This window comes from Sarcophilus harrisii, chromosome 3 (assembly GCF_902635505.1).
Source record: "Sarcophilus harrisii chromosome 3, mSarHar1.11, whole genome shotgun sequence".
Classification (NCBI taxonomy): domain Eukaryota; kingdom Metazoa; phylum Chordata; class Mammalia; order Dasyuromorphia; family Dasyuridae; genus Sarcophilus; species Sarcophilus harrisii.
The window spans coordinates 233,727,330-233,844,355 of NC_045428.1; the positions used below are offsets into that span (position 1 = coordinate 233,727,330).

Consider the following 117,026-nt stretch of genomic DNA (forward strand, 5'->3'; position numbering starts at 1 on the left):
TGGGAAATGATGTCTCAAGCTTTACGTTTTTGTGTGCAGTTGTTTTCTGAATTCTGGAAGCTTGAACTCAGGTACTCCTCTTGCCCCTGGGCCACGACTAGGCCCCCCTGCATATGCTTTCACTACAAATGCCCTTGCTCCTTGCCATCCCTTCTGTAGCTTCCCGTTTCCAGCTACCCTGAAACCCAAACCAGGGATTCTGCTGTTTTTCAAGTGCCTTGAGTCAGCATGGTCCCTGTCCCTCTGCTACCAAATCACTGATGTGGGATTGCTTCTCCTTACCCACAACCATAACCTGGTACAGGTCTGATCAGCACACTTAAGCCCACCATCCAGAACCAGCAGAGGACCCTACACACTTCCCCTGATCTAGTGTTTGATCCCCACAGTGTACATGAAGGGAAAATTCCTGAAGCTGAGATTACCATCCTTCACAACTCCCACCAGGCTTCTTTGGTGATTTTGCAGTATCTGTCTGCAGGTACATCCACTTCAATCAGGACAAACTATCACCCTCAGAGGTCAGGTCTTTCCTAATGTCCTCTCAAGTTATCTTAAGCAGAGAATTATTTCTGCTTCTCAAAGTTTACTTTAAGGTATTGTTTTATATCCTTTGCAGAGGAATTTAGGAGAGCTAAGTAATTTTGTTTTATTCCACCATCTTTCCATAATCCTCTTTACAATGTTTTTCTTTAAAAGCTTCTTTTCCTTGTTCTATTGAAGAGGAAGACAAAGTATTGTGTTGTTTCTCAACCCAATGAAAATTCAAGTGCATTCACCTTTATTTATTTCCTATATTTAGAATTATGACACAGACACATTACCAGAAGATTTTCCCAATCACTAAAGTCTAATATTAATACTGGCCATTGAGAACTCTCTATCTCCAAAGTTGGAAAATTAGAATTCTCTCACACTTGTTTTTTCCTCTAAAGCAAAGTCTCAACATATAGGCTAAAGAAGGATTTTATTCAACGCATCAGCTTTTTGTTTTTGTTCTGGACCTACAATTTCATCAGTGTAGTCTTTGATATGTTAGATAGTCTGTATTTTATAGTCTATACTGCCATAATGGCACAGGTCACATCCAGATAGAGGACAAATTAGATGAATTTGAGAAATTTGAGAAAAAGGCTTATGATAAGCCTTGAATAAAAATTCATTATTATAGTATTGGAAATTTTCAACTATACAAAAGATATTCTCTCTCTCTCTCTCTCTCTCTCTCTCTCTCTCTCTCTCTCTCTCTCTCTCTCTTTCCCTCTCTCTCTTTCTATGTGTGTCTCTTTGTTTCTCTCTTTCTCTTTTTCTCTTTTTTTGTCTCTTTTTCTGTGTGTGTCTCTGTTTCTTTTTGTGTGCCTCTCTGTCTCTTTCTTCCTTTCTCTGTGTCTCTGTGTCTCTATCTGTCTCTATGTCTGTCTGTCTGTCTGTCTCTGTCTCTGTCTGTCTCGGTGTCTTGGTGTCTGTGTCTATTTCCCTGCCTCTGTCTCTGACTCTCTGTCTCTCTCTCTCTCTGTCTCCCCCCCCCCCAAATTAGGACATTAGAAAAGTCATAAAGCCATAATTTATTTAAGTGATAATTCGATCCTTTGAAAGGTTGAGAAAATATATGGATATGGAAATTGCTCTTTTTAAAATCTGCTTTTGACTCAACAAGGAAAAACTGGTTGCTGAAACTGATACAATATCACAGAACTGAATTAATTAGAGAGAAATAGAAGAAAATTGGTGAAAATTTAACATGCACTCTAGATTTTTGTCATTCTTATTCAGTCATCTCCAAATAATATGTTCTATTAAATACTTTTCAAGCTCTACAATCTGTACCCCCTTTTTGATTGGTAGTACTATAAAAAAGAAACTTATTTTCATGCAGAAGGATAGAGTTAAGAACATAATAATATACATATGAAATATAAAATGTAAATATATAATGCATTACATTTAATGCCTATAAAAGGTAAACTTCTGTTATTTTAAGATGACTATGAAACATTCCAGATCCTCTGCATTTGACCTTTTTTGGGGAATACGGAAATTATGGTTACTGTTATTTGGAAGAGTTAAATGCTGTTTGAAGGTTATAAGCCTTGGAACAATTTCCATTTGATACACCTTTTGTTTTACTGACTATACAGTATGGACTGAGGACTGTGTCTGAGTCCCTTGTTCCTCTTGAATCAATTTGCCACAGTCTAATTCCATAGTGAAGGTGGTTCCAGATGTGGAGTTGGATGGTTGAGTTTGTTTACATTGTTGTCCATAAAAAAACCCAAAAGCCTTGAAAGCAAAAGAATAGGGGAATATAATAAAAATAAGTAATCTAAAAACAAAAATGAAATCAAAACACAAACAAAATGAAACTGAAAAGATGGACCAAAATTGTAAATATATACATAATTTTATATTTTTAAATAAATTGAATAAATTAAATCACTTCAAGAAAAAATAAAAGGTGATAATACAGTAAACACTTGCTTTTTATTTAAAATTTACATAACAATGTTCTCATTTAAATAATATTCATTGTTGCCCTGTTATTTCTGCCAAAGATTTCATTTTAAAGAGATGCCAGATTATCACAAACTATCTAAAATATTCAAAGTTCAGGAAAGACCTCCACTTAAAATTAGCCTGGATTATTAAGTTTTTATATTGTAGAAATTCAGCCTTTTAATCAATTGTCTCAGTAGTAACTTGTAAAATGTTAACTGAGGGTTTTTTTTTTAAATAAAACAAAAATCAATATTCTGCTTTGCTTTAGAATTAAATACCTTAAAGTAAGACAGCAGTATATTAGTACTTTACTTCTTATGTATTTGATTCAGGATTAAAAACTAATAACTTTTCAAAAGCATAAGATCCTAAAATTTTTTAATAAAATGTTTTAATATTAAATAACCATTTATATCCTATTTCACATTTCTACAAAAATTTTTATTTTCCCTTTATGAGTTATATTTCTTAAAAATATGAATACCAAATCATAAAAATGTCTTTATTTAGTGTAAACTTTATTTTAGATTTCACCATTCCTATTCAATCTTCCTTCAACTTCTTTCATCTTTTTCTAGTTTTTCCAGATTATTTCTTTTTAGGTCTATGTTTTAAGACAAAATAATTATTTGAGAAATAAATGTACTTGGAATTTCTTTACAGTTGAGCAAACACTAGTCACATTTAGAAAACAAGGTTTTTCTTTTTTCTTTTTTATATTAATGAACAATATGGTTGGAGCTCTAGATCAATCTATACAATTAAAAAAAGAATATTCTACGTTAATATTCCCTCCCAAGGACTTTTTATGGATATTACCTTTCAATGAAAAATAATATATTTTTTTAGAAAAAAAATTCATACTCAACTGTCAACCACCCTGCCCAAGCCACAAATGACTCACCTGTTCAACATCACTGTTCTTCCTTGATTTATATATAAACTCTCCAATAGCTACAAACACAGAAAGGACAAGTCCAGCAGCCAATACAATAAAGATGCCACCAATGTTTTCTACTCCCAAAGCACTGGCCTCTTTGCTTTCTTCCTCAGGGCAGCCATTTCCCCGCCACCATTTTTCTTTCATCATATGCAATTTTCCTTCCTCTTGTAGTTGAAGGATAGCTATAGTAATTTTATCTCGGTAAGGAGAGCCTGGAAAGTAAGATCATTTGAGTGATGTAGGTTTTACATATATGAATATATATACACATATATGTATATAGAGAATATATATACACAATATACATGTATAACATGTAAACATACATATACATGCACACACACATGTGTGTACACATATATGAATAAAACATAGTATTTACTGAAGGTAAATCAGTATAAGGAAACCAAAATACACTGGCAAAGGAAGTAAAAGTTAAAGGGAGAGCTTCCAGTCTAGAAAGAACTATAAAAGGTCAGGTGATAATTTGGTATGCATTGGGTATGTTTATATGGAATAAGAAATATCTATCCAAGAATACTGTATCATACTCCTGCATTTAGTTTTTAAATGAATCTTTTCCCATGCTAAATAGTTCTAGAGTATTTGATTCTACTTCCTTTGAGCTCTTGATTATATCTTAAGTTGGTACAAGAATTTAAGGATAATTTTCCAAATTCAGAGATATCATCCTCTTTCCTTTCCCCAATTTCATTTGACTCATTAAATTATGTGCTTTTTCTAATCTCTCTCTTTCAGTTATCACAATGACAATATCAAAGGTGCTTCTAAATTGCTGGGATAAGAAAGCAGAAGATTATAAATCTGTAGTTCAGAATGATCAAATTCCCATTACATTCCAAAATATACCTGATACTCCAGCCTCTGTTTCCTAGAGCAAGGTCATGTCAGCTACATCTCTCATTCAGCGGAATGGTGGTGTACCTGAGTGATTGGCTGGTCTCTAATAACAGTTCAATCCCTCCTCACCTCTATCCCATTCTGCTGTGATTCCACAAATTGTATGTTGGCTCAGGTTTCCCTCCAAGCTAGTAACAAAATGTTTACCCCATAGAGGAAGCCCTCTAATCTGTTGACATTAAGTCTTCTGGTTGTCAACTTGCCTTGAGACCACTGCTTTGTTGAATGTCACAGATCATCTTTGTCACTCTCTACCATGTCCATCTGTTACTTCTTACAATAAGCACCAAGTTCCACTAAGTTTTATTGTGTTTAGGTAAACAGAAGTCAGTGTTGGTGTTGAGAGTCATGAGATACACAAATCTTCAGTAATAACTGACCATTGCTGTTGTATTTCCTCCCTTCCATGTCTCATAGCATTACTCTGGCATTAAAGTCACTCAGAATTACAATCTTGTCCTTTTTTGGTACATGTATGAGAATTGCCAAGTCATTATAATTTTTTTTTACCTTTATCAAATTTCATCATGGTGAGAGCATATGCACTGATGATGGTGACATAGCATTTTCTTACAAGTGTCAATCACATCCTTATGAATGAATCACATTCACTTCTTTTGGGAGGTGAAATCTAGCTTGTTGATTAGATTAGATTGCACAGTGTTATGGGGACGGGCTTTATACCCCTGTTTTTGTTCTGATTGCTCAGGGACAAGATCCTACTGATTTTACTCCCAAAGTATCAGACCTTGAGATGGTTTCTGGTTTTCCTGGAACATCCCTCTTCAGAGTTTCCATAGACTTTGGTCTTGTTTATTAGCTTCTGGTTCCCAAATGTCCTGACTCCAAGTATTGCTTGGCTTCAGGCTTGTATTTGGCTAACTTCTAGTGTAATATTGGACTGCTATTTACTTTTTGTCTTTATCATTTTATCTTATTTTAGATCATTGGTGAAATTCATTTCAATCAAAAGTCTCTTTTCCATTTATAAGTGTAACATATCTCTGCAATGCATCTTCATGAAACGATTACTGTTTCTTTACAAATTAGTTAAGAGTTTAGATGAAGATGAAATGTTGGGAGTTGGGAGTAACATTTTAGAAATAGATTGTTGTGCAGCATCTCTTTCTGTGAAACCAGAGGAGACTTATGTGTTTCTTCGGTCATTTGTTAGTATTTATGAAGAATATTATGTGACTGAAAGAGGCTTGGGAATTATATTCTTTTATGAGAATTGTCAACATATTTTATGAGGAAATTATATAAGAAAAGCTTTTTGAAAAAGCTGTGAGGAGCTAGCAGAATAACGTATTTGGGGGAAAGACATCTCTCAACTCCATGTATAATAAAGAGAATAAAAGACAATTAATTTAATCCTGAAGAGAAATATAAATAAGACACTTAATAGATTTTGATCATTTATCTAGAGTGAGTTAAATGATTTGAAACTGAATTTCTAGAAAAATGAAGAATCTCTTGGAGGTTTTGCTGGTGGTTTTGTGGGGACTCCCGCAGATATGGTGAATGTCAGGTCCATCTTTAGACACAGCAGAAGATAGAGATGAAGATGACCGGCATGGCGTTAAAGGTGGTACGGACGGATGGCTTTCTGGCCCTGTACAATGGCATCAGCGCTTCTATATGCCGGCAGATGACCTATTCCCTTACCCGATTTGCCATCTATGAGTCATTCCGAGATAAGCTCACTGCCGGGAGCCATGGGCCCATTCCTTTCTATAAGAAGGTGTTGTTGGGATCTCTTTTGTTTTTACTCAGCATTTGAGGTAACTTTGGTGGTAATATTGGTTATACCACAGTATATATAAACATATGCATTTAAATTTACATATGATTGTTGTTATCATTCAGTTATTTCAGTCATGTCTGATTTTCTGTGACCCCATTAGAGGTTTTCTTGGTAAAAATACTGGAGTGGTTCACCATTTTCTTCTCCAGTGTGCCCTCATTTTACAATGAGGAACTGAGACAAATAGATATTAAGTGACTTGTCCAGGACACACAGTTAGTAAATGTCTGAGGCCAGATTTGAATTCTCAGTACCATGCCAAAGTACCACTTAGCTGCCCAGGTGTCTATATTATTTCCGGCTAAAATATAGGGTAAAGTAGAGAGACAGAGAGTGTTCCTTATTCTAGGGGCAGTACAAGTTAGATTTTTAAAAAAGCTGATCTATTAGGACAGAGAGGGAGAACAATATCAGACTATATAAGACTTGAATATGACTTCATAAATCACCTGTTCCTAGAAACTAATCACAAGTAGGAGAAAAAAAGTATTAAGGAGTGAAGCATGGATACCTTCATTGTCCAAACACCAGTTTCTGGATGGACATTATTTTTCATTAATAACTTAAAGGTGTGTTTCAAATCGGTCTTTTCTAACTTGCAATTGTAGTTTAAAAAGCTAATAGAAATCAATTTACTTCGAGTTCTGGAGGAAGGGTTCTCAGACAGTCACGATTTATAAAATTCCTATGACCTCTACCCTACTGCAGTTATGCACAGATGTTGTCATACCTTCAATTTTGCCATCAATTAGAAGTATTTCACATTTGTTTTATGAATTCCTAAATGCCTTTATGTGATTATAATCTGTTGTCATTCTACTTCTCCCTCTGCCTGGCATCCCAAGTCTATCTTTGCCTTCACCATGACCTACGATACTTTATTCTCTTAAACTCCATGAGAATTAAATGTTCTCTTGACCAGTTCAACTCTGCCTTGCCTTCTGCTCTTAATCTCTTGCTTTTTTTTTTTCCTACCAAACTTATTGTTTTCCAAATTCGAGTCTTGAATTACTCCCATCATCTTCTGCCTTCACTTCTATTCACATGCATGTGAATGAAACTACAGGAAAATTACAAAACTATGCTCCTGGGTCCATAAAAGTTTATGCTACATAATCTTTAGTAGGTCCTGAAAAACTTGAGTAATCCTTTTATACTTCCCTAATCAACTCACTATCCCACTTATCATAGTACTCTTCTATACCTTAATAATCCCATTTTACATCTACCATGACACCCCCACACTAACTGTAGCATTTCACTAAAAATACCAAAGCCATTCAGATAGCCCCTTATCTCCTATCACTGAGATGCCTTCTGCTACTCTTTCTTCCTTAATCTGTTTTACATAAAGAGATTGTGTTTTCTTTTGAGCTATCATAATTTTGCTTTGCCAAGCAAAGATGTAAAGCAGAATTGCACTAGTTCAAAGGAAACATCAGATGCACACATTTAGAGACATCTCCCTCCTAAATGGTGATAGGGATTATTTGTTTTTTTTCTGAGTTCCTATCAGTATGAACAGCCACAGCTAGACACACTGTATTTTGACCTGGACATCATTATGTCATTTTATTCCTCTTCAAGCATGAAGGAAAATAACAATAACAATATGAAAAGGTGGCTTTTCTTTTTGCCAAAAGAAGCCTTCTACCTGAAGAAATGATCACATTCCATCTTGGTTTTTTTCCTAGATGATTGCCCTACTATTATCTCCTCTCTCATTTATTTTCAGTTTTTTTCTTGTCTACGGGCTGCTTTCCTTCTGCATACAACTATATCCATGTGTCTCCTATTCTCAAAAACCCTTACTTGGTCTAGATATTACTTCTAGCTATCATTTCATGTCTCCTCTCTTTTATGGCTAAATTTTTTGACATGGCCATCTATAATAAATAGATTTCTTCATTTCCTCCCTTCTCATTCTGAAAGATTGACTTTCAACTTCATCAAATAAAACTGTTCTCTCAAAAATAACTAATGACTTCTTAATTGCCCACATCTATATGACCTTTTCTCAATCCTCACTTTTCTCAACCTCTGTGCAGCCTTTGATATTATTAATCATCCTTTTATCCTTAATAATCTCCTCTTTAGGCTTTTTGAATATTCCCTCCTGGCTTTTTTCCTAGTTATCTTATCACTTCTCAGTTTCTTTAATTAGATCTTCATTCATGGGTCCCCCATGGATCTTTCCTAAGCATTATTCTGTTGTATACCATTTCACTTAGCATATTGGCTCCTGTGTTTCAATTATCATCTCTATGCAGATGACTTTTAGCTCTACTTATGCAACCCTAATCTTTCTCCTAATCCCACATCTCCAACTATCATTGGATAAATCAAACTGAATGTTTTGCTAACCCCAACATGTCCAAAACTGAATTCATTATCCTTTCCCAATCTCCATCTTTCCCCTTTTCCATATTTCCCTATTACTGTTACCATTGTCATCTTCTTACACAAGTCCACAACATAGTTGTTCATTCTCTTTAACTCTACATATCCAATCAATTGTCAAGTTTTACCATTCCTATCTTTGTAACATTTTCTTATGTTTTTTTTCCCTATTACACTGTAACCACATTGGTTCAGGGTCTCATCACTTCACATTTAGAATATTGCAATAGTCTGCTAATTGGTCTTCCTGCTTCAAGTTTCTCCCTGGTCCAATACAGATAAACAAAATGATCTTCTTAAAATATATATCTGATCATATTACCATATTTAATAAACTCCAGTAGCTACCTGTTACCTTGAAGATCAAATATAAAATCCTGTGTTTGATTTTTAAAACCTTTCATAACCTAGTATCTTCCTACTTTTTCATAGACTTTCTAGGTAAGAAGTCTACTACTTCCTTCTACCATCACATTGACAGCGTCCTCAGATTTAATTTCCAGCTCCAGATAAGCCCTTTTCCTGCTTAATCTCCAGCCTTTGGAAAAAAGAGATTTTATGAAATAGTGCTTCCCAGCTGGCCATCTCACCTACTTTGCCCTCATCTCATTTTGCTTTTACTTATAACCCAATTTCCATTCTCTGTTGAGAACAAGGAATGACACCCTCCACTCAATGATGAACATTTTCATACTTCGTCGTACCTTTCATATACCAATGACTCTTGGCTCCTCTTAAGAGTCATTTCAACCCCATTTTTTATTTCCCACCATCCAATTCTTCATTCCTATCCCTCTCAATTCTCACACCCCAAATCTTCAATCAAATTCCATAGATCCACAGATCCCTTCCATGCCCTGTGGATACCTGTTCCATGGGTAACAAATTTTCATTCATCTAAAATCTTTTCCTCCTCTTTTTGTCTACTCCTTCCATCTATTAGCTATAACTGAACCTGGTCTCTCTGATGACACTATTTGGTCATTCTTTCCAGTATTAGATATACCTATATTATTTTCATTGACATTGTTAAGATTGGGGAGTTGGAATACTCCTTGCTACCCATCACCACTTCTGGATTGTCCTCCACCATTCAGTAATCTCTTTTCCTTTGAGATTCACACTATTTATATCCACAACTCAATCAAAATCCTGATAGCTGTTGTCTACAGACCTCTATATCACTCCCCTTAATTCCTCAATGATATTAGCTCCTGGCTCACATTTTTCCTGTCCTTTACAAATTCTGCCCATATACTGGGAGACTTCAACATATATATTAATACTCTTTCAAATACTCCAACCATTCAGCTCCTTCAACCTAATTCACTTCTCATGAACTATTTATCCACCTCACTTCAGTCCCATGCAAAATTGATTATTTTATCTTGTCATCATCCACAAATGTACTATATGTTTATGAGCCATAATTTATTGCCTCTTCACTACTCCTCTTCTTTTCCTTACAAAAGTTTGTCTTACACTGTGACTGCCAAATCTCTCCCTGTCCCTGCACTAAACATTCTCTTCTTTTTGCCGCATCTTGATCCTTTGAGGAATCAATTCAACCCTACATTGTTTTCTTCTTTTGAATCCTTTTCTCTCTTATTATATCACTGATTATGCTAAGCCAAGCTTTAGCTTTGGACTATTTTCAACCTAATCACTTCTATTCTTACACATGTGCTACTGACAATGGATAAATCACAAAACTACTGTTCCAACTGAGTCCACTATAAATTTATATTATACAATATCAACTGATCCTTCATTGTTACTGTGCAGCACTACTATGTGTCACTCTCCATAGTGACTCTTCCAAATATTTTCATCCTTCCTCAAGTTTTCCATGGCTCTTACCACTATCACTCTATCAGCTGAGAACTTTATCTTAAATTTTACAGAAAAAAATTTAGTCTATTCATCATGTACTTCTTTTTCTCCTCTCTCCCTCACTTTCTATATCCCAGAGGCCTTCTGTCCCTTTCTTCTTCTTCTTCTTCATCCCTATTTCATATGATGGAATGGATTTACTCTTAATCAAAGGTAATTCCTCAATTTCCAAAAGATTTCCCTCTCTGTCATACCTATTCTTTCACTTATTTTCCATCTTTCCCTCTTTGTTGGCTCATTTTTTATTGCTTAAAAACATGCCCATGTCTTCCTAAAAATATCCTAAAAAATAAAATTTTTACTTGCTACTCCCACCTCTATTATCATTCAGTTTTTCTTCTGTCCCTTGTCTCTATATTCCTCAAAAATTTGTCTTCAATAGATGCCTTCACATTGTCTTCTACCATTCTCTTAATCCTTTACCATCTGGCTTCTGACTTTATTATTCCATTGAAATTCCTCCCTTCAAAGTTATTAATGATCTCTTAGAGAAGGTTTCTTAAAGAACTCATTCTCCTTGAGTTCTCTATAAACCTTTGACACTGTTAATCATTGTCTCCTCCTTGATAATCTTTTTTTTCTCTAGGTTTTCAGAACATCACTCTCATCTGATGCACCTTATCTGAGCACCCCTTCTCTGTCTTTGTTGAATTTTCTTCCAGATGACACCCTCTAATCATGGATGTCACACAGAGTTCTGCCATTAGCCTTCTTCTCTTCTTTCTCTATATGATTTTATTTAGTGTTTTCATCAGCTCTCATGGATTCAATTAGGATTTAATTTAATTAGCATGGATTTAATTTGCATAATTTAGCTGGTTCAGTTCATTACTGCTCCATTGGAAATGATTTGGTTGATCTCGTTGCTGAGGATGGCCTGGTCCATCAGAACTGGTCATCATATAGTATTGTTGTTGAAGTATATAATGATCTCCTGGTCCTGCTCATTTCTTTTTTTTTTTTTTTTTTTTACATTGCATTATTTTATTTATTTATTTATTTTTTTATTTAATAACCTTTTATTTACAGGATATATACATGGGTAACTTTACAGCATTAACAATTGCCAAACCTCTTGTTCCAATTTTCACCTCTTACCCCACCCCTCCCTAAATGGCAGGATGACCAGTAGATGTTAAATATATTAAAATATAACTTAGATACACAATAAGTATACATGACCAAAACATTATTTTGCTGTACAAAAGAATCAGACTCTGAATTATTGTACAATTAGCTTGTGAAGGAAATCAAAAATGCAGGTGTGCATAAATATAGGGATTGGGAATTCAATGTAATGGTTTTTAGTCATCTCCCAGAGTTCTTTTTCTGGGTATAGCTAGTTCAGTTCATTACTGCTCCATTAGAAATGATTTGGTTGATCTTGTTGCTGATGATGGCCTGATCCATCAGAACTGGTCATCATCTAGTATTGTTGTTGAAGTATATAATGATCTCCTGGTCCTGCTCATTTCACTCAGCATCAGTTCGTGTAAGTCTCTCCAGGCCTTTCTGAAATCATCCTGTTGGTCATTTCTTACAGAACAGTAATATTCCATAATTTTCATATACCACAATTCATTCAGCCATTCTCCAACTGATGGACATCCATTCAGTTTCCAGTTTCTAGCCACTACAAAAAGGGCTGCCACAAACATTCGTGCACATACAGGTCCCTTTCCCTTCTTTATAATCTCTTTGGGATATAATCCCAGTAGTAACACTGCTGGATCAAAGGGTATGCACAGTTTGATAACTTTTTGAGCATAGTTCCAAAACTACTAAAAACCATTACATTGAATTCCCAATCCCTATATTTATCCACACCTGCATTTTTGATTTCCTTCACAAGCTAATTGTACAATATTTCAGAATCTGATTCTTTTTGTACAACAAAATAACGTTTTGGTCATGTATACTTATTGTGTATCTAATTTATATTTTAATGTATTTAACATCTACTGGTCATCCTGCCATCTAGGGGAGGAGTGGGGGGGGTAAGAGGTGAAAAATTGGAACAAGAGGTTTGGCAATTGTTAATGCTGTAAAGTTACCCATGCATATATCCTGTAAATAAAAGGCTATTAAATAAAAAAAATAAATAAATTTTTTAAAAAATAATTTGCATAATTTAATTTAAATATGCTGATGATTCTCAAATCTACTTATTCTGCCCCAGACTTTCTATTGACCTCTAATCTCACATTTATCTCCAACTGCCTTTTAGAAATTTTAAACAGGATGTCCAGTAGAAATATTAAAGTCAACATATCCAAATCCAACTCAATATCTTTCCTTCTAAACTCTCCTACTTCCTACTTCCCATTTACTGTAGAGGGCAATGCATTGATCCCAGTCCCTCAAGTTCACAACTTAGGATAAACTCCTTATTGTTTTTTTTACCCCATTCCCTTATTCAGTCTTGCATTCCACAATTAAGGGGGAAAAATAAATGATGTATTTTGTCAAAAGTTTTGCTTTCCCAATTGATGTAATCACATGGTTTTAGTTGCTGTTCTTAGTATATCTATCTGTTTATTGATGAATTTGCCTTGGTTTCCTGGTACAAATCCTATGTAACTTTAAAATATATTCTCTTGGATATGTTACTGTGACCTCTTTGCTAATATTTTGCCAATTTTCTTTCTATACAATTAGAGTGCTAGCTCTAGAGTAAAGAAGACCCTAGTTCAGATCTGGCCTCAGCTACTTCCTAGTTGTGTGACCATGGATAATTATTTAATTTCTGTCTGCCTCAGCTCCCTCTATTGTAAAAGGTGATAATAATAGGAACAACCTCACAGAGTTGTATCAAATGAGATTATATTTATCAAGTGCACAACTGATTGTCACACAACAAATGCTTAATAAATGCCTGGTTCTTTACATTTTACCTTTGATTTCCTCTCTTCCTGTTTTAGGTATGAAGAATGTCATGAAAGAATTTAGTAGAATTCTTTTTCTCCCTATTTTTGAAAAGAGTTAATTTTTTAAATATTGAATTTAATTGTTTCTTGGATGTTTGATAGAAATTCATTAGTGAATTCATTTATCTATTAGAAGGTCCAAAATAAGAAAGATGAGTTCAAATCCAGTCTCAGATAGTTACTAGCGCTATAACTTTCGGCAAGTCCCTAAATTTCTGTTTGCCTGTTTCCTCATCTATATAATGAAGATAAGCACCTACGTTTCAGAATAATTGTGAGAATCAAATGAGATAATTATTGCAAAGTACTTGTGGCTAGTACATAGTAAGTGCTATATAAATGTTAATTGTTATTATTAATATCATTATCATTATTCCCTATATTTCCCATTTTGGAATTGATTCCATTTGGGATTTTCTTAATAGAGATAACTGGAGTGGTTTCATTCTCCAGCTCATTTTACAGAGGAGAAATTGAGGAGCTGATTCCTTACCCAGTGACTATTGAAGGCTGGATTTTAACTCGGATCTTCTTGTCTCCAAGCACAAGTATCCCAATTCCATGTTGTATCCTCCAGGAGATTAGAACTTCTCTCTCACTTATTTTCAATTGTTCTATTCTACCTTCAATGTCCTCATCAGCAAAAATCTTGCTTGATCTGCCATTGTCTCATTTTCCTCTGGTCTTTTGTAAATAAACTCCTTGAGAAGGACATATATAAAAAGTGCTTCCACTTCAGTTACTCTCACTCTCTTAACTCTCTCAAGTCTTATTTCATGCTTCATCATTTAATCAAAACTGTTATCTTCAGATATTAGTAATCATTTGATTTTCAATTATGATGTCCTTTCCTTATTCTTCATTCTTCTTGACATCTCTGCAACCTTTGACATTTTCTATCACTCTCTTGGTTCCTATTCTGGATCTTACCTATTTCATCACTCCTCAGTCTCCTCGTCCAAGTCATACCTGCTAATTGGGAGTCTTCCACTAACCTCTATATTGTCTTCTCTCTAGATAAAATATTATTTCACTTGCTAATCTCACAAGTTCCTATGTATTCAATTATCATCTCTGTGCTGATGGTGCTCATGTCCTTATCAAGTTTTAATCTCTTTTCTGACCTCTAGTTTTGCATCTCCATCTGTGCAATATAGATTTAGAATTGGATGATTTCTAGGCATTTTAAAAACAACATATATTAAATGGAACTATTATCTTTTTCCCTAAATCTTCCCCTATTCTTTTTTTTTTTTTCCTCTGAGGCAATCGGGGTTAAATGACTTGCCCAGCGTCACACAATCAGGAAGTGTTAAGTGTCTGAGACAAGACTTGAATTCAGGTCCTCCTGACTTCGGGGCTGATGCTCTATCTACCACACCACCCAGCTGCCCCAATCTTCTCTTAGTCCTAACGTTATTATTATTGCTGAGTGTACCATCCTTCTCCTACTTAACCAGGTTAGCAACCTAGATTTCATCAATTTCTCACTCTCTTTCACTCCTTACTTGTTAGACCAATATGTTACCAAGGCACTTTAATTTTACTTATACTGAATCTTTCATATATAACTCACTCTCTCCTCTGAAACTGCCTAGGATAAGCCTTCATTATTTCATATTTAAACTATTGCTTTGCCTCTAGATAGTTTTCTTATCTTGAGTATCTCCCCATTCCATTCTTTCTCTACCATATGTTAAAGTGATATCACTAGAATGCAAATTCCCATGTATAAAATTTAACCCCACTCTCTCCTCTCAGCCAATAAAAATCACTGACTCTCTATTACCACCACGATCAAATAGAAATTATATTTTTTTACATTCAAATCCCTTTTTACATTCAAATCCTCTTTTTACATTTACATCCCTGCAAAACTTGCCTTTCATCCCTCACCTTTTAAAATCTTTTTTCATCCTATCTTCCCTTCTCACACACACTCCATGGCCAATAACACTGTCCTCCTTGCTATTCCTTGAACAAGACGCTCCATTTCCAAACTTAGAATGTTTTCACTGGCTATTCCCCACACCTGGATTGCTCTTCTTCCTCAATTCTGACTCCTGGTTTACATAGTCTCAAATTTTAGTTAAATCTCAGCTTTTATATGAGCTATTTTCTGATTTCCCCTTAATTCTAGAGCTTTCACACTTTTAATTTTTTTCTTTTTGATCCTGTATAAAACTTGTTCTACAAAGTTGTTTATATGCTATTTCCATATTAAATTGTGAGTTTCTTGAGAACCGGGATTTTATCTTTTGCCTTTATTAATGTACAGCACTTGGCATATAGTAGATACTTAATACATTTTTGTTAACTAGATATTTTAATCTGTATAAATACCCTGACTTCCATTTGCTTTATTTGCTATTTACTATTTGTGATTGTCTTTTGTGTAATTAGCATTTAGTGGCAAGGGAATAGGACCTTTGGATATAGGCTTTACAACTACTCTTTAACTGATATAGTTAAATGAAAGTAGACAAATTTAATTTTAGTTCAGGATCACTTTTCTGAGGAGAACAAACTAAACAATTTAGCGACACATTCTCCTGTTCCTCCTCCAGGTAGCTCTTGTCTTCTTTGAAGAAAAGTAGGTGAAATTCCTGAGTTATCTATCAAAACCTGACCAGGAATCATATCTAGAGATTCACAAGACCTTTAAGAGTAACAGGCACACTTTTTACCAGGAAGACTGGTTGAAACTTAGATTAAATATTAAATATTAAAGTACTTAAATAAAACAAAATAACATGTGATAATTCAATTATATTGATTAATGAAATCAAAGGGGGCAAAAGAACTTACTCCTAGTTTATTTCTATCTTCCTAACCAGAATGAAGGCATCCACTGCTAAAATCATGTACCTTTACCATCTTACCAATAGGGGTTCCCACTCCATAACCTTTGGAATCAATGAGTCCTCCAATCTGAGTAAGGTTGCAGTTTCTCTGGGTCACATACTCAATACTAGTAGACTCCATCAGTAGAGCATAGTCGGTAGTGAGTACACGTTGGATACCTTCATCATTCTTTTTTACCAAGGCTGTCTGTTGCCTGCTGTTCATGAAAGCCCACATTTTCTCATAAGTGGATATCTTTGATTTCTGTAAGGAGAGAGTGTAGCAATAGAAAGATAACAGAGAAAATATTCTGTACTATTCCAAACTTCTTTGTTCAAATAACACATCCTTTACAGGGCAGGGGTGGGGGGGGGGGGGGGGGGGGGGAACCTAAGTACAAGGTAATGATTTTCTAATAGAGAAGTTGAAATAAATATTAAGAAGAGGATATGAGGTTTATTTTTGTTGAATTATTTGCATAATTACCCAAATCTTCCTCTTCTGTTTTGGTTAGGGAGAGAAAAAGATTCTAGAATTAAAACATCACATGTCTAATTGAAAGTGAAGTGCAATGATCTTCTGAAACAGCTTACTCATTGGCTGGCCAAGGTTTTAAGATATTTAATAAGCACTAGTAAAGATATATTTGGCTTAGCATCTAACCAAAAGGATTTTTAAATGTATACATCTTGGAGAGTATTTACAATAATGGAAGAATAGCAATGGCAAGCAATCCCAGTTATTATAGTATCATTTTTAGTAAATTGTGAATAACTGAAAACTAATAAATAAAAATTGTTTTAATTTGCATTTCTGTAATCAATCGTTATTTAGAGCATTATTTCATATGACTAAAATGGTTTTAACTTAATTAATGGTCTGTTCATATGCTTTGACCATTTATCAATTGGAAAATGGCTTGTATTCTTATAAATTGGAGCCAATTCTCTATATATTTTAGAAATGAGGCCTTTATTAGAAAAAATGGCTAAAAAATTCCTCCTCCCTTCCCCCAGCTTTCTGCTCCCTTTCTAATCTTGGCTGCATTTCATAATGTTCTCTATTTTTCTTTGGCCATAAATTTCTTTCTCCAAAGATTTTATAGTAAATCATCTCTTACTCTCCTAATTTGCTTATAATATCATCTTTTATGCCTAAATCAGTTACCCATTTTGATGTTATTTGGGTATAGTGTGTGAGAAGTAGGTCTATGCTGAGTTTCTGACACATTATTTTCCAGTGTTCCCAGAAATTTTTTGCCAAATAGTGAATTCTTATCCCAAAAGCTGGAGTCTCTGGGTTTATCAAACACTAGACTACTATAGTCCTTGATTATTGTGTCATATATATCTAACCTATTCCACTGATCAACCATTCTATTTCTTAACCAGTACCGGATGGTTTCGAAATTGTTTTTGTTTTGTTTTGTTTTGTTTTTTCCTCTTGTGCTGTTTAGGAAAACACCCTGAGAAGTAAGGAATGAGTAAATGAGAAAGTTCAGTATGCTTTTGGGAACTTAAGTGTTCACATGGCAAAAGCATTTTCATTTTTATTTATCATGGAAAGAGAGAGTCAATCAGAGAGACAGAGACAGTCCCAAGGACTGGCAGAAACATGAGATGGTATAGGCATCTGTCAGGAAGGGAGGGTACAACTGAAAGAGACTAATAATGCTTTTGGTATTTTTCTCTGAGAGGACCAATAAAGTAAATACTCTGCATTCCTTTTCCAATCATCCAGTCTTATTGTTGCCCAATATTGTTTACTCTAAAATTTTCCTATTATTCAGAGTGTGTTTGGGGTTTTTAATAGATAAAGGTATCAATCACAACTTGATTTGAGCATTTTTATTTGTGAACAAAAAGTTTGTTATGTTGTTCCTTCTTTATTTTTTAAAGACAGTTATCAAGCCCTAATCTCTCCTAGCCAATTGCCTATTAGAAATCTTGAATTGATATCTTATAGATATCTTATACTCAACATAGACAAAAATGATCTCAATTTCTCCCCCCTCTTTTTCCCTAAATTTTCTATTAAAAATATAAGCCCTCTCCCAGAGTTTGGTATGGGACTCTAGTGGAAGTAAATGCCCTGCCCTTTGAGAAGTAGGGTAGAGTTAGTGAGAAGATAGAGAACTCTAGCAATTATCAGTTCCTTTTGGAAATTTCCAAGTTGGATCCTCTTTGAACCCCTTTTCGGACCCTTCAAAACCAAGTCTCTTTGGGACTAATAAAGCTTCAGATTTTTGAGCACTAAGTTGAACTTCAGTTTGGAGAGACCTTCCTCACCTGAGATAAAAAGAACAAAAAGCCTCCACATGCCTCTACCTTTAGGTTGTTTCTTTAAATACCCAGGGGGCATTTTTCTCTTTGGTGAGATAAATGATACTCTCATATATGATGCTTTCTCTCCTTTGACATTATCACCAGTCTGGTTCAGGCTCTCATTATTTCATCTCATTATCTCGTATAATAGCCTTTTAGTCTGTCTCCTTTCCTCACGTCTTTCTCTACTCCAATTCATCTTCCATTTATATATCAAGTTGATCCTTTTATTGTACAAGTCTAAACATGTCACCTCCTTATTTAATTAACTACACTGGTTCTCTCTAATATGAAAAACAAAACCATCTTGCATTCAAGGCTCCCCATAATTTGTCTCCTTCCTTTCTAATCTTATAACTTGCTCCTCATCATGTACTCTGTGATCCAGTGACACTAGCCTCCTAACCATAATAAGACATTATACCTCACAACTCTGGGCATTTTCATATTTTTTCCATTCTTGGAATTCCTTTTTTTCTTATGTCCACCTCCTGTCCTCCTTGACTTCTTTCAAGTTCTGGGTAAAAATCTCATTTTATAAGAATCCTTTTTTGATTCCCCTGTTTAATTTCTCCAATTAGCCTTGCATATAACTTTTTGTACAAACTTGTTTCTATGTCATTTCCTCCAGTAGACTGTAAGATCATGGAAGGCAGGGGCAGGGGTTTTTGGTCATCCTTTGCATCCTCAGCACTTACTATCTGGCATATAGTAGCCTGTCAATAAATGCTTGATGACTGTTCTCAAGTTTATAAATGAGTTACTTCTTTGCCATTCAATATTTTTTCTCCCTTTCCTGTCTAGATCTCATTTCAGTTAATCGACAGATGTTGAGAACTTATTGTAAGAGATAGAAGGTTCCCTTGGCATAAGGGTTCCTGTTGGAAGGAATACAAATCTAGTACAAGTATTTCCATGCTCATTAATGAAGATCCAGAAGAAAATAAGCCAAAGTCCATTACTGAACTTGAATTTATGGATTCAAATCCAATCTAATCTCTTTGAAGAAGCAGCCATTTCTTTAGTAAAGAAGCCACAGGAGTCCTCATGACTCAAGTTAATGCATTGGTTAAAGGTTGTCTCTATCCCTTCTTGATTTAGATGATTTGGGGTAATGCTGAAGAGACTGACATACTTTTCTTAATCTCAAATAAGATTTTTTTTTGGGGGGGGGGAAATTGCCATACTTTTTTGTATTTACATTCATGTTAAAACCACTAAAGTATCAAAGAATTTCTGGAATTTGGGGAATTTTATAAAGTTCTTTTTAGAAGTTTTCTTCTCTTCTCTCTAATGGCTATCAGCACATAGCATTCCATTAACGTAGAAGCGGTACTATTTTTGTTTGTTTATATTCATTATGTTCATTTATGCTAATACAAGGCAAAATAATTAATTATTAAGTGAAATTTTGTTTCCTGTTACCTTTAGCCTCACAATGACGAGAACTTTCCATCACCTTGACTGCATTTCTTTTTAAAAAGATGTCCCCCTTTTTCAGTTATGCAAAGTATTTCAGCATTTATGAGGTCCAGTCACTCCAGTAGTAGAAAATCCAACTGTTTATTAGACAAACATCTCATACTTAGATTATTAATAGATTAATAATTTTAATTGTCTAAAGTATTTTTTGGTACTCACTATTCTTTTATATACCATTCCAACATGTTACTGAAGGACTGGAAGAAGTCCAACACAAAACTCAAAACAATGTTGTATATTTCTTTGTTTCATTGCTTGCCTTGTTCAGCGAATTCTTCATTTAGTGACCATGCTTAGCTGATTGGTTTTCAGCCATCAGAATCAATTGACAGCATTAGATTAGAAAATCTGCTGAACAAAACTATCACTTTTCACAGATGATATGCTGATAGACTTATAGCAGGGCTTCCTAAACTTTTCCCACTCATGACTCCTTTTTGCCCCAATTTTATTCTATGATCCTGACTATATAGATATATAAAATAGGTGTGCAAATCAAACATTTACTGATAATAAGTTATAATTTCATGACCCTCACATTCAGTTACAAGACTGCATACAGAGTCACAACCCATAGTTTAAGAAGCTGGGTCAAAGAGAAATCCAGACAATAAATTAAAAAACTAGTTGAAATAATTGAATAAATTTAGCAAAGAAAGTGAGATGATATAAAATAAATTCACAAAATTTGTCATCATTTCTATGCATTGCCAACAAAGATCTGCAGTAAGAAATAGAAAAAGAAATTCCCTTTAAAATAACTCTGGGCAATATAAAATATTTGGGATTCTACTCTCCAAAACAAATCCAGGAACTATATGACCATAGTTACAAAACTTTTTACACAAATAAAATCATATGATCAATTGGAATACTATCAATTGCTCATGGGTAGAGTGAGCCAAATAATAAAGATGACAATTCTACCTAAATTAATTTACTTATTCAGTACCATCCCAATCAAACTACCAAAAATTATTTTGCAGAGCTAGGAAAAATCATGTGCATCATTCATCCGGAAGAACAAAAGTTTAGAACACTAAGGAAATTAATTTTAAAAAATACAGAGCAGCATGGCCAAGTCATACTAGATCTCAAACTATTAAAAAGTGGTAATTGCTAAAAAAAAAAAAAAAAAAAAAAAAATTGGTACTGGCTAAGAAACAGAGTGGTAGATCAGTGGAATAGATTAGGTGGTAAATGACCATTATAATCTAGCATTTGATAAACCCAAGGACTCCAGTTTCGGGGATAAGAACTCACTACTTGATAAAAAACTGCTGGGAAAACTATAAAACAGTATGACAAAAATTAAGCATAGACCTACATCTCATATAGTACACCAAGGTAAGTTTAAAATGGGCACATGCTTTACACATAAAGGTTGATGTCATAAGCAAAATAGAGAAAGCATGGAATAATTTACCCTCCAGATCTATGGAAAGGGACCAAGCAAGAGATAAAGAACATTACAAAATATAAAATGGATAACTTTGAGTATATAAAATTGAAAAGGTTTTTGGATAAACAAAACCAATGCAGCCAAAATTATAAGAAAAGCAGAAAACTGGAGGGGGGAGATGAATTGTATAGCAACTACCTCTGATAAAAGCTTCATTCTCCCCGCCCCCCCAATATATGGAGAACAAAGTCAAATTTATAAAAATATGTCATTTACCAATGATAAATGGTCAAAGGATATGTACAGGTAGCTTTCAGATGAAGAAATCAAAGCTGACTATAGTCATAAAAAATGCACTAAATCACCCTTGATTAAAGAAATGCAAAGTAAAACAAATCTGAGGTACCACTTTCTGTCTATCAGAATGGCTAATATGACCAAAAAAAAAAAAAAAAAAGAAATTGACCAATGTTAGAGGGCATGTAAAATAATTGGAATACTAATGCATTGTTGGTGGAGTTGTGAACTGATCCAAACATTCTGGAGACATTTGGAACTATGCCCAATGAGCTATCAAACTGTGCATACCCTTTGATCTACCAATATGCTTACTAGGTCTGTAGCCCAAAGAAAGAAAGGAGAGAGGAGGTGAGACATACATATACAGAGAGAGAGAAAGAGAGAGAGAGAGAGAGAGAGAGAGAGAGCGCAACCTATTAGTATGAATAACAACATTATTGAATAATGAAGTGTAAATGACTTACCAATGCTCAGCAATATAATTATCCAAGACAATTACAAAAGAGTCATAAGGAAAAAGGCAATCTGCCTCCAGAGAAAGAATTGATAGTCTATATTTATCTGTATTTCTATATCTACATTTATGTCTATATCTTTTATCTAAATCTGTCTATATAGCCAGATATGCCTAATGCAGAAATTGTTTGTTTCTTTGAATTATACATGTAATAGGTTTTTGGGTTTGGGGAAGGGGAAGGGAAGGTGGGAGAGATTTTAAATCTGAAAATAAAATTGATTTTAAAAATAAGGCCTTCCTTTCTAGAACTTTATTATTAGTGATTAGTCTTTTCTTCCAAGGTTAATTAAAATATTTATTGCTATTTTTGTTTTTGCATCATTTAAAAATTCCTTTCTATTCCCATTCAATATTTTCTAAGGATTTATCATATTTAACATTTCTAAAACTATGTTCATCTTCTTAACTTCTTTATTTTATGATTAGATTTATCTAGGTCTGAAAGGGGTAATTTGAGATCCCTCACTATTGTAGTTTTCTTGTGTTTCTCCTGTAACTCATTTAATTTTTCCTTTAGAATTTAGATGCTATGCTGTTTATTGCAACATGTTCACTTATTAATTTGTTATCTATTGTACCTTTGAACAAAATGTGGTTTCCCTGATTATCTTCATTAATTAGGTCTACTTTTACTTTTGCTTTATCTGAAGTCATGATTGCTATCAGTGCCCTTTTTACTTAAACTGAAGCATAATAGATCATTCCGTCCTCTTATTTTAATTCCAAGCTTGAAATATATTTCTTATAGCAACATATTGCTGGATTCTTGTTTCTATTACATTCTGTAATTCTCATCTGTTTAAACGATCTCATCTATTTTTTTCCTATCAAATTCATAGCTATGATGACTGTGTATTTCCCTCGACCCTAATCTATAATTGTCTTATTTTTTTATCCTGTATCTTCCTATTATTTCCCTAAATCTACCCTCCTTTTTTTTTATCCTTCCCCTGTCTCTTACTCCTTTCACTTCTATTTCTCCATTGAGTAAGATGAATTTCTGCACTCAACTGCATGTATATGTATATTTGTCTTTCCTTCAACCAGTTCAGATGAGAATGAGTTTTATATGTTGTCTGCACCTCTCTTTATTTTCCCCTTCATTATATAAATTCTTCCTTGCCCCCCATATATATATGAGATAATTTTCCCTATTTCTGTTTCCCCCTCCCTTTCCCCTTCTCTTTCCTCCAACTTTTCTCACCCTTCCATTTTTTTAGCATCCCCACATAATAGAATCATATCCATGTTCTAAGTAGAATCCTTTTAATAGCCTTCATAATGAAAAACTTCTGAGGGGTTAAATGTATCATTTTCCCCATATAGGACTGTAACTAGTTATCTCATTTAGTCCCTCTCAGTCATGCTTACCCTTTAAAGGTTCTGAATGCCCTGTATTGATCAACAATATGTTTCTTGCAATACTTGGAAGTGAAAGCATAATGTTGAGAAAATCAAATATATGTTTTGTGTTTGAAATCAGTTTTTTTTTTTAATTCAGCTCTGTGCTTTTCATCAGGAATATTTGAAAGTCATCTACTTTATTAAATACCCATTTCCCCATAAGATTATACTCAGTGTTGCTGGATATGTTATTCTTGGTTTTGATCCTAGTTCTCTGCTTTCTGCAATATCACATTCCAAGCTCCCTGTTCCTTTAAGTAGTCGTTGTTATTTAGTAGCTTCAATCATGTTTGTTTGTTTGTGACCCCATTTGGGTGTCTTCTTTGCAATAATACTGGAGTGATTTGTATTTTCTTTCTCTAGCTCATTTTACAGATCAGGAACTAGTAGCTAATATGTGTTTGAATCTGGATTTGAACTCAAAAATGAATCTTCCTCACTCCAGAACCAGTACTCTACCTAGCCACCTAGCTGCCCTTCTTTAAAGTGTAACTGAAAAATTTTTGTGTGGTTCTGAATGTGGCCCCTTTCTTTCTGACTGATTATAGTACTTTTCTTTTTAACCTGAGAGTTCTGATTTTTGCCTTTGATTTTCCTGGGAAAATCACTAAGAGGAGCCTAGTGAAACTTTTCACTTTCTACTTTGCCCTCTAGTTCTAAGCTAGCAGCATAGTTGCCCATTATAATTTCTTGAAATATGGTGTCTCTTCTCTGTTTTGGCTCAAGACTCTTAAATAGTCCAAAGATTGTTAAATTATCTCTCCTTAATCTACATTCCTATTCAACTCTTTTGTTTTTTCTATGAAATATCTGTCTCTTGGCTTTGTCTTATTTTTATCTATAAAAATTTTTATTCTACCTTTTATCTCATCTTTAGGAGTGCTGTGTATGTGTGTGTGTGTGTGTGTGTGTGTGTGTGTGTGTGTGTGTTTGTCTCCGTGTGTGTGTGTAATTCCTGCAAGAAATATGCATTCCTAAATTTACCATGCACAAAAATTTGTCTTATTCTATAATTCTATTCTTCTTAAGTTCACTGCCTCTGCTTACCTCTATTTTGCTTCATTTTTCTTTATCGTTGTTTTAAGTGGGATCTTTTTCAGATATCTGTTACCATGTTCCTCCACATTATCTCTTATTATCTTTTTCCAGATATGTGAAATGAATTATATTGCCAACTGTATGAGATAAAGGCCAAAAAGGTGCAGTATTTTGGGAGATATGCAGAAAATGAAAAAGAGTATGCTGGGCTTTTGTTGGTTTGTTTCCATTCCCTGAGGAATGGGTTGAAGTTAGGGAGTGGAAGATCACTAACAGGTTTCTATGAAAATTTTAAGTTGTTTTAAGCCTACAACCCTATGGGTTCCTATCTATTTCTTTGACTTGTAGAAGCAGTCGCATCTGACTGACAAAGATGACCTATGCTAACAATAGTATTGTTAGAGACCAATTTGCCAATATTTATCTTTTCTTGTCATGCCTTCTAAGCTACTCTAAATATGTCTTGCATGCTATCTGACTTTGTCTTTCTTTGCCATTGCTTATCTCCTCACTTTACTTCTTGTGATTCCTTTTCCATGCTCCCTTACTCCTTCCTTACCTCCCTTACTCCCTTACCTTATAGATTATATTTTTAGTAGATTATTATTTTTCTTATTCTCATTCCCTAAAGGATAGAGGCTAATTGTTATTTTCATGATTATTAATCTTCAATATACCTATAAATTCCTGATTCTATGAATAGTAAATCTGACAAGGACCTACTATATGAAAGAAATTAGTAATGAAATTGATCCCACAAATTATACTCAATATAAAAATTATCTTTTGATAAATATTTCAAAATCTTAGATTACTTCCAAGTTATCATTTTTGAATATTAATTATGATTATAGTATAAATTTTATTTAGGAAATTCTGTTCAAATTTAACAGATCCTGTTATGTCTCAAATCATCTTATTCTTCATTTCTGAAATCCACTAGGCATACCATTAGTCTCTTATACAAGTAGAGAAAATCATGAAATCATAGGATAATACATTTATTATATCAGTAAGATATGTTAGAGGTCATCAAGTCAAACCTCCCTGTTTTATAAAGAAGGAAGTTAAATCTAAGGGTGGTTAAATTATTTGCTCAGAATCATATAATTTGTAAAATTCTTTGAATATTTTAATTTTTTTCCATTACATGTAAAGAAAAATTTTAATATTAATTTTTAAGCCTGGAAAGATTTACATGAACTGATGCTGAGTGAACTGAACAGAACGAGGAGAACATTGTACCCAGCAACAGCAAGATTATGTGATGATCAACTATGATTGACTTAGCTCTTATCAGCAATGTAGTAATCTAAAATAATTCCAATAGACTTGGAATGGAAAATGCCAGTATAGAGACTGAAAGGATATAGAAACATTCTATTTTTGCTTTTTTGTTTATTTGTTTGCTTTTATTTTTTCCCTTTTTATTCTGATTTTTCTTTCACTATATGACAAATATGGAAATATGCTTAAAATGATTGTATGTATATATATATATACATATATATATATATAACATATTAGTTTGCTTGCTGTCTTGGGGACGTACAGGAAGACATACATAGACGTACAGGAAGTAGAGAGAAAAAATTTGGAACTCAAAATCTTACAAAAATGAACATTGAAAACTATGTTTACATGTAACTGGAAAAATTTTCCTATTGAGGAAAAAAACATTCATTTAAAAAAAATTGAGTTCCAAATTTTTCCTTTACTTCCCTAAAAAAGAAACAATTTGATATAGGTTATGTGTGTGCAGTAATGTAAAACCTATTTCCAAATTAGACATGTTAAGAAAGAAGAAACAGACTAAAAGAAAAGCTCACCAAAATTTTTTTTAAAATTTTAAAATGGTATTTTTGGTCAGCATTTAGATTCCATCAGTTCTTTCTCTGAAGGTGGATAGCATTTTTCATCATGAGTTCTTTGTAATTGTCTTGGATCATTGTATTGCTGAGAAGAGCTAAGTCATTTATAGTTGATTATCCTACAATGTTCTTCTGGATCTCCTCACTTCACTTTGTAGCAGTTCATGTAAGTCTTTCCATTTACCACCTTGTCATTTCTTATAGCACAATAGTATTACATTAGATTCATATGAAACAATTTATTCAGCAATTTCCCAATTTATAGGCATCATCTCAATGTCCAATTCTTTGTTATGCACCCCCAAGAGCTGATATAAATATTTTTGTCCTCATAGATAGGCCCTTTTCTCTTTTTATGATTTCTTTGGGATATAGAACTATTAATAATTTTTCTGAATCAGAGAGCATGCACAATCTGATAACTCTTTGAACATAGTTGCAAATTGTTCTCAGATTGGGTGGATCAGTTCACAATTCCAGCAACAAAGCATTAGTGTCCCAATTTTTCCATGTCCCTTCAAACATTTATCATTTTCCTTTTCTCTCATCTTAGGCAAGCTGGTAAATGTGAAGGGTACCTTAGAGTTGTTTTCATTTGCATTTCTCTAATCTAATTGCTCATGGGTAGGCTGAGCCAATATAATAAAAATGACAATTGTGCCAAAATTGTGATTTTAAATTCTCTAAACTAAGTGATTTAGAGGATTTTTTCATCACTTTAGGTAGCTTTGGTTTTTGTCATCTGAAAATCTGAATATTCTTAGACCATTTATTATTTGGGGAATTAAAATTAAATTCTTATAAATTTGATTCAGCTCTCTATATATTTGAGAAATGAGGCCTTTATCAGAGACCCTTGCTGTAAAGATTGTTTCCCCTCTCTCTGATTTCTTTCTAATTTTGATTTTTTTTGTGCAAAACCTTTTTAATGTAATAATCAAAATGATCCAGTTTGCATTTTGTAACTCTTTCTAACTCTTGTTTAATCTCAAATTCTTCCCTTTCTCATAGACCTTACAGATAAACTATTCCTTGTTCTCCTGATTTGCTTAAGGAATCATCCTCTTTGTTCAAATTTTTTACCCATTTGAGTATATATGGTAAGATGTTGGTTTATGCCTAGTTTCTGCCTTATTGTTTTCCAGTTTTTCCAGAATCATTTGTCAAATAGTGAGTTCTTATTCCAGAAACTGAAATATTTGAGTTTGTCAAGCACTAAGTTGCTATGATCATTTACTACTATGGATTGTATACCTAAGCTATTCCACTGATCCATCTCTATTTGTTACCCAGTACCAGATTATTTGGATGATTAGTGCTCTGTATTAGAGTTTGAGATCTGATATGACTAGGCCATTTGCTTTGCATTTTTAAGTTAATTCCCTTAATATTCTTGATCTTTTGTTCTTACAGATGAATTTGTTATGTTTTTTTCTAGCTCTACAAAATAATTTGTGGGTAGTTTGATTGATATGGTACTGAATAAGTAAATCAATTTAGGCAGAATTGTCATTCTTATTATATTGGTCAAGCCTACCCATGAGCAATCAATAGTGTTCCAGTTGTTCATATGACTTTATTTGTATAAAAAGTCTTCTGTAACTGTGGTCATATAGCTCCTGGGTTTGTTTTGGTGGATAAACTCCCAAATATTTTATATCACCTCTGGTTATTTTAAGTTGAATTTCTCTTTTTCAATCTCTTACTGGTGGACTTTGTTGGTAATACATAGAAATGCTGATGATCTATGTGGATTTATTTTATATTCCACTTTCTTTGCTGAATTTATAAATTTAGTTTTAATTAGTTTTTTAGTTGAATCTCTAGGATTCTTCAAGTATACCATTAAGTCATCTGCAGAGAATGATAGTTTTGTTTACTCATTGCCTGTTCTAATTCCTACAATATTTTTTCTTTTCTTATTGCTACAGTTAACATTACTAGTACATTATTAGATAACAGTGGTAATAATGAGTATTTTTGCTTCAGCCCTTATCTTATTGGGGAGGTTGCTAGCTTATCTTCATTATAGATAATGCTTGCTTGTGGTTTTAGGAAACTTATCATTTTAAGGAAAGCCCTACTTGTTCCTAAGTTATCTTTTGCTTTTAATGATTCCATTAAATGGGTGCTGATTTTGCCCAAAATATTTTTCTGCATTTATTGAGATAATCATTATTTCTGTTGGTTTTGTTATTGATTTAGTTGATTATGCAGATAATTTTCCTAACATTGAACCACCCCTGCATTCCTGGTTTCAATCCCATTTGGTCACAGTGTATAATCCTTATATATAATCTCCTTGCTAGCATTCTATTTGAAAAATTTGCATCAATATTCATTAAGAATTAGTCTATAGTTTTTTTCTTTGCTTTAGCTCTTCCTGGTTTAGGTAACAGAACCATATTTGTGTTATAAAAAGAATTTGGTAGGACCCCTTCTCTACCTATTTTTCCAAATAATTTTATGTTATAATTGGAAAATAATTGAAATGAACTTTTCTTTAAATATTTGGTAGAATCCACTTGTAAAATGACCTGGACTTGGGTTTTTTATGGAGTTTATTGATGGCTTATTCCATTTTTTGTCTAAAATGGGTTATTTTAGTGTTACATCCTCTTCTGTTAATCTGGGGAATTTATATTTTCATAAATATACATGAATTTTTCTTAGAATGTCAAATTTATTGGCTTATAATTGGCCAAAAATAGCTCCTACTAATTGCTTTAATTTCCTTTTCATTGGCAATTTTTCATTTTTGATATTGGTAATTTGATTCTTTTTAAAATTTATTATTATTATTATTATTATTTTGCTGAGGCAATTGCTGAGGCAATTAAGTGACATACCCAAAGTCCCAAGCTTTGGGTACTAAGTGTCTGAGGTCAGATTTGAACTCTGGTCCTCCTGACTTGAGGGCTGATGCTCTATCCACTACACCAACTAGCTGCCCCTCTTTTTTATTTTTTAAATCAAATTAACTAATGGTTTGTCTACCTTGTTTTTTTCTTAAAACTAAGACTTAGTTTTACTTATTAGCTTAATAGTTTCTTACTTTCAATTTTATTAATTCTTTTTTTTTAATTTGTCTAATTGCCCATTCAATTCATTGATCTGCTTTTTCTCTATTTTATTGATGTAATAATTTAGACAAATAATATTTCTCCTAAGTACTGTTTTGGCTTTTTCCTCATTGGTGGTATATTTGGCATATTGACTCATTGTTGACATTCTTTTTAATGAAGTTATTGATTATGACTTGTTCATTGATCCACTTATTCTTTAGGATTAGATTTTTAATTTCCAATTAATTTTTAATTTACATTTATATGTATATATGCCCTTTATTCAATGAAAAAGATGCATTTAATATTTTCATTTTTCTGCATTTGATTTTGTGTAGTTGCCCTATACCATTGTGAAAAAGTTATATTCTTTTCTATTCCCATTCAATTTTTTTCCAGAGGTCGGTCATATCTAACATTTCTAAAAATCATATTTACCTCCTTTACTTCTTTCTTGTTAGATGGATCTAGTTCTGAGAAGACAAAGTTGAGTTCCTTTAAATAGTATAGTTTTAGTACCTGTTTCCATCTATATTCGCTTAACCTCTTCTGTAAGAATCTGATGCTATGGTATTTGATGCATATATGTTTATTATTAATATTGTTTCTCTCTGTAGTATCTCAGCATGATGTAGTTTCCTTCTCTCTCTCTTCTAAATAGATCTATTTTTGCTTTTGCTTTTACTGATTATTATCCTTGCTTTTTAAAAAATTTCAGCTGAAGTATAATAGATTCTGCTCTAGCCCCTTTATTTTATTCTGTTTGTCTTTCTGCTTCAAGTTGTAGGATTCTGATTTTTAATCTGCTCTGTCACACACTTTCATTTCATGGAAGAGTTCATGGCATTTACCTTCACATGATTACTAACTATATGTTTCCTTCCATTTTTTTCTCATTTTTTTCTTTTTTTACCTTCTACCTTCTCACCAATGTTTTGTATCTGATCACTATCTCTCCCCCGCCATCTGCCTAATCTTATGTCAGTCCTCCAAACCCTTTTCTTGATCCCCTTTTTCCTATTTCCCTGGAGGGTAAGATAGAATCTATATTTAATTGATTGTATGTTATTTCCTTCTTGAGCCCACTGCCCACTCTTTCATCTTCCCCTCTACTATAATAAATCCTTTGTGCCTCTTCCTGTGAGATTATTTACCCCATCCTACCTCTTCTTTTCTTCTGCTTCCAGTGTAATTTTTTTTTACCCCTTAATTGTTTTAATATCATCCTCACAAATTTACCTTCTACCCACTTCCTCTATGTATATTTGCTTTTAAGTGCAGTAAAAGTGATACAATTCTTAAGAATTGCAAATATTATCCTCCCATACAGGTATATAAACAATTTAGGCCTTTGTTTTTGTTTTTCATTCCCTGCTTGCTTATACTTTGGCCATGGATAGTTTGAAGTGAGGATTGGATTAGTTACTTGCCCACTGCTGTGGAAGGCCCTTGGCCATTGGTTTTTACTGGGGCTCAGGGCCTCCTACTGGCTTGCTGTGACACTGCTAGTTTTGGACTGCATTATCCTTTTGAGTGAGACAGATCTTTTCTGCCAAATGTACAAGTTTTTAAGCTAAAAAAAAAAGTTTTACCTGTCTCTTTGTTGGTTCTGCCATTATAGAATTTGTTTTAAACATATTTCATAGTTTGGAGGTAAATTTGGAAGAGTTCAAGTGATTTCCTGCTTACTCTGCTATCTTGGCTCCTGAAATGCAACTTGTAAATATTTCAGGGAGGATTTGAACCTTTCTTCCTAACTGCAAGTCCAAAATTCTTGAATATTTTAATTTTTATTCCATATAAATCAATTTAATTTACTAAATAGTATACTATATATGACATCATTAGGATAATAGCAGAAAATCTTAGAAAATCAGAATTATTCTTACCTAGGGGCAAATGAGTTCCAACCTATGGCTCACAGCTAAAAACTGATATGGGAAAAAATGATTGAATATCATTCTGGGATCCAAGGGAATAAAAAAAAATTAGAATGAGAGGATTGCTTTATTAATAACATTCAGAATATTCCTTAGTATGTTATTTGTGTATATGCATGCATGCTTAATAGTGTTAATGCATTTTCTTTTTGTATAAATCCTCCTCCCCATTTTTTGGAGGAGAATACATAGAATATATTTTGTTATAGCCTTACCTTAAAGAAGGTCATTGTTGATCCATCTCTCACTGCCCCATATTCGATCTTTGTTTGCTTTGCCAAGTCATCTGCTGAATCTATGGGGGATTCCATTCTCTCTACTGTTAAGAAGGCAGCCAGATTTGCAGTGTAGGATGAAATGATGATTAAGGTGAAAAACCACCAAATTCCTCCTACTATTCTTGTAGAAAGAGCTTTAGGCATTAGCTCGGAGCCTGTTATCATCAAAGTAAGAATATTAGATGAGGTCAAAAGAAAAGTATAAAAATATTCTATACTATCCTTGGGAAATAATGCTTTTATTATGAAGTTTAAATCATTACCTGTATTTTTTTCTACAAACCTGTGTGGATAATATTAAGCAGTCATTTATATTGAATTTCTCTATCTAAAATCCAAAGGTTTTTTAATTCTTTTCTAAGATTGCATTTTCAGTTCAAACCCTATTCTTTTATAATTTCATTAAAATGAATTTTATTGTAGATAGTGTTTTAAGTCTAGATATAAAATAATCTCTTTTAGGATTTTGCATGGAAGTACAATTTTAAAACATTAAATTTCAATTTTTTCAAGGTGGAAAACATCTGAGGGATTTTGTTGAAATTTTACAGACTTTAAAGCCATCACTCAGACTGATCTATCATAATCTTAATGGACCAATTATCAGAGACCAGAAGTGTACAATCTTATACTTTTACTTTTCATAGGTAGGTAGGAATTGATCAGTTTTAATTTAAAATCGCCTTGGATCTTTTCTTAGAACCATTTTTCTATCATTCATTATGTCCAGTGATGACAGCCATGAGAAGTAAAAAAAAATAATAAAGGTTATGTCTACTAGAAATGAACAAGTAGGTTTGACTGAATTTTCCATCGAATTAACTTAATGTTTTAAAGATATATTTGATGACAACTTAAAAGTAAAGGATGAAATAGTCTAATATTTCAGGCAAAAAGATTTATACTTAAATTTCACCCAAAAATATACATTCATAATCAACATGAAAATCAAAGAATGTTCAAGGCTCTTGGTATATTGCTCAGAGCTCAGGGTTAACAGACCTCTCAGACTTTAAATTAGGAAATACATATATTTCATGTTAGCAAGTATGTTTGTTTCAATTCACTTTGGATGAGACAAATAAATTTTATAATAGTAATTCTTATTTAATTGTCTTATTTTAGATCCAAGTATGTAAATTAATCCAAATATAGACAGGATTGTTAGGCACTTACTAGAATAAGATTTTTTTAACTTCATTTTTTAATCTTTTTGGTTTTTGTGATTTTTTTTGGGGGGGAGGGAAACTGAGTGTTTAGATCTTTATTTGGCTGAGATGGGAAATATTTATTTCATGGAATAGTTGTATGACTGATCCATATAATTTATTAGACATGCTGTTATATTATGGTGGTGGGCTTTGGTTTTTATTTTTAGCACTATATATTCATATCCATGTCTATGATTGGTTGATAAATTTTCAGTTTAGTTTGGAACATAAGATAAGGTAAATAAATGGGACAAAGGGTAAATAAGTAGCTATTAAAACATAATAAAATGATTATGAGTAAGATTATATGTTAAAGTAATATTTTTATATTTATAGATGAGACTTTTGGAAGTAGAAAAAATTTAATCAACTTTAATTAAATTGATGTCACTTTTAAACAAGATATTGGGTTTAGAGATCAGGTTATTTAACTTTTGTTATTCCCCATCACACACATTTTCAAATTTTTTTTCTTTACCTGATCTGCTTGTAATAGGCACCAGGTCTTAATGAAGAGACAGCTAATCACAGAACCTAGAAGAGTTCAAGTCCCAACACTGACATGTACTGACTGTGTGACTAAGAAAAAGTTACTAAACTCCTCAGTGCTCCAGTCAAGTTCTTAAGACTGTAATTTGCAAAGGAGGTGGCAACCTTGATTAGGAGGAATTTCCCTGCCTGAGATTTTTCTATATACCAGTAAAGTCAGAGGTCCTTTCCCTATCCCTCTCAGTGATTTGTAAACATCTTAGACATTAACCATGAGCTCAGAACTTTGAATGGGGGAGTATTCTTGGAAGCAACAATTATTAAGTGGAATATTACTAGTAATAATCAAGGTTAAAAACAATAACTGCAGAAGTGTCAAACTTGTTTTCTATGGGCAAACATGACAGCCAATCCTGATCCAGGCTTTGCTCATACAATGTAGAAAAGAGAAAGTCTGATCATTGAATTAATCATCAATCCCCCAAATGGCTTCCAGTTGAGCACAGTAACAAATATCTAATGATAAAGAACAGTAGATACAGATGATTATTACCATTCCTCTTTTATTCACTCTTCATGATAGTTATGACAGATGCACTCAACATAACACATATCCCAAGACTCATATATGGAAATAAGTATTTCTTTAAAATACTTTTAAACTTCTTAAAAGACAAGCAGAGTCTGGCTGGGGCTCACTGTCATGTACCCAAGGTAGTGGTAACTTAGCAGGCACCACATCCCATGGTTTGCTGTGGATGATGATAAACTCCAAACAGATTAAACGTTAAATATAATATACTGTGAGTGACGTACCCAGTATAGTTATAGCCATGTGTACATACTTCTCTGATATTATCAAATCTGTTTCCCTTTGGCATTTGTTAAAATCTCACCTCAGACTTTTTGAAATTAATTACTCCACAGATAAATGTTCTAAAAACAAATTAAATGCACTAAAAATATCATACTTGAAACAACACCCAAATAAACAGTACCTAACTGCATGCAGAACAATTTACATTCTTTATTCAAATATCTGGGTTTTCAACATTTGTGTATTATTTACTGTATGTATTTCTGCATAGGAGTTTTGAGTCTAATGTATCTGCCAGAATGTGCCTTAGAGAGGTTATTATACCAAGATATTTCTTGTGAAGGTCAACTTTTCTGCATGTACCTTTGAGCTTATTATCTAATCTTCTCCAGTAGATTGCCCATTCTATTACCCCTATTACTTTATTACCTTAAAATTTTCTCTACTTTTGGTTCATTGCCTTATGCTTATAAATACACCTATATTTCCCCCATCTCTAAAAAATCCCAACTTTATGTTACTATTACTTTTGGCTATTATCCTATAGTTTTCCAACCCTTTACAGCTAAATTCCTTGGGGAAATTTTTTTTTTAAATACTTGCTTCTTCCGTTTCCTCTCTTTTCATTCTTATAAATTCCCTGCAATTTAACTCTTAATCTTAATTAATCTTAATATTAACTCTTAATTCAAACTAAACTGCTTTCGTAAGTAAGTTCCTTGAGATCAAGGACTGCTTTTTGGCACAGTGTAGTTATAACATAGTAGGCATTTGATAAACACTTGTGTCCCTTTTTCTTAATTCAGATAGTCATAATCAGCTCTTCTATTCCAAGAACTTTCTTCTCTCTATTTCAATTCAACCTCTATACATTTGCCAGGTTGATTTCCATAAAGCATAGTTCTCTCTATGCCCCTTCTCTACTTAATAAACTTCTGGTTTTCTTTTACTTCTAAGATCAAATAATCATTTTATGCTTTTATAGCCTGTCATCTTCCTAATTTTTCTGGTATTTCCACAATTTACCATACCATTCCCTATTGCATTCTAGCTATATTGGCCTACTAACTATTGCTTGCCCATCAAATTTCATCTTCTGTCTCTATATCTTATTTGTATTTATTTGTATTTTTGTGTGAATTTATTTATGGTAAATATTCTAGGCAGAGATGATGGAGTTTACCAACACAGAAGTTACTAAGCAGACTGTGGGATGTGTGCAAAAATAATGGGTAACCATGGTACCTTGCTGCATGAGAGCTCCAACTCCAAACCAGAAACTATTTAGTAAAGTAAAATTGTTTTCCACCACATCTGAATCAGGATTGCATGGATAGGGGTTATACCATTCATAGGGTGTAAACCTGTGGTAGTTAACAGAAATAGTCTGTAAATATTAAAGTTTATACCAACAAATCTACTGAGCAATGCAGAAAATCCAAAGATTAGTGATGAAAATAAAATCAGTAAACATTTCCAAACTATTGTTTTGCCTGGTTCTGCAAATATTTTCATGATTGCCCATTTTAAAGCAGAAACTTGGATTGGACTTTGATTCTTCAGACCCATGCCTACTGATTCATTTCCAAGTTCTCATCCATTTCTCAGACTGCACAGCCTGATGAATTATAGAAGAATCTTCATATGAGAATTGTGGATACAAGGATGTTATAAGAGCCTGCTTAAAAAGAATATATATATAGTTTAGCATTTCTGTAGTTCACTTTAATAGCCAGGAAAGACTGCTGTTGGAAGAAGATTGGATGGTTGGGAGTTGTTTTTGGAGAACAAAAGGGAAAACCATAAATCTGATTATGAAGTCTAAAAAAAGGAAATTTTTGGCTTAGAAATTACTGGGATTAAATTAAATTTGTGTAATATTAACTCTAGGCACCTTAAGTATACTTTCAAATAAAACATACATATTTAGATATTCTTTGAGCTTTCTATGCATGACATTTTAATTTACTTTAATATGGTTGTACTTTTAGCAGTTAAGCATTGTGATATTTATACTAAACTGATTATCAAATCTAATTATGTTGCAAATTTGTAAGCAATTAAGTAATATAATAATAGATTATTGGATCTGAAATTAGGAAAACTTGAGTTCAAAGTCACCTCAATTACTTGTTGTGTGATCCTGTGCAAATCACTGAAACTTTGTCTCATCTAAATATGTAAAGTGAGTATAACAATGGCACTTACCTCATGAAGTTTTGGGAGGATCAAATGAGATAATATACATAAAACATTTTGTAAAAAAGCATTTCTTCTACTAACTAACTGTATGAACTTGGTCAAATAACATAATTTCTCTGGGCCCTAGTTTCTTAATAAAGTGATAAAGTTGGTTATTCATTCCAATGAACAATCAGAGGTTTAAATATATATACCCCTCTATTCCTTACCAAATATCGTCCTATCCATTACTACTTGGATATATTTCTTCTCTTACATTGTTTTTCAGTGATGTCCAAAAAACAAGTGGCAACTACACTGAGAGCAACATTAGCATGTTGAAATTGGATACCTCCTTTTAGAAGATTTTTCCCCCATAGTTTGGTGTGGTATTATATATTGGAATAATATTGAACATTCATAAATAAAATGAAAATATATTGAAGGGTCTCAAGTTTCCAGTCTTTAGCAGCAAAACCCAAAAAAATGAAATGTTGATACCTCCAATAAAATAAGGTGAATAATAAAGTTTAGAGCTTCTGATCATGCTCAAGAATTGGTCAGGTTAGTTGTTTTAATTAGAGACTATTATCTAAATTCTTGGTCCATTTGTAGAAAAATATACTGTGTATCTTTTTTTTTTCCTGAAGCAAGTGGGGTTAAGTGACTTACCCAGGGTCACATAGTTAGGGCATGTTAAATATCTGAGATCAGATTTAAATTCAGGTCCTCCTGAATTCAGGGCTGGCGCTCTATCCGTTGCACCACCGAGCTTCCCCTAATGTGTATCTTTAATAAATGTAAAGAATTTGAAAAAAAAGTTTTCTAGTTTATCCAATAATAATTAATTAAACTTGTCTCAGGTCCCAAGATTTGCATAATAAAATAATTCCTTCAGATCTTTATTTGATGACAGTACATATTTATATTGTTTCAGAAAGGGATTTACAAAATAAAATTTCCTGTAACCAGAAAAATAATCTTTATTTTCCCCTTTCTTCTTCCCTTCCTCCCCACTTCTTGTTATGCATTTAATACTAAAATCCTATCATAACAACTACCATGGTATCCAGATCCATGGACTTTGTCATTAGAACTGCTAATGAACTTTAGGACTCCTGGGTCTTTCCATTTGCCCTGGAACTAAGCCAAACATTTTTAGAGGTATTTTCTCTCTCCCAGAATCTGGGACAGAGTCTCAGTTTCCCTTCCCTAGAACCTCTATATGCTTTTTAAAATGTTGTCTTGCTATATTCAGTGTTTCTAATGATTCCTCATTTTTCAATTATTAATGTCAAGATAGTTAGCTAGAACTCTGACCCAATCCCCTCTGAGCCACAGTTACATTAGAAAAGAATCTTTTCTCCATCTGAGGTGTGTGGCCTATATAATTATGAATTCAGTATGAAAAAAAGTCTCAATGTCCACACAATGATCCCAGAATCAATAATAGCATAAAAAATTCAGTAATAACTAATTTAAGCTCTGGGTTTTGCTACACAAATAAAAAATGCTCTTAATTGGACTTCAAAAATGATTGAAAAAGAGTCTTCTTTCAGAAGACAAACAGAACATTAATAGATATCTAGTTTCTAAACTAAACAGAAATAACTGAAAAGAGATGGAATTTCTTCAGGCTAAAAATTTTGTCAAAGGAACAAAGTACTTTAACTCCATTGGCTATTAAGTAATAACATTTCAGAACTAGGTGGCACAGTGGATAGAGCACCAGCCCTGAAGTCAGGAGGACCTGTGTTCAAATGTGATTTCAGACACTTAATACTTCCTGGCTGTGTGACCCTGGGCAAGTCACTTAACCCCAATTGCCTCAGCTTAAAAAAAAAAAAAAAATGTAATAACATTTCAGAAACCAAAACTAAAATGGATGGAAGTTAGCTAGGAGATATTTTTATGAATAGTAAAAATGATGATAAAGAGAATTGACATAAATTTTAAAGGTTTGATAACATTGATTACATTAATGTTATAGAAAGTTTTTGCTTCTATAAATCTAGTGCCAACCAGAAAGAGCAAAAAAGGCCAGAAGGATTTTACTCAGCAAACTTACTTGTCAGATGAATAAAGTGGGCCAAGAGGTAACACCAGTTATAAAAACTTATTTCTTTAATCTTTGAAGAATCATGTCAGTTATTTGTGAGAAGTATTTTTTCTGATAAAGAAAAGAGCTGTGTAGGGTAAAATTAGTCTGATAAAAGTTTGAAAAGAGTTTTACCTAAGCAAAGTCATTCGAAGTTCATTTAAAGGTGAAACTTGAAGGACAAGTTAAAAAATAAAATAAAAACAAAAATATCTGCAAATATTTTTTAATTAGCTGTTTTCATCATCAATGACAGTAAAGCCCCAACACCTTGGGTCTATTAAGAACTTTAGATGTGGTTATAAGTTTTTTCTTTTTTAAAAGGCACTTAAGAGAATGAAATGGGAAGAAGCATCTGGATTAGACCAAATGTAGTTAGAGGAGCTCTATGCTGGAGGAAAAATAATTGTAAGAGCATGAGATGTTGTCACAAATTATCTAAAAGAGGTAAAAAAAATCAGTATTTATTAAAAACAATAAAGTTCAAATCAACTACCAATTTATATGCCTACTTATGATTTATATAGCATCTTCATTAGATGTTATTAGACTATTACAAATTGAGGTAATTCTCAATATTATAATATTGGGACTCATAATAGGATTTCTAATAGAAATACTATACAATGGATTGCATCTTTCCTATTTTGCAATTGACTCAAAGACATAGAGAATACTTAATTCCTATATACTTACTGTTTGTTGATTATGAATAAGCATTTGTTTTAATACATTAAAAACACTTATATAATGTTGCTTATTTATACATCAAGATTATTCAAGATTCATTGAAAGATATAAAAAAATAAAGCTGATCAATTACTCTTTCATCATAAAATTAGCTAAGGCATAAAGCAGCAAAATGTTTTCTTGCTAAAGGTATTTGATACTATGCACAGAATTGAAATTGCTGTTACTGTTAGCAGAAAGTGATATGATGATTTCAGTAACATCTCCTACCTCTGCCAAATGGCTAAGATTCCTAGGAGAAATCTTTAAGTATTCCAAAAAATTCACCCTATGGGAACTATGGGAAAGACCAATAGGATGAAAAATGTCTGTTACCTAGAGATTAGGACATGAATTTAGAGAAGTTCCTCACAGAAATTGTATAATGTGGAACTGGAAAAGAGTGCAGACAAACAAGGAAAAGCATGGTTTTAAGCTTTTTCTTCTCAAATTGGTCTATGATTATGAGGCAATGCAATATAACAATCTTCAAGGCATCAAAAATAAATATTACACAGAAGTCAATGGAAAGGGACATGATGAGAATGAGGAGGTTGAAACATATAACCACTGGAGAAATTTGAAAAACACCTCATCAAAGATTTCCTTAGGGAAACGTGTGTGATAGGAAAGAGACAATTTATTGGACATGTGAAAAGGCTAAAAAAATCAGTTATACTAATGTTCCTAACATGTTAGAAGAAAATGAATAAATTTTCCTAATAGACAAGTAGAACACTTTGTGGTGAGCTAATTAGAGGTAACAGGCAAAAACTGTCCAGGTTGGACTAGCAAAAATGACTTGCAATCTATATTGTCAAAAAGGAATGATCAAATCAATAAAATAACAAATCTATGTATTTTCAAGAAGCTTTATAAACTATTACATTATGTGATTTGATCCTTATAATGATACTGTGAGGATGGGACTACAGACTTGTAGTACTATTATTTCCATTTTATAGTTAGTAAAACAAAATTTGAATGACTTGCTTATGGTCAGTGATAGAGTCTGTCTTCAAACTAGGAAGAAAATACTGAACTTTAAATTTTAAGAAATAACATTATGACAGTGTCCTGATTTAATGTCTTTGGTCTCCCTTGAATCAAAGAAACAATCCATTTCCTCTAATAGAATGTAATCAATTTCAAGCAGAAATCTTATTCTCTGAAACTAAGAAAATCTTTATCTCATTTCATGGAAAGGTATAAAGCAAATTTGTGTCTTTCAAATAAGAAAATTATCTCTTTGTTTTGACTAGATTAAAAGGGACATAAAAGAAAGAATGATTGGTTTTAGTGAGTTAGTCAATAAACAATTCTTAATTGTTTATTATCTACCAGGAAGAAATTTTCTCCAAGGGTGCACCAACATTAATTATTAAGATTGTTTTTCTTCCACAAATCCTAGGCTGCTATTCCTATCTGATATACTGTTGAATTAATGCTATGACAATGAATATTGGTTATTTTTTTCCAATTTAATTCAACTTTATTCAATAATATTATTGTTTAAAAAGTATAATGCCATACATTTTTTCATTGAAAAACTATTTAAAAAAAAAACTTAAAATAACTCCACAACATATTTACTTTATATGTCTACACACTGTGTGGCTAATTTTAAAGTCCCTTAAGAATTTTCCTGGCAGTGGTCCTTAGCAAAGATCTATCCTCATAGGTATCAAACACAAGTAGATATAGCAGTATTATCAGGGGGAAATATTTATTTTATGTAGAAATTTCATGTTTTCCCACCCCCAAAAATCCATTTAAGAAACTTCACAAAAAGTATTTAGCACATTTCAGTGCTGAAAGGGGGAAAAACAAAAGAATAGCATTTTTAATCTTTTATGTAGTTATCTAATTTTTATAAATCTGAAAAAAATGATATTTTAATGTAGAATCAAATATATTTGGAAAATAAGATCTATTGTAAGCCTAAAAACCCTTTGAAATCCAATGTGTAAAACTGAGACCTTAAACATGAGTAAAATCTGGAAAACAAATAAAAATAAAATTATTCCTTGGTGATGGCATAAAGATTTCATGTCTCCAACTTTGGTAATTAATAATTTATTTGTAATTATCTAAAATCTTAATTTTTTCCCAGAATTTTTATAAACAAATTTAAATCCAATTTGAATAAATTAGATAAATTAAAATTTAAATAAATTTTATTGTTGCTAAGAACTTTATAGATTTCCATTTATACTACTATTTTATATTCTCTTAGGTAATTCTTAGCCAACTTTTCTGAGTTTTGCTATATAAATCTTTCAAAAAAGATTAAGACTTTGATATCCATTCAATTAAGACATTCAAGCACTAAGATAAAACTGCAATAGAATAAAAATTGATTACATGTGCTGATATAAGAGGCTGGTATTAACTGTAATCTTTTTCTAAAGCTAAATGGTATAAGTTAAGAGAAAACAGCTGTTACAGTGACTTAAGGTGGAAAATCTTTCCATATTTGGCCATCTTATGAGATTCTGATGCCATTTTAAAATCCTAAATTGCGTTTAGCTCCAGGACATATCGTTAGTAAACAACTGACATGTAGCAAGTTTAAGTAAGGTTCATTCTTGTTCAACTTACCTTGCAATTACAAAGAGGACACAACTGACTCCAAGGCAGGCTAAGAGAACATACATCCAAATATCAGGAGAGAGAGGATTGAGAAATGAGAAGACACCAGGATTTGTGCCATTGGGTTTTCTATATAAAATGCTAATGCCCAGTGTCATGAAAGGTTTGGAAAAGTCAATGACCTTCTCTCTCACATAGGTAATTGTAAGAGGAGCAACAGCCAGATCAGCTTTCTGGAAAAAGAAATCATAAAAGGGGTTCATTTTTCTCTGACACAGCATCTGAAACATGTGTGATGTTTAAAGTACTCTTTTCACAACTTAGCTCTAATTCCTCTCAATTCCCAAATAGGTAATTTATCATGAGGATTCATTTTTAAAAGAAAGAACCCCAGCAATTTGAACATATATACATACATATATGTTTAAATTAATATACACATAATTATTTGCTGATGATCAGATATCAATATTTCTGAGCAGATATACTTTTTTTTTTCATGTCTAGGACTGACTGCAAGTGACAGATGGGTCCCTTAAAAGAATGTAAAATTCATAGACATGAAATGATCATAAATTCAGTTGTGAAACTTCATTCTGTAGCTTTAAATACATTCTCTCATTCTACTTATGTATTACTTGGATTATTTGAAGAAATAGTCTCCTTATCTCCCCCATTTCTTTCTATTAAATAAATAAAAACATAGCTGAAGTTTACATGGAATTTTAAGGTTTGCAAAAGTGGTATGTGTGTGTGCACATGTAGATGAATGTAAGAGTGATATTTAGTTTTTCTTACATGATCTATAAGTTCTTTGACCATTCCATTCCATTCTCCTTTGTCATTTTGGGCTCCATATTTACCATCAGAAACTAGTTTAACATCATAAATGAAACCCAGAATGCTTGACAACTCTTTAAGCAAATCCAAGCAGTACCCTTCAAATCTATTATTTCCATAAAGAGGCTTGTCAGACTTTTTGAACATCACATAGGGCTCCTCCTATATGAAAGAAAATAAACAAATTATAAATAATATTGATGATGTTTGTATAATGTGTTAATATTTACAAGGCATAATGCCTTCCAGATTTTACTCTCTATATAAGATCTCAGCTTTACACATTGGATTTCAAAGAGTTTTTAGACTTACAATAGATCTAATTCTCCATACATATTTGATTCTACATTAAAACATCGTGTCTTTCAGTTGCCTAAAAATTGGATATCCTTACATAAAGGATTGAAAATACTATTTTTTTGTCATTTTCCCCTTCTTTCAGTGCTGAAAGGTGCTAAACACTTTGTGTGAAGTTTTTTAAATGGATTTTTTGGTGGGGAAACATGAAATTTCTAAAATAAAGGAAGGCATAATTCACTTATTCAAGTTTTATAAACTTAATACATATATAAAAATTACTTAAATTTGAAAATTATCAGCAAGACAGGGAAAGATGATCCAATTGTTGAATATACTCATGTTCATTCAGTCTTCTCAATTAAGGTGAACTGGGTGTCTGTGCATCTGGGTGCAGAGAAGATGGAGGAATTGCTCACTTGCAAGCCTTTTTAGACTAGTAGTGAATGAGAATCTCAGAGCAGAGGAGGGCTAAGGATATATAGATAAATATTAGCAACCAGATTTCAGAAATAAATTTGAATGTTGAAATTTAATTTGCATGATTAAGTCTAGACAATTAGTCAAACAATGAAGCATGCCTAATTTATAGTGATTGCCAATTTCTGAAGTGTAAATACTCACACTAAAAATTTAATCTCAGAAGCTATTTCAAGTTGCCTGCAGCATTCTTTAAATTAAGGCAGAACTAGAGGATTCTAGAGTACCTGATTGAATCTGGATTGGAGTGGATTGGGTTATCCAGAGTCAAACAACTGTAAGTATATATATAAAACAAGTGCATATATGCACCTTCCAATAGAATGATGATTACAAGATGTTAAAGATTAATTTGTCTTTGTTTTGGTTCAAGCACAGTATCTTGAATATAGTAAGCATGTAATATGTGCTTGTGCATTACATGGAAATTATTGCAATCCCAGAGAATCACTGCAACATAAATATTATCAATGAAAACATTCATAAAAAACTGAATATTGAAAGAAGCTCAGTATTCTAGAAATAATCATGAGGAGAGAGTACCCACCAGACATGGGGAGGAGCCTTTGTGAAGGTAACGGGAAGGGATAGAGAATACTTTACATTTGATGATATTTGAAGCTAAATACATCAAGGTATGAGGTTATGTAATTAAATGGGTTACCTATACCTATAATACTGACATTTTTTCAAATAATTTTTACTGAAGAGAAAATTTTAGAAAAGGTTAACTCTTCTCCTTCTTCCTCCCAAATAACTTTGAAATTAGCAAGAATGTGAAAAGGAAATATTTCTGTCTAAAAATGTGCTTATAAAAAAATAGATATCTAATATCCTACAGATATAAGATATATACAGATATAACATCCTACAGATTTTTAAGAGCAAAGTAAAAGGAAAAATTCTGTGGTGTCTAATGGGTAGGTGATAACAGATGAAAATATACTTTTAATAAAGCAGACTTACCAGAATGGTTGTAACTATGAGTGTTCGATTGGCTAGTGAGTCAGTAATATTAGTGGACTTCTCTTTATGGCTGTCACTCATATTAAGACCACTGTTGGAATTCCAAATTCCAATCTACACAGAAAATAGATAATCAGTCAAAGCCAGCTATATATGCTATATGCATAGTATATACATTTCACTCTCGTCCTAGTAAAGGAATGTAAAACAGATATTCCACAGTGAGAGCAACTAAAATAAAAGAAATATGAAATACAGAAAGGAGCCAAAAATCAAAGTAATAGCTCCAGTATAAGGTACTGGGTTTTATTTTTCTAGTTTTTTAAAAATTTCAAGAGAAAACCTTTGAAATAAGAATGTTATTTAACTATTTGTTATAGTTGGCAAATACTCAAGTTAGTGCTAAGAAGCCAAATCTTTGCCTTTTTCAATATCACTTATTAATACTTATAAAATATCACCAAAATAATAATAATGAAACATCAGAAAAGAAATCAATGGAGGAAAAACATTTGAGATAATGTTTAGCCTTTGAAAATCTAGTAAATGCAAAATTAATTTTCTCTGTTAAGTTTCTATTCATCTTTCTTTCCTCCTCTATCTATCCTTGATTTCTAAATATTAGCAAAAAAAGTAAACATCTTAATCTGTTGTATACTATCCTATTTCAAGCTATACTTCTGTTATTTTATGATTCCTCAAAGTCTTATTTAGTTTTTCAGACCAATTATCTTGTCAAGTTTCTATTTAACAAATCTCTGATTTATGAAGACTGAGAGGACAAAAATTACAAAACAAGCCTTAAATGGACTTGCAATTTAACAAAAACCCTTGAGGAAAAACATCATATGAAGTGAATTACCTTTTTTGTCCCTTCCTCCTTGAGACTAATAATGTCCAAATCAAAATCTTTCCTTAAGCCATCTGTTTTATTGAAGGTTATGCGCCCAGTCAAGCCATCCAATTGTGCCTGTGAGTAAACAAATTACAGCATTACTTCTAAACAATTTATAGTTATAAGACCAACAAATACTCTTGAGGATACAATTCTGCTTTATCATGCTGTTACAAATTATTTCATTGATACTGTTCTAGATCAGTAAAACAAAGCAAAACATTTCACCATAACATTAATGTGTATTTTTGTGTACTAGTCTATCATCTTACCAGGAGCTTAATCTTTAATAGTAACTGCTTAACTATGTAGTAGTTGTTTATACATGGAATTGTACATCCCATACACCCTTAGTATACTGATGCTGGTATATGCTCTTCCGGTGTCACAAATATACAACAATATAGTCAGCACAATGGCTCTGCACACTTTCAGCTAGGCAGCCTAATATCTCTTCTTTCAGTCTCCCCAATGCTAAAATAGTTGTACCAATGACTGTTTCATCCTCATTATTTTTGTGGATATCTTTAGAAAGTGTACTACCAAGATAAGTGAACTTAGCCACAGAATTCAAACTTTCTCCATTTGCTGTGACCAATGGTTCCTCTATAGTGTAGTGCTGGTTGGTGAGGAACCTCTGTTTTCTTGGTTTATCTATCAGTCTGAAAGTGGCACAAGTAGCAGAGAATCTCTTGTACCTAGGCTCAGAGGCTGCATTGAGTCTACAATCATTTATGAACAAAAAAACGAAACAACTCTCTCTCTACTTCAGGGCTTGCTTCCATCCATAGCCCTGCTTTGCTCCACTGGGGACTGGGAAATAGCAAGATTATCGTCCATTATCCAGAATCTCTGCGGGCATGGTATCATAAGGCTGGCATACAACACTAATGAACTATTCTGTCATTTTATTGGCATTTCTCCTTCCTACAACTGGGCCACAAATACCACATCAACTTTTCTGAAGCTCTCAGGTAGAAGACCATATTTCAAATAAAAGATTAGCCTATCATGGAGGACTCTAGCAAGACTCTTGCCAGCAATGACTAAGAGAGAGATTCCCTATGACTGTCACAGGACAATCTGTTTCCTTTACCTTTATAGAAATAGACAGTGAAGGCATCCTTGAATTCCTAAGGGATAACTTCCTTTTCTCATAAAATCCAGAAGATTTTAATTAACTTCCCAAATAAGCAAAAGTCCCCCTGCCTTGTAAATCTTAGCTGGAATAGAATCAACACCTCCTGAGAGGAGTTTAATGTTATTCAAAGTGTCTTCTTCAATTAGAAGTTGGTCTAAAGAGGTATTGACTTTAACCTGAGGTAAATGGTCAATGATTTCATCATTGGTTGATGAAACTCTAATGAGAATACTATGGAAGTGTTTAGTCCATCTCTTAAGATTATATCCTTATAATTGATTTCTGTGGCTCAATCAGCTCTAAGTAGTTGAAATGTACCATAGGTTTGGGATTCATAAATAGCTTTCAGGGCATCATAGAGGCATTTTCGATTGGTATGTCAGTGTAAAACTACTTTCATCTGTCTTCTTACTGAGCCAAGAATCCTGTTTCTCTCTAAGCTTCACTTGTATTTTATTTCTGATGGTTGCATACTGCTCTCTAAGAGACAGATGAATTATCCTGCTGCTGTACCTGTAGTTCTCATTTTTTACTTATATCTTCTGAATTGACCCTATCATTTTCATCAAACTAATTTCTGAGGCAATTGAGGTTAAGTGACTTGCTTAATAATATGATCTTGGGTCTTTCTGATGCTGGTGTTCTATCCACCGTACCACCAAGTTACTCCTTTTAAGTTTTTCAAGTTTGCTAGTAAATACAATACCAAATCTCTGAAAGTCTCCCACTCCTTTTCTGCTCTACTGTTGCCAACTGTATCTTGGTTCAGATTTCTCTTCTTCTTTTTTTTCCTGAGGCAATTGGGGTTAAGTGATTTAACCAAGGTCATACAGCTAGGAAGTGTTAAGTGTCTGAGATCAAATTTGAACTCAGGTCCTTCTGACTTCAGGGCTGGTGCTCTGTGCACTGCACCACCTAGTTGACCTCAGATTTCTCTTCAAATTAACAATAAACTGTCCAAACAAGGAGAAATGCATGAAATGCATGAAGAATAAGTCTTCTGCTAATCTTCTTGTCTTGAAGAAGCACTACTTTTGTTGAATCTCAATGTTTAGCTATGTAAAAATTGACCATTAGACATGAATCAAGGTGTCAAGTGTTCAAGAATGCATGTGTACTACTATATCGACCATTTTTAAATTCTAATTCCATTCCTTTTTAAAATGTTCTTTTTATTATAAACTCAACAAACGTAATTATTAATATAAAGATGAGAAAAAGCATTATCTTTGATACTGTTAACTTTTTATACATTATTTTTAAAGTATACATTAGGATGTCTATCAATTGATGAATGGTTGAACAAATTATGGTATATAAATATAATAGAATACTATAATAGAATAGAATAAGAAATGATGGACAGGAAGATTTCAGAAAACCTTGGGAAGACTTTTATTAATTGATGCAAGCTGAAATGAGCAGAACCAGAGAAAACATTGTACATAGTATCAGCAACATTGTGTGATGGCCCACTATGAATGATGAAACTGTTCTCAGCAACAGTGATTCAATTTAAGAACAAAGAATCCACATCCCCATAAAGAACTGGTAGATCAAAAGGAAAAAAATAGTATGAAAAAGAATGAAGTAAGTGAAAAAAGTTGCTTTGATCTGCATTCAGTCTGTTTCTTCTTTCACAACTGTGACTAATATGGAAATATGTTACTATATATATATGTTCAATTGCTTTTCAGTATAATGTATTGGTATAATACATATAATATATAATGAAAAAAGCTTTGTATTAAGAATCAGGAGGTTTGCGTTTTGTTTTTCATTCTGCTACTGTATAATTAATTTTAAAATTAAGAGGTAGCATTAGATAACCTCTAAGGTCTTTCTAGCTCCAAAATTCTATGATCTATGTGAGTTTTATTTTCCTAATTAGCTTGTAACTTCCTTGAAGGATTATGTTAATATTTATATATTCCTGACAGAAGCACTTAATGAAATGTGAATATACAAATGCTCAATAAATATAGGATAAATATTTGTAAAATTATAGATCCAAGACATCTTTAAAACTTAGCTAGTTTTAATCCTCTTTATCCTTAATAAATTTATATTTAATAAATAAATAATAATATATATTACTTATATAAATAAATAAAATATTATATAATATTTAATAAATAAATAAAACTTAATATCTTAATCTTTACATTACATTTACAAAATATAATCCTACGCTATATTACATTAAAATTATAAAAACTGGGAACTATAAAGTGTTAAACATTCACTAGCACACTCTTGCTTCAAACCAATATCTAATGTTCTTTCCATTATGTGTTTGTGAGTTGGGGGATGAGGGAGAAGACAATATTCTGCATTTCAAAAAGTATGCTTTTTGCATTACATTATGTATAGACATGCTTTGTTGTTATTGTTATTGTTGAAATGCAGTATATGTTTTTTTTTTTTTTTTTTTTTTTTTATTTTTATTTAATAGCCTTTAATTTACAGGATATATACATGGGTAACTTTACAGCATTAACAATTGCCAAACCTCTTGTTCCAATTTTTCACCTCTTACCCCCCCCACCCCCTCCCCTAAATGGCAGGATGACCAGTAGATGTTAAATATATTAAAATATAACTTAGATACACAATAAGTATGCAGTATATGTTTTTTAAAAAAATCTTCAAGCAAAATAAAACCATACAATGGTTGTCTTTTTTTTTTTTTTTTAGATCTCAAATCTTCTATAAGTTAATCATTAAAGGGCTTCATCATATTTATATGACTATCTTCCAAAGATCAACCTAACTTGGAGTACCAAACGTTGGCCATCAGCTGATGATTTAAAAAAAAAAAACTCAATATACCTACTAAGACATCGAGGAATTGTCTGCATCAATGTAGAAGGTACCAACATTATTAGAATCAAAGATCCTTGAAGAAAGGTAAGTCTCCATTGATGGATTCTGAACAGTCTATCAAAGTTGATCATCCACAATGTTACTTTTATTATGTACAATGTTCTCCTGGTTCTGTTAACTTCACTTAGCATTAGTTCATGTAAGTCTTTCCAAGTTTTTCTGAAATTTGCTTGCTCATTATTTCTTATAGAACAATAATATTCCATTACATTCATATACCATAATTTCTTCAACCATTTCTAATTAATGGGCATCCCCTGAATTTCCAATTCTTTGCTATTACAAAGAGAGCTATCTGCAATCACTTTAGTAAAGGAGATGGCAATACAATTACTACTGATGTATTTCTCATTAACACATCAACCATTAATATTCAGTTAATCTTAAATGCAAAACAAAAAAAGTCTATACATTTTATATCCTGCAACTTTTCCAAAGTTGTTAATTGTTTCAAGTAGATTTTTTGTTTGATTTTCCAGGATTTCTAAGTATACCATCATATCATCTACAAAGAGTGATGGTTTAATGTCCTCATCGCCTACTCTAATTCCTTTAATTTCTTTTTTCTTTTCCTATTGCAAAAGCCAACATTTCTAGTACAATATTGAATAATAGTGGTAATAATGGGCATGCTTGTTTCATCCCTGATCTGAATGGGAATGTATATAGTTTCTCCCCATATACAAATAATGCTTGCTGATGGTTTTAGGATAAATGTTGCTTATCATTTTAAGCAAAACTCCATTTATTCTTATGCCCCTGGCATTTTTAATAGGAATAGAAATTATCATGATTTCTGTTAATTTTTGTTATTGATATGATTAATTATGCCAATAATTTTCCTTATGTTGAACCAGTCCTGCATTCTTGATATAAATCCCACCAGGTCATATCAACATATCCTGCTGATATGTTATTGTAATCTTTTTACTAATATTTTCTTTAAAATTTTTACATCAATATTCATCAGGGATATTTGTTTTTTTCTTTTGACTCTTCCTGGTTAAGGCATCAGCATCATATTTGTGTCATAGAAGAAATTTGGCAGAACTTTTTCTTTGCCTATTTTTCCAAATAGTTTACATAGAATTGGAATTAATTTTTCTTTAAATGTTTAGCAGAATTCACTTGTAAATCCATCTGGACCTGGAGATTTTTTACTTAGGGAGTTTATTGATAGCTTGTTCAAATTCTTTTTCTAAAATGGGATTATATTTACTCTTCTGTTAATTTGGGCACCTTATATTTTGTGAATATTCATCCATTTCTCAGGACAGCATGAGGCGGGACGGGGTTCATTGCTGAGGCAAGACAAGCAGATACTATGCCCACATCTAGGGGGGATGGGCTCAGTGTCTTCACCCAAGCACATAATGCAGCCATTAGCCTCTGACTCTTCAAATACACCAGCCATGACCCTTTGTTTGGTCTTCTGGGACCTTTCCTTCAGCCTCACTCTTCTGCTTTCAGCATACAGAAATTCTGTATGGAACAGGGACTCGAACCCTGGACTCTCAGATGTGGGTGTTCTTTTTCCAAAACACAGCCAGGTGATAAAAGTTCTGATCTTTTATTGTGTCCTTCAATATAGCCCGGTTAGCTCAGGCCTGTCTCTCTGCTTGGTTCCAAGAGATCTTGCAGCTTTGTCCTTGGCTTCTGCCTCTGATTTCTTCAGTCTCCAGCCAGCACCAAGTTAGAAGATGCAATGAATCTCTTGCCTCGAAGATAGGGCTTGTGGGCTTCCTCCCAGAGTGCTCCTCTCCGACCCCAGTCAATGTTCCCAAGAAAAACACTCTCAAGCTCTTCAAGCTTTCTGTATATATATGATCTCCCAAAGGTTAACTCCTCCTTCTGGAGAGAGAGGGATTCTGGCCCTAAGGGAGGTATGAATTCGGATATCTCATACTAAGCCTGAAATCTCCCAAATGTGTGAACTCCATTGAGTACTTAGATACTTATGAGCTCTCTAAAGGTGTGAACACAAGCATCGTTTCTATCAGTTGTACTTAGTACCTTGTTTCAAGTTCTGGCCCAAAATATCTCCTTCAAAGATCAAATCAATTATATTGAACCATGCCAAATTAGATAATTATTGTCTCTATCAACTCTAATGGCTTAACACTTTGTAAAGATTCCAACACATTTCAATTACATTGTCAAATTTGTTGGCATACATTTGGACAAAATAGTTCCTAATTATTGCTTTAATTACTTCTTCATTGGTGGTAAGTTCATCCTTTTCAATTTTGAAACTGATAATTTGAGCTTAATTTGAGCTTTTTCTTTCCTTTTTCTATTCAAACTAAATAAAGGTTTATCTGTTTTATTGGGTTTTTTCATAAAACTAACTCTTCATTTTATTAATTAGTTTAATATTTTTCTTACCTTCAATTTTATCAATCTGTAATTTGATTTTCAGAATTTCTAATTTGACATTTAATTGGAAGGTTTTAATTTATTGTTTTTCTAGCTTTTTAGCATGCCCAATTCATTTATCTTCTCTGTCTCTATTTTATTCATGTAACTATTTAGAGATACACAATTTCCCCTAAGAACTGCTTTGGCTGCCACCCATAAGTTTGGTGTGTTGTCTCATTTTGGATGGAAATTATTGATTATTTCTATGATTTATTGCTTGATTCGCTCATTCTTTAGAATTAGATTATTTAATTTCTAATTGGTTTTTAGTCTCTCTTTCCCTGGCCCTTTACTGAATGTAATTTTTATTTATATTCTGATCTGAAAAGAATGCATTCACTATTCTGCCTTTCTGCCTTTGACCGATTATGCCCTAATATATAGTCAAGTTTTTGTGTAGGTACCATGTACTTCTGAGAAAAGGGTATATTCCTTTCGATCTCTATTCAATTTTCTGCAAAGGTCTCTCATATCTAAAAGGTTTCTAAGTCTAATAACCTTCCTAATATCTTTCTTAGATTTATCTAATTTTGAGAGGGGGAGATTGAGATCCTCCACTGGTATAGTTTTGCTCTCTGTTTTTTCCTATAACTGGCTTAACTTTTCTAAGAATTTGGATACTTGGTGCAAATATAGTTAGCATTAATACCACTTCACTGTCTACAGTACCCTTTAAAAAGATGCGGTTTCCTTCCTTATCTCTTTTGCTTTGTATGAGAATAATATTTACATTATATTGCACCTATACACTCTAATTATACTCTCCTAGTAATGAACAGAATCAATGTAAAGAAAAGCATGTGCTAAGATGTTTTTCAGGTCAGCTGTACTTAGTCTTTGACAAGGACCTATATCACTTATATTTTCAGATTTAGCTGAAGACTTCAGCTGAAGGAGCATTATGCTCTTTTAGAAAGAGGTATTAATCTTTATACTAAATCAGTAATTGCTCTTCTAATGTTACTTTTTTTTGCAGGATTTTTTTCCCTCTACTTTCTTAGCAACAAGAGGCAATACAGAGAAAGTATCTTCTGTTTTCTAATTTCATTAGCAAACTCATAATAGAGAGCAAAGTGTATTCTCTCTATTACTTATTCTTCTTGTTAGCACAGATAATAGAAACTCTCTAGGGTTTTTTTTTTTTTTTGATAAACCAATGTTTCATACCATAACAAATAATAATGCAAAAAGAGAATTATAATCTCATATAAAGCTATGAATTCTGCTTTTTCATATTTTTCTCTATACCTTATCTTGATTCAGAATCTGGGTCCTCCATGCAAAAGACCTCAACTTAGTCTCTGAATGGTAACCAGACTCTCACCTTCCATTTTTAGTCAGGTAAATAACATTTGGCCCACAATCAGAATGGTTCTCATTTTCCAATTCTTCAATATTTTGCTGACATGAGTACTTGAGTTGCAATCAACCCATGAAATAGGAGAACCAAGGGATTATTATGTATGATGCAGATCACAGCATAACTAATACATTACCCATTACCTCCTGACATCCACTACTTGACTACAGAGGCTTTAAATTGGTGATAATGATTGTGATCTTTCTGTATCTAAAATGAAAAAAGTTAACAGTAAGGAGGAACAAAAATAAGTCCCATTGGAAAATTATTGTATATTTGTTTAAACATCTTTAAATAAATGACTACAACTGAACTTTACTCAGACTAATTTATTTCTGCTTTTTAAGGATTTTCCTTTAGTGACAAGTAAATTCACAGAAGAAAAGAATCAATGAATTTTTCCGGCACAATGTGAAGGAAAGAATAAAGGAACAATAAGGTAGGAAGAATTACCTCTCTGATCAAATTAATAAATCTGTGTCCAAAGCGCCATGGTTTATGTCGGTGACACTGCAGGGAACTGATAGTCATCTGAGAAGCTTGATGAGAGGCAATAGCCACTGCATACACAGCGTCATACATCAAAGCTGCTTCAGTCTACAGGGAGAAAAATGAATGTACTTTCATTTCCATATTTATTTATCTTTGCCGTCCTTATTTCCTCAGTCATTTGACTTTAAGGGCTTTTATAACTTTATCCTTGAAATACTTATATCCATTAGTGTTTTTTGAAAGCAATGATGTTTAAATTTTTTTTATATCTCCAATCATAGTGCATAATCTAGGATCAGCCTAGTGAAATACAGCATGAAAAATACCATTTCAAATAGTTTGACCAATAGGTGACGAGTTCCTTGGCTATAGAAACCTATGGGAAAAAGAAAAGTAAAGGCATAGATCTCAAATCTTCTATGACCTTTGAGATGATGACCCAGGATTAAAAAACAAAACAAAACAAAATAAAACAATGCAAAAAACCACATGGGCTAGATCATTAATTAAAACTATAGGTATTTTATACAAGTTGTATTTTCAATTTTGTGAATCTCAATGAATAGTATATTGTCTTATTCATAATAGGTGCTTAATACATATTTATTATATTTAATAGAATTGATGACAACTTATAAAACTAGATAGCATGCTCATTAAATTTATCTTAAAATTTAAACATTTCATTATGAACTTAATTATTAACAGAAATATTTAAACATAGAGAAAATCCACTACAACAAAGGGGTATATATAAAATTGAAAGCTCCTGTTATATAGTTTGCTTTTTCTTAAAGTGATAGTAAGTTTAACAATATAGTAACATGCTTCTTTGCTTTCTTTTCTGTACTTTTAGACTCATTTTTTTTCCCAATAATTCACTCCACTCTTTGGCCCAATAGACATTCCTTATAACAGGTAATAAGTATAATCAAGCAAAATAAATTGGCCATGTTTAAAAATATATCCCATTCATCTGTTATGTAAAGACATAAGAGTTGTATTTCACCATCATTTTTTTGAATAAATAGTTGCTTTGCTTCATTAAAAAAAAAAACTGAAGGTATTCTAAAAATAAGCTTCTGTGTACTAACTAGCTAGTTCTATCCTACAACCTGTCCTACTATCTCACTTGATTATATCAATAGTGATACTCTTATAAAAAGGATATTGTCATTAAATGGAAGGAAAACTTACAGCTTCCTTTAGAGAAAAGTTGATGTTTTGCCATAATACTTGTCTCAAAGGCAATAAAAAACATTATTCATGGGAAATTTGGTTACTTCATTTTGTAGTGCTAATAATACAATAGGCAAAAGGCTACCATTTGTTTCAACTTATATGCTAGCATCTATTGTAGAGAATGAAGATAATCCTCTAACCACATATTTTGATACTTAGTTATTTCAATACCAAGATGGAAAACAATTTATTATGTACCAATCTATAAATGAGATACTCTGCTGAGCATTGGTATTATAAGAACAAATATGAAATAGGCTATAACCACAAGAGCTTAATTTCTCACTTTCCATATAACAAATGTGTTTCTATACAGATACAGATATAGGTATATATGTACACATACACACATATATACATAATATTTGAATATTGCGTTCCAGTTTAATAAACAAAACATATGCATAATCTTAAAAGTATTTATAAATCATTTTTTAAAATGTCAATCATGGGAAGCAGCCAAAAAGGTCAATCACAAGAACCAAAAACAGAAAAATATTAGCTGTTATGAAAAATAGAAATTGAGAAACCATAAGTAACTAAAACCTGTATGCTCATTTTTCATCATTATAAAATCTTTATGAAAATATCAGAAGTCTCATGGTCTGTAAAGTAATTGGTCATTCATAAACTTGTTTTTAGAGATAACTGGTACCATAATCTCCTGGCAAATAAAAAAAGAAATGGAAGTAGTATAAGATTTTGTATTCTTTGGATCAAAGATGACTATAGAAGGCAACTGCAGGCATGAAATTTAAAAGACATTTTCTCCTTGAAAGGAAAGCTATGGCAAATCTAGACAGCACACTAAAAAGAAGGGTCAACAAAGGTCCATATAGTTGAAACTATGGTTTTTCTAGTAGCAATGTATGGCTGAGACTTTAGACACAAGGAGAACAATCAATCAATACTTAAAGAAATTAATTCAGGCTTCTCACTGGAAGATCAATTACAGAAGCTAAAGCCTAAATACTATGGCCACATAAAAAGAAAGCAGGTCTCACTGGAAAAAAACCCTGACATTGGGCAAAGTTGAAGCCAAAAGAAGAAGGGGATAGTAAAAGATGAGATGATTGCATCATATTATAGAAGCAAAGAACAAAAACTTGGACAGACTTTGGAAAATAATGGAGGAAAGAAGTAACTGGCATACTCTAGGACATGAAGTCACAAAGAATCAGACATGCCTGAAGAGATGAACAAATGAAGCATTAAATCAGCTGTGAAAATGAAGTGCCACAAACATTCTCGCACATACAGGACCCTTTCCTTTCTTTAAAATCTCTTTGGGAATAAGCCCAGTAGTAACACTGCTGGATCAAAGGGTATGCAGAGTTTGATAACTTTTTGAGCATAGTTCCAAATTGCTCTCCAGAATGGCTGGATGTATTCACAATTCCACCAACAATGTATTAGTGTCCCTGTTTTCCCACATCCCCTCCAACATTCTGCATTATCTTTTCCTGTCATTCTAGCCAATCTGACAGGTGTGTAGTGGTATCTCAGAGTTGTCTTAATTTTCATTTCTCTGATTAATAATGACTTGGAGCATCTTTTCATATGGCTAGAAATAGTTTCAATTTCTTCAGCCGAGAATTATCTGTTCATATCCTTTGGCCATTTATCAATTGGAGAATGGGTGTCAAATAGTTTTGATGATTATTGCTTCATATAATAGTCTGAGATCTGATACTGCTAGGCACTTTTTTTTTTACCCATTTGTTTTTTCATTACTTCTCTTGAGATTCTTTATCTTTCAATCATCCAGATAAATTACATTTTTATTTTTCTAACTGTATGCAAAAATACTTTGTTAGTTTGATTAAAATGGCATTGAATAAATAATATATTTATGTAATATTGCAATTATTGATTGTCTTATGTTTACAAAATATTTTATAATTCCATTCTTTTAGTTCCCAGGTGTGTCCTGGTATGATCAAATTATTTTGAATTGATTTTATTTGTCTCTTCTTGATGAGTTGTGCTGGTAATGTATAGAAATGTTGATGATTTACTAACCTTTCATAGTTAATATGCACCAGAAAAAAGTTATGAAAAATGGAGTAAGACATACATTTTATGAATGTAACTATTATTTATAATGGGCAAAGAAGGATTTTAAATATGGATTAATTTTATATTCTGCAATTTTGCTGAAGTTCTTTTATTTGATTGATGCTTTAAGAGTTCACTAAATAAACTGTAATACCATCTGCAAAAAAGTACAGTATTTTAATTTCATCTCTATGTTTATTCTTTTAACTCCTTTTTCTTATTTTATTGCTATAAGTAACATTTATAGCTATATATTAAAATGATGTCTATGGACATTCTTGATTTACTACTGATCTATTTGGAAAGGTCTCTAACTTTCTTCATTATATAAAATATTTGCTCTTGATTTTAGACAAATTCTACTTCCCTGTTCTTTCTAATTTTATTAAGAGAAATAAATATTGGATTTTATCCAAAGTCTTCTTTGCATCTAAAGCTATCATCATGCAGGATTTTTAAATTATCTTTAATTTTTTTAATGTGACCTGTTTTATTTGTTTAGAATATAACTCTAAGTTATACTACATAATTTTAAAATATGTTGTGACCTATTTGATATTTTATTTAAAATTTTAAATTAAAGCTCATTAGAGATATTAGTTTATAGTTTTCTTTTCATTTTTCTCTTTGCTTTAGGTATCAAGTTCATCTATGTATGAATGAAAGATTTTAAAAGGGAGGATTCTTGGAACATAGCAAAGTAGCATAGGAAATGAGAAAAGTAATTCATTTTGAACCTGTACTCTATTTCAATCAGTATTAATCTATAATTATATCAAAGTTCTGTATATAAAACCCCAAAGCTGTGAACTGAAGATTCTAAGTTCAATTGCTTACCTATAGGAAGTTAACTAAAGACTCTCCACCCTTGTTCTGCCTTGTGATAGTGACCAAACCCAGTGTGGCAAAGATCACAACCACATGGAAACTCCCACAAAATATTTTTGTATGTCCAGACCAATCACTTGTCCAATAGGAACAGGTGATCATCTTATGACCACTTAGATCACTGACTGTGATAGTTTCATCAACTTGTGACCCTACTGATATTTCTATTTTAGCTTCTGTATTATATGTTAACCAATGAAATCATTCTTGCACATACAGAACTCTTTCCCTTCTTTAAAATCTCTTTGGGAATAAACCTAGTAGTAACACTGCTGGATTACTGTTGTGTATTTAGCATAACTGTAACCCTATAAAAGTGTAGCCCTAGCAGGAAGTGGCATCTCAGATCAATGAGGAAGATCTGAGATCCACTTCCTTAGAGAGGATCATGGACCCTTTAATAAACTGCCATTGGCTCAGACCTCTGCCTCAGTCTCTTTTATTTGTAGGTGGGATAATTTTAACCTCCACAGAAATATTAGGCTCTCCAAATTTCTCCCACAAACAAAATAAAATGGTGCCTCAAAATCAACTTTTAGCTGTAGAAATAATTTAAAATTGGGCTAAGCAGTTGTCCTCCTAAGACAACCTAAGAGGACCTCAGAAAAGATCTGACCTCCATGAGCGAAGGTTTGGTTCAACTGAAGTACAAACACTTCCAGAAAGATACCACAGAATCAGCAATCAATAAATCAGAGGAACATCTCAACCTGCCTTCAGGAATTTTCGCCTCAAGTCCAGTCTGGGAGTTGGACAGTTGGACAAATAGAAGTGAAGGATTTTCTGCTGTTGCCAAATACTAGTCCCAAATGTGCTGATTATACACAGTCCCATGCTACACTGTGAGTGAGGAAAAACAATTTCCCATCCAGTGAGTGTGGTAACAGAGGGGTGGAGACCTTATTGGCTTGGGTACTTGGAGGAAAACAGAGTTCCTGATTTTGGTTTCACAGAAGGGGAGAAACTTTCAGCTGAAGTAGAGACCTCAGGAAGTGAGAGCATTTTCAGTAACACCCATTAATATGGCTGGTGGCCCTAGCCATGGCTTAGGAGTGGAGTAAAGTATCTGACAAAGACAGTACTCAGAAAACAATAGTATGGAAAAAATAGAAGACTGACACATCTTCTACATCTCAGGACCTAGAAAAACTTGAAAATAAAATAAGCTACCTTAAAAAATGAATAAGCAAAAGAAAAAGAATCTCAACCATAGATAGCTATTATGGGGATAGAAAAGATCTGGGTTCATGCCTAGAAGAAGATAACAAAGTTTAAAAAAAAAAAAACCCACTTCTTTAAAAAAAAAATTCAAATGATCACAAACCCAAAAAAGGTTTTTGGAAGAGCTTAAAAAAGACTTTAAGAGTCAAATTTAAAAGGTTGAGGAAAAATTGGGGGGGGGGGGGAGGGAAAGTAAGAGCTTTCCAAGATAATTATGAAAAGCCAACCAACTGGAAAAAGAAATCTAAAAATTTAAGGAAGAAAATAACCTTTTAAAAACTATAATTTGACAAAGGGAAGCTAAATATGTTATAAAACACCAAGATATAATAAAAAACAAAATCAAAAGAGTGAAAAAAATAGAACAGGATGTGAAATTAGAAAAACAAGTGACCTAGAGAACAGATTGAGGAGAGACAAAATAAGAATTGCGGGACTGCCTGAAAGTTATTATTTTTTAAAAGAGTTTAGATATGAAAATTTAAAAATCATTAAAAGAAATTTTCCTGAATTTCCAGAATGAGAAGGTAAAGTAAATATAGAAAAAAATTTATCAATCACAATCTAGAAAATATTCCAAGATGAAGACTCACATAAACATCATAGTCAACTTTTTAATTTCTCAGGTTAAAGAAAAAATACTACAAGTTTCAAGAAAAAAAATATCAATTTCAAGGGACTCAATAAAGATAAACTATTTAAACTTTATACATAGAAATGTAAATCATACATCTAAGTTTTTCATTGGTAAGGGAATATTTGAAATAAAGATTTGAGTAGAGCTGAATATGATGATTCTAAAAAGCAAGTTCACGTAGGAAAAGGTATATTAAAAAGAGTAATTAGATTATAAGAATGAGGTGCAAGAGCAAGAACTGACAGAGAATTAGATGGGGGCGGGGAAGAGGAGGGCTGATAACTTTGGAACGATACTTATCTGAAATGGTTTAAAGAGAAACAATAAAAAATATATTTAGAAGAATAAAAAAGTTTTCTAAATTTATAAAGAAATAAGAGGAGGAGAGAACATAATTAGAGGTATAGAAGGGAGTGTTTATTAATGGGAATGGGATAAAAAGGGAGGGGAAAGGTGGGAGGAAAGGGTAGGGGGAAATGATAAGGAAGAGATCCTTGGGGGTGGGGGTGGATTATGAAATAGTTTAACATAATAGTAATTACAATGGGCAAAATTTAGAAAGATAGTGGTTGGAACTAAATCAGACATATGAGGAGGTATAGGGTAAAAAAAAAAAGTGAGAATGATAATAGAGAGGAAAAATAAGGCAGAGAGAAACACACAACTAATAATTATAACTTTGAATGGGAATGGTATGAATTCACCCATAAAATGAGAAGTATATTTGAAGTTAAACTAAAGAGTTAGAGTGGAATTCATCAAGCTTCATCTTAGGTTAAAAAAATCAGGGATAGTAATCATGATCTCAAAGTTAAAACCAAAATAGATTTGACTAAAAAAGATAAACAGGGAAACTACATTATGATAAAAGGTACCATGGAAAATGAAGCAATAGCAATACTAAACTTATATTCAACATATACTATAGGATCTAAATTTGTAAATAAAAAAAATGAATTCAAGTGGAAAGATTCAGTAAAATTAGTAGTAGTAGTATAACCTTCATATAAAGTGAAACTTTAACCTTACCCCTTTAGAAATAGTTAAATCTAAAACATAAATAAAAAAGCCGAGGAGATGAATAGAATCTTAGATAAGTTAGATATGATAGATATCTGGAAAGGACTGAATGGAAACAGGAAAAAATACATCTTTTGTGTCAAATGTATATGCTACTTTTTACAAAAAAAAAATTACCATATATCAGGTCATAAAAACTTTATAGTTAAATGCAGAAAAGCAGAAAATGCTTCCTTTTTAGATTACAATGCAATAAATTATACTCAATAAGGACAATGTAAATTTGTTTCTAGCTGTTAAAAAAAAACAATTAATTGGAGACTAAACAACTTAATCTTAAGTAGTAAATGAGTTAAAGAACAAATTATAGAAATAATCAATAATGAGCCATGTCAAAACATATGGGATGCAGCATTTCTCCCATTATTTAGATCAGTCTGTGTGGTATTTTAAAATTATATACGTGTATGTATATGTGAAAACAATTTATAATTTATATATAAATTTATAAGTAGATTATATATCTATCTAAACTATACATGACCATGTGTCTATAAACACAAAGATTTATTAGTATCGCTACATGTTCCATGTTATTAGTGACAAAAGGAAGAGAACTATAAGAGTAGATTGTTATCTGAAGAGTGATCTTTTAAACTTTTAAAAAATTATGTCTTTACTTTAATTATGTTCTTACTTCATCTTCACACTCTCACTTTTGTAGTACTAATAGGAAGATAAAAGAAAAATTTTATATTGGTGCCAATAATGATCTTTAAATGCAACTTTAAAAGATACCAGATTATCTTCTTTATTTTGTAACAAATATGGGAAAATTCTTTCTCCTACATGCTTTAAGAAATAACATGGAATTTTTGAATCATCCTCTTTTGCAAAAAAAAGAAAATCTCTGAATAAATTTCCTTTTGAAAAATGGTCTTTAAAGAAATTTTAAGAAGTCAACTATGGTACTTACTGTCATCATACCATTCAATAGACCCATTTCTGACTTGGGTACAGCTTGCAATCTTTCCACTGACCACTTTTCAATAATGGATGAAACTCGAGGGTTATCGATATTAAGTAGCCGGAATCCAGTCATATTTACTCCACTATATCTGTAGATTTCCAGGTCTAGTGCAAAGAAATCCTGTAGTATGTGACAGAACTGATAACTTAGCATATGCATTGAGGAGATTCTAATTAAAAAGAATGATTTAGGGATGAGAGGAAGTTAAATTTCTTATCCTCATTCTCATTGCTTTGCCAAACTCCAGAGAAATAGGAGTTTTGATTTTTTTTCTGATACTGTTACAATTATGACAAACAAACATGGTGAAATCTATAAATATTCAATATGCTCTGCAGATTGCACAAAATAAATTCTAAGACTTTATAACTATATTATAAAATTTAATTTTATAAACTATATTATAAATTTAATATAAATACATACAATAAAGCTTATAAAATTTATTGTTTATGGGCTCCATTCATATATTTGTAGAATATAGAACATCATAATTTGGAGTACCCTTGTTGTTGTTGTTGTGTTGTATTGCTTCAGCTCAATTCTCTGAAAACTGGGTTGCCATGTAGTTGCTTCAATGATTAGCTACCCCACCATAGTGCTTTGCATTGTTGTTTTTCAGTCATTTTCAGTTATAGTCAACTCATCATGATCCCATTAGGAGGATTTTCTTGGCAAAGATACTGCAGTGATTTGCCATTTTCTTCTCCAGCTTACTTTACAGATGAGGAAAGTAAAGCAAACAAGGTTAAGCAACTTGTTCAGTTGCTGGTAAGTGTCTGAGGCTGGATTTATACTCATGTAGATGTGTGTATATTTCTAATTCCAAGCCCAGTGATCATTCCACTGTGCCAACTAGCTGTCTTGGAGTACCCATAGAGATCATGTATTCCAACTTCCTCATTTTAGAAAGAGGAACACATTGAAGCCTAGAAATACAAAAGTGATTTCCCCAAGATTATTCAGCTAGACATCATACTTTATATATTATACATTATTATAGTAGAATTATATATATTTGTCTCTATATGCATGTATATGTGTGTGTATGTGTGTGTATATATATATATATATATATATATATATATATATATATATATATATATATATATTGCTGGGGCAATTGGGGTTAAGTGACTTGCCCAGGGTCACACAGCTAGAAAGTGTTACATATCTAAGGCCAGACTGGAACTCAGGTCATCCTGACTTCAGGATTGGTGCTCTATCCACTGTGCCACCTGGCTGCCCCATACATAATTAAAAAAAAAAAAAAGATTATAGGTTGTTAGATCTTGAAGCACATTTAGAGAGTATTCAGCCCAATCATATTTTTCCAATGAAAAAACCAGAGCCTAGAGACATTAAATGTCTTCCCAATGGATGAACAGCTATGTTCAAAAAGCAGAACCAAGAATTGAACTCTAACTCCAAATCCAATCTCCATCTCCATCCCACTTGCCCACCATACAGCTCCAAGTCTGGAGTAAAAAAGACATGTTCAAGACTTTAAGTCTGGCTTCAGGTACTTTCTCAACATATTGCCCTAGGCAAGTCAATTAACCCTGCTTGTCTCAATTCCTCTTCTATAAAATGAGCTGGAGAAGAAAAGAGTAAACATTACAGTATCTTTGCTAAGAAAATCCCAACTGGGGTTGTTAAGGACCATATTTAAGTGTGAAGGGAGAGGTCAATTCTCACAACATTCAACACCTGCTGTAGTGTCTCACTCTGCAATCATCCAGAGGAATAGGATGGAAAAGAATTTGATAGTGCTGTTTGTATTCCTTAGCATGTGGTCTCAGATAACAGCTCCTGCACAAACTTATAAACCATGCTGTTGGGGGGGGAAATAATTATGTTCCTATAAAAAATGTGGAGTGGTTAAGGACTATGCCCAAGTGTGAAGGGGCAGGTCAATTCTCTGAAAGCCACCACAGCTGTGAATCATAACACACTTGAAGGAATTGCAACTCAGCCTTTACTGATGCAGATGTTGCTTGGGAATTGGGAATGAGATAAATCAGAGGCAAGAGGGAAGAGGAGAGAGATCAGAGAATGCAACTACCTCTCAGTCTCCTTGAATCATTATCATCCTCTCACATGAAGAGATCTATTCTGCTGTTCAGAAGCCATTAGTAGGTGGCTCCCATAACAGCCAACAGCCAATAGTAGGTGACTCCCATAACATGGGGTCACAAAGAATCTAAATGACAATCATGTCATAGTAGTCACTCATATTTAGCTTATAATCTTTGTTCCAAATAATAGACACTTCCATATTCATTAATCATCCTTATTAGTATAATTTAGTAAAAACAAATTCCTGATAATTTTTAGTTATAAATAAACATTTGTACTACTGGAGTCTCACAAATAGTTATTTAAATATAACTGTGATATTTTCTACTTGGCATCTAAAAATCTCCAAATAATTTAATTCCTTTAAATGCCACATTGTCATTATAATCCAGTGTTTGGTCAAAGAGGTAGATTTCAGTTTGGGCAGGCAATTTTATTGTGGTTGTTGTTGCTGTTATTTGTCACTATTGCCTTGTCTTGTTCTTGTCTTTTTCATGACATTCAGATAAATGGTCCAGGGAAAAGTTGCTAGATTATTCTTCCTCTGTATTTAATATTCTTTGAACATCTGCACAGATAGATAAAATATTTCTTCATATATTTTGAAAAAAACTATGCGGAGATAATCTTAACCTTCTGAAGGTTCAGAGAAAGCATTTTTTAAAAAACAACTAAAGTGACAAAATGGCATGTATCTCATCCTGTTCTTACATAGTTTTAATTTCTTCTATTAGGTTTCAATGCTATTAGTTTAGAAAGGATAATGAATTTGTGATTTATAGTTCTTTCTACTTGGTTCTTTCCAGATATTTGGTAGTTACTAAAGTTTTGTAAGCAGCAGGAATATATTTCAGGTCTTCATCAATCAGTAAGTCCAGCCTCCTAAAGATGAAATCTTTCTGTAATTACCAGTAACAATGACTGGAGTACTGCTCAGTTTCTACAAACAAAAATTTATTACCCAAACATAAGTTTAAAGTTTTTTGGATGTCATATTATTGGTTGAGTTCATGCAGATGTTACCCCTAGATCTTTTAACTCTGGGTCTCAGCTCTTTTATAGACTCCAATCATAATACTCTCAATTGCATTTGATTTAGCTTCTTGGCAAAATGATATCTGCTTGTTCCAAAAGTATTTCTTTCATTTTTTAACCTATTTAGCATGTGTTCTGAGAAATATACATAAAATATTTATACTATGTTTTCATATAAGCATGTACTATTATATGCAATGTATTTATAATGAGTTTTGCAAAAAAATTAATACTGAAATAGTATATAAATTGAATTTTGTAACAAAAAAAGAATTTTTTTGATGTGCAGGAAGTAATTTAAATAGAATATCAGCTTTGGGTGTTGATGGTGATATGCCAATCTGCCTCCACTTTTTTTTGATATTCACACAGTGAATACAATACAGGACATGCAGTCAAAATGATCTGAATAAATATGCATCAGGCATGTTCAATGAGTAAATCACTTAACCTTTATCATTATCAATTGTAAAATGGAGATAATAATAGCACCTGTCTCATAAGGTTGTTGTAAGGATTAAATCAGTTAACAAATGCAAAGTGCTTTGCAAACTTTAAAGAGCTATATAAAAGCTAGCTATTATTATAATTATTTTACAATAAGTGCCTTGGGTTGATAGGTCCTGTCCTGCATTAATACTGTACAGGGTTTTAGTTAAGATACTTTCCAAATTGTCTGTCATCCAGTTTACTGTTCAATATTACTTTCATTCGTTGTTTCTTCTGACTTCTGAATTCAAGCTCAAAGTCTTCCATAGTACTCTCTACCTTGTAGTACATTGATTACTTTATATTTATCAAGAATCAATGATATTTTAAAACCACTGGAGAAATATGAAATAGCTTGATGTGGAGTTTTTGTGAATCACATCTCAATATAATTAATAACATTTTGGTGTGATCTTTAACCTGGAAGCTAACCTCAGTTCTACTTAGGAGATAAAATATTTGGTTTGAGAAGTAACCGAATCTTAAGAGGTTAAACTTGTTTTATATCATTTATTTCATGTGGACTTGAAATACTATAAACCTGCCTGTTGTTTGTTCTGCCAATACTTTTGGAAGGCTTAATAATTTGGTAATTTCTTTGAGATGATTATTTTTGTTCTGATACCTTCTACATTTATTATAGTTATTTTTTATCATGCTAAAAGCATGTTAAGTCTGGCATTGCCTAAATGTTAATTGCTTTAAATATTCCCTCTAAATTTGACTTTAAGATTATATTCAATCTCTTGAATCTTATCTCTTTCTTCTTATTAACTTTATTCTTCGTGTGTCTTGCTAGAGAAGATCAGTCATTTGTACTCCTCAGAACCATTAGTTTAATTTGACCTCTGGCTTCAAATTCCAGGATTTTACTGTTTGTTTTAACAATTTTACATTTATCAAGTCCACATTTTTCACTAGAGAAAGTTTTCATGAGATGAAGTACTTGTAATGTTCTTCTACATGGAGCCATATAATTTGATGTTATCTATGTATATTAAGTGATTAATAAGATGCTTTAGTATGACTCCCTTTTTAACTTGAAAGTTTTGTTGAAAATTGAGGATAGTGGAATTAATACCAGGAAGAACCAAGTTAACAATATCCTTATCATCATTATTATTATCTTGATCTAGGACCATGATTTCATCTTTATTGAGAATTTCTAGCATAAAAACTCTCTTTTATAATGTAGATTAGTATCACCTCTGGAAGTGAGAAATTGAATAACTTGGTCATGGTCACATAGCTAGTCTATGTCAGAAAGAAGACTTGAACCCAGATGGAATGGACTATAATGCCTGTCCTCTGCTCACTGTGCCTCATTTCATTCCTAAGTAGATAGAAAGATGAATACATAGATAATTGCCCAATAAACTATGTGTGTATATATGTGTATATGATAGCAATTTTAAAATATTTTTAAAAAAATAAAACAAAGCTATAATCTATTCCAAAACAGGTGTGAATTTTCAAATCTATGTGAGTTGTCATATGCTTTATTTGGGGGGAAGGGAATTTTTTGCTTTATGAAGGAGGAGAATTAACTAAATGAGCTATCAAAAAAAAAAGGTAATTTAATTTCTGTTAAACTGAATGACTAAAATCATGCTCTTTCCAAAACTTAGTTTATATATTATGGGAAGCACATATGTGTGTGTGCATACACACACAGAGACACTCACAGACACACATATATTGATATATAATATGTATTTAATTATATATGAACTATACTTTTCCTAATGAGTCAAAATTTTTGAAGGATAAAACATCAGCCAGTCTCAGGAGAATCTAACTAACTTATGGCTGTTCTAATATCTACTGGCTGAAAGCCATAAAACAGCATAGAACCAATGCAAAGACATATTGACTTGTATTCCAGTGTTAAGTACTTATACTTCATAGTTTAATTTTATTCCCTTTTCATGTCATACATAGGGATAATTAGTTTTAATAAATATTGTTGAGCTCTACAGGATTTAGCAGATTTGAAGGAAATTAAAGCAAGTTTTTTTTTCAGTTCCCTTCCTTTAATAATGACAAGGTGACACTAAATTTAAACAGACGCCTTCCATGGAAATTTCTCTAATATTATGAAATTCTATGAATTTATGAATTTTTTCATAATTTTCAATTATGAAATTTTTACTGAGACATTCTTACCAGTGTTGTAAAAAAGTAGTGATAATATTCAGTCATCATACCCATGAAAAGAATCTGTAAAACACAAAACAATGTCAACACATTATTGAACATACTTGGAACTCTGTGCCTCTGTTTTACTTTAACATGAATCACAACAATTGGTAATCATGAAGAGATCTTGAGAGGGAAACTATTCCTCAGAACAACCTCTTAGGAGAAATTTTCTTTGGTGAAATTTTCACTGGTGGGTTTTATCCACTGAAGATCACATCAGACACCTGACTCATCTCTCAATCTCAGCTCTTCTGATCCAAGGTTGGAGATGTTGCAATTGTTTAATTTTAATTTACCATTGGTGTTTAGAGCAATTGTTTGATAATAATAGGCAGCTGAAAACCCAAGAAGTTCCCATAAGGGTCAAGCCCCTTAGAGAATTTTTTTCTCCAAGGAAACTCTCAGCTGAGACTGAGGAATGTTCAGAAAACATGCACCAGTGACAGTCTCTTGAAGAAATCCTTAATAAGTCTAGAAACAAAAATACTTCTCATTCAAAGAGGTTGGGAAAATCTACTGTTTTTATTTTGGAAGGAAACTCCATTTAAAGAAATTCTAAGTTCAAATTGGGGTGCAGAAAGCCAAGGTAAACACCTTATTAAGGTATCTGCTCCCACAAGGAATTTTTTCCTAAAGAGATATTGGTGGAACTGGTAGGTGGATCTAGCTCTAATTCTAGCCAGGCAGACAAGAGGCACAGATAATAAGAAAGGGTATTTGCCAGTCTAAAGAGAATGACATAAACTAGAGGCTAAATGTGTTACTGAAATATAATTTCTCTATTGTGATTTTGAAAATGTAGTTTTGAAGTGGGTTGTGGTCCCTTTAAGAAATTGATTTGTGATCCTTTCTAATTGATTTGTGATTCAGATTACTCCCAGCCCCTCCTGGTTGATGCATTATCAATTCATGAAGCTAGGACCTTTGATTCACAAATCCTGGTCAAAAGCACCCCTTTGAATTCCAATAGGAGATCTGGGCTTGTCCCAGCCCCGACTGGATCTGAGCCAACTTGGGACTCCACCCACAGGCCCCTTTTAGCTAAATCTCTCATTATAAAAAGAGCCAAACTAAAATCCTCTCTTTGCAGAGGTTCCAAACATGCCAGCTGAACCATGCTTGGCACCCCAAGGAGCTTCTGCCCACTGGAATACTGTTTCCAGTGCCTCTTTACTCTCACCTTTTTCCTTAACTAGACTTTAATCTTACTTCCAATCCCCATAATAAACCTCTTTTATCAATCTAGGTTTCAGGTCTGTAAATTCCTTTACAGAGAACTGCTCGTGCCTCCACAAGACCTCATTTAACTCCCTTGTGCCAAATTCTGAGGGGTTGCAGGGAAGCTCCATTTGATTCCCTGCCACTAGACTTCATTTAATTCCCTGACCACTAGAAACCCTAATTTCATTTGGGTGCCCCAAATCTAAACTTCATCAGATTAAATGTTTTTATAAATGTTAAACTATTTTAGTGAGTTTTGGGGTAACACTAAAATTTGTTTGAAGGAAAAACAGGAATAAAACTGTGAATGTAACATGAAAATAACACAGATCTTTTATCACTTTATCCCATATAGTAAGAAATTCCTGTTTTAGTGCAAGGTAGAAGATAATTTTACTGATAAGAGAAAAGGGAAGCAAAGCTAGTTTGAAAGTAGTGTCTGTGAAATATCAACATGGGAAAAAAAAACCCACAGGTTTGCAATTTGAATGTATCAGGTACTTTTTCCTGGTTCACAAAAAAAGAAAAGCATGCTTGGGAGTTTTCCAAATTAAAATTAAGTACAAACCAAAGCGAGAAAGAAATCTTTAAAGTGGTATATGTTTTGAAATGAGAAATTTGGTTGTAAATTATATATGGATCTTAATTGGAGTACATTTGGAATAACTTGTCAAAAAGAAAATGAGCTTCCTATCCATTTTACAATATAATTTTCATAATAAAAGCATGAAGCAGGATTTGGGGTTAGATTCACTCAACCACGATCTCAGACAAAATTAAAACTAAAATAGATTTAGTTAAAAGAGTTAAAAAAGGAAACTTTTTAATCAAAGGTACCATAGATAATCAATACTAAACATCATGCACTAAATGCTAGAGCAGTCAGGTTTTTAAAGGCAAAGTTAGATAAATTATGGATGGAAATGGATAGCAAAATAATGGAGGACTTAAAACTTTCCCATCTCAGGACTAGATAAATCTAACTGAAAAATAAATAAGTCAAAGAGATGAATCAACTCTTCAAAAAGCTAGCTATGATAACTATCTGGGGAGAAGTGAATGGAATAGAAATGAATATACTTTTTCTCAGTAATACATGAGTTAGACCATAAAATCTTTATAGTTAAATGCAGAAATATTAAAAGCATGGCTAACTAATGTTACAGAGATAACATATTTCCTCTAATAAGTCAAGGACAATTATTGATTCTCAGATTTTTTAAATTAAAGTGAGTTATAGAAAAACTAAACTTTTAAACTTACTTCAAAGAGAAAAATTAAACTGTTAAACCTATGAACTTTTGAATTTTACTCAAAAATAAATATGATAGGCAGTTATTCAAAATGTCTGTGGTGATACAGAATAGAATTAATTACAAAAATGGAAACATTATCTATTTGTTATAGATGAAGAAAACAAAGTCCAGGATTGTGAAACAACTTGTTAAAAGTCACATAGATTTCAAAAGTAGGATTTGAACCTAGTTACTCTCATGGCTAAACAAGTGCTTTTTTCACTGTACCACACAAAAAAAATTGAAATGATATAATAATTTGTTTAATCTGATAAGTAGGAAAAAACAAAGATTTCAAAAGATTAGGAAGTCTAAAAGTAAACTCTTTACTTCTTGCAAAGAAAAAGTGGAAGAATGATGTACCAAAAAAGAATGTGATAGAAGAAAGGTTCGATCTACTATCTTTTAGACCAAATTCAGAATTGGAAATGTTAACTAAATTTGTCACCAATTAAAGATTGAAGTGATCATGAGAAAAAAAGTAGACTCTAACTGTAAATATACAGCAAAGCAGAAATAAGTCTCAAGGCAAATGAATCAGTGGCTGTAGTGGCAATTTTCAGGACAGTAAGGGGATTGTACAATGGTCAGAAAGAGATTAATAGGGGTCCCGTTGCTGGCACCAGGGGCCCAAATCTGCTGCATTGCCTATACTTGTATTTGGGTCAAAAATCCTGGAATTCCCATTGCAAAAAGGAACACTAGCATAGCAGAACTTGTTGCCACAAGGGAGTAGTGACTTTGGTCACAGTTCCAGGATTGAAAAGAGTGCTTGCAGTAACTCACAAAAAGTAATAAACACACTTCTCAAGATCATATTACCTTGAAAGAGTCAAAAACTTACAAGTCCCCAGAATTACCTTTGAAAACAGCTGCACAAAAAACCTGAAGCTTAGGACAGTGGCCCCTCTACTTGGGAAGAGTAACTTAACATAGAGTTAAAAGTCAAGGAATAAGCTGGAAAACGATTAGACAACAGAAAACAATTCTGACCATAGAAATTTGCTCTAGTGATAAGGATCGAAACACAAATTCAGAAGAAGACAACAAAGTCAAAATTCCTGCATCCAAAGCCTCAAAGAAAAATATGAATTGGCCTTAGACTATGAGAGAGTCAGAACTGATATTAAAAATCAAATAAGAGAGGTAGAGGAAAAACTGGGAAGAAAAATAAAAATGATGCAAGAAAAGCATTAAAAAAGGGTCAACAGTTTAGTAAAGGGGCATGTTGGAATCTTTTACAAACTGTTAAGCCATTGGAGTTAATTTAATCTTAGAAAGAGTTATTTTGGGCCAGAACTTGAAACAAGGTACTAAGTGGAACTGATTGAACAATGCTTGTGTTCACACCTTTAGAGAGCTCATAAGTATCTAAGTACTCAATGGAGTTCACACGTGTAGGGCTTAGTCCAAATTCACAAAAAAAAAAAAAAATACTGAAGAAAAAAGCAACTTAAAAAACCCAACAGGCCAAATGGTAAAAAGAGGCACAAAAATCCAGTGAAGAGAAGAATGCCTTAAAAAGCAGTTGGTGAAATGGGGAAAGATATGAAAAGTTCAATTAAAAGACAAAGTCCCTTAAAAGTAGAATTGGTCATAGAAAAGAAATGTACAAAAGCTCACTGAAGAAAATAATTCCTTAAAAGTTAAAATTGGGCAAGTAGAAGCTAAATGATTTTATAAGAAATAAACAAATAAACAAAACCAAAAGAATGGGAAAAAATAGAAGAAAATGTGAAGTATCTTATTGTAATAACAACTGACCTAGAAAATAGATCTAGGAGAGATAATTTAAGAATTATTGGACTAACTGATAGTCATGATCAAATAAAGAGTCTAGATATTTTCTTTCAAGATATTAAGAGAAACTAACCTGATATCTCAGAACAAGAATTTAAATTGTAAGAATCCACCAATAATTTTCTGAAAGAAATCCCAAGGAAAAAACTCCTAGGAATATTATAGCTAAATTCTGCAACTTCCAGATCAAGGAGAAAATATTGCAAGCATTCAGAAAGAAATATTCAAGTAGAGTGGAGTCACAATCAAGATAACATAAGATTTAGCAGTTTTTACATTAAAGAATCAGAGGGCTTGGAATATAATATTCCAGAGGGCAAAAGAGCTAGGATTACAACCAAGAAAGCTGAGTATAATACTTCAGGAGAAAAAGTGGATATTCAATGAAATGGAAGAATTTCAAGCTTTGTGATGAAAAGACTAGAGATGAATAGAAAATTTGATTTTCAAACATGGTACTCAGGAGAAGCACAAGGAGGTAATAAGGAAATCATTGAGGGACTTAATAAGATTTATCTGTTTACATTCCTACAAGGGAGGGATGATATTTGTATTTGCTTGGGGAAAAAAATAGATATTCAAATGAAACAAAGAACTTTAAACCCTTCTGATGAAAAGACTAGAGTTATATAGAAAATTTGACTTTCAAATAACAAGATACAAAAAAAAGCATAAAAAGTTGAACAGAAAAGATACATTATAAGGGCTTTGATAAGGTTTAACTGTTCATATTCCTGTATGGGAAAATGATACTCAAATTCCTAAAATCTTTCTCATTATTAAGGCAGTTAGAAAGAGTATCCAGAAAGCAGAGGTGTGAGTTGAATGTAATCTAAAAAAAAATAAATGAAGGGATAAGAAAAAAGAAAGCTCTGGGAAAAGGGGAAAGGGAGAGGTAGAATTATCTGACATAAAAGAGGCCTGAAAGAAATTTTATGGTGAAGAAAGAAATGGGGAAAATGAGGAAGGGAGCACATGAATCTTATTCTTATTAGAACTGGCTCAAAGAGGAAATAATATCCACAATTGGGTATTATTTGGTATTGGCATAGTTAGAAATGTACCTAATAATATAGGAAAGTAGGAAGGGAAGGGAAAAAAGAAGGTTGGGGACAAGGGGGCAGAGCCAATAGAAGAGAGGGCAATTTGGGGGAGGTAAAAGTCAAAATTAAAACATTTTTGAGAATGTTATAATTTATGACTCCTTTCTCCCTCCAAAAAAAGGACAAGATTTTGGGATGAGAATTCATTATTTGTTTTTTTAGATGTTGGGAAAACTGGAAAGCAGTTATTGGGATAGATCAATATCTTATACCTTTTACCAAGACAGAATCAAAATGTATTCATGACCTAGATATAAAGAGAAATATTCTAAGAAAACTAGAAGAATAATGAATGTATTACTTATGAGATTTATGGATAGCCAGGAAATATATAAATAAACAAGAGACACAAAGCAAATTTTGATGTAAAATGGATATTTTCAATTATATTAAGTTAAAAAGGTTTTGTACAAATAAAAGAAATATAGCCAAGATCATAAAGAAAGCAGAAAATTCAGGAAAATTTTTATAGGCACCTTATCAGATAAAGTTTTTGTATCTAAAATATATAAAGAACTTTGTCAAATCTATAACAAGTCATTCCTCAAGTGATAAATTATCAAAGAATATGAACAATTTTCCAATAAAGAAATCAAAACAACTTTATGAAAATATGAAAAAATGCTTTAAATCATTATTGATTAGAGAAATGCAAATCTAAAAAAATCTTGTGATATAATTTTACACCTGCCAGATAGGCTAAAATGATTGAAGGAGAAAGCAACCAATGCTGGAGCGGATATGGAAAAATTAAGGATATTAACTCATTATTGGCAGAATTGTGAATTGATTCAATCATTTTGGTGAACAATCTGGAATTGCGCTCAGAGTTATTAAACTGTCTATATTCTTTGACCCAACAATACCACTACTAGGTCTATGTCCAAAGATGATTAGGGAAAGAACCTATATGTTCTAAAATGCTTATAGCATTTCTCTTTGTGATGTCAAAAAAAACAAACTGGAAATTGCAGGGATGTCCATCAATAAAGGAATGACTAAATAAGTTGTAGTATATGATTGAGATGGAATACTAGTGTGCTATAAGAAATAATAAGGTCAATGATCTTAGAAAAGCAGGGAAAGATTTGCCCAAAATAATGAAGAGTAAAATGAGCAGAACTAAGAGAACATTGTAGAGCAATATTATTTTAAGAATGATTTTGAGTGAAAAAAAATTTTCTATTGTAAATACATAAATTAACTATAAAGAATGTATGAAGAAAGATGCTAGCTGCACCCAGAAAAATAACTGATAAATTGAAGTATTTATAGAATAATTTTACATATATATGTTACATATATAGTAAATTGTATATAGTAGACTTGCAGTTTCTTGTACAATTCTTTTGTGATATTTTATTATATAAATGCTTATTTTATTCCATAAATTTAAAAAAGTACTACTACAAATACTATTACTACTACAAATGCTACACATGCAATATCACTTATAAAAGACAAATTCAGTAAAAGTCTACTAAACTTCCGTAGTTTAATTGCTCTTTACAATAACTGCTATCATCAATCAAATCTATATTTAAAATTTGCAGTAAATTAAAACTAGATTATTTCCTTCAAGTGCCTACTTCCTTTATATCCACCTTACCTGCTTAAGAATTTCAGCTGCCATTTCATATGAACAGTCAAATATCACATAGAACTCATTTCCTTTTTTCATTTCCTTCAGTAAAGGCTTGGCATCTTTATTCCCAGAGGGCAGTTGGCGGATCTTTATTTTAATGTTGTATTTGGAAGGAGCCTTGATCAGCTCTTGCAGACGAATTAGACCTAGAAAATGACATATAATCATCCAACCAAAACTATTGTTGAATATTTACTGCATTTTCATCAGCTATATCATTCTCAATATATGTCAGGCTGTCACTGTTCAAATTTTATACATTTGACTGTTAATTTTGTCAACTTGCTTCCCCTGTAAAAATGCAAAAACTTATTAACATCTTAATATGCTTTCATTGGAAATATTATATATTTTTATCCTCATTTTATAAATCAGAAATTGAGACTCATGGTGGTAATTGATTAAAATTGTTATTCAACTAGTAAATATTGAAACTAGCTAATAGTGAATAATATTACATCCAGTAAAGAAAATGTAAACAAATTATATTTGTTAATTAAATAATTCTTTCTATAAAATTGGTTCTTAGCCAAATTTACATTCCATAGTATTTAGCCCCTGAAAAATATGTTTCTATATATTCTAATTCCTCTTAGCATAAAAACATCTACTATGGAAGATTAAAGATTTTTTTAAAATATTTTTTTAAGAACTAATTCCACCAGAACAAATTGAACATCTCCTACTTAGTAATTCAAATGCAAAAGTATATACGCCAAAAAAGAAATAGGAAAGACTAGGAAATAATAAGAATGGAAAATATAGGAAATAATTTAGAAAATTTATTTACCATCATGTATATGATTGTTTTATGTGACCTTCAGGATTTTAATAGCAGGGATTTTGATGTCACTGTATTGTCAGATAACATCCTAGGTAAATCCCATACCTGTGTTGTCTTCATATACCACGGTCACTATTTTCCAGTTATAATAGAGGATCAAATCCAGGACTGCCCTACTGAATGCTGCATAATCCGGATAGAGGTTGATATAGAACATATCATTTTTATCCATTGTAGGATGTTTCCAATGAGTCTGTATGTGAGGAACTTCAAGAGCATTGCAAATAGACTGTACAGCACTGACTGAAGAGATGTGGGATGGACCAAACAGGGCAGCCACTCCAAGTGCAAGCTGGTCACATGCTGTGAGAATAAGTAAAAGAGAAGAGAAATAAAGGGAAAAAATGGGAAGAGGAAAGGAGGGAAGGTAGAAAGAATGAAAGAAAATTCTGGGATTTTTTTCCTTTCAAATTTCTTTATTCTTGGAATTATTTTTCCTATCATGATCTATAAAAAAGAAGTATGGTTTTTAGCTAGCTTAGAATATGGAAAGCTAGAATATGTTTTAAAAATAATTTTAAATATATAATTGATTATTATAAAATCAAAGGACTTCAAATAAGTGTTATTTGGTATACTCACTTCAGTAACTTAAGATGGAGATCCTCTACTTAGGGTACTTTTGTCATTCTGACAACTAATCTGTCTATTTAGTGTACTTTTGTCATTCTGACAACTAATCTGTCAAAGGGATGTCATATAATTTGGTATGTAGAAGAAAAATGAGTCTTCATTTAAACATAACACATAGAAGCAAGGTGCTCTAGATAAGGTGGCAAACTATTTGCCCAAAGGAGTTAATATTGGCTGATATTGAGTAAGAAAACATATAGAACATTCATAAACAGCACCGATCTTATATAATTGTTACTATCCAAGCAAAAAATGTTTCACAAATTCATTTTAGCATATTGTTTTAGTTAATTAAACAATATTTTATTAAATTCTAACATTAGTTCCTATTAAATAATCAAAAAGTACTTAGTACCATTTATAAAGTCATAATTCAAAATAAAAATTAAACAACACAAATATAAAATAAACAATTAGACAAAATTAAACAAATTTCATAAGAATACCAGGAATAAAGTTGTCGTTGCTCAATCATTTCAATCATGTCCACCTTTTTATAACACAATTTAGGATTTTCTTAGCAAAGATATTGAAATGGTTTGTCATTTCCTTTTCTAAGTAAAAACTAGAACATGAGTTCAAATCTAGCCTCAGACACTTGATACTTAGTAGTGGTGTGATCCTGGGGAAGTCACTTAATCCCAATTGCCTCATCAAAAACAAAACAAAAACAAAAACAAAAACAACTAGGTGACCATAAAATGTGAGCTTGGAGATTGGTTTGGAAAAGATAACGAAATATGGAAAAAATAAATCTTTTCCTTTTAAATTTCCTTTATTACAAGATCTGTTAGCATAATCCTATCAGCAAAAAAAAAGTTTTTCATAGATGTCACTCATATCAAATAGTATACATGAAACAGATCTTCTGTATTCAAATTTAACTCTATTTTCAAATTTTTACCAGTTTTAGTGAAATTGTTTTCAATGTTCTCTTAAACTCATTATTGGAATACAGTCTATATCCAGAAGGATCCATTGTTACCTGAAATGTTTTACAAAAGCATATAAGATAGAGTGAGTTTCTAATATTTAGTTCTGCAATACTAAAATTATTTAAAAAACTCAATCATTCTGAATTTTTTTTGCCACTGAATTAAAATAATAGATTTTGTTTCTTTTTTAAAAGTATGACTCCCCAACCTATCAATTATCCCTAACTCCATCTTTAAAAAAAACTTTAAAAATGCTATTTAGATATGTATTGTTTTTATTTGAACCTACAGAACAAAAACTTTGAAGCAAATATATATGCTATTCTTATTCTGATTTAAACTATAAGGCTTTCTTTTCTAGGAAAAGTGGTCTTTAAGTCTTCAAAGAATAGACTTGCACAGGAGAGGGACTCCTCCTACATGCTCTGAGAGCTAGAAAATTGTGAAATTTCTATCTCTGGTTTAACAAAATGATGAAGATTATGCTGAGGGGGCAGAACCAAGATAGCAAAGTAAAGGAAGGGACTTATCTGAGCTCTCTCAAGTACCCCTCCAAACAATGTTAAAATAGCACCTCAAAATGAATTGTGGTGCAGCAAAACTTACAAAATGATGAGGTGAAACAATTTTCTAAGTCAAGACAACATAGAAAATTGACAGGAAAATTTGTCTCAGGGAATGAAAATGGAGCATATTCTAGATCAGGCTTTCACAAGAAAGTTAGCAGCAAGCCTTCCCTAGGTGACTGAACTGGAAACTATGGTTTCTGGAGTTCTCTAATTGTAGAGAGTATATGTGAGGGGTGTCAGACAAAATTGGTCAGGAAAAGATTACAGGGGCTCCTTTTCTGGCATTGGTGCCTGGTTAAGTCCCAGGGCAAGGAAGCATATTAGACCTTATGAGTACAGGGGAGCAGAAAGCCTGGTCATAGTTCCAGGGCAAAGAAGAGTTCTTGTGGTTGCTCACAGACAGATCACAGGCTAGGAGAGCAGTAACCCCTCCTTAGATCATACTGTTTTGAAAAATTGAAAACTTACAGGCCTCCCCCCCACCCTGAACTAGCTCTGAAAATAGTAATAAGAAAGACATGAGAAAGGACAATGTCTTCTTCAGACCAAGAGCAGAGTCCAGCATTAATATAAAGTAAAAAGTCAGAAAAATAGACTAGAAAATGGGGAGGAAAGGGAAGAACCTGCTATGGTGTAGGAATTGCTATGGTGTAAGGAAAGATCATAACTCAGAAGAAGACAACAAATTCAAAAGTGCTACATCCAAAGACTCAAATAAAAATGTGAATTGATTTCAGGCACAAAAAGAACTCCTAGAAGAACTTAAAAGGGATTTTTAAAAATCAAATTTAAAAGACAGAGGGGAAAATTGGGAAAAGAGAGGCATTTTAGGTGGCACAGTGGATAGAACACCAGTCAGGAGGACCTGAGTTCAAATCTGGTCTCAGACACTTAATGCTTCCTAACTGTGTGACCTTGGGCAAGTCACTTAACCCCAATTGCCTCAGGGAAAAAAAGGAAAAGGAAAAGAAATAAGAAGGTGCAAGAAAATTTTAATTAAAAAATCTTTTAAAAAACAGTGGAAAAGAAGGTACAGAAAGTACTGAAGAAAATAACACCTTAAAAAAGAATAAGTCAAAAGATAAAAGAGGGAGAAATATTCACTAAAGAGAACTCCTTTAGAGATCTAAAGGATCTCTAATCCTTTAGAGATTTTAGAACTCTAAAATCTAAAGTAGAATTTAGGGGCAGCCAGGTGGCACAATAGATATTACCAGCCCTGAAGTCAAGAAGACCTGAGTTCAAATTTGATCTCAGACACTTAACACTTCCTAGCTGTGTGACCCTGGGCAAGTCACTTAATCCCAATTGCCTCAGCAAAAAGAAAAAAGGAGAATTTACCAAAAGAGGAAAAAAGAGGAAGGAGATGAGGGAGGAGGTTGGGGAGAAGGTAAACTAGGGAAGAAAGTGGTTAGAAACAAAGCACTTTTAAGGGGAGACAGGATAAAAGGAGAAGGGGTAGAAATAGGATGGAGGGAAATACATAATAATCATAACAGTGAAAAAAATTTATGACAAGTTTCTCTGATAAAGGGCTCATTCCTCAAATATATCAAAAACAATCAAATTTATAAGAATACAAGTCATTTCTTAATTGATAAATAGTTAAAGAATATGAATATGCAATTTTCATAAGAGGGCAAAGCTATCTATAATATATGAAAAAATGTACTAAATTACTAGTGATTAGAGAAAGACAAATTAAAACAACCCTGAGGTACCACTTTATACCTATCAATTTGGTTAATATGACAAAAAAAAAGAAAATTACAAATTTTAACAAGGATGTTATATGACAATATCTATATAGCATTCTAAAAAGCAAGAGAAATCATCTTGTCCACAAAGGTCCACATAGTCAAAGTCATATTTTTCTAGTAGCATTGGTAGCTTGTGAAAATTGGAATATATATTAATCAGAGAAATGAAAATTAAGACAACTCTAAGATACCACTACACACCTGTCAGATTGGCTAAGATGACAGGAAAAAATAATGATGATTGTTGGAGGGGATGTGGGAAAACTGGGACATTGATGCATTGTTGGTGGAGTTGTGAACGAATCCAACCATTTTGGAGAGTAGTTTGGAACTATGCTCAAAAAGTTATCAAACTGTGCATACCCTTTGATCCAGCAGTGTTACTACTGGGATTATATCCCAAAGAGATTATAAAGAAGGGAAAGGGACCTGTATGTGCATGAATGTTTGTGGCAGCCCTTTTTGTAGTGGCTAGAAACTAGAAACTGAATGGATGCCATCAGTTGGAGAATGGCTGAATAAATTGTGGTATATGAATATTATGGAATATTACTGTTCTGTAAGAAATGACCAACAGGATGATTTCAGAAAGGCCTGGAGAGACTTACACGAACTGATGCTGAGTGAAATGAGCAGGACCAGGAGATCATTATATATTTCAACAACAATACTATATGATGACCAGTTCTGATGGACCTGGCCATCCTCAGCAACGAGATCAACCAAATCATTTCCAATGGAGCAGTAATGAACTGAACCAACTATGCCCAGAGAAAGAACTTTGGGAGATGACTAAAACCATTACATTGAATTCCCAATCCCTATATTTATGCCCACCTGCATTTTTGATTTCCTTCACAAGCTAATTGTACAATATTTCAGAGTCTGGTTCTTTTTATACAGCAAAATAATGTTTTGGTCATGTATACTTATTGTGTATCTAATTTATATTTTAATGTATTTAACATCTACTGGTCATCCTGCCATCTAGGGGAGGGGGGGGGGTAAGAGGTGAAAAATTGGAAAAAGAGGTTTGGCAATTGTTAACGCTGTAAAGTTACCCATGCATATAACCTGTAAATAAAAGGCTATTAAATAAATAAAAAAATAAAAAATGAAATAAAACAGAGGAAAAAAAAAGGAAATTGGAATATAAGGAAATCTTGCACAGTAAGAAGATCAAATTGGTATATGCTTAAAGAAATTAATTCAGACTGCAATTAATTCACACTATAAAATCAAATACAGAAGCTGAAGCTTAAATACTTCAGCTACATAAATAAGGTAAGATTCATTGTAAAAGAATCTGATATTGATTGAAGACAAAAGGAAAAGGGGAGGACAAAGGATGAGATGGATAAATAGTGTCATGAGAATATGAACTTGAACAGACTATAATATATAGTTGAGAAAAGAAGGGCCAAGGGTGCTATGGTCTATAGCAGGGGTCCTCAAACTACGGCCTTGGGCCAGATGCAGCAGCTTAGGACAATTATCCCCTTCACCCAGGGCTACGAAGTTTCTTTATTTAAAGGCCCACAAAACAAAGTTTTTATTTTTACTATAGTCCAGCCCTCCAACAGTCTGAGGGACAGTGAACTGGCCCCCTATTTTAAAAGTTTGAGGACCCTTGGTCTATAGGGTCATAAAGAGTTGGATCCACCTAAATGACTACAGAACAACACAGTACTGTTAGTGGAATTGTGAACTGATTCAACCATTCTGGAAAGAAATTTGGAACTATGCCCAAAGAACTATAAACCTGTGAAATTAGCAGAATCAGGAGAATATTGACATAGTAACAGCAATACTATAAAAAGCTGTGAATGACTTAGCTATTCTCAGCAAAACAATGATTTAAAGCAATTATAAAGAACTTTTGATGAAAAATACTATCCATCTTTAGAGAAAGAACTGATGAAGTCTGAATGTAGATTGAAGCACCCTTTTTTAACTTAATTTTTTCTTTTTTCTTTTTTTGATTTGTGATTTCTTTCACAATATGACTGATGGAAATATGTTTTTCATGGCTGCATATGTAAAACCCATATCAAATTGCTTTCCTTCAGATTGATAGAGAAGGGAAGGAAGGAATAGAATTTGGAACTCAAAATTAAAAAAAAAAACAAATGTTAAAAATTGTTTTTATATGTAATTGGGAAAAAATTTAAATAAGAAACAGTGATAAAGAAAATGTTAATAATAAAGAGTGAACTTAATAATGCCTGTGTGTATATGTGTGTATATTTTCCCATTTCCAAGATGCAAATGCTCACTTTAAAAATACACAATTGGCCTAGCCAATTTCAGACAATCTGAAAGCTAATACGAGTCCTCCCTAGAGAAAATTTGTCCTTTTAAGACTTGAGGAAGACTTTCCCTTGAAAAAGAAAGCTTTATAGTTTTCAAACACACACATACACATACACCAAGCCCCTTGGCATGGGACTCTTTCCTCTTGGTGGAGATAAAGACCCTGTCCCACTTTAAGAGTGTGGAGAAACCTGCAGGGAAATTTCCCCTTGGATGAGATCTAGGTCATTCTCACTTAGTTGAGCTTAGTTAGCTCACTCCCAATGGGAGAGTGCCTTCACTTTGTATCATTTAGTATAATTCTGGCATATTGTCTCATATATATATACATGTATATGTGTGTGTATATATATATATATATATATATATATATATATATATATATATATATATATATATACCTTTTCTGATTTCTGTTTGGCCATGATTTAGATAAAAAGAAATTTCAAAGATATTTGTACATGTGTTCATTGTAGAACTGATATTTGGTAGGAAAAAGGTGAAACCTTGGATATAGAGCCTCTACCACTCCAAGAATGACACAAGGATCACAAATTACATTAAACAAGCTCATACTCTCATGTCTAATATTTAAGGGATCTGATAGATAATTTAATTCTAAACCAATACTCCTGCTTTCTGAGGAGATCAAAGTGATCTCCAGTTTCAACTTCCTACTTTTCTCTTGGCGGGAATTCAAGTTTCCTTTGGAGAATGTTAGGAAAGAAGAAGCAAGAGATGAGAGATGTCCATTCTGTCTCCCTTCAAGTCATACAATGTTATGTTAATAGGGAGGGGAGGAAACAAACCTCACCTTACATAAATCCTTACTATGCATATAGCAATTATTTTGCTCATTTTGTATGTTTATGTGTAAATATATAAAGACATATATACACAATATATAGATACACATATTTGTAATACATACTGACTTTATACTATCAAATATATATTATCAAATATATCAGAAAGGTAGTTGTTAGGCTTTTAACAACACATTGCTGAGTGCAACCATAAACTGCCTTGTACTCTCCAGGTTTAGAGAACTAACCTTGCATGTATATATTCATATTTTTAAATTCACTTTACAGTTCCAAAGGAATTTTCTGATGACAATCCTTAAGCAGATTAGATAAATGAGATACTTAAAATCTGTTCAGGAAGAGGTAAAAAGTAGTAGTGTTTATTTACCATATTGAATTTTAATAGTTCCCTGATATTTGGGGAGAGAGAAAAAATGAAGGAGGCACAATTTGACCTGATATTTTTGCAGCTATTATTATTCTTATAATAATAATAGATATTAACTATATCAAGATTTGAGAATAATCATAATATTTCATAAAATTTTGATTGAATTGTAGAATTTTACCTTTGTATTGTTTATAATGTTTGCTCATTTCCAAAGTGTAAAGCTCACTCTAAAATTTTTACAATTGTCTTACTCTCAATTAAAACTGGTAGGACTCCTTCTTAAAGAAATAATTTAACATCCCAGGCCTGATATTTTTTCATTTACAATTGTTTAATAAATTCATCTATGACATAAAAACTTGAATTTTATTGCAAAACATTCAAATAACATTATACTTTAAAATAAGTATATAGCAAGTAGACATATTACTAAGTGAAGAATTTTCAAGCATGAAAATATTTACCTCTTCTTGAGGCTTCAAAACTATCAAAAAGATTAATTCTCTGGATATCATAAGTTAATGTGTTATTGAGTATGAGTGTTCGGTTTCTGTTAATATTGGTTACTGCAAACTTGAAAGCTAATTCTTCAACGTTAACTGCTTCATTTTCTGCAGTTTCAAAAATTCCTCCTGTAGAAGTAAAAGATAAATAAGAAGCATTATTCACATTATTTTGTCTGGAGGAGATTGTGATATATGAGAAAATGAAACTGAAAATCATAAGTAGTCAACTCACAAAAAGGTTAAAAACATTTTTCTATGTATTTGGCAAGCACCTATAAATAATTCAATTTCTAAAGGTACAAACACTCTGTATATAAAAATGAATAAAGATGAAATGGGGTTTTTTATGGAAAATGATATTTTTCCCCTCCCAAATAAAGTGTTTCATAGATATTAAATGATGATATATTTGAATGATGATCTCATGATTTTTTAAATAACAAAAATGAATAAAAAATTTATTAAATTTAAGATTAAGAAAATCTCAATCAGTATTCCAGTTTCTAATAGTATTGTAGGGTTGACTACTTAATAATTTTCCTTCCCTCCTTCCCTCCCTCCCTCTTAAAGAAGGAAGGAAGGAAGGAAGGGGGAGGAAGGAAGGAAAGAAGGAAGGAAGGAAGGAAGGAAGGAAGGAAGGAAGGGAAGGGGAAGGAAGGAAGGAAGGAAGGAAGGAAGGAAGAAGGGAGGAAGGGAAGGAAGGAAAAAAGGAAGGAGGGAGGGAAGGAAGGAAGGGGAGGGAAGGAAGGAAGGAGGGAGGGAGGGAGAGAAGGAAGGAAGGAAGGAGGAAGGAGGGAAAGAAAGAAGGAAGGAGAGAAGAAAGGAAGGAGGGAGGGAGGGAAGAAGGGAAGAAGGGAAGGAGGGAGAGAAGGAGGGAAGAAGGGAGAGAAGAATGGAAGGAGGGAGGGGAGGAAGGAAGGAGGGAGGGAGGGAAGGAAGGAAGGAGGGAGGGAGGGAAGGAAGGAGGAAGGGAAGGAAGGAGAAAGAAAATTATGTGTCAACCTGAAGATATATGCTCACAAATTAAATGAGCAGAAAAAGTGGATGAAAATTTAAATTAAAGGAAACAGAGGAACAGGTGCCAAGCAAATAGTGTTAGGTCTGGAATCTGCAGGACCTGAATTCAAATCCTGCCTTTAGCTATGTGATTCTGGGCAAGCCATTAACCCTGATTGTCTCAAAAAAAAAAAATTATTGTTTACCTTATTTTTGTCATTGTATAAAATCTTCTCTTATTCTGTTCACTGTACTCTCTATCATTTTATATGTCTTCTCAGGTCTTTCTGAAACCATTGCTCTAATCATTTTTCTACAGTACAATAGTATTCCATCACATTTATATACAATAACTTGTTTGGTTATTTCCCAATTTATAGGTACTCACTCACATTCCATTCTTGGTCACCTCAAAAAGAACTATGAATATTTTTTCATATCTTTGGTTAGAATTTGTTTTTTTGTTTTTGTTTTTTTTAGAATTAAATCCTCTTTTAATTTACCTCCCTCTACTTTCTTCTCCTCTCTTCCTCCTGTTTTCTGTTAAATGGAATGTTTTTACTATATTGTGTGGTATTTTTTAAATTTTATGGAATGGGTTTGTTGGTTTTATTAACCCATTTGTTTCTTATTTACATTTGCCGACCCTGATAATGTGAAGTAATTTTTTCCTAGCTTTCCTTTCCCCTCCACCTACTCCCAAGTGTATTTTTTCTCTTTTCTTTCCATTCTTCCCTTAAGATCATCAAAACATAGCAGAATCACTCCCAGATGTTGTCTAATTAGATTCCTTGATGACCCATGCTAATGATGAGTTTAGAGGAGACACAAATATCATCTCACTATATCTGAATTTAAGCAGTTTATTCTCATTTCCCTGTGCTTGATATCCTGCATTTCTTCCCATTCTTATTTATTCATCTTTACCTTTTATAAAGTTTGACTTAACTACTGTGTTTGAGCTTCAAAGTTTTTACACACATCCAGCCTTTATTCATAAAATAATTTTTCTTCTAGTTTTTTCTTTTAATATTTCTTGAAATACAATGTCTAAGATCTCTCTTTTTTTTGGTCATGGCATCCAGATATTATAGTGATTCTTAATTTTTTTCTATTCAGTTTGTTTTCAGATCAGTTGTTTTTGGTATGCTTTTGTTATGGTACATTTTCTTTATTGTTTTAACATTTCTTGCTGTCTCGTGGAGTAATTGGCTTCTGTTTGGGCCATTAGAATTTTTAGGGAGTTGTTTCTTCCCTTTTATTCCTTTGTCAAGACTTTGTAACTTGTGTGTGAAGTTACTAATTCCCTTTCCAATTCTTTCTTTCATAGATTTCATTCTTTTCCATTTTTTTTCCTAGCATTCTCATTTCACTGGCAAAGCCGTTTTAATTTTTTTTAATTTTGTAAACAATTTAAAATATTTTCCTCCAGAATTCTATTTTAATCTATGCTCAAACTATGCTCTTCTCTAAAACTTTGCTTATAGGTATTTTAGAGTGATTGTTTTCTTTTGAGTTTGTGACTTGAGTATCCCTATCAACCTAATAGCTTTTAATAGTGGATTTTCATTTTTGTTTGTATTTTCTACCAGCCTATTTCTTCACTTAAAAGTTGATATTATGATTGAACTCTGCACTTCTAAAAGGAAGGTCTGAACTAGTTTTACTAATGAAGTTTTTTTTTTTTTAGAGAATTGAGTATTTCACTATTCCAGATTCTCTGGGATAGCTCAGCTTAGGGAATTGTAGGCATTTAGTGCCCTCAAATGCTTTGATCCACTTTGTTCACAATCTCTCTCCTCCCTCCTGGCCTGATTTCTGCAAATTCTTGACCTGAATCTTCTTGAATCTAAGCAACATAATCTGATGCTGAACTCAACTCCTATCAGCTACCTGGGAAGATCTACTGTTATGAACTACAGATTCCCTGTGAAACTAGGATTCCCATTCCTCTGCAAACTTCAGACTGGGCTAAAGGCTGAAACTGGTTCTGAACCACATCACTGACATTTGCTTTTGATCTTCCTACTAGTGCTTATGAACATTCCTTATCCTAGAACACCACACCTGTGTATAATTTCCCTCCTTTGTCTATTCCAGATCTGTGACCTGTACTTGGGTAGCAGTCAACAAAGCTGTCAAATAGCAGCTATTCTTGATGGGTAACTTGGTATGGATCTGGGACCTTCTCCTGCTCTTGTTCAAGACCTATTCTTGGATGCTGCTATGCTTTGTTCACCTGTTCTTAAGCATATCTTATCCACTATATCCAGTGGTCTCTTCCTTTGACTCCCAGTGCCAACTTAGCTTAAAACAAAAAGACTCATTGTGACTTTTTCTTGTATTTCTCTGTCTGTTTTAGCATGACATACTCTCTAGAGTCATTTAGAGGAGGGTTTTTTGAGGGAGTGAAGAGTAGGAGGAACCTCATTGTACTTTTTTCAGTCTCTCACCCATGCAAAAGCATGCAAAGGAATAACCAGAACAGGAATCCCAGACTCAAGGAGAATCTGCTTCTCTCCCATCTTGGCTCTTCCTTGTTTTTATTCTGTTTCAGAATATTAATTTAATTTGCAATATGGCTGCTTTGGGCATTCTAACAGGAATTCTGTATAAAGAGAGTTGAATTGAGTTTGAAAAATCAAGGTAAGCACTAATATTTTAATAAATTTAATATTTGTTAGCATCTGACACTAGCAAATTCATGACTTAACTAATACTTGTTCAAATACACTATTGATGGTCGAGGTAAAATCTCATCATTTAAAGGAAGCCTTTCCTGATCCTAATCAATCCTTATAATTTTTGTACTGTTGATTATTTCTACTATATCCGGTATCTTGTTTGTCCATAGTTGTCTGCATGCTGTGTGTCCCATTAGACTCCCTGTGAGTTCCTTGAGAGCAGGGACAATCTTTTCTCTTTGCACCCTCAGTACTGAGCACAATCCCTGGCAAATCACAATTATTAACTAAATGTTTATTGACTGCCATTCCTCCATATATAATTGATCAAAGCATATGTAAAAACATCTCTCAAAAGAAGAATTGAAAAGTATTAATAATCATTTGAAAGAATGTGTTTAAAATGCAAAACAAAATAACCCTGAAGTTTTGGCTCACATGTTAAAATAAAAATATGGCAAAAGTAGTAATAGTCGATGTTGGAGGAGATAGTTTATAGTGAGAGACATGCAACTGCAATTGAGGTGAAATTGTGAATTGGTACAACCATTTTGAAAAGCAATTTGGAATTATGCCAGTAAATTGATAAAATTCCATGCCCTTTGATCTAGATTTCATTATTAGGAATATTGTCCAAGAAAACTATTTTTAAGATCAAAGTATTCTTATGAACCAAAATATTTATGGCAGCACATTTTTGGGATAGCAAAGAAATAGAAACAAAGTGGACTGAGAAATGGCTAAACAAATTGTGGTATATGAAAGAAACAGAATGTTACTGTGCCATTAAGAAATAATAAATGTAATGAATATGGAGAAGTATAGAAAGACTATATAAACTGATGCATAGTGAAGTAAATGGAACCAAGAAAATACACACAATGACCACAACAATATAAATTGAAATCATGATACACAAAAATCAGAAGTGAATGTAGCAAAATTTTAAAGCTCAAGAATGACTCAAAAGAATAGATATGAGAAGACAGTCTCCATCTACTCTTTCATGTAGTTAGAAGGTCTATGTCTGTTGCACATATGTTTTCTTAGATTATTAAAATATATTATTGGGTGTACAAATTTCTGGTCTCTTTAGCTTTTCTGTGTCTTTAAAAATATAATATTGGATGACTCTCTGAAAGAGAGAGGAGGAAGAATATTTGGTAAGTCCTTATGATATGAAAAAAGATATCAACCAAAAAATCATTTTTAAATAAATATTTATTGACTAACAATCACAGTAATGTATTAGATTTTTGTGAAGCAGTGCATTTTGCGGTACAGTTATCTTTTAATTTGTCTTGTCTCCTCTCCCTTTATTATAAGCTATTTGATGGCAAGAATTCTGTCTTTTTAATTTTGGTGCCCATAGTGCCTAGTACAATATCTAGAACATGATAGGAACTTAACACTTGTTTGCTGAATTGATTTTTATATGACTAAATTTCCCCCTCTCAGATCATAAACCATTTACCTGAGGCAAAACCAAACCATAAATACTTATTTCAGTATTCCAATCAGTATTCTAAGAGACATGTAGCTTAGGTGCTTATAATTTTAATCCTACTGTTATTTTGAACCTGACACAATTCATTTCTTATTCAACTGTGGACTTTTTAGATTTGTAAATATCTAATTTGAGTCCCCTTTACTGAATCTTAAAGCTATGAGTGAAAACAGTCTGTTCTAACCTGTTTGCAGTTTTTTTGGCTAGTGTTAAAATATTTAAGTGTAAAAAATCATCTAAAGATGAATTAAGCTGATTCTCCAACAACATATGAGAGATACCTTTTTAAAGAATACATTTTTATAATCAGAAGACCACATTTTTACATCAATGATACAAAAATACCTGATTAATTACTTTTTTGTGTTGAAGAATCAGATGATGCAAATCCATATATTCACTAATTCCCTTTGCAAAATATTTCTGGAATTAAAGAGGTTTCAGGAACCTTATCTAAGTGTTGACTCAAACTCTTAATTAAAGAGGGCATAATATTATGTTAACTTTTTTTTTTCTTTTTCTTAAAATCCATTTAAAGTAGAAATTCAACACATTCATCACATTTTCACTTTTTTTTTTTTTATTGGTTTAAACTAAATTCATTTCACAGATACTGAAACTGTCATTTCTTTCAAGTCAGGAAGCTGGCTGCTATGGTGTATACAGATAGATTTAAATGAATTTGAATCACCCTGGATTTACTATTGGCTTTTAAGCAAAGACATACTGCCAGGATCCTAACATCTATGTCTATTTCTCTCCTTGCTTGAAAGTCATTTCTCTCACTTTGAAATTGAACTTCTATTTTATTTCTGATTCTCCTATCTCTAGCCTGCCCTGTTCAGCTCTGGCCACCTACAGGTTGGAGGTTGGTTTGATCTCATTGACATTGATGTCAGAAGTATGATTGGACATGGAACTAGGTCACTGGATTCTCCAATACCAATAGAAATTGATTCAGCACCACCAGAGATTTATTTTTCTGGGGTCTGACTCTCATCTATTGAGTTTTCTGCTCTTCTTCCTGTTCTAAACCTCCCAGCTCCCACTTGGTCAAGTTCACCATTATTGATGAGGAAAACTCCAGGACCTCTCCTGTGACCCAGTTTGTCTTGGATTACTCTGATAAGGATATCCTTTCCTAATTGAATACTTTTAATTGGCCTTTCTACTTGCCTCTATTGTTTTTTAAGCTTCATGACCCTATTAAGTTGAAACTGCATGTCTTGGTAAACATGTGCTTCTGTATGGACAGTAATTGCACACTTTATTTAAAATTAGCTGTGTCTGTATCTGTCTTGCTAGTTTGTGTTGGTATCTTTGTAAAGTTTAAAATGCCTGTATCATGTTTGTGTTGTAGATAGGTTCTGTTAACTTGAAAGATTTTAAATTCAGCCAGCCAGGAAAACTTATAAAGGCTTTAGCTAGAGAGTTTAGAAGCAACTGTCCAAGTAGCAGAACTAACTCTCACTTTATGCTTTCCTCAGCAGATTAAATTATCTAAAAAGAGAAAAAGAAAAAACCTGCAAGACACTTTTTTTTTTCAATCATTTCAGCTTTGGCTCTTTTAAAATTATAGAAATAAAGTCAGATAATTAAAGTTTGTAGAACTACTGAAAACATTTTAGCAGATTAAAAAGTTTGAAGATTAATCATTTTAAGATAGCAAGGGAGAACTCCTAGGATTTTGGGGTGATTCCAGGAACTCACTCTCTTCTGAAATATTTTAGTAAATTTTGGGGTACCACTGTAAAATTTACTTTAAACAAAAATAAGGATTAGATTTTATAAAAGTTTTAAAAGTAAATAGCAATATCAATAGCTTCATTGTTCTAGGAAAACAAAAAGGAAGGCAGCTAGTTGGACATAATTCCAAAGTAAAGACATTTTTAAATTGATAAAAGGTTTGCATCTCATAGCCATCTCTTGTTGACCTTCCTTGATCATCTCAGCTCAAATTTCCCAATAAAGGTGTTGAAAAATGCTGGAAAAATACAGGAAAACTTGAATCATGTCCCAGTTGCTGAAATTTATTAGCTTTATAATCTTGGGCTAGTTATCTTATTTCAGTTTGTCTCAGTTTCCTGATCTGTAAAGAGAAAAAGAATTATGGTACCTACCTCTCAAGGTTGTTGTGAAATCAAAATAATATAATGATTATAAAGTATTTATATAGTGTCTAGCATATGTTGAACACTACATTATTACTTTAGTTAAATGTAATTGTTCCATATCGATGACTCAAAAGTGATTTTTAAATGCCAAGAATAATAAAGTCAATGATTTTTATATGGGATAATTTAGAAATGAAATGGATGTTATCAGAGATTTTGTTTCATATTTTAAACACATGATATTGTTTGTGTTTTTATTGTATTTCTAAGTTATCTTATATTGTCAAATCTGAGAGATCATTGTAACAGAACTGTTATTAGAACATTAAATCTGGGTGCTGTTACACATAAATTGGACTCTTAAAAGAATGTGACAAAAATAGACATGATAAAGCATTAAATATTTAATAAGGCATATTTTGTTATAAAGCAGATAATAATGTTTACTATAATACAAATTTTCATTTGAAAATTTTTGACTATTACAAAAGTGTGTAAGGTGGTTTAAAGATGTAGTTTGCACATATTAACTATCAGATATTTGTTGTATTTCTGAAGTCCTAGAATATAATTAGTTTTAATTTATAAGAATAAATGAAATGTTAACTTTTAGGGAAACATCAGGATATTCACATCCTAAATTGTGGTTAGTAAAGATTTCCTATTTAAAGTAAAAATTCCTGGGACAATAATTTGTTATTATTTGAGTTTTGATTACAAAAATAGTTCTCTGCACTAATACATTGTGGTGAAGCTGTGGACTGATCCAATCATTCAGGAGAGCAATTTGGATCTATACCCAAAGGACTATCAAACTATGCATACCATTTGATTCAGCAGTGATTCTACTGAGTCTGTATCCCAAAGAGATCATAAAAAAGGGAAAAGGACTCACATGTACAAAAATATTTGTAGCAGCCCTTTTTGTAGAATCAAGGAACTGGAAATTGAGTGGATTCCCATCAGTTGGAGAATGGCTGAATAAGTTATGGTATATGAGTGTAATTGAATATTATTGTTCTATAAGTAACAATCAGCAGGATGATTTCAGAAAAGTCTGGAAAGACTTAAATGAACTGATGCTAAATGAAGTGAGTTAGAACCAAGATAATTTTGTATACAAGAAGATTATGTGATGATCAACTGTGATTTACTTGGCTCATTTCATTAATGGGGTGATTCAAGACAATTCCAATAGACTTGTGACGAAAAGAGCCATCCACATCCAGAGAGAGAACTGTGGAGACTGAATGTGGATTAAAGCATAGTATTTTCACCTTTTGTTGTTGTTTGTTTATTTGCCTGTTTTTTTTTTCTTTCACCTTTTGATCTAATTTTTCTTGCATAGCATGATGAAAATGGAAATATATTTAGAAGAATGGCACACGGCTAACTTATATTGGGTTGCCTGCTCTATAATACAAAGGGAGTGGTGGGAAAGGAGGGGAAAAAATTAGTATATAAGATTTTTCAAAGATGAATGTTGAAAACTATCTTTGCATGTATTTGGAAAAATAAAAAGCTATTAAAATTTTTTTTAAAAAATAGTTCTCTGGATTATCATGAAGCCAATAGCAGAAAATGGTATTGCTATAGTCTGGGAACTGCTAAACATGGTTTTCTATGTCTAGGAAGTTTTGGGGATTATTTCGGCACAACCTAGCTGGATACTCCTAACTCTATTTCTCCATCCTGCTATTTCCTTTCTGAAAAGGCATATTCCCACTAAATATTGGGAATTGATTTTTAAATCAATCTTGAACCTTGCTTTTAACATCCTTTGAAAACAAGATTGACTATGAAATATGACTCATACCTAGAATCAAACATAGCTAAGAGAGATTTTTTCTCTGTTATTGTATGTGACATTGTTATAACTGGGTCCCTCTTTTTCCTTTTACAGCAAATTTCTACAAACAAGAAGTTTAGATTTATACCAAAATATCTCTGAGTTACTATAATAAAATGTAAATATGAAAATCTTATAACTTTAGCCTATATTTGTGATCAAATTATAATGTATGGATGATATCCTCCTAAGGAAGAAATGATTAATCAAAGTAAAAAGATAACGATATAATGTGTAAGTTTTCTAATTAAATGAAATAATTAATTTTGAGGAAAAACAACACTATCAGAATATTTTCTCTAAGAACTATATATAGATGTATATGATTGCCTTCCAAAATTCAAGCTTTGAGAATATTTTTGTAATAAGCTCTCAAATAAAACATACAATTACATAAATTATATGGATAATGGTAAAAAAGTGAAATTATTTTCCCATTAATAAAATATGTCTGATAATTTTAAAAACAGAAGAGTTCATTTTATGATTAGACCCTCATAAATTTTTAAAGGATTCTTATATCAGGTATAGGATTTAGATAATGACATATAAACTGAAATTCTCTGAAGTTTCAATATTGAAAGAACCAAATTTAAATGAGTGTACTAAATTATATTGTCAGAATTATCTAGGAATCTCTGGATTTGAAACCAGAGAAGCAGAATCCCCTTTAAAGCTATCCTGAGAATAAAGTCTCAAGAAAAAAATATCTAAAGACCAGATAACTACCTGAGATATCTGGGATTCAAAATTATTGATTACATGGCCATTGAGAATGAGTTACTAGAATACAAGGAGACTTTATGTTAGTATTGATGATAACAAGTGCTTTGGTCTTTTCTTTTAAGATGTTTATGTTTAAGTTTTCTTGGTTACCTCTGTGACAGGTAAATCTTCCTTTTTAAAATTAGTCCTTTGTGAGATCTCTAAGTAATTTGATCTGAACTTGACTTAATGTAATTATGCCATTAGGCAAATTGTGAGAAAAAAACTTTATTGCATTGTTTGAACCTAACCTTGTGTGACCAGGAAACTGGATCATTTTTCTGTCTTGTTTATAGACAACAACAGGGCTAGATGTCAGAATTCACACTGTAGAAAAATTCCCTCTAACCTGCAAAATAAGTTAGAAATTTGAAGTATATCTCCTTATATCCACTTTACTGTATGAGCCGCATAATAACGTGGATTCCTTTTCCACACTTGACTCCATTTTGTCTCAAGGGTTTATAGAATTAGATATATACATAGTTGTGTATTTTGTATACATATTCATATATACAATTTTGTTGTTTAGTTGTTTTCAACTGTGACTTTTCATTTGAGGTTTTCTTCATAAAGATATTGAAGTGGCTTGTTATTTCCTTCTCCAGCATATTTAACAGATCAGGAAATAAGCAAACAGGGTTAAGTAATTTGTCCAGACTCACACAGCTAGCAGATGTCTGAGATCCCATTTGAACTCAGGAAGATAGGTCATCTAGACTACAGACCTGGCACTCTATCCACTATGCAACCATTTTGTAAAATATTCCTTTATGACATCACTTTTATTTTTGTTTTCTCTTCAGTTCTTATATTATTATTTAATAAATCACACGTATTACATATATATTATTTGCATTCTATCCAAAATTTTGAAGAGGAGAAATTTTTATATTTCTTTGTATTTTGTATAACAGCTACTATATGTTTCCATAGCTGTGCAGGGAAGCTAAGTGGTGCACCAGCCCTGAAGTCAGGAGGACCTGAGTACAAATCTGGTTTCAGACACTTAACACTTCCTAGCTGTGTTTCCCTGAGCAAGTCACTTCACCCCAATTGCCTCAGCAAATAAATAAATAAATAACTGTGCATAGGCCAACATCATCCACAGAGAAGAGCCATTCTCATTCACAGTTGGTTAAGGAAACAAGGAAAAATTGGAACTTTGGGGACATCACAAGAACTTTAAAAATAGATTGTTAGCATTTGAACTGCTGGATCAACTATTCATTAGAGAAAGAACTTATAGTCACCAGATGTTTATACTGTCTATTATAGAAACGAAATTTTAATTTTATAAATTCACATTATAACTTCCTCCCTTTCATCCTTGCACCTGATAAAGTGAGTTTTTAAAAGCATTTTTGCATTTTTTTTAATGTTTGGATAATAAATTCAGGAAGACAAATTAGCTGAATTTCTGGGAATTCTGTAGTTGGAGAAAATTAAAATCCTCTCTGTTCTGCTCAAACATGAAACAAAACTATTTTATATAATATTGCCAACTTAATTAGTATGTGGGATCGGCCAGGAGGGAATTAGTGGCACTAAAAGATAAAATAATTAGCAAATATAGCTGTACCAGGACATTTCTAATTATATATATATATATATATATATATATATATACATACGTATGTACTCTACTAAAAATAGTTTCAATATACATAGCTGATATATGAGAGGGCTCTCACGTTTAGGGTCAGTGTCAGGGAGAAATTTTGTCAATGACTCCCACTGCATACAGTTCTTAATGGGACATGTCAGTACCCATCAGAGACATCACATACTAACCAACCTGGTTAGAATCATCACAAGAACAGCAGAGGCTAGGAAGGGGATCCATCACCAATCTGGACATTGGTGTGGTGATGCCAGATTGTGCTGAGCACTAAACCATATGACCCCAAATTAAGGCAAGACAGCTATTCCTGCCCAACTGGGCTGCCCCAAAGCAATGTCTAGAGAACCCAGTTAACACAAATAATCTTCTTAAAATGACAAAATGGCACTGTCGCACCTCAAGGCAAGAAGTTTGTTAATCAACAGTTGCACCATTAGGTACCTGATTACCCAGATCAAATGGCTCTCAGAAACTATCTCTGTGAGAAATCTATGAAATCCTAGGAAAAGAAAAGACTTGATTCAGTGACTTCTTGCATTCAGTCTCTAGAAATAGGATAGAATAATGGACAGATTTTGAACATTGTTCTGGCTGACCCTCTCTAGTCTTTGCTTATATTTTTTTATATTTTTATATTTATATGTGTATATATTTTATAATATATATATTAGTCTTTGCTCTGTATAACTACAGAAAATCTGTATTTACTCAGAAAAAAGATGAATTGGTTGCAATTCTGAATTTCTTAGTGAGGTGTGAGAGAATCCTTATTTAGGATCTGTGGAAAAGGTAGATGTAGTATAATTTGCCTGATGTGCCTCTCTAGGGGGAGGTTTTAGTGGGTAAATAGATAGTGGTATTGGGAGAATCTTTGTTACCAATTTAGTTTCAGAATAAGTTGCATGTGAAAGGCTTTTAACTTTTAGTCACTTTACTACAGATAAAAAATTGTTGCCTGTGCTAAAAGTATCATTTGCATTTGTGGTGATTTTCCTGGTTCTGGGCACTAAACCATATGACCTCCCAAATTAACTGAGAAGAATTTGTGCTTCTCCTGAAGGTATCATCCCTAATGGGTCACTCATGTTCTTGGTGCTAGTTCATCATCATCATCTTTATTAACAAACCTAGTATGAACTGCAAAGATTGATATTACTTACCACATGGATCAGATTGTTGAGTAATTCAATTTGGTCTTTCTATAGCAAGCAGAAAAAGACTGTCTTTTGATCTTCCACAATTTTCACAATCCCCCTGTCCTTGCATTTTTCTTTATCCTAACTTCTTCACAGAGAATGGAGCTATACTTTCTTTTTATAATTTTTGCCTTTACTACTTTTGATGCAAGTTGAATTATCCAGAAAATGCCCTGTAAGTATATATAATGGAAAGTTCTCTAGAATTGAGGTGTTGAACTCATGATCCATGAGCTGTCACAAATGGCCTACAAAATTCCTAAATGTGTCCCTCACCAAATAAAAATGTGATTTGGAAATGTTTAATAAAATAAATACAAATATAATTGTTCAATCATTTCAGTTGTGTCCAACTCTTTGTGACCCCATTTGGCTTTCTTGGTAATGATACTGGAGTGGTTTGTCATTTCTTTCTCTAGCTCATTTTTAACAGATGAGGAAACTGAGGCAAACAGGATTAATTGACTTGTCATGGGCTATACAGCTAGTAAGTGTCTGAAACCATATTTGACTCAGATCTTCCTGTCTCTGGGCCTGGTACTCTATCCACTGTGCCACTTAGGTGCCCCCAAATAGAATGAAAACATGGATACTGTTAATTTGTGATTTTCTAAGGCAATATTTGTCCCACAAGGATCTGTCTCTATTTGCATTTGACACTAGTCCATTTGATACTAGAAGATCTGAAGGACCTTGTCACTGATCTGTAATAGAACCAATACCTAACAGAACCCACACCCTCCAGAAAAACCTTCTCCAAAAGTTACTCAAACACCCAACATGGGTTAGCTTTCCCCTAAAATGCAACAAAGCCAAGACTAAATTGGTCTGGAAGTGAGGCAAAGTGACAAGATCCAAGCTGTATCTCCCTGGATGAAGCTTCTTTGTAGTCTTTTAGTTGTGTTGATTTGGTAGCAATGGATAGAATTCTGAACCTGAACTCAAGAAGATCTGAATTTAAATTGTATCTCAGATATTTACTTACTGTGTGATCCTAGATAAATTACTGAAATTGTCTGCCTCAATTTCTTCTTCTAAAAAAATGTCCCAGGATTGGGACAAAATGAGACAATATTTATGAACTGCTTCGTAAATCTTAAAGTGCTATATAAATGCTACCCATTTTTATTCCTGGTAACCTAAGGGCAAAAAAAAACTGAGCCATATTTGTTTGGATCCTTTGATATTTAGTGGATGTCACCAGACATGAGTGGATATATTTCAATGGGAAGATGAGGAGCCACATCTACTTGACCTAAATGCTACCATATTCTAATTGAATATCCTTTCTATGTGAAAGCTGGTAAACTTCTTTTTTTCTGAATTCTTCAATGATCTTTGAGTATCCTTGTCCCAAAACCAAACCTGAAGTAATTAGGCGCCAGCCGGAGTCAGGTTTATCTCTAACATCTGGACAGAAAGTCCCAAACCAAGATCCTCAGTTAGAAAAGTTAAATCATAAATTTAAAAAACTCTTTGGAGAAAAAATAACAAAGAGAATAAATCACTCAAAACATATCATATAAGACCTCACACAAGTAGCAGACAAGCTGAAAAATAAAGTGTCACAAGCATAATGGCTTCAGGACACAAGAAGAAATATTGCAACAAAAATCAAAAGATTAAAAAAGAAATAAAGAAAATGGAAAGAAGGTATCAAAAATATCTTACTTGGAAAACAAAATGAGGAAAAAATATTTTCAGTGAATCTAAGTTATAATATGGCCAGACTCGTACTTACCTAAATTTCCAATGGCAGTTGGAAATTACAGAGAACCATCACATGGTTACAACTCAGTACTTTTCCTAGAGCCTAGGTACAACTATTTTGTAGGAGGGATACAATGATATTATTCACCTCCTTAAATCCTGAGCCCCCACAAAGATACTTCCTAAAATATCACAAATCAGTGACTGTTTAACATAAAATACTTGCTAAATGATAAAATAATGAGCATAACATGAGTTCACCAGAAAACAATTCCAGAACCAAGAATAATCACGCTTTATCATAAAATAACAATAGGAATAAGTAGATATCACAGCTGTTCAATAGAAGTCCCAAAAAAGAATAATCAACATATCACAGTTCAATCATGAATCTGACTTTAATCTCTGAAAACTCAATAAAACTTTATTAAGTGCCTGCTATATGCCAGGTATTGTGTTAAATGTTGGGGATAGAAAAAGAGGCAAAAGACATTCCCTGCAACAAGGATCTAATGAGGAAGACAATATATAAACCAATATATACAAAGCAAAGTACATATCATTTAAATAGAAAATAATTAAGGAACTAAAGGTACTAGAATTTAGGGGTTTAAAAAGGCTTCCTGGAAAAAATAAGATTTCAGTTTGGAATTAAAGGAAGCAAAGGAGGTCAACAGTCAGAGTTTAGAAGAGAAAGCTTTCCAACCATTGAGGATAATTAGGAAAAATGCTTAGACTCAAGTGATAAGAGTTTTTTTGCTCATGGAATAGCCAGGAGGCCAATGTCACTGAAATGAAGAGTACATGGTAGGGAATAAGGAATAAGAAAATTGGAAAGTTAAGAGACACAGAATTATAAAAATCAGGAGCAGCTAGGTGGTACAGTGGATACAGCAACAGCCCTGAAGTCAGGAGGACCTGAGTTCAAATCTGATCTCAAATATTTAACACTTCCTATCTGTGTGACCCTGGCAAGGCACTTAACTCCAATTGCCTCAGCAGCATAAACAAAGAATTATAAAAATCAAACAGAGTGGCACATAAATTTCCTGGGCAACTCACAACTCTCAACTTGAAGTCTTGATGTTTTGAGTCCATTTAGGAACAGTCAATATTACATAGAACTCTGCTCCCCACTCTCTTGCCAGGCTAAACTGCTTCTTTTCTGCCCAATCTAAAAACTCTCAAGAATGCCATAGCTGAAATCAAGAGCTTAAAGGTCGATGATGAAAATGCTGATGTGAGATTGCTATCAGGAATAAAGAATTTAAATACCAAGGAACTATAGTCAAGATCATACTAGTATTCAAAGCAACTATACTAAGGAAGACAAAAAACTTGAAATAAGATATTCCAAGTGGCAGAAGATAAATGCCTATAAAGAATATTTTGTACTGTTAAGTTTGAGCATAATCCTACAATGCACAAACATACACACAAAGAGTTTGGACCAGAAATATATTGCCCTCAATAATGAAACAGATAGTGATGGGTAAATATCAAAGATAGAGGGAACAGTTTGGTTGCAAAGAATCACAATTAAAATGAAGTTCAACTCTGAAAAGTGGATCATAAAGACAGTGAAAGAACTAATATTTGGGATCTGGGAGATGTGAATAAAAAAAATAAATAGTAGGGTAGAAACAGATTTCAGTGTTTAGTGTGGTTCACATTCTTTTTCTTTTGTAACTCCTTTTCTTGGTGAGAGACAAATAAGAAAGAAAAAATAGGAAGATAGATGAAGGGGAATTCACAATTTATAAACAAACCTATGAATATAGATAGTATAAACTATCTCACTATATGGACATTTTTAGCAGATATCAGTTTCTAAGAAATACCCTTGAAATATAAAGATTTATAAAGTAGTAAAATGAAAAGTTTTAACAAAATTTATTATTCCTGAAGTAGACTTAATAAAGCAGAAGTAGAAATCCCCACTTTAGAAACAGAAAAAGTAAAGATAGATTTGGTCAAAAGAGATAAAATGTGAAAACATAGAATGTGTAAAAATAATAAAACCAATTTTGAATACACTGAATGCAGTAGCACGTTTTAAGTACAAGTTAATGAAATTTCATGGAGCAAAAGTAAGTAAAAGTAAAGTGAATCTGAGACTTAGAAAAATATAATGAAAAGTTAAATAGGAAAGAAATTATGAGAGTCTGAATTATGCAAACTATTCTTTCCACTAAAATTTTACTTTTAATTGTATTGCATTTTCCAAATGACATGATAATAAAACTAAATCTAAAACAGGGTACATTTGTGTTTTCTACTTTTATATGACTCCATAACTAGAAAATTTTAATGACCAATATTGTAGCTAGCTTCCTAAAAACCATTAGTTGACTCTAAAATGTCGGTGCAAAACTGGTCTATAACATATACATGTGTATATATATATATATATATATATATATATATATATATGTGTGTGTGTGTGTGTGTGTGTATACACATATAATACATAATGAAACTCATTGCAATTTAAATATATATTTAAATTGCAATGGTTTTTAATTTTCCAATTACCTGTAAAGATAGTTTTCAACATTCATTTTTGTAAGATTTCAAGTTCCAAATTTTTTTCTTCCTCCCTTAACCACCCCCCCTCCAAGAGAGCAAGGATCTAATATATACATATACATATACAATTATACATATACATTTATTATTTTTATACATATACAATTATTTTAAATACCTTTCTGTATTAGTCATGTTGTGGAAAAAATCCAACAAAAGGAGAAAACCATGAGAAAAAAAAAAAAAAGCAAAAGGGGAAAAAAAACCATGAAAATAGTTTGCTTCAATCCACATTCAGTCTCCATAATTCTCTCTCTGGATGTGGATGGCATTTTCTACCCTAAGACTATTAGAATTCTCTTGGATCACTGCATATAGCTGAACACATAATCTTGCTGTGTAACATATAAATTCCCCCCCCCCCCCCCGCCAACATTTAATCTTGTAGTCATGCTAAAGTTATGATAAAATAGAACAAACTAAATCTTAAAGAAAAACTAAATATTAGCTTTAATAAACTTTTATTTTCCAGAAATGAAGACAGTCTATGAAGTAAAACTAGCTGCTGAATCATCCTAGGTACTGTTAGGATTAAGGAGAATCATATAAAGTTTTCCATTCTGCAGTTTAAATCTTCCTTCAGATACTGAGAAATGCTTAGTTTAACCAATATATCTGCATAGGAATGTCTATTTTTCAGTTTCTGAAAAGGGCAAAAAGTGGAAGTATGAAGAGGCCTACAGAACATTAATTTTATCTCAGAGATGAAACCTTTTGCTGATATTCTGCTGGGATGTGAAAAGACAAAATGAAAAGTACCTTTTTAGCTGAGACTTTTGATATACCAGATTTGAATTTTAGTTTTATATACATGCGTACCAGGGCAAATGAAAAATGTTTATTTGCTGGAATGAGAACAGAATAATTTTGTCAGGGGGAAGAAGCTGCTGTTGATTAAAGGGAATAGTTGCTTTAAAAAAAAAAACTGGTCAAGAAGGGAAGATCAATAAGGGAAAATAACTCCCTTATTTACTTATGAAAACCAGTAAATTCCGGACTGCAGAAAATTTTGTCTTTTTTATGCAAATGAGATACTTAAATCCACAGACTAACAGATTTTTAGAGTAGGAGAAGAGGAGATACCACTGTACCTCCCCTCTTAATCTTCATCTCCTCCAGCCCCAGTAATCATTTCTCCTTGATTCTTTAGGCAAATGATTCTGTTCACAGTGTTTTCTGCTCCCTCCCCATTCGTTCAAATCCGTGATAGTGGCATCCAGGAAAAATTCCAGGAATTTATAGGCAAAGGTTTGAAGAACAAGTGGGAAACTTTTAGCAATTGATTTTTCTTCATTTCCGTCGGTTCCCTAAGCCTGCTGCTAAGGATGAAGACATAGCAAATGCTTATATGCAATTTGATATCCCCAATAAACTCATTTTCCGCAGTACAGAACCCAACTTGGAAATCAAAACTACCCAGTCAGTATTGTACCGACTTCGAGAGCACTAATGGTCTTACTCTGATTTAAAAGCTGGGCGGGCAAGAGCCTGGATATTCCCAGAGCAGGGATCTCTAGAAAGTGAGCAAGTATCGACTTTGTAGATAGCTGTTGTTGCTGAAGAATAGAAAGAATAGTTCTAAACACACACATAGGCAAATTCACTCACCATAGTCATCCACTTTAACTTCTTTAGGGGCGCATACCTTGGGAAGAAGAAAAACCCAGAATTGTGTCTGCCAAGCCACCCGTGGCCCAGACAAAAATCCTTTCCCTATTAAACCTCACTGTAACAATTAAACTCCTCTGTGAAGCAAGCTTCCAATATAGACAATCCCCTTTTCAGGGGTTCTAAGATCTTTTTCTCCCACGTTACTCACACTTAGAACTGCGAATTCTCTGTTCCATACACCTTGCCAAATCCCATTCTGCGCCCAACTATATGCTCTGAGGGTCCAGGAGAGCTTTCTTCACCTCTACTTACCAAATCTGATTACTTGCTGTGAAGTCCTAGGGATGCATATGTCTAGAGAGCAAAAGAAACAGAAGAGTCCCCAGCGGACAAACTTGCTCCTGAGACTAGAGCCGACAAGAAGCGTGATGTTCTCCATCTTTTCCTCTCCTTAATGTATCCCCAAATGTTGCCGCTTCCTAGAGCTCAGAAGTTGGTCCTTAATCCAATAGGATCTCTCCTCATTCTCCTAGGGGGTTTCTTTCTCTGTGCCCTGCTTCTCCGTCTCTATACCAGGAAAGAGAGTGATAAATATAGAACTGCAGGTGAGAAAGTGGCAGGCAGTTGCTGTTGTGTTCTGGAATTGTCACTTTTCTTTATGCCATCACCACCTCTTTCATCAGAAGCAGATTTAGAAGAATCTAAGCTCTCTTTGAACTTGTGGGTAAAGGAATTTTGGTGGTGAAAGTTATTGACCTAAATAACTGAAATATCTCCGTCATTTGTTCTTTAGTCAAATGCAAAAGTGGGAAAGGTGGTGAGAAAAAGGAGATAAAGCAGGGAGAAAACAGCAGAAAAAGCAGAATAGACAGCGTATGCATTTTTACAGAAGTTCTGAGCAGTTAAGTAGGATTTCCAGTAGATTAAATGGGATTAGAGATACCCTTGCCACTCTCATTCCTTCTCCCTGTCTCACTTTTTCTTTGCTATGTTCTTCTTGCTCTCAGAACACCCTCTCCATCCAACACAGGATGGAAATCTAATTAAATCCCTATATCCTAATGATAAAAGCAAATCTCTTCACAGTATTTCTGAAAGTGGAGGCAGCTCATATAGAAAAGGTCGAAAAGAATAACCTCTTTGGAAATACCCCCAGTGCACTTTCAAGAAGGTTCATTCCACTTTTCCTCCTATCTCCTCCCTCCTCATCCTTTTCCTTCTTTCTCTTCCTTCTTCATTTTCCTCTCCTCCATCTTCCTTTTTTCATTTTTTTTTTGCCACCAAGATTACCAAAAATCTTGAACTAGAGTTTAACCTCAACAAATATTCTCATATTCTGTCTCTTTTTATATGTGTACATGTATGTATGCTTGCATATATGAAGTCTTATTGAAATGTTATATTACATTACATGTACAAATTACTTCCACTTGTGAAACATCACTTGCAGCAACATAAAGCAATTAAATAAAATAATCATTATATCAAATAAAATAATCTTAAAGTGCATGCAACATTTCATGTCTGTGGAACTTTCAAATCTACTTTTTTTAATTAACTGAAACCTATTTTCTCTCACCCCATCAATCCTATTGACAAAAAAAAAGAAAAGAAAAGGTAATTCTAACAAATATGCATAATAAAATATAATAACTTCAAAATAAATCTCTCCATTGGTTGTATATAAAAATAGATATCTCATTCTGAATCCTAAATCCATTTATCAATACCCCTGTCTTGAATTAAATATTTTATCATCATTCTTCTGGAATCATAAATGATCAATATATTGATCACAGTTCACTGCTTGCAAAGCTACTTGTTTCAACAGTGTTGTATTCTGGTTCAATCCAATTCAGTCTTCATTAGTTTGTAAATGTGCTTTAAATTGTTCATTTTTTAACAAAAAAGTTCATATGGAAAAACAAAAGGTCAAGAATTTCAAGGGAATTAATGAAAAAAAAATCAAATGAAGGTGGCCTAGCTGTACCAGATCTAAAATTATATTATAAAGCAGCGGTTACCAAAACCATTTGGTATTGGCTAAGAAATAGACTAGTTGATCAGTGGAATAGGTTAGGTTCAAAGGACAAAACAGCCAATAACTTTAATAATCTAGTGTTTGACAAACCCAAAGACCCCAGTTTTTGGGATAAGAACTCACTATTTGACAAAAATTGCTGGGAAAATTGGAAATTAGTATGGCAGAAACTAGGCATTGACCCACACTTAACACCATACACCAAGATAAGGTCAAAATGGGTTCATGACCTAGGCATAAAGAATGAGATTATAAATAAATTGGAAGAGCATAGGATAGTTTACCTCTCAGACCTGTGGAAGAGGAAGGAATTTATGACCAAAGAAGAACTAGAGATCATTATTGATCACAAAATAGAAAAATTTGATTATATCAAATTGAAAAGTTTTTGTACAAACAAAACTAATGCAGACAAGATTAGAAGGGAAGCAATAAACTGGGAAAACATTTTTACAGTCAAAGGTTCTGATAAAGGCCTCATTTCCAAAATATATAGAGAATTGACTCTAATTTATAAGAAATCAAGCCATTCTCCAATTGATAAATGGTCAAAGGATATGAACAGACAATTCTCAGATGAAGAAATTGAAACTATTTCTAGCCATATGAAAAGATGCTCCAAGTCATTATTAATCAGAGAAATGCAAATTAAGACAACTCTGAGATACCACTACACACCTGTCAGATTGGCTAGAATGACAGGGAAAGATAATGCGGAAAGCTGGAGGGGATGTGGGAAAACTGGGACACTAATACATTGTTGGTGGAATTGTGAATACATCCAGCCATTCTGGAGAGCAATTTGGAACTATGCTCAAAAAGTTATCAAACTGTGCATACCCTTTGATCCAGCAGTGTTACTACTGGGCTTATATCCCAAAGAAATCTTAAAGAAGGGAAAGGGACCTGTATGTGCAAGAATGTTTGTGGCAGCCCTCTTTGTAGTGGCCAGAAACTGGAAGCTGAGTGGATGCCCATCAATTGGAGAATGGCTGAATAAATTGTGGTATATGATTATGGAATATTATTGTTCTGTAAGAAATGACCAGCAGGAGGATTTCAGAAAGGCCTGGAGAGACTCACATGAACTGATGCTGAGTGAAACGAGCAGGACCAGGAGATCATTATATACTTCAACAACAATATTATATGATGATCAATTCTGATGGACGTGGCCATCTCCAGCAATAAGATGAACCAAATCAGTTCCCATAGAGCAATAATGAATTGAACCAGCTACACTCAGTGAAAGAACTCTGGGAGATGACTATGAACCACTACATAGAATTCTCAATCCCTCTATTTTTGTCTGCCTGCATTTTTGATTTCCTTCACAGGCGAATAGTACACTAGTTCAAAGTCCGATTCTTTTTGTACAGCAAAATAACTGTTTAGACATGTATACTTATATTGTATTTAATTTGTACTTTAACATATTTAACATGTATTGGTCAACCTGCCATCTGGGGGAGGGGATGGGGGAAGGAGGAGAAAAATTGGAACAAAAGGTTTGGCAATTGTCATTGCTGTAAAATTACCTATGCCTATAACTTGTAAACAAAAAGCTATAATAAATAGATAGATAGATAGATAGATTGATTTAGATAGAGAAATAAATAAATTGTTCATTTTTATAATATTGCATTATAGTATAAATTCTTCTGGTTCTTCTGACTTAACATTAGTTTGTCTAAATTTTTTCATGTTTTATTGAAATTTTTTATTACTATACAGTACTCTATTACATTAATATATTACATTTTATTCAGCCATTCAACAATAAACAACTGTTATAAACATTCATGTACATAAAGGACATTTTCCTTTTCTGTGATCTCTTCAACAAAGGCCTAGCTGTGATAAAGCTAGTTTAAAGAACATGCATGGTGTGTAAATTTTTGTGTATAATTGCAAAATATTTTCCAGAATGGTTGTACCTTTTCACAGGTCCACCAAAAGTATATCAATGTACTTATTTTCCAACTTTTTTGTCTTCTTTGCCACTTTGATGGATGGGAAATGAAATCCTGTATATGCTTTACTTTGCATTTCTCTAATGAGCAATGATTTGAAGCATTATTTTCACTACAAATAACCTGAATTTCTTCCCTTTTTAACTGTCTACTCATATCCTTAGACTATTGGAGAATGGTTCTTTTTTCCATAAACTTGAAAAAATTCCTCATATATCTTCAAAGTGAAATTTTTATCAGAGAAACTTCCTCCAAAATTTTTTCAAATTAGTTAGTTTCCCTTTAATTTTAGCCTTCTTATACTCATGCAAAAACTTTAATTCATGTAACCATATTTCTCATTTTAGCTTTTGTAATCACCACTATTTCTTATTTGGTCATGAACTTTTCTCCTATTAATAGGTCTGATATATATTCTTTCCCTTATTTCTCTATGTATTTCTGATGTTACCTTTTATATATAGATCATATACCCATTTAGAACTTATCTTTGTATAAAGAGGAAGTATTCATCTAAATCTAATTTCTTCTATATTGCTGTCTAATTTTTTCAGCAGTTTTTGTCAAATAGTGAATCCTTATCTCAATAGTTGGAATCTTCGTATTCATCAAGTACTAGAAGCAACATTTAACTTCATCAAAAACAAAGTGCAAGCAAAGCTTAGAGAGATGCAGGATTCTTGGTTCAATAAGAAGACAGATTGAATTCAGCTTTACACTGATAATAATTCAAAGTACTTCAATGATGCCCGGAAGGTTATTTATGGTCCAGAGACCTATGGTGCATCTCAATTATTCAATGCTGATGGAACCACATTGTTTAGTGATAAGAACATGATTCTGGAGAAGTGGGCTGAGCACTTCCATAGTGTTCTCAATAGATTGTCATCAATCAGTGCTGAAGCAATTACTGTGTACTTCAAGTGGAAATCAATCCCTCTCTAGTCAAACTTCCAACTGAAAAAAAGGTTTTGAATGCCATTAGACTCCTCTAATGTGACGAAGTATCTTGTACTGATTCCATACCAGCAGAGAGGTAGAAGTCTCTAAGAAATTATAAATAATTTCTCCAAATATTAAAATCTGACTTTATTTATATAAAAATGTTTTGTGATTCGTGTTTACGTAGTTCCTGTTTTTTTCTTGGGAGATGTACTCCCAGATATTTATGTTGCCTGTATGTTAGATAAGATATCTTTTACAATACCTCTTGAAGGGTTTTGTTGGTAATATGTAGAAATGTTAATGAGTTATTTCTGTCTACCAGATTCACTTTATAAGACAAGTATATCCTAAAAACTAAAGCAAAGAAGAATACTGAAAATATTAGAAATATTAATTAATATTAATTTTTAATCTTGCCGATTATAATAATTTATTTATGAAATCATTCATTATCACCAAACTGGATTTATACCAAGCATGCAAGGATAATTCAACATTAGGAAAGCAATCAACATAATCATAGTAAAACCCTCAGAGTTGTTTTGACTTACTTTTCTCTTGTTATTTGTGTTATAATATTTTTCATATATGCACATACACAAATATTTATGTACATAAATGTATACATATGCTTTATAAAATATATATTTTGTATATGTCAAGTATATGTAAATATATTATATGTATATATATTATTTTTATATCTCTTGGATACAAAAACCTTATTTTAAAAATTTGATACATATTTTACCATTTCCCTTTGCATCCTAAGTGCCTTTTTTTGTCTATGCAGAAGCTTTTCAGTTTCATTCAATCAAAGTTATCCATTTTTTCTTTTCTAATTGCCTCTGTCTTCTGATTGGTTAAGAACAGATTACGAATCCTTTTCTTCTAAACTTTTAATATTATCTTTAACATGGCAGTCATATTTTCAATTTTTACTTTTAAAATTATATTATATTTTTTAAATCAGCAAAAATCTACCTTCTTTTCCTCTTTGCCCACTTTGAAAAAGAAAAAAAGCCCTAAAACCCTCTGATAAACCTGTATGATCAACCATGCCCCATTCCAACATTGACTATGTCCTGACAATTGCTTTTTTGGATTCACATGATGCAGTATTAATTTTTTTCATCCCCTCATTTTAATTCTGTATACATTTATAATGTTAGTATGTTCTTATAAGCAATAAATTGTGGGATTTGGTTTTCTTACCAAATCACCACTTATTTTCATTTTATTATATAATTTAATCCATTCACATTTAAAGCCATAAGACTTAGGTTTATGTTTTTCTTCATTTACTTTCATTATGAATTTTTTCCTGTTTCCACCATAAACACTGTGCTTTGTCAATTTGATTAATTTATCTTCATTTATTTTAAGATGATCTTATTCCTACTAACTCTTCTCATCCTCATGCTCTACTCCATCCCATTAGTTAGTTCTTTGCCTTTGGGTTTTTGTATATCATTCCTTTTTTCTTTCTTATTTTTACCTGGTAATTTAATTCTTCTCTTTTTTCTCTTAAATAGTCAAAAGCAGATTAACCTTTTCTCTCTTTCCTTTCAAATGGTTTTATTAGTTTTTAAATTTCAGTTTTCTTTTTCTAAAAGAATTTGTTTACTTCATACTTTTTATTGCTTTTCTCCCCTTTCTGGGTGCTTTAAATTTGTATTCTTTGATTAATAACTTTTATATTCCAGGGTTCTCTGTTCTAAACAGTTCCTGGTATTGCTTTATAAAGCTTGCCTCAGACCTAAGTTCAAATTTGACCTCAGACACTTAACACTTCCTAGCTATGTGACCCTGGGCAAGTCACTTAACCCCAATTGCCTCAGCCAAAAAAAAAAAAAAACAAAAAGTAAAACTTGCCTCCTGGTCTCCTTTTAAAATTTTTCTTATTTTTCAAAATACTTGCAAAGATAGTTTTCAACATTCATCCTTGCAAAAATCTTGTGTTCCATATTTTTTCTTCTTCCCTCCCCTAGACAGAATTATACTATTAACAACTATATGAAAAAATATTATAACACAAATAACAAATTTACAATGGCCATTAACTAAAAAGATTTGGTACATTTAATCTGTCTTAGGAAAAAGTCAATTAGAACTTCTAGATGTAAATGATTCCCAGGAGAGTGTAACGGTATGGACCCAAGGAGGAGGTTTTAAGACAAACTAGGAACAAATTGGCCAAATGGAGGGCAAAGATTGATAATGCCCTGAATAGTCACAAAGGTAAGTAGATTGCTACCACAGGGCAATATCCTATCACTTACAAGATTTGATATATTTCTAAGAGTGAGGCATAACAGAAAAAAAAGGGGACCAGAACTCTTCAACAACGAGGTGATTCAGGCCAATTCCAACAGATTTGTGAAAAGGAAGGATAGAGCATTTTTATTGTTCAGGTAATCCAATATTGGTCCTTACTATTTGGTTGCATAGAATTATGGCCTCTGTGTGATGAATTCTATCAATGGACTAAGTCAAAAGTCCCCACATATTCAGCAATAAGGTCAGTTTGCTTTCTTGGGAGAGGGAGGTAAGGGTAGAAATTCTTCATTGTTACCTACATTTGTTAATGATTGTTGGAAAAACTGAAATTAGGTGAGATCATATTATTTGTGATACTTTCAGTTGAATGTGGGTATTATTTTATTCTCCTCTAGTATTGGAGCTAGGTAACATTTAAGAATGGTTCTAAATTAATCTTTTTGTTCCAGGAAATTGCATCTATACGTTAGAGATGAAATTTAGAAAATATATTAGAACTGGAATCATGAATATTTCCCCTGGGCTTTTTCTTCTAGTTCATTTTTTATCTTGGCCCCTGCTTTCTCCAAAGATTGGTATTCTGAGGATATATCTAATCGTCAGCCCAAGACTATCCTCATAGGAGATATTAAATTGGAAAAGATTAAGTATTCTAGAGAAGGAGATAAGCAGCTTGAAGACTAAATATTGCCAGAAAGAGGCTTTAGAGGTTTGATAATTTATTTATGGGCACTGGAAGCAGATGCTGGTTTATTTACTGAGGTTGAATTTCGGGGTTAGAGGAATTAACCAAAAACTCTTTGTTGTAAAACAATTTTGACCTGTATCTCTCAAGTGAGTTCAAATGGAAATCAGTCAGGTTCTCTAAAGAAAAATGCCTGCTTTTCCTGTTCTAATCTGGAGACAGACTAGATAAGGTACTTTCTCATTATAAGAAAGAACTGGAGTTCTTGACTGGCTATATAATAGTGAATAGCTGAACATGCCTCAGTCCCCTTTATGAACCACCTGCTTCAGAAGCCATTACAGCTTAGCTAGCTCTTGGAGAATGTTACCCTTGTATAGAGCTATAGCTTGCTGTGAGCCTTACCCCATTTGATACTGTTCAGGATTAGTCAGGTATATTTTTCAAGCATTAGTATAGGTTGGGCCTTTCTGATGTACTTGAGTGTATAACTTCTCCAGTGGTCCCCTCTAAATTTTTTAGTGTTTCTTAATCTGAGATCAGTAAATTTAGATAAATAGATAAATAGATAGATAGGTAGATGATAGATAAGTATAGTTTAATATTATTTATTTCCTTTGTATTCTTATGTGTTTCATTTTAAGCCTTTAAAAACATGAATTTGAGAAGAGATCCACTGGCTTCACCAAATTGACAATTGTACGTGACATAAAAAAAAAAAAAAAATTAGGAAACTTTATTCTTAAAGAATAAGATAGGAGATCTTGTGAAGGCAGAGTTATGGAGCTGGTTATTAAAATTCAGGTTTGAAAAGATAGAAAATCACTCTTGTTGAGGAAAACAACTTACTGGGCATTCATCCCCAGAGCCTGTTTTGCCTTCATTGTCATGGGGGATAAGGGGAGTTAAATCCCCAAACTCCTTCAGTTTTTTCCCACCTCTTCTGGGCTGTATTGACTTAATCCAGTCCCCTGATAGTGCAGGTTAAATATTGGAACAAAATGAAATATTCATAGTCTTTTCAACAGTTTAAAAAAAAAAGATTTGTTTACTCCTAATTAAAGAATATTCAATAAGGAGGATTAAGGACATATCAAATTGATGTGGTCCTTGCCTAAATTGCTCATTGTGATACACCAATCAAGCATCAGAGAGCTTATAATGTTTCTTGTGGTGGCTTTGAACTCAGTTGATCAGAGAATAATACGAATAAGCCTATGGCTTTCATCCCTTGAACCACCAGGATTCCAACATAATTTTAATATCTTTTTTTTTAAAAATTACCTTAACTTGTAAAGGGAAAGGGATTGAGTTATTTCTCCAATCATATATCAAATCAGAAAGGGATTGGAAATTTTATGCCTGGGTGACAGTTTAGCAGGGTTCAGATCCTTGAGGATCCATTGGATACAGGAAGTCAAAAGACTCCACTTAGATGTGATATCCTAGTGAAGATGAGAAGTATTAAGGTAGTTACCACATAGGATGACCATCTCTGGACAAAAGTGGATTAATGTGGGAAGAAAATCAGTAGTATGCACTCCTTTTATAGTTATAATGAGCCTGAATTTCTGGGCCTGGGCCCACTTGTATCAATATCTTCTATGTAGAGATCATTAATATCTGAGTGTGATATTCTCAGTGAACCCCTTTCTCTGTCATTATCAACTACATTGATCGTCTTTGTGAGAATTTGGACACTGCAGCCTGTTCTGATATTTGATTTGTAAGTGACTCTTCTTGGAATCCATTGTTGGTTCTCCATGGAGTTTAATTCTATCTTTAAAGAGTCCTTGAGGGTAAACAACTTGGACAGTATTTTCATGGGCCTTTTGCTATGGGTCTCATTGGAGGATCAATAGCTAAGAATATCAAGGAGCAGCATCACTTTGCTGGTATCTATTTAGGTAAGCCATGTCAGCAGGCTTGAAATGGCAACATCAGAACCATTAATTGAACTCTAAGGGACTCTTTAAACTGTATGTTGTTAATGACTTAATAATTCAGAAAGATTAACTGAAGTTTTTTTAGAGACATATAAACTAGCAACAAGAAGGGAAGATAGTTCTTTAAATTTCACACTATTTATTTCCATATATTGTTACTATTGACCTACCATCTAGCAAGGACATGAGATTTGTTCCTGTAATATGCACACAAACATTCACATTTTTATTGTTGGCTTATATTTAACAAAAAGGTTTTGTAAATAATTTGCCTCTTTCCAGATGATAACCTTATATTGGAGGACAGTCTGCCCCTAATCTAAGATCACTTACTAATTATAAATTTATTGATCTTTTGGGGAGGCAAAAGCTTCTAAATTTTGTGTAATCAAAATACATCCATTTAATCTTCTGTAATCCCTGAAATCCCTTATTTCATTAAGATCATCTTATCCATAGTTGTGAAAGGGATCTCCTTCCCTGCTCTTCTAAGTCTTTTTTTTTTTCCTTAATGATGTATTTGTTTTGCTTGATTATGCACATTTATTGCCAGAATATTGTTTTTATTTGCAGGTAGGGAATAGGAAGAAAAAAAATAAATGTTTAATAGTGATTTATGATTTGACCTTTTATATTTAGTTCATGTATATACATTTTGGATACATGACATTTATATGTGAAGGCAGAATGCTGCTGGAGGTAACAGAGAAAAAGTGGCATTATGGACAGAACCTTGACTGGTAAACTAGTGCTTTTTGTAGGACTACATATAACATAGGAAGATACCCAAAAGAGGGGGGAAGGATGTGAAGGGTCAAATCAAGGGTTGGCAATGAGGGCAAGGCAAACCTATGGCTTTAGGAAAGGAAGAGCTTAAAGGGGAAAGGGTAACAGAAGGAAAAAATGACTGAAAATGGAGGAAAGGAAAAAAAATCCTTGCTTTGTTGGTAGGAGAGTGCTCTACTGATAAATGTTCTCAAGGTGGAAAAAAAAAAAAAAAAAAAAAACTGTGATGGGAGAGAGGAACCTTGCATTTGATGTGACCTTGGGTGAGTTCATGCTTGAAATGTCGCTTTGTCCTAAAACCTTAAAAAAAAAAAAAGAAACTGGTAAAAGAGGCACAAAAATTAAATGAAGAGAAGAATAGCTTAAAAAGGAAAATTGGCCAAATGGAAAAGCAGGTACAAAAACTCACTGAAGATAATAATTCTTAAAAAGTAAAATTGAGCAAGTGGAAACTAATGACCTTATGAGCCATCAAGAATAAATCAAATAAAATTTATAAATAAAAAATAAAAGAAATTGTGAAATAACTCAGAAAAACAATTGACTTGGAAAGTAAAGCTAGGAGAGATAATTAAGAATAAGTAGTCCACCTGAAAGTCATGATCAAAAAAAGAACCTAGACATCATCTTTCAAGAAGTTATCAAGAAAAATTGTCCTGATATTCTGAAACAGAGGGTAACACAAAAATTGAAAGAAGCCACCAATCACCTCCTGAAAGAGATTCCAAAATGAAAACTCCAAGGAATATTATAGCCAAATTCCAAAGCTCTCAGATCAAGGAGAAAATACTTTAAGCAGCCAAAACAAACAAACTAACAATTCAAGTATCGTGGAGCCATAGTTAGGATAACACAAACAGCTTCTACATTAAAAGATTAGAGAATTTGGAATATGATATTCCAAAAGGCAAAAGTGCTAGCATTTAAAAAATAGAGGATTTTTAAATATTTCTGATGAAAAGACCAGAGCTAAATAGAAAATCTGGCTTTCATATACAAGACTGAAGAAAAGTATAAAAATATAAACATGAAAGAGAAATTATAAGGGATTCAATAAAGTTAAACTGTTTACATTCCTGCATGCCAAAATGATACTTGCAACTCTTTCAAACTTTCTCGTTATTAGGACACTTAGAAAGGGTATTCAAAGACAGAGGACATAGGTGTGAGTTGAATATGAAATGATAATTACCTAAAAAAATAAGGAATGAGAAAGACGAATGCACTAAGAAAATAGGAAAAGGAGAAGTAGAAAGGAGTAAAATATCTAGCAGAAAATAAGTATAAAAGAACTTTTACATTGGAGGTAAAGATGGAGGAAGTAGGGTACATCTTGTGAACTTTACTTTCATAGGAAATGGCTCAAAGAGGGAACAACATAGTTGGGTATAGATACCCATCTTATTCTATAGGAAAGGAGAGAGAAAGGGAATAAGAGTAGAAAACAGCCAATTGGGAGAGGTAAGAATCAGAAGCAAAACACTTTTGAAAATGGACAAGATGAAAGGAGAAAGAGAGTAGGATAAATAGGGGAGAGAGGAATAGAATAGAGGGAAATACATAGTAATCAGAACTATGGAAAAAATTTACAGCAAGTTTCTCTGATTAAAAACATCATTTTTCAAATACATAGAGAACTAAATTAAATTTATAGAAATAAGAGCCAATTGATACAATTGATACAAACAACTAAAAATATAAACAGGCAATTTTGATTTGAAGAAAATCAAAATTATATATAGTCATATTAAAAATGGTCTAATGTATTGGTTATCCTGTTATCTAGGGGAGGGGGTGGGGGGAAGGAGGGGAAAAATTAGAACAAAAGGTCTGGCAATTGTCAATGCTGTAAAATCACCCATGCATATAACTTGTAAATAAAAAGCTATTAAAAATTAAAAATAAAAAAATGGTCTAAATTCTTATTGATTAGAGTAGTGCAAACTAAAAGAACTCTATCAACTTGCCTGTGACAGAAATGGAAATATGTTGCAGAGTATATGGGGAAATTGAGAAACTGAGGCATTATTGTGGAGTTGTAAAATGATGCAACCATTCTGGAGGGCAACTTGGAACTATGCAGAAAGTGTTATAAATTTTATCCGAGACCCTGATTACTATTCCTGCCTTTTTTATATACTAAATTTCACTCCTGCCCTTTATTTTATCTTTCTGTGTATCTTTTATTTTTATAATATTTCCTGAAAGCAACATATTTTTGAATTCAAATTTTTAATCCAGTTTGTTTTATAGGTAAATTCATCTATTCACATTCTAAACTATAATTACTTACTTAGGTGTATATTTTCTTTCTTCTTGTTTTTCCTCACTGTCTTCACCCTATTTATCCTATCTTTCCCCATCCCTCTGCTTTACTTCTACCCACTATCTTGTCCTTCTAGTCCTTAACCTACTCACCCCTCTAAGAATCTTTCCTTCATCCCTTCCTCTCCCACCCTATCTCCTTACCTTATTTTTTTCTGAATTTAGTTGTCCTCTCTGCTGGTAACTCTGCAGGAATTCTGCTCTCCTGCAAGTGCCCATAGACACCAAGATTCCTTCTCAATATTGCACTCATCAGGTAAATAGTAGCTCCTTCCCACAACCCAGGACCCAACTGTTCAGGATAAGTATCCTTGACTTCCCTCAATAATGTAAAGAACTTCTGTTTTCTATTTAGCCATCAGATCCCGATACTGTCTTGATGAAGAAAGTTTCTAAGGCTGAAGTTGCTTCTCAACCCAGCAGCCTCCAGGACTTGTTATTTATTGATTCTGCAGAATGGGCCTGGGATTATTTGCATTTCACTCCTTGGAGTCTTTCCCAGGGTTTTCTCAAATTGTTTTAGGAAGACAACTGTTGCTCTAGACAAAGTTTGGATTCTTTTTGTGGAGGAAATTTGAAGAGCCTAGTTTTCTGACCTATTCCACTATTCTTAGCAATACAATGATTCAAGACATTTTCAAAGGACTTCAAAGATGAAAAATGCTATCCACTTTCAGTGAAAGAACTGAAGAAGTCTGAACATAGATCAAAGGATGCATTTTTTAAACTTTCCTTATTTTACTTTTTTTTTTTGGTCTGTGTTTTCTTTCACAAAATGGCTAATTTGGAAATATGTTTTTCAAGACTTCATATATAATCCATATCAAATCACTTGTCTTCTCAAAGAAGGGGAAAGGGAAGGAAGGAGCAAATTTGGAACTCAATTTTTTAAATGTTAAAAATTGTAGTTACACATAATTGGAAAAAAATATTAAAATTTAGAATTAAAAGAAAGAAATACTCAATATGATTCAAAAATCTAAATGGATTTTGTTTTAAAAGGAAAATACTGGGACAAAATGTGTTTGACTTTACTTAATGTTGGAAAAAACCTTATAAGACCCATAGTAGATGAGATTTACCAATTCTAATTTTAAAACATCCAATCTCCCAAGAAGTAATCAGGCTTTAATTTTTTGTGTCTCCAGCTGTTTATGTCAAAATCAATCTGCATGCATTGTAGAAGGGAAGCTGACCTAATACTGGAGAATTATATGTGGTCTAAATATGTGTATCTTCAGAAAACATTCTTTTAAATAATGTTTATTTTTCTGATGATTGGTATCGAATATAATAGTAAAAAATTAAAAAAAATGCTCACTAAACTATAGGTCTTTATTAAATATAGCTTGTTTTTCTTTTTTAAGCTCAAAATTAAATCAACCTGTAAATTTTCAGGCAATTTGTTCATCTTCTTTTCTCAAATTCATACTTTCTCCCCAAATTCTGTATTTTTTTCAACATTATTATTACTATTTATACTACTATTCTCCTTGTCATTTAGATTCTAATCTTCAATGCCATCCTCAATTTATCACTCACACTTATTCCACATAATTAATTTGTGGTCAAATCTTGTGAATTCTATCTTCATAACATCATCTCTCATATGTTCCCTTTGTTTCCCTACTCATATTGACTCATCCTCAGGTTGGGATTCAGCAAAGCCTAACTGGAGATAGAATTTGGGGGAAAGGAACTAGAAAGTAGAGTATAAAGTCAACTATTTGAACTGTCTCCTCAAAAGGTTGATAGGAAAGGGAAGAAAGAGCTGGGATAGGGCCTGAGAAAAAACTGAGGGGAAGAAGGAATGGAAATCAAAGTAAAGAACAGGGTTATGAGTCATATAGCATAGAAGATGGAATTATTAAAGGTTATAATCAGCTAAAGGAATTTTGGAATTTGTAAACAAGAAAGTGAAAGATTTGTAGGTG

General features: G+C 32.7%; 1 protein-coding gene across 2 annotated transcripts; it reads right to left on the bottom strand.

Annotated features, from left to right (window-relative positions):
- Nucleotides 1-1,529: 1,529 nt before the first annotated feature.
- On the bottom strand, nucleotides 1,530-102,796 carry GRIK1 (glutamate ionotropic receptor kainate type subunit 1). 2 transcript variants are annotated; one of them, XM_023498842.2, is made up of 16 exons: nucleotides 102,424-102,796; nucleotides 83,425-83,592; nucleotides 75,599-75,856; nucleotides 74,674-74,855; nucleotides 67,610-67,663; nucleotides 61,787-61,960; nucleotides 53,706-53,849; nucleotides 45,415-45,522; nucleotides 44,553-44,666; nucleotides 42,768-42,971; nucleotides 41,979-42,202; nucleotides 35,615-35,733; nucleotides 31,790-32,007; nucleotides 16,270-16,495; nucleotides 3,401-3,651; nucleotides 1,530-2,280 (listed from the first exon to the last, which is right to left on the bottom strand). In XM_023498842.2, the coding sequence occupies exons 1-16, from the start codon at nucleotides 102,548-102,550 to the stop codon at nucleotides 2,131-2,133; spliced, it is 2,721 nt and encodes a 906-aa protein (XP_023354610.1). In that variant the 5' UTR covers nucleotides 102,551-102,796; the 3' UTR covers nucleotides 1,530-2,130. The 2 variants fall into 2 exon arrangements, with proteins under 2 accessions (XP_023354610.1, XP_031815068.1); XM_031959208.1 differs by lacking the exon at nucleotides 75,599-75,856.
- Nucleotides 102,797-117,026: the final 14,230 nt, after the last annotated feature.

Excerpts from the sequence above, each read along its gene's own strand:
- GRIK1 (XM_023498842.2), bottom strand. The coding sequence starts at position 102,550 with ATGGAGAACATCACGCTTCTTGTCGGCTCTAGTCTCAGGAGCAAGTTT. Across the intron at positions 83,593-102,423 it reads ACAGCAAGTAATCAGATTTG|GAGGAATTTTTGAAACTGCA; the intron begins GTAAGTAGAGGT and ends TTACTTCTACAG. Across the intron at positions 35,734-41,978 it reads GTCCTCTTTGTAATTGCAAG|GTTTACACCCTATGAATGGT; the intron begins GTAAGTTGAACA and ends TAACTACCACAG.